Here is a 144,179-nt window from a genome sequence, read left to right on the forward strand (position 1 = left end):
GACTCACGTCTGAGCATGCCCGTCCCACTCGGGGTGACAAATGCAAAAAGAACTGTTGATGGACAGAATGTAGAACAATGTCATACATTCACACCAGTACAGAGATCTGGGCCTAAATCCATCGTTTTTTTGCTCACCAAGCCATTCCAGTTTGGACCCAGCCATATGCAAATCAGTCTTGACCCTGTGCCCTATGGGAACAGTCCAGCCCGAACTGCCAGGCCAGGTACTCCCTGTACTGGAAACAAGCATCCTAGGACCGGTTTCGGGGTTTCACCCCACTTCAGCCAGGATAGCTTGATTCCAGTGGCATGGAGAGCACGGGACTCACGTCTGAGCATACCCGTCCCACTCGGGGTGACAAATGCAAAAAGAACTGTTGATGGACAGAATGCAGAACAATGTCATACATTCACCCCAGTACAGAGATCTGGGCCTAAATCCATTGTTTCTTTGCTCAAAATGCCATTCCAGTTTGGACCCAGCCATATGCAAATCAGTCTTGACCCTGTGCCCTATGGGAACAGTCCAGCCCGAACTGCCAGTCCAGGTACTCCCTGGACTGGAACCGAGCATCCTAGGACCGGTTTCGGGGTTTCAACCCTCTTCAGCCAGGATAGCTTGATTCCAGTGGCATGGAGAGCACGGGACTCATTTCTGAGCATACCCGTCCCACACGGGGTGACAAACGCAAAAAGAACTGTTGATGGACATAATGCAGAACAATGTCATACATTCACCCCAGTACAGAGATCTGGGCCTAAATCCATCGTTTTTTTGCTCACCATGCCATTCCAGTTCGAACCCAGCCATATGCAAATCAGTCTTGACCCTGTGCCCTATGGGAACAGTCCAGCCCGAACTGGCAGGCCAGGTACTCCCTGGACTGGAAACAAGCCTCCAAGGACCGGTTTCGGGGTTTCACCCCCTCTTCAGCCAGGATAGCTTGATTCCAGTGACATGGAGAGTACGGGACTCACGTCTGAGCATACCCGTCCCACTCGGGGTGACAAATGCAAAAAGAACTGTTGATGGACAGAATGCAGAACAATGTCATACATTCACCCCAATATAGAGATCTGGGCCTAAATCCATCGTTTTTTTGCTCACCATGCCATTCCAGTTTGGACCCAGCCATATGCAAATCAGTCTTGATCCTGTGCCCAATGGGAACAGTCCAGCCCGAACTGCCAGGCCAGGTACTCCCTGGACTGGAAACAAGCATCCTAGGACTGGTTTCGGGGTTTCACCCCTCTTCAACCAGGATAGCTTGATTCCAGTGGCATGGAGAGCATGGGACTCACGTCTGAGCATGCCCGTCCCACTCGGGGTGACAAATGCAAAAAGAACTGTTGATGGACAGAATGTAGAACAATGTCATACATTCACACCAGTACAGAGATCTGGGCCTAAATCCATCGTTTTTTTGCTCACCAATCCATTCCAGTTTGGACCCAGCCATATGCAAATCAGTCTTGACCCTGTGCCCTATGGGAACAGTCCAGCCCGAACTGCCAGCCAGGTACTCCCTGTACTGGAAACAAGCATCCTAGGACCGGTTTCGGGGTTTCACCCCACTTCAGCCAGGATAGCTTGATTCCAGTGGCATGGAGAGCACGGGACTCACGTCTGAGCATACCCGTCCCACTCGGGGTGACAAATGCAAAAAGAACTGTTGATGGACAGAATGCAGAACAATGTCATACATTCACCCCAGTACAGAGATCTGGGCCTAAATCCATTGTTTCTTTGCTCAAAATGCCATTCCAGTTTGGACCCAGACATATGCAAATCAGTCTTGACCCTGTGCCCTATGGGAACAGTCCAGCCCGAACTGCCAGTCCAGGTACTCCCTGGACTGGAACCGAGCATCCTAGGACCGGTTTCGGGGTTTCAACCCTCTTCAGCCAGGATAGCTTGATTCCAGTGGCATGGAGAGCACGGGACTCATTTCTGAGCATACCCGTCCCACACGGGGTGACAAACGCAAAAAGAACTGTTGATGGACATAATGCAGAACAATGTCATACATTCACCCCAGTACAGAGATCTGGGCCTAAATCCATCGTTTTTTTGCTCACCATGCCATTCCAGTTTGAACCCAGCCATATGCAAATCAGTCTTGACCCTGTGCTCTATGGGAACAGTCCAGCCCGAACTGGCATGCCAGGTACTCCCTGGACTGGAAACAAGCATCCTAGGACCGGTTTTGGGGTTTCACCCCCTCTTCAGCCAGGATAGCTTGATTCCAGTGGCATGGAGAGCACGGGACTCACGTCTGAGCATACCCGTCCCACTCGGGGTGACAAATGCAAAAAGAACTGTTGATGGACAGAATGCAGAACAATGTCATACATTCACCCCAGTACAGAGATCTGGGCCTAAATCCATCGTTTTTTTGCTCACCATGCCATTCCAGTTTGAACCCAGCCATATGCAAATCAGTCTTGACCCTGTGCCCTATGGGAACAGTCCAGCCCGAACTGGCAGGCCAGGTACTCCCTGGACTGGAAACAAGCCTCCAAGGACCGGTTTCGGGGTTTCACCCCCTCTTCAGCCAGGATAGCTTGATTCCAGTGACATGGAGAGTACGGGACTCACGTCTGAGCATACCCGTCCCACTCGGGGTGACAAATGCAAAAAGAACTGTTGATGGACAGAATGCAGAACAATGTCATACATTCACCCCAATATAGAGATCTGGGCCTAAATCCATCGTTTTTTTGCTCACCATGCCATTCCAGTTTGGACCCAGCCATATGCAAATCAGTCTTGATCCTGTGCCCTATGGGAACAGTCCAGCCCGAACTGCCAGGCCAGGTACTCCCTGGACTGGAAACAAGCATCCTAGGACTGGTTTCGGGGTTTCACACCTCTTCAACCAGGATAGCTTGATTCCAGTGGCATGGAGAGCATGGGACTCACGTCTGAGCATGCCCGTCCCACTCGGGGTGACAAATGCAAAAAGAACTGTTGATGGACAGAATGTAGAACAATGTCATACATTCACACCAGTACAGAGATCTGGGCCTAAATCCATCGTTTTTTTGCTCACCAAGCCATTCCAGTTTGGACCCAGCCATATGCAAATCAGTCTTGACCCTGTGCCCTATGGGAACAGTCCAGCCCGAACTGCCAGGCCAGGTACTCCCTGTACTGGAAACAAGCATCCTAGGACCGGTTTCGGGGTTTCACCCCACTTCAGCCAGGATAGCTTGATTCCAGTGGCATGGAGAGCACGGGACTCACGTCTGAGCATACCCGTCCCACTCGGGGTGACAAATGCAAAAAGAACTGTTGATGGACAGAATGCAGAACAATGTCATACATTCACCCCAGTACAGAGATCTGGGCCTAAATCCATCGTTTTTTTGCTCACCATGCCATTCCAGTTTGAACCCAGCCATATGCAAATCAGTCTTGACCCTGTGCCCTATGGGAACAGTCCAGCCCGAACTGGCAGGCCAGGTACTCCCTGGACTGGAAACAAGCCTCCAAGGACCGGTTTCGGGGTTTCACCCCCTCTTCAGCCAGGATAGCTTGATTCCAGTGACATGGAGAGTACGGGACTCACGTCTGAGCATACCCGTCCCACTCGGGGTGACAAATGCAAAAAGAACTGTTGATGGACAGAATGCAGAACAATGTCATACATTCACCCCAATATAGAGATCTGGGCCTAAATCCATCGTTTTTTTGCTCACCATGCCATTCCAGTTTGGACCCAGCCATATGCAAATCAGTCTTGATCCTGTGCCCTATGGGAACAGTCCAGCCCGAACTGCCAGGCCAGGTACTCCCTGGACTGGAAACAAGCATCCTAGGACTGGTTTCGGGGTTTCACCCCTCTTCAACCAGGATAGCTTGATTCCAGTGGCATGGAGAGCATGGGACTCACGTCTGAGCATGCCCGTCCCACTCGGGGTGACAAATGCAAAAAGAACTGTTGATGGACAGAATGTAGAACAATGTCATACATTCACACCAGTACAGAGATCTGGGCCTAAATCCATCGTTTTTTTGCTCACCAAGCCATTCCAGTTTGGACCCAGCCATATGCAAATCAGTCTTGACCCTGTGCCCTATGGGAACAGTCCAGCCCGAACTGCCAGGCCAGGTACTCCCTGTACTGGAAACAAGCATCCTAGGACCGGTTTCGGGGTTTCACCCCACTTCAGCCAGGATAGCTTGATTCCAGTGGCATGGAGAGCACGGGACTCACGTCTGAGCATACCCGTCCCACTCGGGGTGACAAATGCAAAAAGAACTGTTGATGGACAGAATGCAGAACAATGTCATACATTCACCCCAGTACAGAGATCTGGGCCTAAATCCATTGTTTCTTTGCTCAAAATGCCATTCCAGTTTGGACCCAGCCATATGCAAATCAGTCTTGACCCTGTGCCCTATGGGAACAGTCCAGCCCGAACTGCCAGTCCAGGTACTCCCTGGACTGGAACCGAGCATCCTAGGACCGGTTTCGGGGTTTCAACCCTCTTCAGCCAGGATAGCTTGATTCCAGTGGCATGGAGAGCACGGGACTCATTTCTGAGCATACCCGTCCCACACGGGGTGACAAACGCAAAAAGAACTGTTGATGGACATAATGCAGAACAATGTCATACATTCACCCCAGTACAGAGATCTGGGCCTAAATCCATCGTTTTTTTGCTCACCATGCCATTCCAGTTTGGACCCAGCCATATGCAAATCAGTCTTGATCCTGTGCCCTATGGGAACAGTCCAGCCCGAACTGCCAGGCCAGGTACTCCCTGGACTGGAAACAAGCATCCTAGGACTGGTTTCGGGGTTTCACCCCTCTTCAACCAGGATAGCTTGATTCCAGTGGCATGGAGAGCATGGGACTCACGTCTGAGCATGCCCGTCCCACTCGGGGTGACAAATGCAAAAAGAACTGTTGATGGACAGAATGTAGAACAATGTCATACATTCACACCAGTACAGAGATCTGGGCCTAAATCCATCTTTTTTTTGCTCACCAAGCCATTCCAGTTTGGACCCAGCCATATGCTAATCAGTCTTGACCCTGTGCCCTATGGGAACAGTCCAGCCCGAACTGCCAGGCCAGGTACTCCCTGTACTGGAAACAAGCATCCTAGGACCGGTTTCGGGGTTTCACCCCACTTCAGCCAGGATAGCTTGATTCCAGTGGCATGGAGAGCACGGGACTCACGTCTGAGCATACCCCTCCCACTCGGGGTGACAAATGCAAAAAGAACTGTTGATGGACAGAATGCAGAACAATGTCATACATTCACCCCAGTACAGAGATCTGGGCCTAAATCCATTGTTTCTTTGCTCAAAATGCCATTCCAGTTTGGACCCAGCCATATGCAAATCAGTCTTGACCCTGTGCCCTATGGGAACAGTCCAGCCCGAACTGCCAGTCCAGGTACTCCCTGGACTGGAACCGAGCATCCTAGGACCGGTTTCGGGGTTTCAACCCTCTTCAGCCAGGATAGCTTGATTCCAGTGGCATGGAGAGCACGGGACTCATTTCTGAGCATACCCGTCCCACACGGGGTGACAAACGCAAAAAGAACTGTTGATGGACATAATGCAGAACAATGTCATACATTCACCCCAGTACAGAGATCTGGGCCTAAATCCATCGTTTTTTTGCTCACCATGCCATTCCAGTTTGAACCCAGCCATATGCAAATCAGTCTTGACCCTGTGCTCTATGGGAACAGTCCAGCCCGAACTGGCATGCCAGGTACTCCCTGGACTGGAAACAAGCATCCTAGGACCGGTTTTGGGGTTTCACCCCCTCTTCAGCCAGGATAGCTTGATTCCAGTGGCATGGAGAGCACGGGACTCACGTCTGAGCATACCCGTCCCACTCGGGGTGACAAATGCAAAAAGAACTGTTGATGGACAGAATGCAGAACAATGTCATACATTCACCCCAGTACAGAGATCTGGGCCTAAATCCATCATTTTTTTGCTCACCTTGCTATTCCAGTTTGAACCCAGCCATACGCAAATCAGTCTTGATCCTGGGCCCTATGGGAACAGTCCAGCCCGAACTGCCAGGCCAGGTACTCTCTGGACTGGAAACAAGCATCCTAGGACTGGTTTCAGGGTTTCACCCCTCTTCAACCAGGATAGCTTGATTCCAGTGGCATGGAGAGCACGGGACTCACGTCTGAACATACCCGTCCGACTCGGGGTGACAAATGCAAAAAGAACTGTTGATGGACATAATGCAGAACAATGTCATACATTCACCCCAGTACAAAGATCTGGGTCTAAATCCATCGTTTTTTTTGCTCACCATGCCATTCCAGTTTGAACCCAGCCATATGCAAATCAGTCTTGACCCTGTGCCCTATGGGAACAGTCCAGCCCGAACTGGCAGGCCAGGTACTCCCTGGACTGGAAACAAGCATCCTAGGACCGGTTTCGGGGTTTCACCCCCTCTTCAGCCAGGATAGCTTGATTCCAGTGGCATGGAGAGCACGGGACTCACGTCTGAGCATACCCGTCCCACTCGAGGTGACAAATGCAAAAAGAACTGTTGATGGACAGAATGCAGAAAAATGTCATACATTCACCCCAGTACAGAGATCTGGGCCTAAATCCATCGTTTTTTTGCTCACCATGCCATTCCAGTTTGAACCCAGCCATATGCAAATCAGTCTTGACCCTGTGCCCTATGGGAACAGTCCAGCCTGAACTGGCAGCCCAGGTACTCCCTGGACTGGAAACAAGCATCCTAGGACCGGTTTCGGGGTTTCACCCCCTTTTCAGCCAGGATAGCTTGATTCCAGTGGCATGGAGAGCACGGGACTCACGTCTGAGCATACCCCTCCCACTCGGGGTGACAAATGCAAAAAGAACTGTTGATGGACAGAATGCAGAACAATGTCATACATTCAACCCAGTACAGAGATCTGGGCCTAAATCCATCGTTTTTTTGCTCACCATGCCATTCCAGTTTGGACCCAGCCATATGCAAATCAGTCTTGACCCTGTGCCCTATGGGAACAGTCCAGCCGGAACTGCCAGGCCAGGTACTCCGTGGACTGGAAACAAGCATCCTAGGACCGGTTTCGGGGTTTCACCCCTCTTCAGCCAGGATAGCTTGATTCCAGTGGCATGGAGAGCACGGGACTCACGTCTGAGCATACCCATCCCACTCGGGGTGACAAATGCAAAAAGAACTGTTGATGGACAGAATGCAGAACAATGTCGTACATTCACCCCAGTACAGAGATCTGGGCCTAAATCCATTGTTTTTTTTGCTCACCATGCCATTCCAGTTTGGACCCAGCCACATGCAAATCAGTCTTGACCCTGTGCCCTATGGGAACAGTCCAGCCCGAACTGCCAGGCCAGGTACTCCCTGGACTGGAAACAAGCATCCTAGGACCGGTTTTGGGGTTTCACCCCTCTTCAGCCAGGATAGCTTGATTCCATTGGCATGGAGAGCGCAGGACTTATTTCTGAGCATACCCGTCCCACACGGGGTGACAAATGCAAAAAGAACTGTTGTTGGACATAATGCAGAACAATGTCATACATTCACCCCAGTACAGAGATCTGGGCCTAAATCCATCGTTTTTTTGCTCACCATGCCATTCCAGTTCGAACCCAGCCATATGCAAATCAGTCTTGACCCTGTGCCCTATGGGAACAGTCCAGCCCGAACTGGCATGCCAGGTACTCCCTGGACTGGAAACAAGCATCCTAGGACCGGTTTCGGGGTTTCACCCCCTCTTCAGCCAGGATAGCTTAATTCCAGTGGCATGGAGAGCACGGGACTCACGTCTGAGCATACCCGTCCCACTCGGGGTGACAAATGCAAAAAGAACTGTTGATGGACAGAATGCAGAACAATGTCATACATTCACCCCAGTACAGAGATCTGGGCCTAAATCCATCGTTTTTTTGCTCACCATGCCATTCCAGTTTGAACCCAGCCATATGCAAATCAGTCTTGACCCTGTGCCCTATGGGAACAGTCCAGCCCGAACTGGCAGGCCAGGTACTCCCTGGACTGGAAACAAGCCTCCAAGGACCGGTTTCGGGGTTTCACCCCCTCTTCAGCCAGGATAGCTTGATTCCAGTGACATGGAGAGTACGGGACTCACGTCTGAGCATACCCGTCCCACTCGGGGTGACAAATGCAAAAAGAACTGTTGATGGACAGAATGCAGAACAATGTCATACATTCACCCCAATATAGAGATCTGGGCCTAAATCCATCGTTTTTTTGCTCACCATGCCATTCCAGTTTGGACCCAGCCATATGCAAATCAGTCTTGATCCTGTGCCCTATGGGAACAGTCCAGCCCGAACTGCCAGGCCAGGTACTCCCTGGACTGGAAACAAGCATCCTAGGACTGGTTTCGGGGTTTCACCCCTCTTCAACCAGGATAGCTTGATTCCAGTGGCATGGAGAGCATGGGACTCACGTCTGAGCATGCCCGTCCCACTCGGGGTGACAAATGCAAAAAGAACTGTTGATGGACAGAATGTAGAACAATGTCATACATTCACACCAGTACAGAGATCTGGGCCTAAATCCATCGTTTTTTTGCTCACCAAGCCATTCCAGTTTGGACCCAGCCATATGCAAATCAGTCTTGACCCTGTGCCCTATGGGAACAGTCCAGCCCGAACTGCCAGGCCAGGTACTCCCTGTACTGGAAACAAGCATCCTAGGACCGGTTTCGGGGTTTCACCCCACTTCAGCCAGGATAGCTTGATTCCAGTGGCATGGAGAGCACGGGACTCTCGTCTGAGCATACCCGTCCCACTCGGGGTGACAAATGCAAAAAGAACTGTTGATGGACAGAATGCAGAACAATGTCATACATTCACCCCAGTACAGAGATCTGGGCCTAAATCCATTGTTTCTTTGCTCAAAATGCCATTCCAGTTTGGACCCAGCCATATGCAAATCAGTCTTGACCCTGTGCCCTATGGGAACAGTCCAGCCCGAACTGCCAGTCCAGGTACTCCCTGGACTGGAACCGAGCATCCTAGGACCGGTTTCGGGGTTTCAACCCTCTTCAGCCAGGATAGCTTGATTCCAGTGGCATGGAGAGCACGGGACTCATTTCTGAGCATACCCGTCCCACACGGGGTGACAAACGCAAAAAGAACTGTTGATGGACATAATGCAGAACAATGTCATACATTCACCCCAGTACAGAGATCTGGGCCTAAATCCATCGTTTTTTTGCTCACCATGCCATTCCAGTTTGAACCCAGCCATATGCAAATCAGTCTTGACCCTGTGCTCTATGGGAACAGTCCAGCACGAACTGGCATGCCAGGTACTCCCTGGACTGGAAACAAGCATCCTAGGACCGGTTTTGGGGTTTCACCCCCTCTTCAGCCAGGATAGCTTGATTCCAGTGGCATGGAAAGCACGGGACTCACGTCTGAGCATACCCGTCCCACTCGGGGTGACAAATGCAAAAAGAACTGTTGATGGACAGAATGCAGAACAATGTCATACATTCACCCCAGTACAGAGATCTGGGCCTAAATCCATCGTTTTTTTGCTCACCTTGCCATTCCAGTTTGAACCCAGCCATACGCAAATCAGTCTTGACCCTGTGCCCTATGGGAACAGTCCAGCCCGAACTGGCAGGCCAGGTACTCCCTGGACTGGAAACAAGCATCCTAGGACCGGTTTCGGGGTTTCACCCCCTCTTCAGCCAGGATAGCTTGATTCCAGTGGCATGGAGAGCACGGGACTCACGTCTGAGCATACCCGTCCCACTCGAGGTGACAAATGCAAAAAGAACTGTTGATGGACAGAATGCAGAAAAATGTCATACATTCACCCCAGTACAGAGATCTGGGCCTAAATCCATCGTTTTTTTGCTCACCATGCCATTCCAGTTTGAACCCAGCCATATGCAAATCAGTCTTGACCCTGTGCCCTATGGGAACAGTCCAGCCCGAACTGGCAGCCCAGGTACTCCCTGGACTGGAAACAAGCGTCCTAGGACCGGTTTCGGGGTTTCACCCCCTCTTCAGCCAGGATATCTTGATTCCAGTGGCATGGAGAGCACGGGACTCACGTCTGAGCATACCCCTCCCACTCGGGGTGACAAATGCAAAAAGAACTGTTGATGGACAGAATGCAGAACAATGTCATACATTCACCCCAGTACAGAGATCTGGGCCTAAATCCATTGTTTTTTTTGCTCACCATGCCATTCCAGTTTGGACCCAGCCATATGCAAATCAGTCTTGACCCTGTGCCCTATGGGAACAGTCCAGCCCGAACTGCCAGGCCAGGTACTCCCTGGACTGGAAACAAGCATCCTAGGACCGGTTTCGGGGTTTCACCCCTCTTCAGCCAGGATAGCTTGATTCCATTGGCATGGAGAGCGCAGGACTCATTTCTGAGCATACCCGTCCCACACGGGGTGACAAATGCAAAAAGAACTGTTGTTGGACATAATGCAGAACAATGTCATACATTCACCCCAGTACAGAGATCTGGGCCTAAATCCATCGTTTTTTTGCTCACCATGCCATTCCAGTTCGAACCCAGCCATATGCAAATCAGTCTTGACCCTGTGCCCTATGGGAACAGTCCAGCCCGAACTGGCATGCCAGGTACTCCCTGGACTGAAAACAAGCATCCTAGGACCGGTTTCGGGGTTTCACCCCCTCTTCAGCCAGGATAGCTTAATTCCAGTGGCATGGAGAGCACGGGACTCACGTCTGAGCATACCCGTCCCACTCGGGGTGACAAATGCAAAAAGAACTGTTGATGGACAGAATGCAGAACAATGTCATACATTCACCCCAGTACAGAGATCTGGGCCTAAATCCATCGTTTTTTTGCTCACCATGCCATTCCAGTTTGAACCCAGCCATATGCAAATCAGTCTTGACCCTGTGCCCTATGGGAACAGTCCAGCCCGAACTGGCAGGCCAGGTACTCCCTGGACTGGAAACAAGCCTCCAAGGACCGGTTTCGGGGTTTCACCCCCTCTTCAGCCAGGATAGCTTGATTCCAGTGACATGGAGAGTACGGGACTCACGTCTGAGCATACCCGTCCCACTCGGGGTGACAAATGCAAAAAGAACTGTTGATGGACAGAATGCAGAACAATGTCATACATTCACCCCAATATAGAGATCTGGGCCTAAATCCATCGTTTTTTTGCTCACCATGCCATTCCAGTTTGGACCCAGCCATATGCAAATCAGTCTTGATCCTGTGCCCTATGGGAACAGTCCAGCCCGAACTGCCAGGCCAGGTACTCCCTGGACTGGAAACAAGCATCCTAGGACTGGTTTCGGGGTTTCACCCCTCTTCAACCAGGATAGCTTGATTCCAGTGGCATGGAGAGCATGGGACTCACGTCTGAGCATGCCCGTCCCACTCGGGGTGACAAATGCAAAAAGAACTGTTGATGGACAGAATGTAGAACAATGTCATACATTCACACCAGTACAGAGATCTGGGCCTAAATCCATCGTTTTTTTGCTCACCAAGCCATTCCAGTTTGGACCCAGCCATATGCAAATCAGTCTTGACCCTGTGCCCTATGGGAACAGTCCAGCCCGAACTGCCAGGCCAGGTACTCCCTGTACTGGAAACAAGCATCCTAGGACCGGTTTCGGGGTTTCACCCCACTTCAGCCAGGATAGCTTGATTCCAGTGGCATGGAGAGCACGGGACTCACGTCTGAGCATACCCGTCCCACTCGGGGTGACAAATGCAAAAAGAACTGTTGATGGACAGAATGCAGAACAATGTCATACATTCACCCCAGTACAGAGATCTGGGCCTAAATCCATTCTTTCTTTGCTCAAAATGCCATTCCAGTTTGGACCCAGCCATATGCAAATCAGTCTTGACCCTGTGCCCTATGGGAACAGTCCAGCCCGAACTGCCAGTCCAGGTACTCCCTGGACTGGAACCGAGCATCCTAGGACCGGTTTCGGGGTTTCAACCCTCTTCAGCCAGGATAGCTTGATTCCAGTGGCATGGAGAGCACGGGACTCATTTCTGAGCATACCCGTCCCACACGGGGTGACAAACGCAAAAAGAACTGTTGATGGACATAATGCAGAACAATGTCATACATTCACCCCAGTACAGAGATCTGGGCCTAAATCCATCGTTTTTTTGCTCACCATGCCATTCCAGTTTGAACCCAGCCATATGCAAATCAGTCTTGACCCTGTGCTCTATGGGAACAGTCCAGCCCGAACTGGCATGCCAGGTACTCCCTGGACTGGAAACAAGCATCCTAGGACCGGTTTTGGGGTTTCACCCCCTCTTCAGCCAGGATAGCTTGATTCCAGTGGCATGGAGAGCACGGGACTCACGTCTGAGCATACCCGTCCCACTCGGGGTGACAAATGCAAAAAGAACTGTTGATGGACAGAATGCAGAACAATGTCATACATTCACCCCAGTACAGAGATCTGGGCCTAAATCCATCGTTTTTTTGCTCACCTTGCCATTCCAGTTTGAACCCAGCCATATGCAAATCAGTCTTGACCCTGTGCCCTATGGGAACAGTCCAGCCCGAACTGGCAGGCCAGGTACTCTCTGGACTGGAAACAAGCCTCCTAGTACCGGTTTCGGGGTTTCACCCCCTCTTCAGCCAGGATAGCTTGATTCCAGTGGCATGGAGAGCACGGGACTCACGTCTGAGCATACCCGTCCCACTCAGGGTGACAAATGCAAAAAGATCTGTTGATGGACAGAATGCAGAACAAAGTCATACATTCACCCCAGTGCAGAGATCTGGGCCTAAATCCATCGTTTTTTTGCTCACCATGCCATTCCAGTTTGGACCCACCCATATGCAAATCAGTCTTGACCCTGTGCCCTATGGGAACAGTCCAGCCCGAACTGCCTGGCCAGGTATTCTCTGGACTGGAAACAAGCATCCTAGGACCGGTTTCGGGGTTTCACCCCTCTTCAGCCAGGATAGCTTGATTCCAGTGGCATGGAGAGCATGGGACTCACGTCTGAGCATGCCCGTCCCACTCGAGGTGACAAATGCAAAAAGAACTGTTGATGGACAGAATGTAGAACAATGTCATACATTCACCCCAGTACAGAGATCTGGGCCTAAATCCATCGTTTTTTTGTTCACCATGCCATTCCAGTTTGGACCCAGCCATATGCAAATCAGTCTTGACCCTGTGCCGTATGGGAACAGTTCTGCCCGAACTGCCAGGCCAGGTACTCCGTGGACTAGAAACAAGCATCCTAGGACCGGTTTCGGGGTTTCAACCCTCTTCAGCCAGGATAGCTTGATTCCAGTGGCACGGAGAGCACGGGACTCACGTCTGAGCATACCCGTCCCACTCGGGGTGACAAATGCAAAAAGAACTGTTGATGGACAGAATGCAGAACAATGTCATACATTCACCCCAGTACAGAGATCTGGGCCAAAATCCATCGTTTTTTTTGCTCACCATGCCATTACAGTTTAGACCCAGCCATATGCAAATCGGTCTTGACCCTGTGCACTATGGGAACAGTCCAGCCCGAACTGCCAGGCCAGGTACTCCCTGTACTGGAAACAAGCATCCTAGGACCGGTTTCGGGGTTTCACTCCACTTCAGCCAGGATAGCTTGATTCCAGTGGCATGGAGAGCACGGGACTCACGTCTGAGCATACCCGTCCCACTCGGGGTGACAAATGCAAAAAGAACTGTTGATGGACAGAATGCAGAACAATGTCATACATTCACCCCAGTACAGAGATCTGGGCCTAAATCCATTGTTTTTTTTGCTCACCATGCCATTCCAGTTTGGACCCAGCCATATGCAAATCAGTCTTGACCCTGTGCCCTATGGGAACAGTCCAGCCCGAACTGCCAGGCCAGGTACTCCCTGGACTGGAAACAAGCATCCTAGGACCGGTTTCGGGGTTTCACCCCTCTTCAGCCAGGATAGCTTGATTCCAGTGGCATGGAGAGTACGGGACTCACGTCTGAGCATACCCGTCCCACTCGGGCTGACAAATGCAAAAAGAACTGTTGATGGACAGAATGCAGAACAATGTCATACATTCACCCCAATATAGAGATCTGGGCCTAAATCCATCGTTTTTTTGCTCACCATGCCATTCCAGTTTGGACCCAGCCATACGCAAATCAGTCTTGATCCTGGGCCCTATGGGAACAGTCCAGCCCGAACTGCCAGGCCAGGTACTCCCTGGACTGGAAACAAGCATCCTAGGACTGGTTTCGGGGTTTCACCCCTCTTCAACCAGGATAGCTTGATTCCAGTGGCATGGAGAGCACGGGACTCACGTCTGAGCATACCCGTCCGACTCGGGGTGACAAATGCAAAAAGAACTGTTGATGGACAGAATGCAGAACAATGTCATACATTCAACCCAGTACAGAGATCTGGGCCTAAATCCATCGTTTTTTTGCTCACCATGCCATTCCAGTTTGGACCCAGCCATATGCAAATCAGTCTTGACCCTGTGCCCTATGGGAACAGTCCAGCCGGAACTGCCAGGCCAGGTACTCCGTGGACTGGAAACAAGCATCCTAGGACCGGTTTCGGGGTTTCACCCCTCTTCAGCCAGGATAGCTTGATTCCAGTGGCATGGAGAGCACGGGACTCACGTCTGAGCATACCCATCCCACTCGGGGTGACAAATGCAAAAAGAACTGTTGATGGACAGAATGCAGAACAATGTCATACATTCACCCCAGTACAGAGATCTGGGCCTAAATCCATTGTTTTTTTTGCTCACCATGCCATTCCAGTTTGGACCCAGCCATATGCAAATCAGTCTTGACCCTGTGCCCTATGGGAACAGTCCATCCCGAACTGCCAGGCCAGGTACTCCCTGGACTGGAAACAAGCATCCTAGGACCGGTTTCGGGGTTTCACCCCTCTTCAGCCAGGATAGCTTGATTCCATTGGCATGGAGAGCGCAGGACTCATTTCTGAGCATACCCGTCCCACACGGGGTGACAAATGCAAAAAGAACTGTTGTTGGACATAATGCAGAACAATGTCATACATTCACCCCAGTACAGAGATCTGGGCCTAAATCCATCGTTTTTTTGCTCACCATGCCATTCCAGTTCGAACCCAGCCATATGCAAATCAGTCTTGACCCTGTGCCCTATGGGAACAGTCCAGCCCGAACTGGCATGCCAGGTACTCCCTGGACTGAAAACAAGCATCCTAGGACCGGTTTCGGGGTTTCACCCCCTCTTCAGCCAGGATAGCTTAATTCCAGTGGCATGGAGAGCACGGGACTCACGTCTGAGCATACCGTCCCACTCGGGGTGACAAATGCAAAAAGAACTGTTGATGGACAGAATGCAGAACAATGTCATACATTCACCCCAGTACAGAGATCTGGGCCTAAATCCATCGTTTTTTTGCTCACCATGCCATTCCAGTTTGAACCCAGCCATATGCAAATCAGTCTTGACCCTGTGCCCTATGGGAACAGTCCAGCCCGAACTGGCAGGCCAGGTACTCCCTGGACTGGAAACAAGCCTCCAAGGACCGGTTTCGGGGTTTCACCCCCTCTTCAGCCAGGATAGCTTGATTCCAGTGACATGGAGAGTACGGGACTCACGTCTGAGCATACCCGTCCCACTCGGGGTGACAAATGCAAAAAGAACTGTTGATGGACAGAATGCAGAACAATGTCATACATTCACCCCAATATAGAGATCTGGGCCTAAATCCATCGTTTTTTTGCTCACCATGCCATTCCAGTTTGGACCCAGCCATATGCAAATCAGTCTTGATCCTGTGCCCTATGGGAACAGTCCAGCCCGAACTGCCAGGCCAGGTACTCCCTGGACTGGAAACAAGCATCCTAGGACTGGTTTCGGGGTTTCACCCCTCTTCAACCAGGATAGCTTGATTCCAGTGGCATGGAGAGCATGGGACTCACGTCTGAGCATGCCCGTCCCACTCGGGGTGACAAATGCAAAAAGAACTGTTGATGGACAGAATGTAGAACAATGTCATACATTCACACCAGTACAGAGATCTGGGCCTAAATCCATCGTTTTTTTGCTCACCAAGCCATTCCAGTTTGGACCCAGCCATATGCAAATCAGTCTTGACCCTGTGCCCTATGGGAACAGTCCAGCCCGAACTGCCAGGCCAGGTACTCCCTGTACTGGAAACAAGCATCCTAGGACCGGTTTCGGGGTTTCACCCCACTTCAGCCAGGATAGCTTGATTCCAGTGGCATGGAGAGCACGGGACTCACGTCTGAGCATACCCGTCCCACTCGGGGTGACAAATGCAAAAAGAACTGTTGATGGACAGAATGCAGAACAATGTCATACATTCACCCCAGTACAGAGATCTGGGCCTAAATCCATTCTTTCTTTGCTCAAAATGCCATTCCAGTTTGGACCCAGCCATATGCAAATCAGTCTTGACCCTGTGCCCTATGGGAACAGTCCAGCCCGAACTGCCAGTCCAGGTACTCCCTGGACTGGAACCGAGCATCCTAGGACCGGTTTCGGGGTTTCAACCCTCTTCAGCCAGGATAGCTTGATTCCAGTGGCATGGAGAGCACGGGACTCATTTCTGAGCATACCCGTCCCACACGGGGTGACAAACGCAAAAAGAACTGTTGATGGACATAATGCAGAACAATGTCATACATTCACCCCAGTACAGAGATCTGGGCCTAAATCCATCGTTTTTTTGCTCACCATGCCATTCCAGTTTGAACCCAGCCATATGCAAATCAGTCTTGACCCTGTGCTCTATGGGAACAGTCCAGCCCGAACTGGCATGCCAGGTACTCCCTGGACTGGAAACAAGCATCCTAGGACCGGTTTTGGGGTTTCACCCCCTCTTCAGCCAGGATAGCTTGATTCCAGTGGCATGGAGAGCACGGGACTCACGTCTGAGCATACCCGTCCCACTCGGGGTGACAAATGCAAAAAGAACTGTTGATGGACAGAATGCAGAACAATGTCATACATTCACCCCAGTACAGAGATCTGGGCCTAAATCCATCGTTTTTTTGCTCACCTTGCCATTCCAGTTTGAACCCAGCCATATGCAAATCAGTCTTGACCCTGTGCCCTATGGGAACAGTCCAGCCCGAACTGGCAGGCCAGGTACTCTCTGGACTGGAAACAAGCCTCCTAGTACCGGTTTCGGGGTTTCACCCCCTCTTCAGCCAGGATAGCTTGATTCCAGTGGCATGGAGAGCACGGGACTCACGTCTGAGCATACCCGTCCCACTCAGGGTGACAAATGCAAAAAGATCTGTTGATGGACAGAATGCAGAACAAAGTCATACATTCACCCCAGTGCAGAGATCTGGGCCTAAATCCATCGTTTTTTTGCTCACCATGCCATTCCAGTTTGGACCCACCCATATGCAAATCAGTCTTGACCCTGTGCCCTATGGGAACAGTCCAGCCCGAACTGCCTGGCCAGGTATTCTCTGGACTGGAAACAAGCATCCTAGGACCGGTTTCGGGGTTTCACCCCTCTTCAGCCAGGATAGCTTGATTCCAGTGGCATGGAGAGCATGGGACTCACGTCTGAGCATGCCCGTCCCTCTCGAGGTGACAAATGCAAAAAGAACTGTTGATGGACAGAATGTAGAACAATGTCATACATTCACCCCAGTACAGAGATCTGGGCCTAAATCCATCGTTTTTTTGTTCACCATGCCATTCCAGTTTGGACCCAGCCATATGCAAATCAGTCTTGACCCTGTGCCGTATGGGAACAGTTCTGCCCGAACTGCCAGGCCAGGTACTCCGTGGACTAGAAACAAGCATCCTAGGACCGGTTTCGGGGTTTCAACCCTCTTCAGCCAGGATAGCTTGATTCCAGTGGCACGGAGAGCACGGGACTCACGTCTGAGCATACCCGTCCCACTCGGGGTGACAAATGCAAAAAGAACTGTTGATGGACAGAATGCAGAACAATGTCATACATTCACCCCAGTACAGAGATCTGGGCCAAAATCCATCGTTTTTTTTGCTCACCATGCCATTACAGTTTAGACCCAGCCATATGCAAATCGGTCTTGACCCTGTGCACTATGGGAACAGTCCAGCCCGAACTGCCAGGCCAGGTACTCCCTGTACTGGAAACAAGCATCCTAGGACCGGTTTCGGGGTTTCACTCCACTTCAGCCAGGATAGCTTGATTCCAGTGGCATGGAGAGCACGGGACTCACGTCTGAGCATACCCGTCCCACTCGGGGTGACAAATGCAAAAAGAACTGTTGATGGACAGAATGCAGAACAATGTCATACATTCACCCCAGTACAGAGATCTGGGCCTAAATCCATTGTTTTTTTTGCTCACCATGCCATTCCAGTTTGGACCCAGCCATATGCAAATCAGTCTTGACCCTGTGCCCTATGGGAACAGTCCAGCCCGAACTGCCAGGCCAGGTACTCCCTGGACTGGAAACAAGCATCCTAGGACCGGTTTCGGGGTTTCACCCCTCTTCAGCCAGGATAGCTTGATTCCAGTGGCATGGAGAGTACGGGACTCACGTCTGAGCATACCCGTCCCACTCGGGGTGACAAATGCAAAAAGAACTGTTGATGGACAGAATGCAGAACAATGTCATACATTCACCCCAATATAGAGATCTGGGCCTAAATCCATCGTTTTTTTGCTCACCATGCCATTCCAGTTTGGACCCAGCCATACGCAAATCAGTCTTGATCCTGGGCCCTATGGGAACAGTCCAGCCCGAACTGCCAGGCCAGGTACTCCCTGGACTGGAAACAAGCATCCTAGGACTGGTTTCGGGGTTTCACCCCTCTTCAACCAGGATAGCTTGATTCCAGTGGCATGGAGAGCACGGGACTCACGTCTGAGCATACCCGTCCGACTCGGGGTGACAAATGCAAAAAGAACTGTTGATGGACAGAATGCAGAACAATGTCATACATTCACCCCAGTACAGAGATCTGGGCCTAAATCCATCGTTTTTTTTGCTCACCATGCCATTCCAGTTTGAACCCAGCCATATGCAAATCAGTCTTGACCCTGTGCCCTATGGGAACAGTCCAGCCCGAACTGGCAGGCCAGGTACTCCCTGGACTGGAAACAAGCATCCTAGGACCGGTTTCGGGGTTTCACCCCCTCTTCAGCCAGGATAGCTTGATTCCAGTGGCATGGAGAGCACGGGACTCACGTCTGAGTATACCCGTCCCACTCGGGGTGACAAATGCAAAAAGAACTGTTGATGGACAGAATGCAGAACAATGTCATACATTCACCCCAGTACAGAGATCTGGGCCTAAATCCATCGTTTTTTTGCTCACCATGCCATTCCAGTTTGAACCCAGCCATATGCAAATCAGTCTTGACCCTGTGCCCTATGGGAACAGTCCAGCCCGAACTGGCAGCCCAGGTACTCCCTGGACTGGAAACAAGCCTCCTAGGACCGGTTTTGGGGTTTCACCCCCTCTTCAGCCAGGATAGCTTGATTCCAGTGGCATGGAGAGCACGGGACTCACGTCTGAGCATACCCCTCCCACTCGGGGTGACAAATGCAAAAAGAACTGTTGATGGACAGAATGCAGAACAATGTCATACATTTAACCCAGTACAGAGATCTGGGCCTAAATCCATCGTTTTTTTGCTCACCATGCCATTCCAGTTTGGACCCAGCCATATGCAAATCAGTCTTGACCCTGTGCCCTATGGGAACAGTCCAGCCCGAACTGCCAGGCCAGGTACTCCCTGGACTGGAAACAAGCATCCTAGGACCGGTTTCGGGGTTTCACCCCTCTTCAGCCAGGATAGCTTGATTCCAGTGGCGTGGAGAGCACGGGAGTCACATCTGAGCATACCCGTCCCACTCAGGGTGACAAATGCAAAAAGATCTGTTGATGGACAGAATGCAGAACAATGGCATACATTCACAAAGGTACAGAGATCTGGGCCTAAATCCATCGTTTTTTTGCTCACCATGCCATTCCAGTTTGAACCCAGCCATATGCAAATCAGTCTTGACCCTGTGCCCTATGGGAACAGTCCAGCCCGAACTGGCAGCCCAGGTACTCCCTGGACTGGAAACAAGCATCCTAGGACCGGTTTCGGGGTTTCACCCCTCTTCAGCCAGGATAGCTTGATTCCAGTGGCATGGAGAGCACGGGACTCACGTCTGAGCATACCCATCCCACTCGGGGTGACAAATGCAAAAAGAACTGTTGATGGACAGAATGCAGAACAATGTCATACATTCACCCCAGTACAGAGATCTGGGCCTAAATCCATTGTTTTTTTTGCTCACCATGCCATTCCAGTTTGGACCAAGCCATATGCAAATCAGTCTTGACCCTGTGCCCTATGGGAACAGTCCAGCCCGAACTGCCAGACCAGGTACTCCCTGGACTGGAAACAAGCATCCTAGGACCGGTTTCGGGGTTTCACCCCTCTTCAGCCAGGATAGCTTGATTCCATTGGCATGGAGAGCACAGGACTCATTTCTGAGCATACCCGTCCCACACGGGGTGACAAATGCAAAAAGAACTGTTGATGGACATAATGCAGAACAATGTCATACATTCACCCCAGTACAGAGATCTGGGCCTAAATCCATCGTTTTTTTTGCTCACCATGCCATTCCAGTTTGAACCCAGCCATATGCAAATCAGTCTTGACCCTGTGCCCTATGGGAACAGTCCAGCCCGAACTGGCAGGCCAGGTACTCCCTGGACTGGAAACAAGCATCCTAGGACCGGTTTCGGGGTTTCACCCCCTCTTCAGCCAGGATAGCTTGATTCCAGTGGCATGGAGAGCACGGGACTCACGTCTGAGCATACCCGTCCCACTCGGGGTGACAAATGCAAAAAGAACTGTTGATGGACAGAATGCAGAACAATGTCATACATTCACCCCAGTACAGAGATCTGGGCCTAAATCCATCGTTTTTTTGCTCACCTTGCCATTCCAGTTTGAACCCAGCCATATGCAAATCAGTCTTGACCCTGTGCCCTATGGGAACAGTCCAGCCCGAACTGGCAGGCCAGGTACTCTCTGGACTGGAAACAAGCCTCCTAGTACCGGTTTCGGGGTTTCACCCCCTCTTCAGCCAGGATAGCTTGATTCCAGTGGCATGGAGAGCACGGGACTCACGTCTGAGCATACCCGTCCCACTCAGGGTGACAAATGCAAAAAGATCTGTTGATGGACAGAATGCAGAACAAAGTCATACATTCACCCCAGTGCAGAGATCTGGGCCTAAATCCATCGTTTTTTTGCTCACCATGCCATTCCAGTTTGGACCCACCCATATGCAAATCAGTCTTGACCCTGTGCCCTATGGGAACAGTCCAGCCCGAACTGCCTGGCCAGGTATTCTCTGGACTGGAAACAAGCATCCTAGGACCGGTTTCGGGGTTTCACCCCTCTTCAGCCAGGATAGCTTGATTCCAGTGGCATGGAGAGCATGGGACTCACGTCTGAGCATGCCCGTCCCACTCGAGGTGACAAATGCAAAAAGAACTGTTGATGGACAGAATGTAGAACAATGTCATACATTCACCCCAGTACAGAGATCTGGGCCTAAATCCATCGTTTTTTTGTTCACCATGCCATTCCAGTTTGGACCCAGCCATATGCAAATCAGTCTTGACCCTGTGCCGTATGGGAACAGTTCTGCCCGAACTGCCAGGCCAGGTACTCCGTGGACTAGAAACAAGCATCCTAGGACCGGTTTCGGGGTTTCAACCCTCTTCAGCCAGGATAGCTTGATTCCAGTGGCACGGAGAGCACGGGACTCACGTCTGAGCATACCCGTCCCACTCGGGGTGACAAATGCAAAAAGAACTGTTGATGGACAGAATGCAGAACAATGTCATACATTCACCCCAGTACAGAGATCTGGGCCAAAATCCATCGTTTTTTTTGCTCACCATGCCATTACAGTTTAGACCCAGCCATATGCAAATCGGTCTTGACCCTGTGCACTATGGGAACAGTCCAGCCCGAACTGCCAGGCCAGGTACTCCCTGTACTGGAAACAAGCATCCTAGGACCGGTTTCGGGGTTTCACTCCACTTCAGCCAGGATAGCTTGATTCCAGTGGCATGGAGAGCACGGGACTCACGTCTGAGCATACCCGTCCCACTCGGGGTGACAAATGCAAAAAGAACTGTTGATGGACAGAATGCAGAACAATGTCATACATTCACCCCAGTACAGAGATCTGGGCCTAAATCCATTGTTTTTTTTGCTCACCATGCCATTCCAGTTTGGACCCAGCCATATGCAAATCAGTCTTGACCCTGTGCCCTATGGGAACAGTCCAGCCCGAACTGCCAGGCCAGGTACTCCCTGGACTGGAAACAAGCATCCTAGGACCGGTTTCGGGGTTTCACCCCTCTTCAGCCAGGATAGCTTGATTCCAGTGGCATGGAGAGTACGGGACTCACGTCTGAGCATACCCGTCCCACTCGGGGTGACAAATGCAAAAAGAACTGTTGATGGACAGAATGCAGAACAATGTCATACATTCACCCCAATATAGAGATCTGGGCCTAAATCCATCGTTTTTTTGCTCACCATGCCATTCCAGTTTGGACCCAGCCATACGCAAATCAGTCTTGATCCTGGGCCCTATGGGAACAGTCCAGCCCGAACTGCCAGGCCAGGTACTCCCTGGACTGGAAACAAGCATCCTAGGACTGGTTTCGGGGTTTCACCCCTCTTCAACCAGGATAGCTTGATTCCAGTGGCATGGAGAGCACGGGACTCACGTCTGAGCATACCCGTCCGACTCGGGGTGACAAATGCAAAAAGAACTGTTGATGGACAGAATGCAGAACAATGTCATACATTCACCCCAGTACAGAGATCTGGGCCTAAATCCATCGTTTTTTTTGCTCACCATGCCATTCCAGTTTGAACCCAGCCATATGCAAATCAGTCTTGACCCTGTGCCCTATGGGAACAGTCCAGCCCGAACTGGCAGGCCAGGTACTCCCTGGACTGGAAACAAGCATCCTAGGACCGGTTTCGGGGTTTCACCCCCTCTTCAGCCAGGATAGCTTGATTCCAGTGGCATGGAGAGCACGGGACTCACGTCTGAGTATACCCGTCCCACTCGGGGTGACAAATGCAAAAAGAACTGTTGATGGACAGAATGCAGAACAATGTCATACATTCACCCCAGTACAGAGATCTGGGCCTAAATCCATCGTTTTTTTGCTCACCATGCTATTCCAGTTTGAACCCAGCCATATGCAAATCAGTCTTGACCCTGTGCCCTATGGGAACAGTCCAGCCCGAACTGGCAGCCCAGGTACTCCCTGGACTGGAAACAAGCCTCCTAGGACCGGTTTTGGGGTTTCACCCCCTCTTCAGCCAGGATAGCTTGATTCCAGTGGCATGGAGAGCACGGGACTCACGTCTGAGCATACCCCTCCCACTCGGGGTGACAAATGCAAAAAGAACTGTTGATGGACAGAATGCAGAACAATGTCATACATTTAACCCAGTACAGAGATCTGGGCCTAAATCCATCGTTTTTTTGCTCACCATGCCATTCCAGTTTGGACCCAGCCATATGCAAATCAGTCTTGACCCTGTTCCCTATGGGAACAGTCCAGCCCGAACTGCCAGGCCAGGTACTCCCTGGACTGGAAACAAGCATCCTAGGACCGGTTTCGGGGTTTCACCCCTCTTCAGCCAGGATAGCTTGATTCCAGTGGCGTGGAGAGCACGGGAGTCACATCTGAGCATACCCGTCCCACTCAGGGTGACAAATGCAAAAAGATCTGTTGATGGACAGAATGCAGAACAATGGCATACATTCACAAAGGTACAGAGATCTGGGCCTAAATCCATCGTTTTTTTGCTCACCATGCCATTCCAGTTTGAACCCAGCCATATGCAAATCAGTCTTGACCCTGTGCCCTATGGGAACAGTCCAGCCCGAACTGGCAGCCCAGGTACTCCCTGGACTGGAAACAAGCATCCTAGGACCGGTTTCGGGGTTTCACCCCTCTTCAGCCAGGATAGCTTGATTCCAGTGGCATGGAGAGCACGGGACTCACGTCTGAGCATACCCATCCCACTCGGGGTGACAAATGCAAAAAGAACTGTTGATGGACAGAATGCAGAACAATGTCATACATTCACCCCAGTACAGAGATCTGGGCCTAAATCCATTGTCTTTTTTGCTCACCATGCCATTCCAGTTTGGACCAAGCCATATGCAAATCAGTCTTGACCCTGTGCCCTATGGGAACAGTCCAGCCCGAACTGCCAGACCAGGTACTCCCTGGACTGGAAACAAGCATCCTAGGACCGGTTTCGGGGTTTCACCCCTCTTCAGCCAGGATAGCTTGATTCCATTGGCATGGAGAGCACAGGACTCATTTCTGAGCATACCCGTCCCACACGGGGTGACAAATGCAAAAAGAACTGTTGATGGACATAATGCAGAACAATGTCATACATTCACCCCAGTACAGAGATCTGGGCCTAAATCCATTGTTTGTTTGCTCACCATGCCATTCCAGTTTGGACCCAGCCATATGCAAATCAGTCTTGATCCTGTGCCCTATGGGAACAGTCCAGCCCGAACTGCCAGGCCAGGTACTCCCTGGACTGGAAACAAGCATCCTAGGACTGGTTTCAGGGTTTCACCCCTCTTCAACCAGGATAGCTTGATTCCAGTGGCATGGAGAGCACGGGACTCACGTCTGAGCATACCCGTCCCACTCGGGGTGACAAATGCAAAAAGAACTGTTGATGGACAGAATGCAGAACAATGTCATACATTCACAAAGGTACAGAGATCTGGGCCTAAATCCATCGTTTTTTTGCTCACCATGCCATTCCAGTTTGAACCCAGCCATATGCAAATCAGTCTTGACCCTGTGCCCTATGGGAACAGTCCAGCCCGAACTGGCAGCCCAGGTACTCCCTGGACTGGAAACAAGCATCCTAGGACCGGTTTCGGGGTTTCACCCCTCTTCAGCCAGGATAGCTTGATTCCAGTGGCATGGAGAGCACGGGACTCACGTCTGAGCATACCCATCCCACTCGGGGTGACAAATGCAAAAAGAACTGTTGATGGACAGAATGCAGAACAATGTCATACATTCACCCCAGTACAGAGATCTGGGCCTAAATCCATTGTTTTTTTTGCTCACCATGCCATTCCAGTTTGGACCCAGCCATATGCAAATCAGTCTTGACCCTGTGCCCTATGGGAACAGTCCAGCCCGAACTGCCAGACCAGGTACTCCCTGGACTGGAAACCAGCATCCTAGGACCGGTTTCGGGGTTTCACCCCTCTTCAGCCAGGATAGCTTGATTCCATTGGCATGGAGAGCGCAGGACTCATTTCTGAGCATACCCGTCCCACTCGGGGTGACAAATGCAAAAAGAACTGTTGATGGACAGAATGCAGAACAATGTCATACATTCACCCCAATATAGAGATCTGGGCCTAAATCCATCGTTTTTTTGCTCACCATGCCATTCCAGTTTGGACCCAGCCATATGCAAATCAGTCTTGATCCTGTGCCCTATGGGAACAGTCCAGCCCGAACTGCCAGGCCAGGTACTCCCTGGACTGGAAACAAGCATCCTAGGACTGGTTTCGGGGTTTCACCCCTCTTCAACCAGGATAGCTTGATTCCAGTGGCATGGAGAGCATGGGACTCACGTCTGAGCATGCCCGTCCCACTCGGAGTGACAAATGCAAAAAGAACTGTTTATGGACAGAATGCAGAACAATGTCATACATTCACCCCAGTACAGAGATCTGGGCGTAAATCCATCGTTTTTTTGCTCACCAAGCCATTCCAGTTTGGACCCAGCCATATGCAAATCAGTCTTGACCCTGTGCCCTATGGGAACAGTTCAGCCCGAACAGCCAGGCCAGGTACTCCCTGTACTGGAAACAAGCATCCTAGGACCAGTTTCGGGGTTTCACCCCGCTTCAGCCAGGATAGCTTGATTCCAGTGGCATGGAGAGCACGGGACTCACGTCTGAGCATACCCGTCCCACTCGGGGTGACAAATGCAAAAAGAACTGTTGATGGACAGAATGCAGAACAATGTCATACATTCACCCCAGTACAGAGATCTGGGCCTAAATCCATTGTTTTTTTGCTCAAAATGCCATTCCAGTTTGGACCCAGCCATATGCAAATCAGTCTTGACCCTGTGCCCTATGGGAACAGTCCAGCCAGGAACTGCCAGTCCAGGTACTCCCTGGACTGGAACCGAGCATCCTAGGACCGGTTTCGGGGTTTCAACCCTCTTCAGCCAGGATAGCTTGATTCCAGTGGCATGGAGAGCACGGGACTCATTTCTGAGCATACCCGTCCCACACGGGGTGACAAATGCAAAAAGAACTGTTGATGGACATAATGCAGAACAATGTCATACATTCACCCCAGTACAGAGATCTGGGCGTAAATCCATCGTTTTTTTGCTCACCTTGCCATTCCAGTTTGAACCCAGCCATATGCAAATCAGTCTTGACCCTGTGCCCTATGGGAACAGTCCAGCCCGAACTGGCAGGCCAGGTACTCCCTGGACTGGAAACAAGCCTCCTAGGACCGGTTTTGGGGTTTCACCCCCTCTTCAGCCAGGATAGCTTGATTCCAGTGGCATGGAGAGCACGGGACTCACGTCTGAGCATACCCGTCCCACTCGGGGTGACAAATGCAAAAAGAACTGTTGATGGACAGAATGCAGAACAATGTCATACATTCACCCCAGTACAGAGATCTGGGCCTAAATCCATCGTTTTTTTGCTCACCTTGCCATTCCAGTTTGAACCCAGCCATATGCAAATCAGTCTTGACCCTGTGCCCTATGGGAACAGTCCAGCCCGAACTGGCAGGCCAGGTACTCCCTGGACTGGAAACAAGCCTCCTAGGACCGGTTTGGGGGTTTCACCCCCTCTTCAGCCAGGGTAGCTTGATTCCAGTGGCATGGAGAGCACGGGACTCACGTCTGAGCATACCCGTCCCACTCAGGGTGACAAATGCAAAAAGATCTGTTGATGGACAGAATGCAGAACAAAGTCATACATTCACCCCAGTGCAGAGATCTGGGCCTAAATCCATCGTTTTTTTGTTCACCATGCCATTCCAGTTTGGACCCAGCCATATGCAAATCAGTCTTGACCCTGTGTCCTATGGGAACAGTTCTGCCTGAACTGCCAGGCCAGGTACTCCGTGGACTAGAAACAAGCATCCTAGGACCGGTTTCGGGGTTTCAACCCTCTTCAGCCAGGATAGCTTGATTCCAGTGGCATGGAGAGCACGGGACTCACGTCTGAGCATACCCGTCCCACTCGGGGTGACAAATGCAAAAAGAACTGTTGATGGACAGAATGCAGAACAATGTCATACATTCACCCCAGTACAGAGATCTGGGCCAAAATCCATCGTTTTTTTGCTCACCATGCCATTACAGTTTGGACCCAGCCATATGCAAATCGGTCTTGACCCTGTGCACTATGGGAACAGTCCAGCCCGAACATCCAGGCCAGGTACTCCCTGTACTGGAAACAAGCATCCTGGGACCGGTTTCGGGGTTTCACCCCACTTCAGCCAGGATAGCTTGATTCCAGTGGCATGGAGAGCACGGACTCACGTCTGAGCATACCCGTCCCACTCGGGGTGACAAATGCAAAAAGAACTGTTGATGGACAGAATGCAGAACAATGTCATACATTCACCCCAGTACAGAGATCTGGGCCTAAATCCATCGTTTTTTTGCTCACCATGCCATTCCAGTTTGGACCCAGCCATATGCAAATCAGTCTTGATCCTGTGCCCTATGGGAACAGTCCAGCCCGAACTGCCAGGCCAGGTACTCCCTGGACTGGAAACAAGCATCCTAGGACTGGTTTCGGGGTTTCACCCCTCTTCAACCAGGATAGCTTGATTCCAGTGGCATGGAGAGCATGGGACTCACGTCTGAGCATGCCCGTCCCACTCGGGGTGACAAATGCAAAAAGAACTGTTGATGGACAGAATGTAGAACAATGTCATACATTCACACCAGTACAGAGATCTGGGCCTAAATCCATCGTTTTTTTGCTCACCAAGCCATTCCAGTTTGGACCCTGCCATATGCAAATCAGTCTTGACCCTGTGCCCTATGGGAACAGTCCAGCCCGAACTGCCAGTCCAGGTACTCCCTGGACTGGAACCGAGCATCCTAGGACCGGTTTCGGGGTTTCAACCCTCTTCAGCCAGGATAGCTTGATTCCAGTGGCATGGAGAGCACGGGACTCACGTCTGAGCATACCCGTCCCACTCGGGGTGACAAATGCAAAAAGAACTGTTGATGGACAGAATGCAGAACAATGTCATACATTCACCCCAGTACAGAGATCTGGGCCTAAATCCATTGTTTCTTTGCTCAAAATGCCATTCCAGTTTGGACCCAGCCATATGCAAATCAGTCTTGACCCTGTGCCCTATGGGAACAGTCCAGCCCGAACTGCCAGTCCAGGTACTCCCTGGACTGGAACCGAGCATCCTAGGACCGGTTTCGGGGTTTCAACCCTCTTCAGCCAGGATAGCTTGATTCCAGTGGCATGGAGAGCACGAGACTCATTTCTGAGCATACCCGTCCCACACGGGGTGACAAACGCAAAAAGAACTGTTGATGGACATAATGCAGAACAATGTCATACATTCACCCCAGTACAGAGATCTGGGCCTAAATCCATCGTTTTTTTGCTCACCATGCCATTCCAGCTTGAACCCAGCCATATGCAAATCAGTCTTGACCCTGTGCTCTATGGGAACAGTCCAGCCCGAACTGGCATGCCAGGTACTCCCTGGACTGGAAACAAGCATCCTAGGACCGGTTTTGGGGTTTCACCCCCTCTTCAGCCAGGATAGCTTGATTCCAGTGGCATGGAGAGCACGGGACTCACGTCTGAGCATACCCGTCCCACTCGGGGTGACAAATGCAAAAAGAACTGTTGATGGACAGAATGCAGAACAATGTCATACATTCACCCCAGTACAGAGATCTGGGCCTAAATCCATCGTTTTTTTGCTCACCTTGCCATTCCAGTTTGAACCCAGCCATATGCAAATCAGTCTTGACCCTGTGCCCTATGGGAACAGTCCAGCCCGAACTGGCAGGCCAGGTACTCCCTGGACTGGAAACAAGCCTCCTAGTACCGGTTTCGGGGTTTCACCCCCTCTTCAGCCAGGATAGCTTGTTCCAGTGGCATGGAGAGCACGGGACTCACGTCTGAGCATACCCGTCCCACTCAGGGTGACAAATGCAAAAAGATCTGTTGATGGACAGAATGCAGAACAAAGTCATACATTCACCCCAGTGCAGAGATCTGGGCCTAAATCCATCGTTTTTTTGCTCACCATGCCATTCCAGTTTGGACCCACCCATATGCAAATCAGTCTTGACCCTGTGCCCTATGGGAACAGTCCAGCCCGAACTGCCTGGCCAGGTATTCTCTGGACTGGAAACAAGCATCCTAGGACCGGTTTCGGGGTTTCACCCCTCTTCAGCCAGGATAGCTTGATTCCAGTGGCATGGAGAGCACGGGACTCACGTCTGAGCATACCCGTCCCACTCAGGGTGACAAATGCAAAAAGATCTGTTGATGGACAGAATGCAGAACAAAGTCATACATTCACCCCAGTGCAGAGATCTGGGCCTAAATCCATCGTTTTTTTGCTCACCATGCCATTCCAGTTTGGACCCACCCATATGCAAATCAGTCTTGACCCTGTGCCCTATGGGAACAGTCCAGCCCGAACTGGCAGGCCAGGTACTCCCTGGACTGGAAACAAGCCTCCAAGGACCGGTTTCGGGGTTTCACCCCCTCTTCAGCCAGGATAGCTTGATTCCAGTAGCATGGAGAGTACGGGACTCACGTCTGAGCATACCCGTCCCACTCAGGGTGACAAATGCAAAAAGATCTGTTGATGGACAGAATGCAGAACAAAGTCATACATTCACCCCAGTGCAGAGATCTGGGCCTAAATCCATCGTTTTTTTGTTCACCATGCCATTCCAGTTTGGACCCAGCCATATGCAAATCAGTCTTGACCCTGTGTCCTATGGGAACAGTTCTGCCCGAACTGCCAGGCCAGGTACTCCGTGGACTAGAAACAAGCATCCTAGGACCGGTTTCGGGGTTTCAACCCTCTTCAGCCAGGATAGCTTGATTCCAGTGGCATGGAGAGCACGGGACTCACGTCTGAGCATACCCGTCCCACTCGGGGTGACAAATGCAAAAAGAACTGTTGATGGACAGAATGCAGAACAATGTCATACATTCACCCCAGTACAGAGATCTGGGCCAAAATCCATCGTTTTTTTGCTCACCATGCCATTACAGTTTGGACCCAGCCATATGCAAATCGGTCTTGACCCTGTGCACTATGGGAACAGTCCAGCCCGAACTGCCAGGCCAGGTACTCCCTGTACTGGAAACAAGCATCCTAGGACCGGTTTCGGGGTTTCACCCCACTTCAGCCAGGATAGCTTGATTCCAGTGGCATGGAGAGCACGGACTCACGTCTGAGCATACCCGTCCCACTCGGGGTGACAAATGCAAAAAGAACTGTTGATGGACAGAATGCAGAACAATGTCATACATTCACCCCAGTACAGAGATCTGGGCCTAAATCCATCGTTTTTTTGCTCACCATGCCATTCCAGTTTGGACCCAGCCATATGCAAATCAGTCTTGATCCTGTGCCCTATGGGAACAGTCCAGCCCGAACTGCCAGGCCAGGTACTCCCTGGACTGGAAACAAGCATCCTAGGACTGGTTTCGGGGTTTCACCCCTCTTCAACCAGGATAGCTTGATTCCAGTGGCATGGAGAGCATGGGACTCACGTCTGAGCATGCCCGTCCCACTCGGGGTGACAAATGTAAAAAGAACTGTTGATGGACAGAATGTAGAACAATGTCATACATTCACACCAGTACAGAGATCTGGGCCTAAATCCATCGTTTTTTTGCTCACCAAGCCATTCCAGTTTGGACCCTGCCATATGCAAATCAGTCTTGACCCTGTGCCCTATGAGAACAGTCCAGCCCGAACTGCCAGGCCAGGTACTCCCTGTACTGGAAACAAGCATCCTAGGACCGGTTTCGGGGTTTCACCCCACTTCAGCCAGGATAGCTTGATTCCAGTGGCATGGAGAGCACGGGACTCACGTCTGAGCATACCCGTCCCACTCGGGGTGACAAATGCAAAAAGAACTGTTGATGGACAGAATGCAGAACAATGTCATACATTCACCCCAGTACAGAGATCTGGGCCTAAATCCATTGTTTCTTTGCTCAAAATGCCATTCCAGTTTGGACCCAGCCATATGCAAATCAGTCTTGACCCTGTGCCCTATGGGAACAGTCCAGCCCGAACTGCCAGTCCAGGTACTCCCTGGACTGGAACCGAGCATCCTAGGACCGGTTTCGGGGTTTCAACCCTCTTCAGCCAGGATAGCTTGATTCCAGTGGCATGGAGAGCACGAGACTCATTTCTGAGCATACCCGTCCCACACGGGGTGACAAACGCAAAAAGAACTGTTGATGGACATAATGCAGAACAATGTCATACATTCACCCCAGTACAGAGATCTGGGCCTAAATCCATCATTTTTTTGCTCACCATGCCATTCCAGTTTGAACCCAGCCATATGCAAATCAGTCTTGACCCTGTGCTCTATGGGAACAGTCCAGCCCGAACTGGCATGCCAGGTACTCCCTGGACTGGAAACAAGCATCCTAGGACCGGTTTTGGGGTTTCACCCCCTCTTCAGCCAGGATAGCTTGATTCCAGTGGCATGGAGAGCACGGGACTCACGTCTGAGCATACCCGTCCCACTCGGGGTGACAAATGCAAAAAGAACTGTTGATGGACAGAATGCAGAACAATGTCATACATTCACCCCAGTACAGAGATCTGGGCCTAAATCCATCGTTTTTTTGCTCACCTTGCCATTCCAGTTTGAACCCAGCCATATGCACATCAGTCTTGACCCTGTGCCCTATGGGAACAGTCCAGCCCGAACTGGCAGGCCAGGTACTCCCTGGACTGGAAACAAGCCTCCTAGTACCGGTTTCGGGGTTTCACCCCCTCTTCAGCCAGGATAGCTTGATTCCAGTGGCATGGAGAGCACGGGACTCACGTCTGAGCATACCCGTCCCACTCAGGGTGACAAATGCAAAAAGATCTGTTGATGGACAGAATGCAGAACAAAGTCATACATTCACCCCAGTGCAGAGATCTGGGCCTAAATCCATCGTTTTTTTGCTCACCATGCCATTCCAGTTTGGACCCACCCATATGCAAATCAGTCTTGACCCTGTGCCCTATGGGAACAGTCCAGCCCGAACTGCCTGGCCAGGTATTCTCTGGACTGGAAACAAGCATCCTAGGACCGGTTTCGGGGTTTCACCCCTCTTCAGCCAGGATAGCTTGATTCCAGTGGCATGGAGAGCATGGGACTCACGTCTGAGCATGCCCGTCCCACTCGAGGTGACAAATGCAAAAAGAACTGTTGATGGACAGAATGTAGAACAATGTCATACATTCACCCCAGTACAGAGATCTGGGCCTAAATCCATCGTTTTTTTGTTCACCATGCCATTCCAGTTTGGACCCAGCCATATGCAAATCAGTCTTGACCCTGTGCCCTATGGGAACAGTTCTGCCCGAACTGCCAGGCCAGGTACTCCGTGGACTAGAAACAAGCATCCTAGGACCGGTTTTGGGGTTTAAACCGTCTTCAGCCAGGATAGCTTGATTCCAGTGGCATGGAGAGCACGGGACTCACGTCTGAGCATACCCGTCCCACTCGGGGTGACAAATGCAAAAAGAACTGTTGATGGACAGAATGCAGAACAATGTCATACATTCACCCCAGTACAGAGATCTGGGCCAAAATCCATCGTTTTTTTTGCTCACCATGCCATTACAGTTTGGACCCAGCCATATGCAAATCGGTCTTGACCCTGTGCACTATGGGAACAGTCCAGCCCGAACTGCCAGGCCAGGTACTCCCTGTACTGGAAACAAGCATCCTAGGACCGGTTTAGGGGTTTCACTCCACTTCAGCCAGGATAGCTTGATTCCAGTGGCATGGAGAGCACGGGACTCACGTCTGAGCATACCCGTCCCACTCGGGGTGACAAATGCAAAAAGAACTGTTGATGGACAGAATGCAGAACAATGTCATACATTCACCCCAGTACAGAGATCTGGGCCTAAATCCATTGTTTTTTTTGCTCACCATGCCATTCCAGTTTGGACCCAGCCATATGCAAATCAGTCTTGACCCTGTGCCCTATGGGAACAGTCCAGCCCGAACTGCCAGGCCAGGTACTCCCTGGACTGGAAACAAGCATCCTAGGACCGGTTTTGGGGTTTCACCCCTCTTCAGCCAGGATAGCTTGATTCCAGTGGCATGGAGAGTACAGGACTCACGTCTGAGCATACCCGTCCCACTCGGGGTGACAAATGCAAAAAGAACTGTTGATGGACAGAATGCAGAACAATGTCATACATTCACCCCAATATAGAGATCTGGGCCTAAATCCATCGTTTTTTTGCTCACCATGCCATTCCAGTTTGGACCCAGCCATACGCAAATCAGTCTTGATCCTGGGCCCTATGGGAACAGTCCAGCCCGAACTGCCAGGCCAGGTACTCCCTGGACTGGAAACAAGCATCCTAGGACTGGTTTCGGGGTTTCACCCATCTTCAGCCAGGATAGCTTGATTCCAGTGGCATGGAGAGCACAGGACTCACGTCTGAGCATACCCATCCCACTCGGGGTGACAAATGCAAAAAGAACTGTTGATGGACAGAATGCAGAACAATGTCATACATTCACCCCAGTACAGAGATCTGGGCCTAAATCCATTGTTTTTTTTGCTCACCATGCCATTCCAGTTTGGACCCAGCCATATGCAAATCAGTCTTGACCCTGTGCCCTATGGGAACAGTCCAGCCCGAACTGCCAGAGCAGGTACTCCCTGGACTGGAAACAAGCATCCTAGGACCGGTTTCGGGGTTTCACCCCTCTTCAGCCAGGATAGCTTGATTCCATTGGCATGGAGAGCGCAGGACTCATTTCTGAGCATACCCGTCCCACTCGGGGTGACAAATTCAAAAAGAACTGTTGATGGACAGAATGCAGAACAATGTCATACATTCACCCCAGTACAGAGATCTGGGCCTAAATCCATCGTTTTTTTGCTCACCATGCCATTCCAGTTTGAACCCAGCCATATGCAAATCAGTCTTGACCCTGTGCCCTATGGGAACAGTCCAGCCCGAACTGGCAGGCCAGGTACTCCCTGGACTGGAAACAAGCCTCCAAGGACCGGTTTCGGGGTTTCACCCCCTCTTCAGCCAGGATAGCTTGATTCCAGTAGCATGGAGAGTACGGGACTCACGTCTGAGCATACCCGTCCCACTCGGGGTGACAAATGCAAAAAGAACTGTTGATGGACAGAATGCAGAACAATGTCATACATTCACCCCAATATAGAGATCTGGGCCTAAATCCATCGTTTTTTTGCTCACCATGCCATTCCAGTTTGGACCCAGCCATATGCAAATCAGTCTTGACCCTGTGCCCTATGGGAACAGTCCAGCCCGAACTGCCAGTCCAGGTACTCCCTGGACTGGAACCGAGCATCCTAGGACCGGTTTCGGGGTTTCAACCCTCTTCAGCCAGGATAGCTTGATTCCAGTGGCATGGAGAGCACGGGACTCATTTCTGAGCATACCCGTCCCACACGGGGTGACAAACGCAAAAAGAACTGTTGATGGACATAATGCAGAACAATGTCATACATTCACCCCAGTACAGAGATCTGGGCCTAAATCCATCGTTTTTTTGCTCACCATGCCATTCCAGTTTGAACCCAGCCATATGCAAATCAGTCTTGACCCTGTGCTCTATGGGAACAGTCCAGCCCGAACTGGCATGCCAGGTACTCCCTGGACTGGAAACAAGCATCCTAGGACCGGTTTTGGGGTTTCACCCCCTCTTCAGCCAGGATAGCTTGATTCCAGTGGCATGAAGAGCACGGGACTCACGTCTGAGCATACCCGTCCCACTCGGGGTGACAAATGCAAAAAGAACTGTCGATGGACAGAATGCAGAACAATGTCATACATTCACCCCAGTACAGAGATCTGGCCCTAAATCCATCGTTTTTTTGCTCACCTTGCCATTCCAGTTTGAACCCAGCCATATGCAAATCAGTCTTGACCCTGTGCCCTATGGGAACAGTCCAGCCCGAACTGCCAGTCCAGGTACTCCCTGGACTGGAACCGAGCATCCTAGGACCGGTTTTGGGGTTTCACCCCCTCTTCAGCCAGGATAGCTTGATTCCAGTGGCATGGAGAGCACGGGACTCACGTCTGAGCATACCCGTCCCACTCGGGGTGACAAATGCAAAAAGAACTGTTGATGGACAGAATGCAGAACAATGTCATACATTCACCCCAGTACAGAGATCTGGGCCTAAATCCATCGTTTTTTTGCTCACCTTGCCATTCCAGTTTGAACCCAGCCATATGCAAATCAGTCTTGACCCTGTGCCCTATGGGAACAGTCCAGTCCGAACTGGCAGGCCAGGTACTCCCTGGACTGGAAACAAGCCTCCTAGTACCGGTTTCGGGGTTTCACCCCCTCTTCAGCCAGGATAGCTTGATTCCAGTGGCATGGAGAGCACGGGACTCACGTCTGAGCATACCCGTCCCACTCAGGGTGACAAATGCAAAAAGATCTGTTGATGGACAGAATGCAGAACAAAGTCATACATTCACCCCAGTGCAGAGATCTGGGCCTAAATCCATCGTTTTTTTGCTCACCATGCCATTCCAGTTTGGACCCACCCATATGCAAATCAGTCTTGACCCTGTGCCCTATGGGTACAGTCCAGCCCGAACTGCCTGGCCAGGTATTCTCTGGACTGGAAACAAGCATCCTAGGACCGGTTTCGGGGTTTCACCCCTCTTCAGCCAGGATAGCTTGATTCCAGTGGCATGGAGAGCATGGGACTCACGTCTGAGCATGCCCGTCCCACTCGAGGTGACAAATGCAAAAAGAACTGTTTATGGACAGAATGTAGAACAATGTCATACATTCACCCCAGTACAGAGATCTGGGCCTAAATCCATCGTTTTTTTGTTCACCATGCCATTCCAGTTTGGACCCAGCCATATGCAAATCAGTCTTGACCCTGTGCCCTATGGGAACAGTTCTGCCCGAACTGCCAGGCCAGGTACTCCGTGGACTAGAAACAAGCATCCTAGGACCGGTTTCGGGGTTTCAACCCTCTTCAGCCAGGATAGCTTGATTCCAGTGGCATGGAGAGCACGGGACTCACGTCTGAGCATACCCGTCCCACTCGGGGTGACAAATGCAAAAAGAACTGTTGATGGACAGAATGCAGAACAATGTCATACATTCACCCCAGTAGAGAGATCTGGGCCAAAATCCATCGTTTTTTTTGCTCACCATGCCATTACAGTTTGGACCCAGCCATATGCAAATCGGTCTTGACCCTGTGCACTATGGGAACAGTCCAGCCCGAACTGCCAGGCCAGGTACTCCCTGTACTGGAAACAAGCATCCTAGGACCGGTTTCGGGGTTTCACTCCACTTCAGCCAGGATAGCTTGATTCCAGTGGCATGGAGAGCACGGGACTCACGTCTGAGCATACCCGTCCCACTCGGGGTGACAAATGCAAAAAGAACTGTTGATGGACAGAATGCAGAACAATGTCATACATTCACCCCAGTACAGAGATCTGGGCCTAAATCCATTGTTTTTTTTGCTCACCATGCCATTCCAGTTTGGACCCAGCCATATGCAAATCAGTCTTGACCCTGTGCCCTATGGGAACAGTCCAGCCCGAACTGCCAGGCCAGGTACTCCCTGGACTGGAAACAAGCATCCTAGGACCGGTTTTGGGGTTTCACCCCTCTTCAGCCAGGATAGCTTGATTCCAGTGGCATGGAGAGTACGGGACTCACGTCTGAGCATACCCGTCCCACTCGGGGTGACAAATGCAAAAAGAACTGTTGATGGACAGAATGCAGAACAATGTCATACATTCACCCCAATATAGAGATCTGGGCCTAAATCCATCGTTTTTTTGCTCACCATGCCATTCCAGTTTGGACCCAGCCATAAGCAAATCAGTCTTGATCCTGGGCCCTATGGGAACAGTCCAGCCCGAACTGCCAGGCCAGGTACTCCCTGGACTGGAAACAAGCATCCTAGGACTGGTTTCGGGGTTTCACCCATCTTCAGCCAGGATAGCTTGATTCCAGTGGCATGGAGAGCACGGGACTCACGTCTGAGCATACCCATCCCACTCGGGGTGACAAATGCAAAAAGAACTGTTGATGGACAGAATGCAGAACAATGTCATACATTCACCCCAGTACAGAGTTCTGGGCCTAAATCCATTGTTTTTTTTGCTCACCATGCCATTCCAGTTTGGACCCAGCCATATGCAAATCAGTCTTGACCCTGTGCCCTATGGGAACAGTCCAGCCCGAACTGCCAGACCAGGTACTCCCTGGACTGGAAACAAGCATCCTAGGACCGGTTTCGGGGTTTCACCCCTCTTCAGCCAGGATAGCTTGATTCCATTGGCATGGAGAGCGCAGGACTAATTTCTGAGCATACCCGTCCCACTCGGGGTGACAAATGCAAAAAGAACTGTTGATGGACAGAATGCAGAACAATGTCATACATTCACCCCAGTACAGAGATCTGGGCCTAAATCCATCGTTTTTTTGCTCACCATGCCATTCCAGTTTGAACCCAGCCATATGCAAATCAGTCTTGATCCTGTGCCCTATGGGAACAGTCCAGCCCGAACTGCCAGGCCAGGTACTCCCTGGACTAGAAACAAGCATCCTAGGACTGGTTTCGGGGTTTCACCCCTCTTCAACCAGGATAGCTTGATTCCAGTGGCATGGAGAGCATGGGACTCACGTCTGAGCATGCCCGTCCCACTCGGAGTGACAAATGCAAAAAGAACTGTTTATGGACAGAATGCAGAACAATGTCATACATTCACCCCAGTACAGAGATCTGGGCCTAAATCCATCGTTTTTTTGCTCACCAAGCCATTCCAGTTTGGACCCAGCCATATGCAAATCAGTCTTGACCCTGTGCCCTATGGGAACAGTTCAGCCCGAACTGCCAGGCCAGGTACTCCCTGTACTGGAAACAAGCATCCTAGGACCAGTTTCGGTGTTTCACCCCTCTTCAGCCAGGATAGCTTGATTCCAGTGGCATGGAGAGCACGGGACTCACGTCTGAGCATACCCGTCCCACTCGGGGTGACAAATGCAAAAAGAACTGTTGATGGACAGAATGCAGAACAATGTCATACATTCACCCCAGTACAGAGATCTGGGCCTAAATCCATTGTTTTTTTGCTCAAAATGCCATTCCAGTTTGGACCCAGCCATATGCAAATCAGTCTTGACCCTGTGCCCTATGGGAACAGTCCAGCCCGAACTGCCAGTCCAGGTACTCCCTGGACTGGAACCGAGCATCCTAGGACCGGTTTCGGGGTTTCAACCCTCTTCAGCCAGGATAGCTTGATTCCAGTGGCATGGAGAGCACGGGACTCATTTCTGAGCATACCCGTCCCACACGGGGTGACAAATGCAAAAAGAACTGTTGATGGACATAATGCAGAACAATGTCATACATTCACCCCAGTACAGAGATCTGGGCCTAAATCCATCGTTTTTTTGCTCACCTTGCCATTCCAGTTTGAACCCAGCCATATGCAAATCAGTCGTGACCCTGTGCCCTATGGGAACAGTCCAGCCCGAACTGGCAGGCCAGGTACTCCCTGGACTGGAAACAAGCCTCCTAGGACCGGTTTTGGGGTTTCACCCCCTCTTCAGCCAGGATAGCTTGATTCCAGTGGCATGGAGAGCACGGGACTCACGTCTGAGCATACCCGTCCCACTCGGGGTGACAAATGCAAAAAGAACTGTTGATGGACAGAATGCAGAACAATGTCATACATTCACCCCAGTACAGAGATCTGGGCCTAAATCCATCGTTTTTTTGCTCACCTTGCCATTCCAGTTTGAACCCAGCCATATGCAAATCAGTCTTGACCCTGTGCCCTATGGGAACAGTCCAGCCCGAACTGGCAGGCCAGGTACTCCCTGGACTGGAAACAAGCCTCCTAGGACCGGTTTGGGGGTTTCACCCCCTCTTCAGCCAGGATAGCTTGATTCCAGTGGCATGGAGAGCACGGGACTCACGTCTGAGCATACCCGTCCCACTCGGGGTGACAAATGCAAAAAGAACTGTTGATGGACAGAATGCAGAACAATGTCATACATTCACCCCAGTACAGAGATCTGGGCCTAAATCCATTGTTTTTTTGCTCAAAATGCCATTCCAGTTTGGACCCAGCCATATGCAAATCAGTCTTGACCCTGTGCCCTATGGGAACAGTCCAGCCCGAACTGCCAGTCCAGGTACTCCCTGGACTGGAACCGAGCATCCTAGGACCGGTTTCGGGGTTTCAACCCTCTTCAGCCAGGATAGCTTGATTCCAGTGGCATGGAGAGCACGGGACTCATTTCTGAGCATACCCGTCCCACACGGGGTGACAAATGCAAAAAGAACTGTTGATGGACATAATGCAGAACAATGTCATACATTCACCCCAGTACAGAGATCTGGGCCTAAATCCATCGTTTTTTTGCTCACCTTGCCATTCCAGTTTGAACCCAGCCATATGCAAATCAGTCGTGACCCTGTGCCCTATGGGAACAGTCCAGCCCGAACTGGCAGGCCAGGTACTCCCTGGACTGGAAACAAGCCTCCTAGGACCGGTTTTGGGGTTTCACCCCCTCTTCAGCCAGGATAGCTTGATTCCAGTGGCATGGAGAGCACGGGACTCACGTCTGAGCATACCCGTCCCACTCGGGGTGACAAATGCAAAAAGAACTGTTGATGGACAGAATGCAGAACAATGTCATACATTCACCCCAGTACAGAGATCTGGGCCTAAATCCATCGTTTTTTTGCTCACCTTGCCATTCCAGTTTGAACCCAGCCATATGCAAATCAGTCTTGACCCTGTGCCCTATGGGAACAGTCCAGCCCGAACTGGCAGGCCAGGTACTCCCTGGACTGGAAACAAGCCTCCTAGGACCGGTTTGGGGGTTTCACCCCCTCTTCAGCCAGGATAGCTTGATTCCAGTGGCATGGAGAGCACGGGACTCACGTCTGAGCATACCCGTCCCACTCGGGGTGACAAATGCAAAAAGAACTGTTGATGGACAGAATGCAGAACAATGTCATACATTCCCCCCAGTACAGAGATCTGGGCCTAAATCCATCGTTTTTTTGCTCACCTTGCCATTCCAGTTTGAACCCAGCCATATGCAAATCAGTCTTGACCCTGTGCCCTATGGGAACAGTCCAGCCCGAACTGGCAGGCCAGGTACTCCCTGGACTGGAAACAAGCCTCCTAGTACCGGTTTCGGGGTTTCACCCCCTCTTCAGCCAGGATAGCTTGATTCCAGTGGCATGGAGAGCACGGGACTCACGTCTGAGCATACCCGTCCCACTCAGGGTGACAAATGCAAAAAGATCTGTTGATGGACAGAATGCAGAACAAAGTCATACATTCACCCCAGTGCAGAGATCTGGGCCTAAATCCATCGTTTTTTTGCTCACCATGCCATTCCAGTTTGGACCCACCCATATGCAAATCAGTCTTGACCCTATGCCCTATGGGAACAGTCCAGCCCGAACTGCCTGGCCAGGTATTCTCTGGACTGGAAACAAGCATCCTAGGACCGGTTTCGGGGTTTCACCCCTCTTCAGCCAGGATAGCTTGATTCCAGTGGCATGGAGAGCATGGGACTCACGTCTGAGCATGCCCGTCCCACTCGAGGTGACAAATGCAAAAAGAACTGTTGATGGACAGAATGTAGAACAATGTCATACATTCACCCCAGTACAGAGATCTGGGCCTAAATCCATCGTTTTTTTGTTCACCATGCCATTCCAGTTTGGACCCAGCCATATGCAAATCAGTCTTGACCCTGTGCCCTATGGGAACAGTTCTGCCCGAACTGCCAGGCCAGGTACTCCGTGGACTAGAAACAAGCATCCTAGGACCGGTTTCGGGGTTTCAACCCTCTTCAGCCAGGATAGCTTGATTCCAGTGGCATGGAGAGCACGGGACTCACGTCTGAGCATACCCGTCCCACTCGGGGTGACAAATGCAAAAAGAACTGTTGATGGACAGAATGCAGAACAATGTCATACATTCACCCCAGTACAGAGATCTGGGCCAAAATCCATCGTTTTTTTTGCTCACCATGCCATTACAGTTTGGACCCAGCCATATGCAAATCGGTCTTGACCCTGTGCACTATGGGAACAGTCCAGCCCGAACTGCCAGGCCAGGTACTCCCTGTACTGGAAACAAGCATCCTAGGACCGGTTTCGGGGTTTCACTCCACTTCAGCCAGGATAGCTTGATTCCAGTGGCATGGAGAGCACGGGACTCACGTCTGAGCATACCCGTCCCACTCGGGGTGACAAATGCAAAAAGAACTGTTGATGGACAGAATGCAGAACAATGTCATACATTCACCCCAGTACAGAGATCTGGGCCTAAATCCATTGTTTTTTTTGCTCACCATGCCATTCCAGTTTGGACCCAGCCATATGCAAATCAGTCTTGACCCTGTGCCCTATGGGAACAGTCCAGCCCGAACTGCCAGGCCAGGTACTCCCTGGACTGGAAACAAGCATCCTAGGACCGGTTTTGGGGTTTCACCCCTCTTCAGCCAGGATAGCTTGATTCCAGTGGCATGGAGAGCACGGGACTCACGTCTGAGCATACCCATCCCACTCGGGGTGACAAATGCAAAAAGAACTGTTGATGGACAGAATGCAGAACAATGTCATACATTCACCCCAGTACAGAGATCTGGGCCTAAATCCATTGTTTTTTTTGCTCACCATGCCATTCCAGTTTGGACCCAGCCATATGCAAATCAGTCTTGACCCTGTGCCCTATGGGAACAGTCCAGCCCGAACTGCCAGACCAGGTACTCCCTGGACTGGAAACAAGCATCCTAGGACCGGTTTCGGGGTTTCACCCCTCTTCAGCCAGGATAGCTTGATTCCATTGGCATGGAGAGCGCAGGACTCATTTCTGAGCATACCCGTACCACTCGGGGTGACAAATGCAAAAAGAACTGTTGATGGACAGAATGCAGAACAATGTCATACATTCACCCCAGTACAGAGATCTGGGCCTAAATCCATCGTTTTTTTGCTCACCATGCCATTCCAGTTTGAACCCAGCCATATGCAAATCAGTCTTGACCCTGTGCCCTATGGGAACAGTCCAGCCCGAACTGGCAGGCCAGGTACTCCCTGGACTGGAAACAAGCCTCCAAGGACCGGTTTCGGGGTTTCACCCCCTCTTCAGCCAGGATAGCTTGATTCCAGTAGCATGGAGAGTACGGGACTCACGTCTGAGCATACCCGTCCCACTCGGGGTGACAAATGCAAAAAGAACTGTTGATGGACAGAATGCAGAACAATGTCATACATTCACCCCAATATAGAGATCTGGGCCTAAATCCATCGTTTTTTTGCTCACCATGCCATTCCAGTTTGGACCCAGCCATATGCAAATCAGTCTTGATCCTGTGCCCTATGGGAACAGTCCAGCCCGAACTGCCAGGCCAGGTACTCCCTGGACTGGAAACAAGCATCCTAGGACTGGTTTCGGGGTTTCACCCCTCTTCAACCAGGATAGCTTGATTCCAGTGGCATGGAGAGCATGGGACTCACGTCTGAGCATGCCCGTCCCACTCGGAGTGACAAATGCAAAAAGAACTGTTTATGGACAGAATGCAGAACAATGTCATACATTCACCCCAGTACAGAGATCTGGGCCTAAATCCATCGTTTTTTTGCTCACCAAGCCATTCCAATTTGGACCCAGCCATATGCAAATCAGTCTTGACCCTGTGCCCTATGGGAACAGTTCAGCCCGAACTGCCAGGCCAGGTACTCCCTGTACTGGAAACAAGCATCCTAGGACCAGTTTCGGGGTTTCACCCCTCTTCAGCCAGGATAGCTTGATTCCAGTGGCATGGAGAGCACGGGACTCACGTCTGAGCATACCCGTCCCACTCGGGGTGACAAATGCAAAAAGAACTGTTGATGGACAGAATGCAGAACAATGTCATACATTCACCCCAGTACAGAGATCTGGGCCTAAATCCATTGTTTTTTTGCTCAAAATGCCATTCCAGTTTGGACCCAGCCATATGCAAATCAGTCTTGACCCTGTGCCCTATGGGAACAGTCCAGCCCGAACTGCCAGTCCAGGTACTCCCTGGACTGGAACCGAGCATCCTAGGACCGGTTTCGGGGTTTCAACCCTCTTCAGCCAGGATAGCTTGATTCCAGTGGCATGGAGAGCACGGGACTCATTTCTGAGCATACCCGTCCCACACGGGGTGACAAATGCAAAAAGAACTGTTGATGGACATAATGCAGAACAATGTCATACATTCACCCCAGTACAGAGATCTGGGCCTAAATCCATCGTTTTTTTGCTCACTTTGCCATTCCAGTTTGAACCCCGCCATATGCAAATCAGTCTTGACCCTGTGCCCTATGGGAACAGTCCAGCCCGAACTGGCAGGCCAGGTACTCCCTGGACTGGAAACAATCCTCCTAGGACCGCTTTTGGGGTTTCACCCCCTCTTCAGCCAGGATAGCTTGATTCCAGTGGCATGGAGAGCACGGGACTCACGTCTGAGCATACCCGTCCCACTCGGGGTGACAAATGCAAAAAGAACTGTTGATGGACAGAATGCAGAACAATGTCATACATTCACCCCAGTACAGAGATCTGGGCCTAAATCCATCGTTTTTTTGCTCACCTTGCCATTCCAGTTTGAACCCAGCCATATGCAAATCAGTCTTGACCCTGTGCCCTATGGGAACAGTCCAGCCCGAACTGGCAGGCCAGGTACTCCCTGGACTGGAAACAAGCCTCCTAGGACCGGTTTGGGGGTTTCACCCCCTCTTCAGCCAGGGTAGCTTGATTCCAGTGGCATGGAGAGCACGGGACTCACGTCTGAGCATACCCGTCCCACTCAGGGTGACAAATGCAAAAAGATCTGTTGATGGACAGAATGCAGAACAAAGTCATACATTCACCCCAGTGCAGAGATCTGGGCCTAAATCCATCGTTTTTTTGTTCACCATGCCATTCCAGTTTGGACCCAGCCATATGCAAATCAGTCTTGACCCTGTGTCCTATGGGAACAGTTCTGCCCGAACTGCCAGGCCAGGTACTCCGTGGACTAGAAACAAGCATCCTAGGACCGGTTTCGGGGTTTCAACCCTCTTCAGCCAGGATAGCTTGATTCCAGTGGCATGGAGAGCACGGGACTCACGTCTGAGCATACCCGTCCCACTCGGGGTGACAAATGCAATGATTGATGGACAGAATGCAGAACAATGTCATACATTCACCCCAGTACAGAGATCTGGGCCAACATCCATCGTTTTTTTGCTCACCATGCCATTACAGTTTGGACCCAGCCATATGCAAATCGGTCTTGACCCTGTGCACTATGGGAACAGTCCAGCCCGAACTGCCAGGCCAGGTACTCCCTGTACTGGAAACAAGCATCCTAGGACCGGTTTCGGGGTTTCACCCCACTTCAGCCAGGATAGCTTGATTCCAGTGGCATGGAGAGCACGGGACTCACGTCTGAGCATACCCGTCCGACTCGGGGTGACAAATGCAAAAAGAACTGTTGATGGACAGAATGCAGAACAATGTCATACATTCACCCCAGTACAGAGATCTGGGCCTAAATCCATTATTTTTTTTGCTCACCATGCCATTCCAGTTTGGACCCAGCCATATGCAAATCAGTCTTGACCCTGTGCCCTATGGGAACAGTCCAGCCCGAACTGGCAGGCCAGGTACTCCCTGGACTGGAAACAAGCATCCTAGGACCGGTTTCGGGGTTTCACCCCCTCTTCAGCCAGGATAGCTTGATTCCAGTGGCATGGAGAGCACGGGACTCACGTCTGAGCATACCCGTCCCACTCGGGGTGACAAATGCAAAAAGAACTGTTGATGGACAGAATGCAGAACAATGTCATACATTCACCCCAATATAGAGATCTGGGCCTAAATCCATCGTTTTTTTGCTCACCATGCCATTCCAGTTTGGACCCAGCCATATGAAAATCAGTCTTGATCCTGTGCCCTATGGGAACAGTCCAGCCCGAACTGCCAGGCCAGGTACTCCCTGGACTGGAAACAAGCATCCTAGGACTGGTTTCGGGGTTTCACCCCTCTTCAACCAGGATACCTTGATTCCAGTGGCATGGAGAGCATGGGACTCACGTCTGAGCATGCCCGTCCCACTCGGAGTGACAAATGCAAAAAGAACTGTTTATGGACAGAATGCAGAACAATGTCATACATTCACCCCAGTACAGAGATCTGGGCCTAAATCCATCGTTTTTTTGCTCACCAAGCCATTCCAGTTTGGACCCAGCCATATGCAAATCAGTCTTGACCCTGTGCCCTATGGGAACAGTCCAGCCCGAACTGCCAGGCCAGGTACTCCCTGTACTGTAAACAAGCATCCTAGGACCGGTTTCGGGGTTTCACCCCTCTTCAGCCAGGATAGCTTGATTCCAGTGGCATGGAGAGCACGGGACTCACGTCTGAGCATACCCGTCCCACTCGGGGTGACAAATGCAAAAAGAACTGTTGATGGACAGAATGCAGACCAATGTCATACATTCACCCCAGTACAGAGATCTGGGCCTAAATCCATTGTTTTTTTGCTCAAAATGCCATTCCAGTTTGGACCCAGCCATATGCAAATCAGTCTTGACCCTGTGCCCTATGGGAACAGTCCAGCCCGAACTGCCAGTCCGGGTACTCCCTGGACTGGAACCGAGCATCCTAGGACCGGTTTCGGGGTTTCAACCCTCTTCAGCCAGGATAGCTTGATTCCAGTGGCGTGGAGAGCACGGGACTCACGTCTGAGCATACCCGTCCCACTCAGGGTGACAAATGCAAAAAGATCTGTTGATGGACAGAATGCAGAACAATGGCATACATTCACCCCACTACAGAGATCTGGGCCTAAATCCATTGTTTGTTTGCTCACCATGCCATTCCAGTTTGGACCCAGCCATATGCAAATCAGTCTTGATCCTGTGCCCTATGGGAACAGTCCAGCCCGAACTGCCAGGCCAGGTACTCCCTGGACTGGAAACAAGCATCCTACGACTGGTTTCAGGGTTTCACCCCTCTTCAACCAGGATAGCTTGATTCCAGTGGCATGGAGAGCACGGGACTCACGTCTGAGCATACCCGTCCCACTCGGGGTGACAAATGCAAAAAGAACTGTTGATGGACAGAATGCAGAACAATGTCATACATTCACAAAGGTACAGAGATCTGGGCCTAAATCCATCGTTTTTTTGCTCACCATGCCATTCCAGTTTGAACCCAGCCATGTGCAAATCAGTCTTGGCCCTATGGGAACAGTCCAGCCCGAACTGGCAGCCCAGGTACTCCCTGGACTGGAAACAAGCATCCTAGGACCGGTTTCGGGGTTTTACCCCACTTCAGCCAGGATAGCTTGATTCCAGTGGCATGGAGAGCACGGGACTCACGTCTGAGCATACCCGTCCCACTCGGGGTAACAAATGCAAAAAGAACTGTTGATGGACAGAATGCAGAACAATGTCATACATTCACCCCAGTACAAAGATCTGGGCCTAAATCCATTGTTTTTTTTGCTCACCATGCCATTCCAGTTTGGACCCAGCCATATGCAAATCAGTCTTGACCCTGTGCCCTAGGGGAACAGTCCAGCCCGAACTGCCAGGCCAGGTACTCCCTGGACTGGAAACAAGCATCCTAGGACCGGTTTCGGGGTTTCACCCCTCTTCAGCCAGGATAGCTTGATTCCAGTGGCATGGAGAGCACGGGACTCACGTCTGAGCATACCCGTCCCACTAGGGGTGACAAATACAAAAAGAACTGTTGATGGACAGAATGCAGAACAATGTCATACATTCACCCCAGTACAGAGATCTGGGCCTAAATCCATTGTTTTTTTGCTCAAAATGCCATTCCAGTTTGGACCCAGCCATATGCAAATCAGTCTTGACCCTGTGCCCTATGGGAACAGTCCAGCCCGAACTGCCAGTCCGGGTACTCCCTGGACTGGAACCGAGCATCCTAGGACCGGTTTCGGGGTTTCAACCCTCTTCAGCCAGGATAGCTTGATTCCAGTGGCGTGGAGAGCACGGGACTCACGTCTGAGCATACCCGTCCCACTTAGGGTGACAAATGCAAAAAGATCTGTTGATGGACAGAATGCAGAACAATGGCATACATTCACCCCACTACAGAGATCTGGGCCTAAATCCATTGTTTGTTTGCTCACCATGCCATTCCAGTTTGGACCCAGCCATATGCAAATCAGTCTTGATCCTGTGCCCTATGGGAACAGTCCAGCCCGAACTGCCAGGCCAGGTACTCCCTGGACTGGAAACAAGCATCCTACGACTGGTTTCAGGGTTTCACCCCTCTTCAACCAGGATAGCTTGATTCCAGTGGCATGGAGAGCACGGGACTCACGTCTGAGCATACCCGTCCCACTCGGGGTGACAAATGCAAAAAGAACTGTTGATGGACATAATGCAGAACAATGTCATACATTCACAAAGGTACAGAGATCTGGGCCTAAATCCATCGTTTTTTTGCTCACCATGCCATTCCAGTTTGAACCCAGCCATATGCAAATCAGTCTTGGCCCTATGGGAACAGTCCAGCCCGAACTGGCAGCCCAGGTACTCCCTGGACTGGAAACAAGCATCCTAGGACCGGTTTCGGGGTTTTACCCCACTTCAGCCAGGATAGCTTGATTCCAGTGGCATGGAGAGCACGGGACTCACGTCTGAGCATACCCGTCCCACTCGGGGTAACAAATGCAAAAAGAACTGTTGACTGACATAATGCAGAACAATGTCATACATTCACCCCAGTACAGAGATCTGGGCCTAAATCCATCGTTTTTTTGCTCACCATGCCATTCCAGTTTGAACCCAGCCATATGCAAATCAGTCTTGACCCTGTGCCCTATGGGAACAGTCCAGACTGAACTGGCAGGCCAGGTACTCCCTGGACTGGAAACAAGCCTCCTAGGACCGGTTTCGGGGATTCACCCCCTCTTCAGCCAGGATAGCTTGATTCCAGTGGCATGGAGAGCACGGGACTCTCGTCTGAGCATACCCGTCCCACTCGGGGTGACAAATGCAAAAAGAACTGTTGATGGACAGAATGCAGAACAATGTCATACATTCACCCCAGTACAGAGATCTGGGCCTAAATACATCGTTTTTTTGCTCACCATGCCATTCCAGTTTGAACCTAGCCATATGCAAATCAGTCTTGACCCTGTGCCCTATGGGAACAGTCCAGCCCGAACTGGCAGGCCAGGTACTCCCTGGACTGGAAACAAGCCTCCTAGGACCGGTTTCGGGGTTTCACCCCCTCTTCAGCCAGGATAGCTTGATTCCAGTGGAATGGAGAGCATGGGACTCACGTCTGAGCATGCCCGTCCCACTCGAGGTGACAAATGCAAAAAGAACTGTTGATGGACGGAATGTAGAACAATGCCATACATTCACCCCAGTACAGAGATCTGGGCCTAAATCCATCGTTTTTTGTTCACCATGCCATTCCAGTTTGGACCCAGCCATATGCAAATCAGTCTTGACCCTGTGCCCTATGGGAACAGTTCTGCCCGAACTGCCAGGCCAGGTACTCCGTGGACTGGAAACAAGCATCCTAGGACCGGTTTCGGGGTTTCAACCCTCTTCAGCCAGGATAGCTTGATTCCAGTGGCATGGAGAGCACGGGACTCACGTCTGAGCATACCCGTCCCACTCGGGGTGACAAATGCAAAAAGAACTGTTGATGGACAGAATGCAGAACAATGTCATACATTCACCCCAGTACAGAGATCTGGGCCTAAATCCATTGTTTTTTTTGCTCACCATGCCATTCCAGTTTGGACCCAGCCATATGCAAATCAGTCTTGACCCTGTGCCCTAGGGGAACAGTCTAGCCCGAACTGCCAGGCCAGGCACTCCCTGGACTGGAAACAAGCATCCTAGGACCGGTTTCGGGGTTTCACCCCTCTTCAGCCAGGATAGCTTGATTCCAGTGGCATGGAGAGCACGGGACTCATTTCTGAACATACCCGTCCCACAAGGGGTGACAAATGCAAAAAGAACTGTTGATGGACATAATGCAGAACAATGTCATACATTCACCCCAGTACAGAGATCTGGGCCTAAATCCATTGTTTGTTTGCTCACCATGCCATTCCAGTTTGAACCCAGCCATATGCAAATCAGTCTTGACCCTGTGCCCTATGGGAACAGTCCAGCCCGAACTGGCATGCCAGGTACTCCCTGGACTGGAAACAAGCATCCTAGGACCGGTTTCGGGGTTTCACCCCCTCTTCAGCCAGGATAGCTTGATTCCAGTGGCATAGAGAGCACGGGACTCACATCTGAGCATACCCGTCCCACTCGGGGTGACAAATGCAAAAAGAACTGTTGATAGACAGAATGCAGAACAATGTCATATATTCACCCCAGCACAGAGATCTGGTCCTAAATCCATCGGTTTTTTGCTCACCATGCCATTCCAGTTTGAACCCAGCCATATGCAAATCAGTCTTGACCCTGTGCCCTATGGGAACAGTCCAGCCCGAACTGCCAGGCCAGGTACTCCCTGGACAGGAAACAAGCATCCTAGGACTGGTTTCGGGGTTTCACCCCCTCTTCAGCCAGGATAGCTTGATTCCAGTGGCATGGAGAGCACGGGGACTCACGTCTGAGCATACCCGTCCCACTCGGGGTGACAAATGCAAAAAGAACTGTTGATGGACAGAATGCAGAACACTGTCATCTGGGCCTAAATCCATCGTTTTTTTGCTCACCATGCCATTCCAGTTTGTACCCAGCCATATGCAAATCAGTCTTGATCCTGGGCCCTATGGGCACAGTCCAGCCCGAACTGCCAGGCCAGGTACTCCCTGGACTGGAAACAAGCATCCTAGGACCGGTTTCGGGGTTTCACCCCTCTTCAACCAGGATAGCTTGATTCCAGTGGCATGGAGAGCACGGGACTCACGTGTGAGCATACCCGTCCCACTCGGGGTGACAAATGCAAAAAGTACTGTTGATGGACAGAATGCAGAACAATGCCATACATTCACCCCAGTACAGAGATCTGGGCCTAAATCCATCGTTTTTTTGCTCACCATGCCAATCCAGTTTGAACCCAGCCATATGCAAATCAGTCTTGACCCTGTGCCCTATGGAAACGGTCCAGCCCGAAATGCCAGGCCAGGTACTCCCTGGACTGGAAACAAGCCTCCTAGGACCGGTTTCGGGGTTTCACCACCCTCTTCAGCCAGGATAGCTTGATTCCAGTGGCATGGAGAGCACGGGACTCACGTCTGAGCATACCCATCCCACTCGGGGTGACAAATGCAAAAAGAACTGTTGATGGACATAATGCAGAACAATGTCATACATTCACCCCAGTACAGAGATCTGGGCCTAAATCCATCGTTTTTTTGCTCACCATGCCATTCCAGTTTGGACCCAGCCATATGCAAACCAGTCTTGACCCTGTGCCATATGGGAACAGTCCAGCACGAACTGCCAGGCCAGGTACTCCCTGGACTGGAAACAAGCATCCTAGGACCGGTTTCGGGGTTTCACCCCTCTTCAACCAGGATAGCTTGATTCCAGTGGCATGGAGAGCACGGGACTCACGTCTGAGCATACCCGTCCCACTCGGGGTGACAAATGCAAAAAGAACGGTTGATGGACAGAATGCAGAACAATGTCATACATTCACCCCAGTACAGAGATCTGGGCCTAAATCCATCGTGTTTTTGCTCACCATGGCATTCCAGTTTGGACCCTGCCATATGCAAATCAGTCTTGACCCTGTGCCCTCTGGGAACAGTCCAGCCCGAACTGCCAGTCCAGGTACTCCCTGGACTGGAAACAAGCATCCTAGGACCGGTTTCGGGGTCTCATCCCTCTTCAGCCAGGATAGCTTGATTCCAGTGGCATGGAGAGTACGGGACTCACGTCTGAGCATACCCGTCCCACTCGGGGTGACAAATGCAAAAAGAACTGTTGATGGACAGAATGCAGAACAATGTCATACATTCACCCCAATAAAGAGATCTGGGCCTAAATCCATTGTTTTTTTGCTCACCATGCTATTCCAGTTTGGACCCAGCCATATGCAAATCAGTCTTGATCCTGTGCCCTATGGGAACAGTCCAGCCCGAACTGCCAGGCCAGGTACTCCCTGGACTGGAAACAAGCATCCTAGGACTGGTTTCGGGGTTTCACCCCCTCTTCAGCCAGGATAGCTTGATTCCAGTGGCATGGAGAGCACGGGACTCACGTCTGAGCATACCCGTCCCACTCGGGGTGACAAATGCAAAAAGAACTGTTGATGGACAGAATGCAGAACACTGTCATCTGGGCCTAAATCCATCGTTTTTTTGCTCACAATGCCATTCCAGTTTGTACCCAGCGATATGCAAATCAGTCTTGATCCTGTGCCCTATGGGCACAGTCCAGCCCGAACTGCCAGGCCAGGTACTCCCTGGACTGGAAACAAGCATCCTAGGACCGGTTTCGGGGTTTCACCCCTCTTCAACCAGGATAGCTTGATTCCAGTGGCATGGAGAGCACGGGACTCACGTCTGAGCATACCCGTCCCACTCGGGGTGACAAATGCAAAAAGTACTGTTGATGGACAGAATGCAGAACAATGCCATACATTCACCCCAGTACAGAGATCTGGGCCTAAATCCATCGTTTTTTTGCTCACCATGCCAATCCAGTTTGAACCCAGCCGTATGCAAATCAGTCTTGACCCTGTGCCCTAGGGGAACAGTCCAGCCCGAACTGCCATGCCAGGCACTCCCTGGACTGGAAACAAGCATCCTAGGACCGGTTTTGGGGTTTCACCCCTCTTCAGCCAGGATAGCTTGATTCCAGTGGCATGGAGAGCACGGGACTCATGTCTGAGCATACCCGTCCCACTCGGGGTAACAAATGCAAAAAGAACTGTTGATAGACAGAATGCAGAACAATGTCATACATTCACCCCAGCACAGAGATCTGGGCCTAAATCCATCGGTTTTTTGCTCACCATGCCATTCCAGTTTGAACCCAGCCATATGCAAATCAGTCTTGACCCTGTGCCCTATGGGAACAGTCCAGCCCGAACTGGCAGGCCAGGTACTCCCTGGACTGGAAACAAGCCTCCTAGGACCGGTTTCGGGGTTTCACCCCCTCTTCAGCCAGGATAGCTTGATTCCAGTGGCATGGAGAGCACGGGACTCACGTCTGAGCATACCCGTCCCACTCGGGGTGACAAATGCAAAAAGTACTGTTGATGGACAGAATGCAGAACAATGCCATACATTCACCCCAGTACAGAGATCTGGGCCTAAATCCATCGTTTTTTTGCTCACCATGCCAATCCAGTTTGAACCCAGCCATATGCAAATCAGTCTTGACCCTGTGCCCTATGGAAACGGTCCAGCCCGAAATGCCAGGCCAGGTACTCCCTGGACTGGAAACAAGCCTCCTAGGACCGGTTTCGGGGTTTCACCACCCTCTTCAGCCAGGATAGCTTGATTCCAGTGGCATGGAGAGCACGGGACTCACGTCTGAGCATACCCATCCCACTCGGGGTGACAAATGCAAAAAGAACTGTTGATGGACATAATGCAGAACAATGTCATACATTCACCCCAGTACAGAGATCTGGGCCTAAATCCATCGTTTTTTTGCTCACCATGCCATTCCAGTTTGGACCCAGCCATATGCAAACCAGTCTTGACCCTGTGCCATATGGGAACAGTCCAGCACGAACTGCCAGGCCAGGTACTCCCTGGACTGGAAACAAGCATCCTAGGACTGGTTTTCGGGTTTCATCCCTCTTCAGCCAGGATAGCTTGATTCCAGTGGCATGGAGAGCACGGGACTCACGTCTGAGCATACCCGTCCCACTCGGGGTGACAAATGCAAAAAGAACTGTTAATGGACAGAATGCAGAACAATGTCATACATTCACCCCAGTACAGAGATCTGGGCCTAAATCCATCGTTTTTTTGCTCACCATGCCATTCCAGTTTGAACCCAGCCATATGCAAATCAGTCTTGACCCTGTGCCCATGGGAACAGTCCAGCCCGAACTGCCAGGCCAGGTACTCCCTGGACTGGAAACAAGCATCCTAGGACCGGTTTCGGGGTTTTACCCCACTTCAGCCAGGATAGCTTGATTCCAGTGGCATGGAGAGCACGGGACTCACGTCTGAGCATACCCGTCCCACTCGGGGTAACAAATGCAAAAAGAACTGTTGATGGACAGAATGCAGAACAATGTCATACATTCACCCCAGTACAAAGATCTGGGCCTAAATCCATTGTTTTTTTTGCTCACCATGCCATTCCAGTTTGGACCCAGCCATATGCAAATCAGTCTTGACCCTGTGCCCTAGGGGAACAGTCCAGCCCGAACTGCCAGGCCAGGTACTCCCTGGACTGGAAACAAGCATCCTAGGACCGGTTTCGGGGTTTCACCCCTCTTCAGCCAGGATAGCTTGATTCCAGTGGCATGGAGAGCACGGGACTCATTTCTGAGCATACCCGTCCCACACGGGGTGACAATTGCAAAAAGAACTGTTGACTGACATAATGCAGAACAATGTCATACATTCACCCCAGTACAGAGATCTGGGCCTAAATCCATCGTTTTTTTGCTCACCATGCCATTCCAGTTTGAACCCAGCCATATGCAAATCAGTCTTGACCCTGTGCCCTATGGGAACAGTCCAGACTGAACTGGCAGGCCAGGTACTCCCTGGACTGGAAACAAGCCTCCTAGGACCGGTTTCGGGGATTCACCCCCTCTTCAGCCAGGATAGCTTGATTCCAGTGGCATGGAGAGCACGGGACTCTCGTCTGAGCATACCCGTCCCACTCGGGGTGACAAATGCAAAAAGAACTGTTGATGGACAGAATGCAGAACAATGTCATACATTCACCCCAGTACAGAGATCTGGGCCTAAATACATCGTTTTTTTGCTCACCATGCCATTCCAGTTTGAACCTAGCCATATGCAAATCAGTCTTGACCCTGTGCCCTATGGGAACAGTCCAGCCCGAACTGGCAGGCCAGGTACTCCCTGGACTGGAAACAAGCCTCCTAGGACCGGTTTCGGGGTTTCACCCCCTCTTCAGCCAGGATAGCTTGATTCCAGTGGAATGGAGAGCATGGGACTCACGTCTGAGCATGCCCGTCCCACTCGAGGTGACAAATGCAAAAAGAACTGTTGATGGACGGAATGTAGAACAATGCCATACATTCACCCCAGTACAGAGATCTGGGCCTAAATCCATCGTTTTTTGTTCACCATGCCATTCCAGTTTGGACCCAGCCATATGCAAATCAGTCTTGACCCTGTGCCCTATGGGAACAGTTCTGCCCGAACTGCCAGGCCAGGTACTCCGTGGACTGGAAACAAGCATCCTAGGACCGGTTTCGGGGTTTCAACCCTCTTCAGCCAGGATAGCTTGATTCCAGTGGCATGGAGAGCACGGGACTCACGTCTGAGCATACCCGTCCCACTCGGGGTGACAAATGCAAAAAGAACTGTTGATGGACAGAATGCAGAACAATGTCATACATTCACCCCAGTACAGAGATCTGGGCCTAAATCCATTGTTTTTTTTGCTCACCATGCCATTCCAGTTTGGACCCAGCCATATGCAAATCAGTCTTGACCCTGTGCCCTAGGGGAACAGTCTAGCCCGAACTGCCAGGCCAGGCACTCCCTGGACTGGAAACAAGCATCCTAGGACCGGTTTCGGGGTTTCACCCCTCTTCAGCCAGGATAGCTTGATTCCAGTGGCATGGAGAGCACGGGACTCATTTCTGAACATACCCGTCCCACAAGGGGTGACAAATGCAAAAAGAACTGTTGATGGACATAATGCAGAACAATGTCATACATTCACCCCAGTACAGAGATCTGGGCCTAAATCCATTGTTTGTTTGCTCACCATGCCATTCCAGTTTGAACCCAGCCATATGCAAATCAGTCTTGACCCTGTGCCCTATGGGAACAGTCCAGCCCGAACTGGCATGCCAGGTACTCCCTGGACTGGAAACAAGCATCCTAGGACCGGTTTCGGGGTTTCACCCCCTCTTCAGCCAGGATAGCTTGATTCCAGTGGCATAGAGAGCACGGGACTCACATCTGAGCATACCCGTCCCACTCGGGGTGACAAATGCAAAAAGAACTGTTGATAGACAGAATGCAGAACAATGTCATATATTCACCCCAGCACAGAGATCTGGTCCTAAATCCATCGGTTTTTTGCTCACCATGCCATTCCAGTTTGAACCCAGCCATATGCAAATCAGTCTTGACCCTGTGCCCTATGGGAACAGTCCAGCCCGAACTGCCAGGCCAGGTACTCCCTGGACAGGAAACAAGCATCCTAGGACTGGTTTCGGGGTTTCACCCCCTCTTCAGCCAGGATAGCTTGATTCCAGTGGCATGGAGAGCACGGGGACTCACGTCTGAGCATACCCGTCCCACTCGGGGTGACAAATGCAAAAAGAACTGTTGATGGACAGAATGCAGAACACTGTCATCTGGGCCTAAATCCATCGTTTTTTTGCTCACCATGCCATTCCAGTTTGTACCCAGCCATATGCAAATCAGTCTTGATCCTGGGCCCTATGGGCACAGTCCAGCCCGAACTGCCAGGCCAGGTACTCCCTGGACTGGAAACAAGCATCCTAGGACCGGTTTCGGGGTTTCACCCCTCTTCAACCAGGATAGCTTGATTCCAGTGGCATGGAGAGCACGGGACTCACGTGTGAGCATACCCGTCCCACTCGGGGTGACAAATGCAAAAAGTACTGTTGATGGACAGAATGCAGAACAATGCCATACATTCACCCCAGTACAGAGATCTGGGCCTAAATCCATCGTTTTTTTGCTCACCATGCCAATCCAGTTTGAACCCAGCCATATGCAAATCAGTCTTGACCCTGTGCCCTATGGAAACGGTCCAGCCCGAAATGCCAGGCCAGGTACTCCCTGGACTGGAAACAAGCCTCCTAGGACCGGTTTCGGGGTTTCACCACCCTCTTCAGCCAGGATAGCTTGATTCCAGTGGCATGGAGAGCACGGGACTCACGTCTGAGCATACCCATCCCACTCGGGGTGACAAATGCAAAAAGAACTGTTGATGGACATAATGCAGAACAATGTCATACATTCACCCCAGTACAGAGATCTGGGCCTAAATCCATCGTTTTTTTGCTCACCATGCCATTCCAGTTTGGACCCAGCCATATGCAAACCAGTCTTGACCCTGTGCCATATGGGAACAGTCCAGCACGAACTGCCAGGCCAGGTACTCCCTGGACTGGAAACAAGCATCCTAGGACCGGTTTCGGGGTTTCACCCCTCTTCAACCAGGATAGCTTGATTCCAGTGGCATGGAGAGCACGGGACTCACGTCTGAGCATACCCGTCCCACTCGGGGTGACAAATGCAAAAAGAACGGTTGATGGACAGAATGCAGAACAATGTCATACATTCACCCCAGTACAGAGATCTGGGCCTAAATCCATCGTGTTTTTGCTCACCATGGCATTCCAGTTTGGACCCTGCCATATGCAAATCAGTCTTGACCCTGTGCCCTCTGGGAACAGTCCAGCCCGAACTGCCAGTCCAGGTACTCCCTGGACTGGAAACAAGCATCCTAGGACCGGTTTCGGGGTCTCATCCCTCTTCAGCCAGGATAGCTTGATTCCAGTGGCATGGAGAGTACGGGACTCACGTCTGAGCATACCCGTCCCACTCGGGGTGACAAATGCAAAAAGAACTGTTGATGGACAGAATGCAGAACAATGTCATACATTCACCCCAATAAAGAGATCTGGGCCTAAATCCATTGTTTTTTTGCTCACCATGCTATTCCAGTTTGGACCCAGCCATATGCAAATCAGTCTTGATCCTGTGCCCTATGGGAACAGTCCAGCCCGAACTGCCAGGCCAGGTACTCCCTGGACTGGAAACAAGCATCCTAGGACTGGTTTCGGGGTTTCACCCCCTCTTCAGCCAGGATAGCTTGATTCCAGTGGCATGGAGAGCACGGGACTCACGTCTGAGCATACCCGTCCCACTCGGGGTGACAAATGCAAAAAGTACTGTTGATGGACAGAATGCAGAACAATGCCATACATTCACCCCAGTACAGAGATCTGGGCCTAAATCCATCGTTTTTTTGCTCACCATGCCAATCCAGTTTGAACCCAGCCGTATGCAAATCAGTCTTGACCCTGTGCCCTAGGGGAACAGTCCAGCCCGAACTGCCATGCCAGGCACTCCCTGGACTGGAAACAAGCATCCTAGGACCGGTTTTGGGGTTTCACCCCTCTTCAGCCAGGATAGCTTGATTCCAGTGGCATGGAGAGCACGGGACTCATGTCTGAGCATACCCGTCCCACTCGGGGTAACAAATGCAAAAAGAACTGTTGATAGACAGAATGCAGAACAATGTCATACATTCACCCCAGCACAGAGATCTGGGCCTAAATCCATCGGTTTTTTGCTCACCATGCCATTCCAGTTTGAACCCAGCCATATGCAAATCAGTCTTGACCCTGTGCCCTATGGGAACAGTCCAGCCCGAACTGGCAGGCCAGGTACTCCCTGGACTGGAAACAAGCCTCCTAGGACCGGTTTCGGGGTTTCACCCCCTCTTCAGCCAGGATAGCTTGATTCCAGTGGCATGGAGAGCACGGGACTCACGTCTGAGCATACCCGTCCCACTCGGGGTGACAAATGCAAAAAGTACTGTTGATGGACAGAATGCAGAACAATGCCATACATTCACCCCAGTACAGAGATCTAGGCCTAAATCCATCGTTTTTTTGCTCACCATGCCAATCCAGTTTGAACCCAGCCATATGCAAATCAGTCTTGACCCTGTGCCCTATGGAAATGGTCCAGCCCGAAATGCCAGGCCAGGTACTCCCTGGACTGGAAACAAGCCTCCTAGGACCGGTTTCGGGGTTTCACCACCCTCTTCAGCCAGGATAGCTTAATTCCAGTGGCATGGAGAGCACGGGACTCACGTCTGAGCATACCCATCCCACTCGGGGTGACAAATGCAAAAAGAACTGTTGATGGACATAATGCAGAACAATGTCATACATTCACCCCATTACAGAGATCTGGGCCTAAATCCATCGTTTTTTTGCTCACCATGCCATTCCAGTTTGGACCCAGCCATATGCAAACCAGTCTTGACCCTGTGCCATATGGGAACAGTCCAGCACGAACTGCCAGGCCAGGTACTCCCTGGACTGGAAACAAGCATCCTAGGACCGGTTTCGGGGTTTCACCCCTCTTCAACCAGGATAGCTTGATTCCAGTGGCATGGAGAGCACGGGACTCACGTCTGAGCATACCTGTCCCACTCGGGGTGACAAATGCAAAAAGAACTGTTGATGGACAGAATACAGAACAATGTCATACATTCACCCCAGTACAGAGATCTGGGCCTTAATCCATCGATTTTTTGCTCACCATGCCATTCCAGTTCGGACCCAGCCATATGCAAATCAGTCTTGACCCTGTGCCCTATGGGAACAGTCCAGCCCGAAATGCCAGGCAGGGTACTCCCTGGACTGGAAACAAGCATCCTAGGACTGGTTTTGGGGTTTCATCCCTCTTCAGCCAGGATAGCTTGATTCCAGTGGCATGGAGAGCACGGGACTCACGTCTGAGCATACCCGTCCCACTCGGGGTGACAAATGCAAAAAGAACTGTTAATGGACAGAATGCAGAACAATGTCATACATTCACCCCAGTACAGAGATCTGGGCCTAAATCCATCGTTTTTTTGCTCACCATGCCATTCCAGTTTGAACCCAGCCATATGCAAATCAGTCTTGACCCTGTGCCCATGGGAACAGTCCAGCCCGAACTGCCAGGCCAGGTACTCCCTGGACTGGAAACAAGCATCCTAGGACCGGTTTCGGGGTTTCACCCCTCTTCAGCCAGGATAGCTTGATTCCAGTGGCATGGAGAGCACGGGACTCATTTCTGAGCATACCCGTCCCACACGGGGTGACAAATGCAAAAAGAACTGTTGATGGACATAATGCAGAACAATGTCATACATTCACCCCAGTACAGAGATCTGGGCCTAAATCCATCGTTTTTTTGCTCACCATGCCATTCCAGTTTGAACCCAGCCATATGCAAATCAGTCTTGACCCTGTGCCCTATGGGAACAGTCCAGCCCGAACTGGCAGGCCAGGTACTCCCTGGACTGGAAACAAGCCTCCTAGGACCGGTTTCGGGGATTCATCCCCTCTTCAGCCAGGATAGCTTGATTCCAGTGGCATGGAGAGCACGGGACTCACGTCTGAGCATACCCGTCCCACTCGGGGTGACAAATGCAAAAAGAACTGTTGATGGACAGAATGCAGAACAATGTCATACATTCACCCCAGTACAGAGATCTGGGCCTAAATCCATCGTTTTTTTGCTCACCATGCCATTCCAGTTTGGACCCAGCCAAATGCAAATCAGTCTTGACCCTGTGCCCTATGGGAACAGTCCAGCCCGAACTGCCAGGCCAGGTACTCCCTGTACTGGAAACAAGCAACCTAGGACCGGTTTCGGGGTTTCACCCCACTTCAGCCAGGATAGCTTGATTCCAGTGGCATGGAGAGCATGGGACTCACGTCTGAGCATACCCGTCCCACTCGGGGTGACAAATGCAAAAAGAACTGTTGATGGACAGAATGCAGAACAATGTCATACATTCACCCCAGTACAGAGATCTGGGCCTAAATCCATTGTTTTTTTTGCTCACCATGCCATTCCAGTTTGGACCCAGCCATATGCAAATCAGTCTTGACCCTGTGCCCTAGGGGAACAGTCCAGCCCGAACTGCCAGGCCAGGTACTCCCTGGACTGGAAACAAGCATCCTAGGACCGGTTTCGGGGTTTCACCCCTCTTCAGCCAGGATAGCTTGATTCCAGTGGCATGGAGATCATGGGACTCATTTCTGAACATACCCGTCCCACAAGGGGTGACAAATGCAAAAAGAACTGTTGATGGACATAATGCAGAACAATGTCATACATTCACCCCAGTACAGAGATCTGGGCCTAAATCCATCTTTTTTTTTCTCACCATGCCATTCCAGTTTGAACCCAGCCATATGCAAATCAGTCTTGACCCTGTGCCCTATGGGAACAGTCCAGCCTGAACTGGCATGCCAGGTACTCCCTGGACTGGTAACAAGCATCCTAGGACCGGTTTCAGGGTTTCACCCCCTCTTCAGCCAGGATAGCTTGATTCCAGTGGCATGGAGAGCACGGGACTCACGTCTGAGCATACCCGTCCCACTCGGGGTGACAAATGCAAAAAGAACTGTTGATGGACAGAATGCAGAACAATGTCATACATTCACCCCAGTACAGAGATCTGGGCCTAAATCCATCGTTTTTTTGCTCACCATGCCATTCCAGTTTGAACCCAGCCATATGCAAATCAGTCTTGACCCTGTGCCCTATGGGAACAGTCCAGCCCGAACTGGCAGGCCAGGTACTCCCTGGACTGGAAACAAGCCTCCTAGGACCTGTTTCGGGGTTTCACCCCCTCTTCAGCCAGGATAGCTTGATTCCAGTGGCATGGAGAGCACGGGACTCAGGTCTGAGCATACCCGTCCCACTCGGGGTGACAAATGCAAAAAGAACGGTTGATGGACAGAATGCAGAACAATGTCATACATTCACCCCAGTACAGAGATCTGGGCCTAAATCTATCGTGTTTTTGCTCACCATGCCATTCCAGTTTGGACCCAGCCATATGCAAATCAGTCTTGACCCTGTGCCCTCTGGGAACAGTCCAGCCCGAACTGCCAGTCCAGGTACTCCCTGGACTGGAAACAAGCATCCTAGGACCGGTTTCGGGGTCTCATCCCTCTTCAGCCAGGATAGCTTGATTCCAGTGGCATGGAGAGTACGGGACTCACGTCTGAGCATACCCGTCCCACTCGGGGTGACAAATGCAAAAAGAACTGTTGATGGACAGAATGCAGAACAATGTCATACATTCACCCCAATATAGAGATCTGGGCCTAAATCCATTGTTTTTTTGCTCACCATGCTATTCCAGTTTGGACCCAGCCATATGCAAATCAGTCTTGATCCTGTGCCCTATGGGAACAGTCCAGCCCGAACTGCCAGGCCAGGTACTCCCTGGACTGGAAACAAGCATCCATGTATGGTTTCGGGGTTTCACCCCTCTTCAACCAGGATAGATTGATTCCAGTGGCATGGAGAGCACGGGACTCACGTCTGAGCATACCCGTCCCACTCGGGGTGACAAATGCAAAAAGAACTGTTGATGGACAGAATGCAGAACAATGACATACATTCACCCCATTACAGAGATCTGGGCCTAAATCCATCGTTTTTTTTGCTCACCATGCCATTCCTGTTTGAACCCAGCCATATGCAAATAAGTCTTGACCCTGTGCCCTATGGGAACAGTCCAGCCCGAACTGGCAGGCCAGGTACTCCCTGGACTGGAAACAAGCATCCTAGGACCGGTTTCGGGGTTTCACCCCCTCTTCAGCCAGGATAGCTTGATTCCAGTGGCATGGAGAGCACGGGACTCACGTCTGAGCATACCCGTCCCACTCGGGGTGACAAATGCAAAAAGAACTGTTGATGGACAGAATGCAGAACAATGTTATCTGGGCCTAAATCCATCGTTTTTTTGCTCACCATGCCATTCCAGTTTGAACCCAGCCATATGCAAATCAGTCTTGACCCTGTGCCCTATGGGAACAGTCCAGCCCGAACTGGCAGGCCAGGTACTCCCTGGACTGGAAACAAGAATCCTAGGACCGGTTTCGGGGTTTCACCCCCTCTTCAGCCAGGATAGCTTGATTCCAGTGGCATGGAGAGCACGGGACTCACGTCTGAGCATACCCGTCCCACTCAGGGTGACAAATGCAAAAAGATCTGTTGATGGACAGAATGCAGAACAATGGCATACATTCACCCCAGTACAGAGATCTGGGCCTAAATCCATTGTTTATTTGCTCACCATGCCATTCCAGTTTGGACCCAGCCATTTGCAAATCAGTCTTGATCCTGTGCCCTATGGGAACAGTCCAGCCCGAACTGCCAGGCCAGGTACTCCCTGGACTGGAAACAAGCATCCTAGGACTGGTTTCAGGGTTTCACCCCTCTTCAACCAGGATAGCTTGATTCCAGTGGCATGGCGAGCACGGGAATCACGTCTGAGCATACCCGTCCCACTCGGGGTGACAAATGCAAAAAGAACTGTTGATGGACAGAATGCAGAACAATGTCATACATTCACCCCAGTACAGAGATCTGGGCCTAACTCCATCGTTTTTTTGCTCACCATGCCATTCCAGTTTGAATCCAGCCATATGGAAATCAGTCTTGACCCTGTGCCCTATGGGAACAGTCCAGCCCGAACTGGCAGGCCAGGTACTCCCTGGACTGGAAACAAGCATCCTAGGACCGGTTTCGGGGTTTCACCCCCTCTTCAGCCAGGATAGCTTGATTCCAGTGGCATGGAGAGCACGGGACTCACATCTGAGCATACCCGTCCCACTCGGGGTGAGAAATGCAAAATGAACTGTTGATGGACAGAATGCAGAACAATGTCATACATTCACCCCAAATACAGAGATCTGGGCCTAAATCCATCGTTTTTTTGCTCACCATGCCATTCCAGTTTGAACCCAGCCATATGCAAATCAGTCTTGACCCTGTGCCCTATGGGAACAGTTCTGCCCGAACTGCCAGGCCAGGTACTCCGTGGACTGGAAACAAGCATCCTAGGACCGGTTTCGGGGTTTCAACCCCCTTCAGCTAGGATAGCTTGATTCCAGTGGCATGGAGAGCACGGTACTCACGTCTGAGCATACCCGTCCCACTCGGTTTGACAAATGCAAAAAGAACTGTTGATGGACAGAATGCAGAACAATGTCATACATTCACCCCAGTACAGAGATCTGGGCCTAAATCCATTGTTTTTTTTGCTCACCATGCTATTCCAGTTTGGACCCAGCCATATGCAAATCAGTCTTGACCCTGTGCCCTATGGGAACAGTCCAGCCCGAACTGGCAGGCCAGGTACTCCCTGGACTGGAAACAAGCATCCTAGGACAAGTTTCGGGGTTTCACCCCCTCTTCAGCCAGGATAGCTTGATTCCAGTGGCATGGAGAGCACGGGACTCACGTCTGAGCATACCCGTCCCACTCAGGGTGACAAATGCAAAAAGATCTGTTGATGGACAGAATGCAGAACAATGGCATACATTCACCCCAGTACAGCGATCTGGGCCTAAATCCATTGTTTGTTTGCTCACCATGCCATTCCAGTTTGGACCCAGCCATTTGCAAATCAGTCTTGATCCTGTGCCCTATGGGAACAATCCAGCCCGAACTGCCAGGCCAGGTACTCCCTGGACTGGAAACAAGCATCCTAGGACTGGTTTCAGGGTTTCACCCCTCTTCAACCAGGATAGCTTGATTCCAGTGGCATGGAGAGCACGGGAATCACGTCTGAGCATACCCGTCCCACTCGGGGTGACAAATGCAAAAAGGAACTGTTGATGGACAGAATGCAGAACAATGTCATACATTCACCCCAGTACAGAGATCTGGGCCTAAATCCATCGTTTTTTTGCTCACCATGCCATTCCAGTTTGAATCCAGCCATATGCAAATCAGTCTTGACCCTGTGCCCTATGGGAACAGTCCAGCCCGAACTGGCAGGCCAGGTACTCCCTGGACTGGAAACAAGCATCCTAGGACCGGTTTCGGGGTTTCACCCCCTCTTCAGCCAGGATAGCTTGATTCCAGTGGCATGGAGAGCACGGGACTCACATCTGAGCATACCCGTCCCACTCGGGGTGAGAAATGCAAAAAGAACTGTTGATGGACAGAATGCAGAACAATGTCATACATTCACCCCAAATACAGAGATCTGGGCCTAAACCCATCGTTTTTTTTCTCACCATGCCATTCCAGTTTGAACCCAGCCATATGCAAATCAGTCTTGACCCTGTGCCCTATGGGAACAGTTCTGCCCGAACTGCCAGGCCAGGTACTCCGTGGACTGGAAACAAGCATCCTAGGACCGGTTTCGGGGTTTCAACCCTCTTCAGCCAGGATAGCTTGATTCCAGTGGCATGGAGAGCACGGGACTCACGTCTGAGCATACCCGTCCCACTCGGTTTCACAAATGCAAAAAGAACTGTTGATGGACAGAATGCAGAACAATGTCATACATTCACCCCAGTACAGAGATCTGGGCCTAAATCCATTGTTTTGTTTGCTCACCATGCTATTCCAGTTTGGACCCAGCCATATGCAAATCAGTCTTGACCCTGTGCCCTAGGGGAACAGTCCAGCCCGAACTGCCAGGCCAGGTACTCCCTGGACTGGAAACAAGCATCCTAGGACCGGTTTCGGGGTTTCACCCCTCTTCAGCCAGGATAGCTTGATTCCAGTGGCATGGAGAGCACGGGACTCATTTCTGAGCATACCCGTCCCACACGGGGTGACAAATGCAAAAAGAACTGTTGATGGACATAATGCAGAACAATGTCATACATTCACCCCAGTACAGAGATCTGGGCCTAAATCCATCGTTTTTTTGCTCACCATGCCATTCCAGTTTGAACCCAGCCATATGCAAATCAGTCTTGACCCTGTGCCCTATGGGAACAGTCCAGCCCGAACTGGCATGCCAGGTACTCCCTGGACTGGAAACAAGCATCCTAGGACCGGTTTCGGGGTTTCACCCCCTCTTCAGCCAGGATAGCTTGATTCCAGTGGCATGGAGAGCACGGGACTCACGTCTGAGCATACCCGTCCCACTCGGGGTGACAAATGCAAAAAGAACTGTTGATGGACAGAATGCAGAACAATGTCATACATTCACCCCAGTACAGAGATCTGGGCCTAAATCCATCGTTTTTTTGCTCACCATGCCATTCTAGTTTGAACCCAGCCGTATGCAAATCAGTCTTGACCCTGTGCCCTATGGGAATAGTCCAGCCCGAACTGGCAGGCCAGGTACTCCCTGGACAGGAAACAAGCCTCCTAGGACCGGTTTCGGGGTTTCACCCCCTCTTCAGCCAGGATAGCTTGATTCCAGTGGCATGGAGAGCATGGGACTCACGTCTGAGCATGCCCGTCCCACTCGAGGTGACAAATGCAAAAAGAACTGTTGATGGACAGAATGTAGAACAATGTCATACATTCACCCCAGTACAGAGATCTGGGCCTAAATCCATTGTTTTTTTGTTCACCATGCCATTCCAGTTTGGACCCAGCCATATGCAAATCAGTCTTGACCCTGTGCCCTATGGGAACAGTTCTGCCCGAACTGCCAGGCCAGGTACTCCGTGGACTGGAAACAAGCATCCTAGGACCGGTTTCGGGGTTTCAACCCTCTTCAGCCAGGATAGCTTGATTCCAGTGGCATGGAGAGCACGGGACTCACGTCTGAGCATACCCGTCCCACTCGGGGTGACAAATGCAAAAAGAACTGTTGATGGACAGAATGCAGAACAATGTCATGCATTCACCCCAGTACAGAGATCTGGGCCTAAATCCATCCTTTTTTTGCTCACCATGCCATTCTAGTTTGGACCCAGCCATATGCAAATCAGTCTTGACCCTGTGCCCTATGGGAACAGTCCAGCCCGAACTGCCAGGCCAGGTACTCCCTGTACTGGAAACAAGCATCCTAGGACCGGTTTCAGGGTTTCACCCCACTTCAGCCAGGATAGCTTGATTCCAGTGGCATGGAGAGCACGGGACTCACGTCTGAGCATACCCGTCCCACTCGGGGTGACAAATGCAAAAAGAACTGTTGATGGACAGAATGCAGAACAATGTCATACATTCACCCCAGTACAGAGATCTGGGCCTAAATCCATTGTTTTTTTTGCTCACCATGCCATTCCAGTTTGGACCCAGCCATATGCAAATCAGTCTTGACCCTGTGCCCTATGGGAACAGTTCTGCCCGAACTGCCAGGCCAGGTACTCCGTGGACTGGAAACAAGCATCCTAGGACCGGTTTCGGGGTGTCAACCCTCTTCAGCCAGGATAGCTTGATTCCAGTGGCATGGAGAGCACGGGACTCACGTCTGAGCATACCCGTCCCACTCGGTTTGACAAATGCAAAAAGAACTGTTGATGGACAGAATGCAGAACAATGTCATACATTCACCCCAGTACAGAGATCTGGGCCTAAATCCATTGTTTTGTTTGCTCACCATGCTATTCCAGTTTGGACCCAGCCATATGCAAATCAGTCTTGACCCTGTGCCCTAGGGGAACAGTCCAGCCCGAACTGCCAGGCCAGGTACTCCCTGGACTGGAAACAAGCATCCTAGGACCGGTTTCGGGGTTTCACCCCTCTTCAGCCAGGATAGCTTGATTCCAGTGGCATGGAGAGCACGGGACTCATTTCTGAGCATACCCGTCCCACACGGGGTGACAAATGCAAAAAGAACTGTTGATGGACATAATGCAGAACAATGTCATACATTCACCCCAGTACAGAGATCTGGGCCTAAATCCATCGTTTTTTTGCTCACCATGCCATTCCAGTTTGAACCCAGCCATATGCAAATCAGTCTTGACCCTGTGCCCTATGGGAACAGTCCAGCCCGAACTGGCATGCCAGGTACTCCCTGGACTGGAAACAAGCATCCTAGGACCGGTTTCGGGGTTTCACCCCCTCTTCAGCCAGGATAGCTTGATTCCAGTGGCATGGAGAGCACGGGACTCACGTCTGAGCATACCCGTCCCACTCGGGGTGACAAATGCAAAAAGAACTGTTGATGGACAGAATGCAGAACAATGTCATACATTCACCCCAGTACAGAGATCTGGGCCTAAATCCATCGTTTTTTTGCTCACCATGCCATTCTAGTTTGAACCCAGCCATATGCAAATCAGTCTTGACCCTGTGCCCTATGGGAATAGTCCAGCCCGAACTGGCAGGCCAGGTACTCCCTGGACAGGAAACAAGCCTCCTAGGGCCGGTTTCGGGGTTTCACCCCCTCTTCAGCCAGGATAGCTTGATTCCAGTGGCATGGAGAGCATGGGACTCACGTCTGAGCATGCCCGTCCCACTCGAGGTGACAAATGCAAAAAGAACTGTTGATGGACAGAATGTAGAACAATGTCATACATTCACCCCAGTACAGAGATCTGGGCCTAAATCCATTGTTTTTTTGTTCACCATGCCATTCCAGTTTGGACCCAGCCATATGCAAATCAGTCTTGACCCTGTGCCCTATGGGAACAGTTCTGCCCGAACTGCCAGGCCAGGTACTCCGTGGACTGGAAACAAGCATCCTAGGACCGGTTTCGGGGTTTCAACCCTCTTCAGCCAGGATAGCTTGATTCCAGTGGCATGGAGAGCACCCGTCCCACTCGGGGTGACAAATGCAAAAAGAACTGTTGATGGACAGAATGCAGAACAATGTCATGCATTCACCCCAGTACAGAGATCTGGGCCGAAATCCATCCTTTTTTTGCTCACCATGCCATTCCAGTTTGGACCCAGCCATATGCAAATCAGTCTTGACCCTGTGCCCTATGGGAACAGTCCAGCCCGAACTGCCAGGCCAGGTACTCCCTGTACTGGAAACAAGCATCCTAGGACTGGTTTCGGGGTTTCACCCCACTTCAGCCAGGATAGCTTGATTCCAGTGGCATGGAGAGCACGGGACTCACGTCTGAGCATACCCGTCCCACTCGGGGTGACAAATGCAAAAAGAACTGTTGATGGACAGAATGCAGAACAATGTCATACATTCACCCCAGTACAGAGATCTGGGCCTAAATCCATTGTTTTTTTTGCTCACCATGCCATTCCAGTTTGGACCCAGCCATATGCAAATCAGTCTTGACCCTGTGCCCTAGGGGAACAGTCCAGCCCGAACTGCCAGGCCAGGTACTCCCTGGACTGGAAACAAGCATCCTAGGACCGATTTCGGGGTTTCACCCCTCTTCAGCCAGGATAGCTTGATTCCAGTGGCATGGAGAGCACGGGACTCATTGCTGAGCATACCCGTCCCACACGGGGTGACAAATGCAAAAAGAACTGTTGATGGACATAATGCAGAACAATGTCATACATTCACCCCAGTACAGAGATCTGGGCCTAAATCCATCGTTTTTTTGCTCACCATGCCATTCCAGTTTGAACCCAGCCATATGCAAATCAGTCTTGACCCTGTGCCCTATGGGAACAGTCCAGCCCGAACTGGCATGCCAGGTACTCCCTGGACTGGAAACAAGCATCCTAGGACCGGTTTCGGGGTTTTACCCCCTCTTCAGCCAGGATAGCTTGATTCCAGTGGCATGGAGAGCACGGGACTCACGTCTGAGCATACACGTCCCACTCGGGGTGACAAATGCAAAAAGAAATGTTGATGGACAGAATGCAGAACAATGTCATACATTCACCCCAGTACAGAGATCTGGGCCTAAATCCATCGCTTTTTTGCTCACCATGCCATTCCATTTTGAACCCAACCATATGCAAATCAGTCTTGACCCTGTGCCCTATGGGAACAGTCCAGCCCGAACTGGCAGGCCAGGTACTCCCTGGACTGGAAACAAGCCTCCTAGGACCGGTTTTGGGGTTTCACCCCCTCTTCAGCCAGGATAGCTTGATTCCAGTGGCATGGAGAGCACAGGACTCACGTCTGAGCATACCCGTCCCACTCGGGGTGACAAATGCAAAAAGAACGGTTGATGGACAGAATGCAGAACAATGTCATACATTCACCCCAGTACAGAGATCTGGGCCTAAATCCATCGTGTTTTTGCTCACCATGCCATTCCAAATTGGACCCAGCCATATGCAAATCAGTCTTGACCCTGTGCCCTCTGGGAACAGTCCAGCCCGAACTGCCAGTCCAGGTACTCCCTGGACTGGAAACAAGCATCCTAGGACCGGTTTCGGGGTCTCATCCCTCTTCAGCCAGGATATCTTGATTCCAGTGGCATGGAGAGTACGGGACTCACGTCTGAGCATACCCGTCCCACTCGGGGTGACAAATGCAAAAAGAACTGTTGATGGACAGAATGCAAAACAATGTCATACATTCACCCCAATATAGAGATCTGGGCCTAAATCCATCGGTTTTTTGCTCACCATGCCATTCCAGTTTGGACCCAGCCATATGCAAATCAGTCTTGATCCTGTGCCCTATGGGAACAGTCCAGCCCGAACTGCCAGGCCAGGTACTCCCTGGACTGGAAATAAGCATCCTAGGACTGGTTTCGGGGTTTCACCCTTCTTCAGCCAGGATAGCTTGATTCCAGTGGCATGGAGAGCACGGGACTCATTTCTGAGCATACCCGTCCCACACGGGGTGACAAATGCAAAAATAACTGTTGATGGACATAATGCAGAACAATGTCATACATTCACCCCAGTACAGAGATCTGGGCCTAAATCCATCGTTTTTTTGCTCACCATGCCATTCCAGTTTGAACCCAGCCATATGCAAATCAGTCTTGACCCTGTGCCCTATGGGAACAGTCCAGCCCGAACTGCCAGGCCAGGTACTCCGTGGACTGGAAACAAGCATCCTAGGACCGGTTTCGGGGTTTCAACCCTCTTCAGCCAGGATAGCTTGATTCCAGTGGCATGGAGAGCACGGGACTCACATCTGAGCATACCCGTCCCACTCGGGGTGACAAATGCAAAAAGAACTGTTGATGGACAGAATGCAGAACAAAGTCATACATTCACCCCAGTGCAGAGATCTGGGCCTAAATCCATCGTTTTTTTGCTCACCATGCCATTCCAGTTTGGACCCAGCCATATGCAAATCAGTCTTGACCCTGTGCCATATGGGAACAGTTCTGCCCGAACTGCCAGGCCAGGTACTCCGTGGACTGGAAACAAGCATCCTAGGACCGGTTTCGGGGTTTCAACCCTCTTCAGCCAGGATAGCTTGATTCCAGTGGCATGGAGAGCACGGGACTCACGTCTGAGCATACCCGTCCCACTCGGGGTGACAAATGCAAAAAGAACTGTTGATGGACAGAATGCAGAACAATGTCATACATTCACCCCAGTACAGAGATCTGGGCCTAAATACATCGTTTTTTTGCTCACCATGCCATTCCAGTTTGGACCCAGCCATATGCAAATCAGTCTTGACCCTGTGTCCTATGGGAACAGTCCAGCCCGAACTGGCAGGCCAGGTACTCCCTGGACTGGAAACAAGGCTCCTAGGACCGGTTTCGGGGATTCACCCCCTCTTCAGCCAGGATAGCTTGATTCCAGTGGCATGGAGAGCACGGGACTCACGTCTGAGCATACCCGTCCCACTCGGGGTGACAAATGCAAAAAGAACTGTTGATGGACAGAATGCAGAACAATGTCATACATTCATCCCAGTACAAAGATCTGGGCCTAAATCCATCGTTTTTTTGCTCACCATGCCATTCCAGTTTGAACCCAGCCATATGCAAATCAGTCTTGACCATGTGCCCTATGGGAACAGTCCAGCCCGAACTGGCAGGCCAGGTACTCCCTGGACTGGAAACAAGCCTCCTAAGACCGGTTTCGGGGTTTCACCCCCTCTTCAGCCAGGATAGCTTGATTCCAGTGGCATGGAGAGCATGGGACTCACGTCTGAGCATGCCCGTCCCACTCGAGGTGACAAATGCAAAAAGAACTGTTGATGGACAGAATGTAGAACAATGTCATACATTCACCCCAGTACAGAGATCTGGGCCTAAATCCATCATTTTTTGTTCACCATGCCATTCCAGTTTGGACCCAGCCATATGCAAATCAGTCTTGACCCTGTGCCCTATGGGAACAGTTCTGCCCGAACTGCCAGGCCAGGTACTCCGTGGACTGGAAACAAGCATCCTAGGACCGGTTTCGGGGTTTCAACCCTCTTCAGCCAGGATAGCTTGATTCCAGTGGCATGGAGAGCACGGGACTCACGTCTGAGCATACCCGTCCCACTCGGGGTGACAAATGCAAAAAGAACTGTTGATGGACAGAATGCAGAACAATGTCATACATTCACCCCAGTACAGAGATCTGGGCCTAAATCCATTGTTTTTTTGCTCACCATGCCATTCCAGTTTGGACCCAGCCATATGCAAATCAGTCTTGACCCTGTGCCCTATGGGAACAGTCCAGCCGGAACTGCCAGGCCAGGTACTCCCTGTACTGGAAACAAGCATCCTAGGACCGGTTTCGGGGTTTCACCCCACTTCAGCCAGGATAGCTTGATTCCAGTGGCATGGAGAGCACGGGACTCACGTCTGAGCATACCCGTCCCACTCGGGGTGACAAATGCAAAAAGAACTGTTGATGGACAGAATGCAGAACAATGTCATACATTCACCCCAGTACAGAGATCTGGGCCTAAATCCATTGGTTTTTTTGCTCATCATGCCATTCCAGTTTGGACCCAGCCATATGCAAATCAGTCTTGACCCTGTGCCCTAGGGGAACAGTCCAGCCCGAACTGCCAGGCCAGGTACTCCCTGGACTGGAAACAAGCATCCTAGGACCGGTTTCGGGGTTTCACCCCTCTTCAGCCAGGATAGCTTGATTCCAGTGGCATGGAGAGCACGGGACTCATTTCTGAACATACCCGTCCCACAAGGGGTGACAAATGCAAAAAGAACTGTTGATGGACATAATGCAGAACAATGTCATACATTCACCCCAGTACAGAGATCTGGGCCTAAATCCATCGTTTTTTTGCTCACCATGCCATTCCTGTTTGAACCCAGCCATATGCAAATCAGTCTTGACCCTGTGCCCTATGGGAACAGTCCAGCCTGAACTGGCATGCCAGGAACTCCCTGGACTGGAAACAAGCATCCTAGGACCGGTTTCGGGGTTTCACCCCCCTTTTCAGCCAGGATAGCTTGATTCCAGTGGCATGGAGAGCACGGGACTCACGTCTGAGCATACCCATCCCACTCGGGGTGACAAATGCAAAAAGAACTGTTGATGGACAGAATGCAGAACAATGTCATACATTCACCCCAGTACAGAGATCTGGGCCTAAATCCATCGTTTTTTTGCTCACCATGCCATTCCAGTTTGAACCTAGCCATATGCAAATCAGTCTTGACCCTGTGCCCTATGGGAACAGTCCAGCCCGAACTGGCAGGCCAGGTACTCCCTGGACTGGAAACAAGCCTCCTAGGACCGGTTTCGGGGTTTCACCCCCTCTTCAGCCTGGATAGCTTGATTCCAGTGGCATGTAGAGCAAGGGACTCACGTCTGAGCATACCCGTCCCACTCGGGGTGACAAATGCAAAAAGAACTGTTGATGGACAGAATGCAGAACAATGTCATACATTTACCCCAGTACAGAGATCTGGGCCTAAATCCATCGTATTTTTGCTCACCATGCCATTCCAGTTTGGACCCAGCCATATGCAAATCAGTCTTGACCCTGTGCCCTCTGGGAACAGTCCAGCCCGAACTGCCAGTCCAGGTACTCCCTGGACTGGAAACAAGCATCCTAGGACCGGTTTCGGGGTCTCATCCCTCTTCAGCCAGGATAGCTTGATTCCAGTGGCATGGAGAGTACGGGACTCACGTCTGAGCATACCCGTCCTACTCGGGGTGACAAATGCAAAAAGAACTGTTGATGGACAGAATGCAGAACAATGTCATACATTCACCCCAATATAGAGATCTGGGCTTAAATCCATTGTTTTTTTGCTCACCATGCTATTCCAGTTTGGACCCAGCCATATGCAAATCAGTCTTGATCCTGTGCCCTATGGGAACAGTCCAGCCCGAACTGCCAGGCCAGGTACTCCCTGGACTGGAAACAAGCATCCTAGGACTGGTTTCGGGGTTTCACCCCTCTTCAACCAGGATAGCTTGATTCCAGTGGCATGGAGAGCACGGGACTCACGTCTGAGCATACCCGTCCCACTCGGGGTGACAAATGCAAAAAGAACTGTTGATAGACAGAATGCAGAACAATGACATACATTCACCCTATTACAGAGATCTGGGCCTAAATGCATCGTTTTTTTTGCTCACCATGCCATTCCTGTTTGAACCCAGCCATATGCAAATAAGTCTTGACCCTGCGCCCTATGGGAACAGTCCAGCCCGAACTGGCAGGCCAGGTACTCCCTGGTCTGGAAACAAGCATCCTAGGACCGGTTTTGGGGTTTCACCCCCTCTTCAGCCAGGATAGCTTGATTCCAGTGGCATGGAGAGCACGGGACTCACGTCTGAGCATACCTGTCCCACTCGGGGTGACAAATGCAAAAAGAACTGTTGATGGACAGAATGCAGAACAATGTCATCTGGGCCTAAATCCATCGTTTTTTTGCTCACCATGCCATTCCAGTTTGAACCCAGCCATATGCAAATCAGTCTTGACCCTGTGCCCTATGGGAACAGTACAGCCCGAACTGGCAGGCCAGGTACTCCCTGGACTGGAAACAAGCATCCTAGGACCGGTTTCGGGGTTTCACCCCCTCTTCAGCCAGGATAGCTTGATTCCAGTGGCATGGAGAGCACGGGACTCACGTCTGAGCATACCCGTCCCACTCAGGGTGACAAATGCAAAAAGATCTGTTGATGGACAGAATGCAGAACAATGGCATACATTCACCCCAGTACAGAGATCTGGGCCTAAATCCATTGTTTGTTTGCTCACCATGCCATTCCAGTTTGGACCCAGCCATTTGCAAATCAGTCTTGAACCTGTGCCCTATGGGAACAGTCCAGCCCGAACTGCCAGGCCAGGTACTCCCTGGACTGGAAACAAGCATCCTAGGACTGGTTTCAGGGTTTCACCCCTCTTCAACCAGGATAGCTTGATTCCAGTGGCATGGAGAGCACGGGAATCACGTCTGAGCATACCCGTCCCACTCGGGGTGACAAATGCAAAAAGAACTGTTGATGGACAGAATGCAGAACAATGTCATACATTCACCCCAGTACAGAGATCTGGGCCTAAATCCATCGTTTTTTTGCTCACCATGCCATTCCAGTTTGAATCCAGCCATATGCAAATCAGTCTTGACCCTGTGCCCTATGGGAACAGTCCAGCCCGAACTGGCAGGCCAGGTACTCCCTGGACTGGAAACAAGCATCTTAGGACCGGTTTCGGGGTTTCACCCCCTCTTCAGCCAGGATAGCTTGATTCCAGTGGCATGGAGAGCACGGGACTCACATCTGAGCATACCCGTCCCACTCGGGGTGAGAAATGCAAAAAGAACTGTTGATGGACAGAATGCAGAACAATGTCATACATTCACCCCAGTACAGAGATCTGGGCCTAAATCCATCGTTTTTTTGCTCACCATGCCATTCCAGTTTGGACCCAGCCATATGCAAATCAGTCTTGACCCTGTGCCCTATGGGAACAGTCCAGCCCGAACTGCCAGGCCAGGTACTCCCTGTACTGGAAACAAGCATCCTAGGACCGGTTTCGGGGTTTCACCCCACTTCAGCCAGGATAGCTTGATTCCAGTGGCATGGAGAGCACGGGACTCACGTCTGAGCATACCCGTCCCACTCGGGGTGACAAATGCAAAAAGAACTGTTGATGGACAGAATGCAGAACAATGTCATACATTCACCCCGGTACAGAGATCTGGGCCTAAATCCATCGGTTTTTTGCTCACCATGCCATTCCAGTTTGAACCCAGCCATATGCAAATCAGTCTTGACCCTGTGCCCTATGGGAACAGTCCAGCCCGAACTGCCAGGCCAGGTACTCCGTGGACTGGAAACAAGCATCCTAGGACTGGTTTCGGGGTTTCACCCTTCTTCAGCCAGGATAGCTTGATTCCAGTGGCATGGAGAGCACGGGACTCATTTCTGAGCATACCCGTCCCACACGGGGTGACAAATGCAAAAATAACTGTTGATGGACATAATGCAGAACAATGTCATACATTCACCCCAGTACAGAGATCTGGGCCTAAATCCATCGTTTTTTTGCTCACCATGCCATTCCAGTTTGAACCCAGCCATATGCAAATCAGTCTTGACCCTGTGCCCTATGGGAACAGTCCAGCCCGAACTGCCAGGCCAGGTACTCCGTGGACTGGAAACAAGCATCCTAGGACCGGTTTCGGGGTTTCAACCCTCTTCAGCCAGGATAGCTTGATTCCAGTGGCATGGAGAGCACGGGACTCACATCTGAGCATACCCGTCCCACTCGGGGTGACAAATGCAAAAAGAACTGTTGATGGACAGAATGCAGAACAAAGTCATACATTCACCCCAGTGCAGAGATCTGGGCCTAAATCCATCGTTTTTTTGCTCACCATGCCATTCCAGTTTGGACCCAGCCATATGCAAATCAGTCTTGACCCTGTGCCATATGGGAACAGTTCTGCCCGAACTGCCAGGCCAGGTACTCCGTGGACTGGAAACAAGCATCCTAGGACCGGTTTCGGGGTTTCAACCCTCTTCAGCCAGGATAGCTTGATTCCAGTGGCATGGAGAGCACGGGACTCACGTCTGAGCATACCCGTCCCACTCGGGGTGACAAATGCAAAAAGAACTGTTGATGGACAGAATGCAGAACAATGTCATACATTCACCCCAGTACAGAGATCTGGGCCTAAATACATCGTTTTTTTGCTCACCATGCCATTCCAGTTTGGACCCAGCCATATGCAAATCAGTCTTGACCCTGTGTCCTATGGGAACAGTCCAGCCCGAACTGGCAGGCCAGGTACTCCCTGGACTGGAAACAAGCCTCCTAGGACCGGTTTCGGGGATTCACCCCCTCTTCAGCCAGGATAGCTTGATTCCAGTGGCATGGAGAGCACGGGACTCACGTCTGAGCATACCCGTCCCACTCGGGGTGACAAATGCAAAAAGAACTGTTGATGGACAGAATGCAGAACAATGTCATACATTCATCCCAGTACAGAGATCTGGGCCTAAATCCATCGTTTTTTTGCTCACCATGCCATTCCAGTTTGAACCCAGCCATATGCAAATCAGTCTTGACCATGTGCCCTATGGGAACAGTCCAGCCCGAACTGGCAGGCCAGGTACTCCCTGGACTGGAAACAAGCCTCCTAAGACCGGTTTCGGGGTTTCACCCCCTCTTCAGCCAGGATAGCTTGATTCCAGTGGCATGGAGAGCATGGGACTCACGTCTGAGCATGCCCGTCCCACTCGAGGTGACAAATGCAAAAAGAACTGTTGATGGACAGAATGTAGAACAATGTCATACATTCACCCCAGTACAGAGATCTGGGCCTAAATCCATCGTTTTTTGTTCACCATGCCATTCCAGTTTGGACCCAGCCATATGCAAATCAGTCTTGACCCTGTGCCCTATGGGAACAGTTCTGCCCGAACTGCCAGGCCAGGTACTCCGTGGACTGGAAACAAGCATCCTAGGACCGGTTTCGGGGTTTCAACCCTCTTCAGCCAGGATAGCTTGATTCCAGTGGCATGGAGAGCACGGGACTCACGTCTGAGCATACCCGTCCCACTCGGGGTGACAAATGCAAAAAGAACTGTTGATGGACAGAATGCAGAACAATGTCATACATTCACCCCAGTACAGAGATCTGGGCCTAAATCCATTGTTTTTTTGCTCACCATGCCATTCCAGTTTGGACCCAGCCATATGCAAATCAGTCTTGACCCTGTGCCCTATGGGAACAGTCCAGCCGGAACTGCCAGGCCAGGTACTCCCTGTACTGGAAACAAGCATCCTAGGACCGGTTTCGGGGTTTCACCCCACTTCAGCCAGGATAGCTTGATTCCAGTGGCATGGAGAGCACGGGACTCACGTCTGAGCATACCCGTCCCACTCGGGGTGACAAATGCAAAAAGAACTGTTGATGGACAGAATGCAGAACAATGTCATACATTCACCCCAGTACAGAGATCTGGGCCTAAATCCATTGGTTTTTTTGCTCATCATGCCATTCCAGTTTGGACCCAGCCATATGCAAATCAGTCTTGACCCTGTGCCCTAGGGGAACAGTCCAGCCCGAACTGCCAGGCCAGGTACTCCCTGGACTGGAAACAAGCATCCTAGGACCGGTTTCGGGGTTTCACCCCTCTTCAGCCAGGATAGCTTGATTCCAGTGGCATGGAGAGCACGGGACTCATTTCTGAACATACCCGTCCCACAAGGGGTGACAAATGCAAAAAGAACTGTTGATGGACATAATGCAGAACAATGTCATACATTCACCCCAGTACAGAGATCTGGGCCTAAATCCATCGTTTTTTTGCTCACCATGCCATTCCTGTTTGAACCCAGCCATATGCAAATCAGTCTTGACCCTGTGCCCTATGGGAACAGTCCAGCCTGAACTGGCATGCCAGGAACTCCCTGGACTGGAAACAAGCATCCTAGGACCGGTTTCGGGGTTTCACCCCCCTCTTCAGCCAGGATAGCTTGATTCCAGTGGCATGGAGAGCACGGGACTCACGTCTGAGCATACCCATCCCACTCGGGGTGACAAATGCAAAAAGAACTGTTGATGGACAGAATGCAGAACAATGTCATACATTCACCCCAGTACAGAGATCTGGGCCTAAATCCATCGTTTTTTTGCTCACCATGCCATTCCAGTTTGAACCTAGCCATATGCAAATCAGTCTTGACCCTGTGCCCTATGGGAACAGTCCAGCCCGAACTGGCAGGCCAGGTACTCCCTGGACTGGAAACAAGCCTCCTAGGACCGGTTTCGGGGTTTCACCCCCTCTTCAGCCTGGATAGCTTGATTCCAGTGGCATGTAGAGCACGGGACTCACGTCTGAGCATACCCGTCCCACTCGGGGTGACAAATGCAAAAAGAACTGTTGATGGACAGAATGCAGAACAATGTCATACATTTACCCCAGTACAGAGATCTGGGCCTAAATCCATCGTATTTTTGCTCACCATGCCATTCCAGTTTGGACCCAGCCATATGCAAATCAGTCTTGACCCTGTGCCCTCTGGGAACAGTCCAGCCCGAACTGCCAGTCCAGGTACTCCCTGGACTGGAAACAAGCATCCTAGGACCGGTTTCGGGGTCTCATCCCTCTTCAGCCAGGATAGCTTGATTCCAGTGGCATGGAGAGTACGGGACTCACGTCTGAGCATACCCGTCCTACTCGGGGTGACAAATGCAAAAAGAACTGTTGATGGACAGAATGCAGAACAATGTCATACATTCACCCCAATATAGAGATCTGGGCTTAAATCCATTGTTTTTTTGCTCACCATGCTATTCCAGTTTGGACCCAGCCATATGCAAATCAGTCTTGATCCTGTGCCCTATGGGAACAGTCCAGCCCGAACTGCCAGGCCAGGTACTCCCTGGACTGGAAACAAGCATCCTAGGACTGGTTTCGGGGTTTCACCCCTCTTCAACCAGGATAGCTTGATTCCAGTGGCATGGAGAGCACGGGACTCACGTCTGAGCATACCCGTCCCACTCGGGGTGACAAATGCAAAAAGAACTGTTGATAGACAGAATGCAGAACAATGACATACATTCACCCTATTACAGAGATCTGGGCCTAAATGCATCGTTTTTTTTGCTCACCATGCCATTCCTGTTTGAACCCAGCCATATGCAAATAAGTCTTGACCCTGCGCCCTATGGGAACAGTCCAGCCCGAACTGGCAGGCCAGGTACTCCCTGGTCTGGAAACAAGCATCCTAGGACCGGTTTTGGGGTTTCACCCCCTCTTCAGCCAGGATAGCTTGATTCCAGTGGCATGGAGAGCACGGGACTCACGTCTGAGCATACCCGTCCCACTCGGGGTGACAAATGCAAAAAGAACTGTTGATGGACAGAATGCAGAACAATGTCATCTGGGCCTAAATCCATCGTTTTTTTGCTCACCATGCCATTCCAGTTTGAACCCAGCCATATGCAAATCAGTCTTGACCCTGTGCCCTATGGGAACAGTACAGCCCGAACTGGCAGGCCAGGTACTCCCTGGACTGGAAACAAGCATCCTAGGACCGGTTTCGGGGTTTCACCCCCTCTTCAGCCAGGATAGCTTGATTCCAGTGGCATGGAGAGCACGGGACTCACGTCTGAGCATACCCGTCCCACTCAGGGTGACAAATGCAAAAAGATCTGTTGATGGACAGAATGCAGAACAATGGCATACATTCACCCCAGTACAGAGATCTGGGCCTAAATCCATCGTTTGTTTGCTCACCATGCCATTCCAGTTTGGACCCAGCCATTTGCAAATCAGTCTTGAACCTGTGCCCTATGGGAACAGTCCAGCCCGAACTTCCAGGCCAGGTACTCCCTGGACTGGAAACAAGCATCCTAGGACTGGTTTCAGGGTTTCACCCCTCTTCAACCAGGATAGCTTGATTCCAGTGGCATGGAGAGCACGGGAATCACGTCTGAGCATACCCGTCCCACTCGGGGTGACAAATGCAAAAAGAACTGTTGATGGACAGAATGCAGAACAATGTCATACATTCACCCCAGTACAGAGATCTGGGCCTAAATCCATCGTTTTTTTGCTCACCATGCCATTCCAGTTTGAATCCAGCCATATGCAAATCAGTCTTGACCCTGTGCCCTATGGGAACAGTCCAGCCCGAACTGGCAGGCCAGGTACTCCCTGGACTGGAAACAAGCATCTTAGGACCGGTTTCGGGGTTTCACCCCCTCTTCAGCCAGGATAGCTTGATTCCAGTGGCATGTAGAGCACGGGACTCACATCTGAGCATACCCGTCCCACTCGGGGTGAGAAATGCAAAAAGAACTGTTGATGGACAGAATGCAGAACAATGTCATACATTCACCCCAGTACAGAGATCTGGGCCTAAATCCATCGTTTTTTTGCTCACCATGCCATTCCAGTTTGGACCCAGCCATATGCAAATCAGTCTTGACCCTGTGCCCTATGGGAACAGTCCAGCCCGAACTGCCAGGCCAGGTACTCCCTGTACTGGAAACAAGCATCCTAGGACCGGTTTCGGGGTTTCACCCCACTTCAGCCAGGATAGCTTGATTCCAGTGGCATGGAGAGCACGGGACTCACGTCTGAGCATACCCGTCCCACTCGGGGTGACAAATGCAAAAAGAACTGTTGATGGACAGAATGCAGAACAATGTCATACATTCACCCCGGTACAGAGATCTGGGCCTAAATCCATTGTTTTTTTTGCTCACCATGCCATTCCAGTTTGGACCCAGCTATATGCAAATCAGTCTTGACCCTGTGCCCTAGGGGAACAGTCCAGCCCGAACTGCCAGGCCAGGTACTCCCTGGACTGGAAACAAGCATCCTAGGACCGGTTTCGGGGTTTCACACCTCTTCAGCCAGGATAGCTTGATTCCAGTGGCATGGAGAGCACGGGACTCACGTCTGAGCATACCCGTCCCACTCGGGGTGACAAATGCAAAAAGAACTGTTGATGGACAGAATGCAGAACAATGTCATACATTCACCCCAGTACAGAGATCTGGGCCTAAATCCATCGTTTTTTTGCTCACCATGCCATTCCAGTTTGAACCCAGCCATATGCAAATCAGTCTTGACCCTGTGCCCTATGGGAACAGTCCAGCCCGAACTGGCAGGGTAGGTACTCCCTGGACTGGAAACAAGCCTCCTAGCACCGGTTTCGGGGTTTCACCCCCTCTTCAGCCAGGATAGCTTGATTCCAGTGGCATGGAGAGCATGGGACTCACGTCTGAGCATGCCCGTCCCACTCGAGGTGACAAATGCAAAAAGAACTGTTGATGGACAGAATGTAGAACAATGTCATACATTCACCCCAGTACAGAGATCTGGGCCTAAATCCATTGTTTTTTTGTTCACCATGCCATTCCAGTTTGGACCCAGCCATATGCAAATCAGTCTTGACCCTGTGCCCTATGGGAACAGTTCTGCCCGAACTGCCAGGCCAGGTACTCCGTGGACTGGAAACAAGCATCCTAGGACCGGTTTCGGGGTTTCAACCCTCTTCAGCCAGGATAGCTTGATTCCAGTGGCATGGAGAGCACGGGACTCACGTCTGAGCATACCCGTCCCACTCGGGGTGACAAATGCAAAAAGAACTGTTGATGGACAGAATGCAGAACAATGTCATACATTCACCCCAGTACAGAGATCTGGGCCTAAATCCATTGTTTGTTTGCTCACCATGCCATTCCAGTTTGGACCCAGCCATTTGCAAATCAGTCTTGAACCTGTGCCCTATGGGAACAGTCCAGCCCGAACTGCCAGGCCAGGTACTCCCTGGACTGGAAACAAGCATCCTAGGACTGGTTTCAGGGTTTCACCCCTCTTCAACCAGGATAGCTTGATTCCAGTGGCATGGAGAGCACGGGAATCACGTCTGAGCATACCCGTCCCACTCGGGGTGACAAATGCAAAAAGAACTGTTGATGGACAGAATGCAGAACAATGTCATACATTCACCCCAGTACAGAGATCTGGGCCTAAATCCATCGTTTTTTTGCTCACCATGCCATTCCAGTTTGAATCCAGCCATATGCAAATCAGTCTTGACCCTGTGCCCTATGGGAACAGTCCAGCCCGAACTGGTAGGCCAGGTACTCCCTGGACTGGAAACAAGCATCCTAGGACAGGTTTCGGGGTTTCACCCCCTCTTCAGCCAGGATAGCTTGATTCCAGTGGCATGGAGAGCACGGGACTCACATCTGAGCATACCCGTCCCACTCGGGGTGAGAAATGCAAAAAGAACTGTTGATGGACAGAATGCAGAACAATGTCATACATTCACCCCAGTACAGAGATCTGGGCCTAAATCCATCGTTTTTTTGCTCACCATGCCATTCCAGTTTGGACCCAGCCATATGCAAATCAGTCTTGACCCTGTGCCCTATGGGAACAGTCCAGCCCGAACTGCCAGGCCAGGTACTCCCTGTACTGGAAACAAGCATCCTAGGACCGGTTTCGGGGTTTCACCCCACTTCAGCCAGGATAGCTTGATTCCAGTGGCATGGAGAGCACGGGACTCACGTCTGAGCATACCCGTCCCACTCGGGGTGACAAATGCAAAAAGAACTGTTGATGGACAGAATGCAGAACAATGTCATACATTCACCCCGGTACAGAGATCTGGGCCTAAATCCATTGTTTTTTTTGCTCACCATGCCATTCCAGTTTGGACCCAGCTATATGCAAATCAGTCTTGACCCTGTGCCCTAGGGGAACAGTCCAGCCCGAACTGCCAGGCCAGGTACTCCCTGGACTGGAAACAAGCATCCTAGGACCGGTTTCGGGGTTTCACACCTCTTCAGCCAGGATAGCTTGATTCCAGTGGCATGGAGAGCACGGGACTCACGTCTGAGCATACCCGTCCCACTCGGGGTGACAAATGCAAAAAGAACTGTTGATGGACAGAATGCAGAACAATGTCATACATTCACCCCAGTACAGAGATCTGGGCCTAAATCCATCGTTTTTTTGCTCACCATGCCATTCCAGTTTGAACCCAGCCATATGCAAATCAGTCTTGACCCTGTGCCCTATGGGAACAGTCCAGCCGGAACTGCCAGGCCAGGTACTCCCTGTACTGGAAACAAGCATCCTAGGACCGGTTTCGGGGTTTCACCCCACTTCAGCCAGGATAGCTTGATTCCAGTGGCATGGAGAGCACGGGACTCACGTCTGAGCATACCCGTCCCACTCGGGGTGACAAATGCAAAAAGAACTGTTGATGGACAGAATGCAGAACAATGTCATACATTCACCCCAGTACAGAGATCTGGGCCTAAATCCATTGGTTTTTTTGCTCATCATGCCATTCCAGTTTGGACCCAGCCATATGCAAATCAGTCTTGACCCTGTGCCCTAGGGGAACAGTCCAGCCCGAACTGCCAGGCCAGGTACTCCCTGGACTGGAAACAAGCATCCTAGGACCGGTTTCGGGGTTTCACCCCTCTTCAGCCAGGATAGCTTGATTCCAGTGGCATGGAGAGCACGGGACTCATTTCTGAACATACCCGTCCCACAAGGGGTGACAAATGCAAAAAGAACTGTTGATGGACATAATGCAGAACAATGTCATACATTCACCCCAGTACAGAGATCTGGGCCTAAATCCATCGTTTTTTTGCTCACCATGCCATTCCTGTTTGAACCCAGCCATATGCAAATCAGTCTTGACCCTGTGCCCTCTGGGAACAGTCCAGCCCGAACTGCCAGTCCAGGTACTCCCTGGACTGGAAACAAGCATCCTAGGACCGGTTTCGGGGTCTCATCCCTCTTCAGCCAGGATAGCTTGATTCCAGTGGCATGGAGAGTACGGGACTCACGTCTGAGCATACCCGTCCTACTCGGGGTGACAAATGCAAAAAGAACTGTTGATGGACAGAATGCAGAACAATGTCATACATTCACCCCAATATAGAGATCTGGGCTTAAATCCATTGTTTTTTTGCTCACCATGCTATTCCAGTTTGGACCCAGCCATATGCAAATCAGTCTTGATCCTGTGCCCTATGGGAACAGTCCAGCCCGAACTGCCAGGCCAGGTACTCCCTGGACTGGAAACAAGCATCCTAGGACTGGTTTCGGGGTTTCACCCCTCTTCAACCAGGATAGCTTGATTCCAGTGGCATGGAGAGCACGGGACTCACGTCTGAGCATACCCGTCCCACTCGGGGTGACAAATGCAAAAAGAACTGTTGATAGACAGAATGCAGAACAATGACATACATTCACCCTATTACAGAGATCTGGGCCTAAATGCATCGTTTTTTTTGCTCACCATGCCATTCCTGTTTGAACCCAGCCATATGCAAATAAGTCTTGACCCTGCGCCCTATGGGAACAGTCCAGCCCGAACTGGCAGGCCAGGTACTCCCTGGTCTGGAAACAAGCATCCTAGGACCGGTTTTGGGGTTTCACCCCCTCTTCAGCCAGGATAGCTTGATTCCAGTGGCATGGAGAGCACGGGACTCACGTCTGAGCATACCTGTCCCACTCGGGGTGACAAATGCAAAAAGAACTGTTGATGGACAGAATGCAGAACAATGTCATCTGGGCCTAAATCCATCGTTTTTTTGCTCACCATGCCATTCCAGTTTGAACCCAGCCATATGCAAATCAGTCTTGACCCTGTGCCCTATGGGAACAGTACAGCCCGAACTGGCAGGCCAGGTACTCCCTGGACTGGAAACAAGCATCCTAGGACCGGTTTCGGGGTTTCACCCCCTCTTCAGCCAGGATAGCTTGATTCCAGTGGCATGGAGAGCACGGGACTCACGTCTGAGCATACCCGTCCCACTCAGGGTGACAAATGCAAAAAGATCTGTTGATGGACAGAATGCAGAACAATGGCATACATTCACCCCAGTACAGAGATCTGGGCCTAAATCCATTGTTTGTTTGCTCACCATGCCATTCCAGTTTGGACCCAGCCATTTGCAAATCAGTCTTGAACCTGTGCCCTATGGGAACAGTCCAGCCCGAACTGCCAGGCCAGGTACTCCCTGGACTGGAAACAAGCATCCTAGGACTGGTTTCAGGGTTTCACCCCTCTTCAACCAGGATAGCTTGATTCCAGTGGCATGGAGAGCACGGGAATCACGTCTGAGCATACCCGTCCCACTCGGGGTGACAAATGCAAAAAGAACTGTTGATGGACAGAATGCAGAACAATGTCATACATTCACCCCAGTACAGAGATCTGGGCCTAAATCCATCGTTTTTTTGCTCACCATGCCATTCCAGTTTGAATCCAGCCATATGCAAATCAGTCTTGACCCTGTGCCCTATGGGAACAGTCCAGCCCGAACTGGCAGGCCAGGTACTCCCTGGACTGGAAACAAGCATCTTAGGACCGGTTTCGGGGTTTCACCCCCTCTTCAGCCAGGATAGCTTGATTCCAGTGGCATGGAGAGCACGGGACTCACATCTGAGCATACCCGTCCCACTCGGGGTGAGAAATGCAAAAAGAACTGTTGATGGACAGAATGCAGAACAATGTCATACATTCACCCCAGTACAGAGATCTGGGCCTAAATCCATCGTTTTTTTGCTCACCATGCCATTCCAGTTTGGACCCAGCCATATGCAAATCAGTCTTGACCCTGTGCCCTATGGGAACAGTCCAGCCCGAACTGCCAGGCCAGGTACTCCCTGTACTGGAAACAAGCATCCTAGGACCGGTTTCGGGGTTTCACCCCACTTCAGCCAGGATAGCTTGATTCCAGTGGCATGGAGAGCACGGGACTCACGTCTGAGCATACCCGTCCCACTCGGGGTGACAAATGCAAAAAGAACTGTTGATGGACAGAATGCAGAACAATGTCATACATTCACCCCGGTACAGAGATCTGGGCCTAAATCCATCGTTTTTTTGCTCACCATGCCATTCCAGTTTGAACCCAGCCATATGCAAATCAGTCTTGACCCTGTGCCCTATGGGAACAGTCCAGCCCGAACTGCCAGGCCAGGTACTCCGTGGACTGGAAACAAGCATCCTAGGACTGGTTTCGGGGTTTCACCCTTCTTCAGCCAGGATAGCTTGATTCCAGTGGCATGGAGAGCACGGGACTCATTTCTGAGCATACCCGTCCCACACGGGGTGACAAATGCAAAAATAACTGTTGATGGACATAATGCAGAACAATGTCATACATTCACCCCAGTACAGAGATCTGGGCCTAAATCCATCGTTTTTTTGCTCACCATGCCATTCCAGTTTGAACCCAGCCATATGCAAATCAGTCTTGACCCTGTGCCCTATGGGAACAGTCCAGCCCGAACTGCCAGGCCAGGTACTCCGTGGACTGGAAACAAGCATCCTAGGACCGGTTTCGGGGTTTCAACCCTCTTCAGCCAGGATAGCTTGATTCCAGTGGCATGGAGAGCACGGGACTCACATCTGAGCATACCCGTCCCACTCGGGGTGACAAATGCAAAAAGAACTGTTGATGGACAGAATGCAGAACAAAGTCATACATTCACCCCAGTGCAGAGATCTGGGCCTAAATCCATCGTTTTTTTGCTCACCATGCCATTCCAGTTTGGACCCAGCCATATGCAAATCAGTCTTGACCCTGTGCCATATGGGAACAGTTCTGCCCGAACTGCCAGGCCAGGTACTCCGTGGACTGGAAACAAGCATCCTAGGACCGGTTTCGGGGTTTCAACCCTCTTCAGCCAGGATAGCTTGATTCCAGTGGCATGGAGAGCACGGGACTCACGTCTGAGCATACCCGTCCCACTCGGGGTGACAAATGCAAAAAGAACTGTTGATGGACAGAATGCAGAACAATGTCATACATTCACCCCAGTACAGAGATCTGGGCCTAAATACATCGTTTTTTTGCTCACCATGCCATTCCAGTTTGGACCCAGCCATATGCAAATCAGTCTTGACCCTGTGTCCTATGGGAACAGTCCAGCCCGAACTGGCAGGCCAGGTACTCCCTGGACTGGAAACAAGCCTCCTAGGACCGGTTTCGGGGATTCACCCCCTCTTCAGCCAGGATAGCTTGATTCCAGTGGCATGGAGAGCACGGGACTCACGTCTGAGCATACCCGTCCCACTCGGGGTGACAAATGCAAAAAGAACTGTTGATGGACAGAATGCAGAACAATGTCATACATTCATCCCAGTACAGAGATCTGGGCCTAAATCCATCGTTTTTTTGCTCACCATGCCATTCCAGTTTGAACCCAGCCATATGCAAATCAGTCTTGACCATGTGCCCTATGGGAACAGTCCAGCCCGAACTGGCAGGCCAGGTACTCCCTGGACTGGAAACAAGCCTCCTAAGACCGGTTTCGGGGTTTCACCCCCTCTTCAGCCAGGATAGCTTGATTCCAGTGGCATGGAGAGCATGGGACTCACGTCTGAGCATGCCCGTCCCACTCGAGGTGACAAATGCAAAAAGAACTGTTGATGGACAGAATGTAGAACAATGTCATACATTCACCCCAGTACAGAGATCTGGGCCTAAATCCATCGTTTTTTGTTCACCATGCCATTCCAGTTTGGACCCAGCCATATGCAAATCAGTCTTGACCCTGTGCCCTATGGGAACAGTTCTGCCCGAACTGCCAGGCCAGGTACTCCGTGGACTGGAAACAAGCATCCTAGGACCGGTTTCGGGGTTTCAACCCTCTTCAGCCAGGATAGCTTGATTCCAGTGGCATGGAGAGCACGGGACTCACGTCTGAGCATACCCGTCCCACTCGGGGTGACAAATGCAAAAAGAACTGTTGATGGACAGAATGCAGAACAATGTCATACATTCACCCCAGTACAGAGATCTGGGCCTAAATCCATTGTTTTTTTGCTCACCATGCCATTCCAGTTTGGACCCAGCCATATGCAAATCAGTCTTGACCCTGTGCCCTATGGGAACAGTCCAGCCGGAACTGCCAGGCCAGGTACTCCCTGTACTGGAAACAAGCATCCTAGGACCGGTTTCGGGGTTTCACCCCACTTCAGCCAGGATAGCTTGATTCCAGTGGCATGGAGAGCACGGGACTCACGTCTGAGCATACCCGTCCCACTCGGGGTGACAAATGCAAAAAGAACTGTTGATGGACAGAATGCAGAACAATGTCATACATTCACCCCAGTACAGAGATCTGGGCCTAAATCCATTGTTTTTTTTGCTCATCATGCCATTCCAGTTTGGACCCAGCCATATGCAAATCAGTCTTGACCCTGTGCCCTAGGGGAACAGTCCAGCCCGAACTGCCAGGCCAGGTACTCCCTGGACTGGAAACAAGCATCCTAGGACCGGTTTCGGGGTTTCACCCCTCTTCAGCCAGGATAGCTTGATTCCAGTGGCATGGAGAGCACGGGACTCATTTCTGAACATACCCGTCCCACAAGGGGTGACAAATGCAAAAAGAACTGTTGATGGACATAATGCAGAACAATGTCATACATTCACCCCAGTACAGAGATCTGGGCCTAAATCCATCGTTTTTTTGCTCACCATGCCATTCCTGTTTGAACCCAGCCATATGCAAATCAGTCTTGACCCTGTGCCCTATGGGAACAGTCCAGCCTGAACTGGCATGCCAGGAACTCCCTGGACTGGAAACAAGCATCCTAGGACCGGTTTCGGGGTTTCACCCCCCTCTTCAGCCAGGATAGCTTGATTCCAGTGGCATGGAGAGCACGGGACTCACGTCTGAGCATACCCATCCCACTCGGGGTGACAAATGCAAAAAGAACTGTTGATGGACAGAATGCAGAACAATGTCATACATTCACCCCAGTACAGAGATCTGGGCCTAAATCCATCGTTTTTTTGCTCACCATGCCATTCCAGTTTGAACCTAGCCATATGCAAATCAGTCTTGACCCTGTGCCCTATGGGAACAGTCCAGCCCGAACTGGCAGGCCAGGTACTCCCTGGACTGGAAACAAGCCTCCTAGGACCGGTTTCGGGGTTTCACCCCCTCTTCAGCCTGGATAGCTTGATTCCAGTGGCATGTAGAGCACGGGACTCACGTCTGAGCATACCCGTCCCACTCGGGGTGACAAATGCAAAAAGAACTGTTGATGGACAGAATGCAGAACAATGTCATACATTTACCCCAGTACAGAGATCTGGGCCTAAATCCATCGTATTTTTGCTCACCATGCCATTCCAGTTTGGACCCAGCCATATGCAAATCAGTCTTGACCCTGTGCCCTCTGGGAACAGTCCAGCCCGAACTGCCAGTCCAGGTACTCCCTGGACTGGAAACAAGCATCCTAGGATCGGTTTCGGGGTCTCATCCCTCTTCAGCCAGGATAGCTTGATTCCAGTGGCATGGAGAGTACGGGACTCACGTCTGAGCATACCCGTCCTACTCGGGGTGACAAATGCAAAAAGAACTGTTGATGGACAGAATGCAGAACAATGTCATACATTCACCCCAATATAGAGATCTGGGCTTAAATCCATTGTTTTTTTGCTCACCATGCTATTCCAGTTTGGACCCAGCCATATGCAAATCAGTCTTGATCCTGTGCCCTATGGGAACAGTCCAGCCCGAACTGCCAGGCCAGGTACTCCCTGGACTGGAAACAAGCATCCTAGGACTGGTTTCGGGGTTTCACCCCTCTTCAACCAGGATAGCTTGATTCCAGTGGCATGGAGAGCACGGGACTCACGTCTGAGCATACCCGTCCCACTCGGGGTGACAAATGCAAAAAGAACTGTTGATAGACAGAATGCAGAACAATGACATACATTCACCCTATTACAGAGATCTGGGCCTAAATGCATCGTTTTTTTTGCTCACCATGCCATTCCTGTTTGAACCCAGCCATATGCAAATAAGTCTTGACCCTGCGCCCTATGGGAACAGTCCAGCCCGAACTGGCAGGCCAGGTACTCCCTGGTCTGGAAACAAGCATCCTAGGACCGGTTTTGGGGTTTCACCCCCTCTTCAGCCAGGATAGCTTGATTCCAGTGGCATGGAGAGCACGGGACTCACGTCTGAGCATACCCGTCCCACTCGGGGTGACAAATGCAAAAAGAACTGTTGATGGACAGAATGCAGAACAATGTCATCTGGGCCTAAATCCATCGTTTTTTTGCTCACCATGCCATTCCAGTTTGAACCCAGCCATATGCAAATCAGTCTTGACCCTGTGCCCTATGGGAACAGTACAGCCCGAACTGGCAGGCCAGGTACTCCCTGGACTGGAAACAAGCATCCTAGGACCGGTTTCGGGGTTTCACCCCCTCTTCAGCCAGGATAGCTTGATTCCAGTGGCATGGAGAGCACGGGACTCACGTCTGAGCATACCCGTCCCACTCAGGGTGACAAATGCAAAAAGATCTGTTGATGGACAGAATGCAGAACAATGGCATACATTCACCCCAGTACAGAGATCTGGGCCTAAATCCATTGTTTGTTTGCTCACCATGCCATTCCAGTTTGGACCCAGCCATTTGCAAATCAGTCTTGAACCTGTGCCCTATGGGAACAGTCCAGCCCGAACTGCCAGGCCAGGTACTCCCTGGACTGGAAACAAGCATCCTAGGACTGGTTTCAGGGTTTCACCCCTCTTCAACCAGGATAGCTTGATTCCAGTGGCATGGAGAGCACGGGAATCACGTCTGAGCATACCCGTCCCACTCGGGGTGACAAATGCAAAAAGAACTGTTGATGGACAGAATGCAGAACAATGTCATACATTCACCCCAGTACAGAGATCTGGGCCTAAATCCATCGTTTTTTTGCTCACCATGCCATTCCAGTTTGAATCCAGCCATATGCAAATCAGTCTTGACCCTGTGCCCTATGGGAACAGTCCAGCCCGAACTGGCAGGCCAGGTACTCCCTGGACTGGAAACAAGCATCTTAGGACCGGTTTCGGGGTTTCACCCCCTCTTCAGCCAGGATAGCTTGATTCCAGTGGCATGTAGAGCACGGGACTCACATCTGAGCATACCCGTCCCACTCGGGGTGAGAAATGCAAAAAGAACTGTTGATGGACAGAATGCAGAACAATGTCATACATTCACCCCAGTACAGAGATCTGGGCCTAAATCCATCGTTTTTTTGCTCACCATGCCATTCCAGTTTGGACCCAGCCATATGCAAATCAGTCTTGACCCTGTGCCCTATGGGAACAGTCCAGCCCGAACTGCCAGGCCAGGTACTCCCTGTACTGGAAACAAGCATCCTAGGACCGGTTTCGGGGTTTCACCCCACTTCAGCCAGGATAGCTTGATTCCAGTGGCATGGAGAGCACGGGACTCACGTCTGAGCATACCCGTCCCACTCGGGGTGACAAATGCAAAAAGAACTGTTGATGGACAGAATGCAGAACAATGTCATACATTCACCCCGGTACAGAGATCTGGGCCTAAATCCATTGTTTTTTTTGCTCACCATGCCATTCCAGTTTGGACCCAGCTATATGCAAATCAGTCTTGACCCTGTGCCCTAGGGGAACAGTCCAGCCCGAACTGCCAGGCCAGGTACTCCCTGGACTGGAAACAAGCATCCTAGGACCGGTTTCGGGGTTTCACACCTCTTCAGCCAGGATAGCTTGATTCCAGTGGCATGGAGAGCACGGGACTCACGTCTGAGCATACCCGTCCCACTCGGGGTGACAAATGCAAAAAGAACTGTTGATGGACAGAATGCAGAACAATGTCATACATTCACCCCAGTACAGAGATCTGGGCCTAAATCCATCGTTTTTTTGCTCACCATGCCATTCCAGTTTGAACCCAGCCATATGCAAATCAGTCTTGACCCTGTGCCCTATGGGAACAGTCCAGCCCGAACTGGCAGGCCAGGTACTCCCTGGACTGGAAACAAGCCTCCTAGGACCGGTTTCGGGGTTTCACCCCCTCTTCAGCCAGGATAGCTTGATTCCAGTGGCATGGAGAGCATGGGACTCACGTCTGAGCATGCCCGTCCCACTCGAGGTGACAAATGCAAAAAGAACTGTTGATGGACAGAATGTAGAACAATGTCATACATTCACCCCAGTACAGAGATCTGGGCCTAAATCCATTGTTTTTTTGTTCACCATGCCATTCCAGTTTGGACCCAGCCATATGCAAATCAGTCTTGACCCTGTGCCCTATGGGAACAGTTCTGCCCGAACTGCCAGGCCAGGTACTCCGTGGACTGGAAACAAGCATCCTAGGACCGGTTTCGGGGTTTCAACCCTCTTCAGCCAGGATAGCTTGATTCCAGTGGCATGGAGAGCACGGGACTCACGTCTGAGCATACCCGTCCCACTCGGGGTGACAAATGCAAAAAGAACTGTTGATGGACAGAATGCAGAACAATGTCATACATTCACCCCAGTACAGAGATCTGGGCCTAAATCCATTGTTTGTTTGCTCACCATGCCATTCCAGTTTGGACCCAGCCATTTGCAAATCAGTCTTGAACCTGTGCCCTATGGGAACAGTCCAGCCCGAACTGCCAGGCCAGGTACTCCCTGGACTGGAAACAAGCATCCTAGGACTGGTTTCAGGGTTTCACCCCTCTTCAACCAGGATAGCTTGATTCCAGTGGCATGGAGAGCACGGGAATCACGTCTGAGCATACCCGTCCCACTCGGGGTGACAAATGCAAAAAGAACTGTTGATGGACAGAATGCAGAACAATGTCATACATTCACCCCAGTACAGAGATCTGGGCCTAAATCCATCGTTTTTTTGCTCACCATGCCATTCCAGTTTGAATCCAGCCATATGCAAATCAGTCTTGACCCTGTGCCCTATGGGAACAGTCCAGCCCGAACTGGTAGGCCAGGTACTCCCTGGACTGGAAACAAGCATCCTAGGACAGGTTTCGGGGTTTCACCCCCTCTTCAGCCAGGATAGCTTGATTCCAGTGGCATGGAGAGCACGGGACTCACATCTGAGCATACCCGTCCCACTCGGGGTGAGAAATGCAAAAAGAACTGTTGATGGACAGAATGCAGAACAATGTCATACATTCACCCCAGTACAGAGATCTGGGCCTAAATCCATCGTTTTTTTGCTCACCATGCCATTCCAGTTTGGACCCAGCCATATGCAAATCAGTCTTGACCCTGTGCCCTATGGGAACAGTCCAGCCCGAACTGCCAGGCCAGGTACTCCCTTTACTGGAAACAAGCATCCTAGGACCGGTTTCGGGGTTTCACCCCACTTCAGCCAGGATAGCTTGATTCCAGTGGCATGGAGAGCACGGGACTCACGTCTGAGCATACCCGTCCCACTCGGGGTGACAAATGCAAAAAGAACTGTTGATGGACAGAATGCAGAACAATGTCATACATTCACCCCGGTACAGAGATCTGGGCCTAAATCCATTGTTTTTTTTGCTCACCATGCCATTCCAGTTTGGACCCAGCTATATGCAAATCAGTCTTGACCCTGTGCCCTAGGGGAACAGTCCAGCCCGAACTGCCAGGCCAGGTACTCCCTGGACTGGAAACAAGCATCCTAGGACCGGTTTCGGGGTTTCACACCTCTTCAGCCAGGATAGCTTGATTCCAGTGGCATGGAGAGCACGGGACTCACGTCTGAGCATACCCGTCCCACTCGGGGTGACAAATGCAAAAAGAACTGTTGATGGACAGAATGCAGAACAATGTCATACATTCACCCCAGTACAGAGATCTGGGCCTAAATCCATCGTTTTTTTGCTCACCATGCCATTCCAGTTTGAACCCAGCCATATGCAAATCAGTCTTGACCCTGTGCCCTATGGGAACAGTCCAGCCCGAACTGGCAGGCCAGGTACTCCCTGGACTGGAAACAAGCCTCCTAGGACCGGTTTCGGGGTTTCACCCCCTCTTCAGCCAGGATAGCTTGATTCCAGTGGCATGGAGAGCATGGGACTCACGTCTGAGCATGCCCGTCCCACTCGAGGTGACAAATGCAAAAAGAACTGTTGATGGACAGAATGTAGAACAATGTCATACATTCACCCCAGTACAGAGATCTGGGCCTAAATCCATTGTTTTTTTGTTCACCATGCCATTCCAGTTTGGACCCAGCCATATGCAAATCAGTCTTGACCCTGTGCCCTATGGGAACAGTTCTGCCCGAACTGCCAGGCCAGGTACTCCGTGGACTGGAAACAAGCATCCTAGGACCGGTTTCGGGGTTTCAACCCTCTTCAGCCAGGATAGCTTGATTCCAGTGGCATGGAGAGCACGGGACTCACGTCTGAGCATACCCGTCCCACTCGGGGTGACAAATGCAAAAAGAACTGTTGATGGACAGAATGCAGAACAATGTCATACATTCACCCCAGTACAGAGATCTGGGCCTAAATCCATCGTTTTTTTTCTCACCATGCCATTCCAGTTTGGACCCAGCCATATGCAAATCAGTCTTGACCCTGTGCCCTATGGGAACAGTCCAGCCCGAACTGCCAGGCCAGGTACTTCCTGTACTGGAAACAAGCATCCTAGGACCGGTTTCGGGGTTTCACCCCACTTCAGCCAGGATAGCTTGAATCCAGTGGCATGGAGAGCACGGGACTCACGTCTGAGCATACCCGTCCCACTCGGGGTGACAAATGCAAAAAGAACTGTTGATGGACAGAATGCAGAACAATGTCATACATTCACCCCAGTACAGAGATCTGGGCCTAAATCCATTGTTTTTTTTGCTCACCATGCCATTCCAGTTTGGACCCAGTCATATGCAAATCAGTCTTGACCCTGTGCCCTAGGGGAACAGTCCAGCCTGAACTGCCAGGCCAGGTACTCCCTGGACTGGAAACAAGCATCCTCGGACCGGTTTCGGGGTTTCACCCCTCTTCAGCCAGGATAGCTTGATTCCAGTGGCATGGAGAGCACGGGACTCATTTCTGAGCATACCCGTCCCACATGGGGTGACAAATGCAAAAAGAACTGTTGATGGACATAATGCAGAACAATGTCATACATTCACCCCAGTACAGAGATCTGGGCCTAAATCCATCGTTTTTTTGCTCACCATGCCATTCCAGTTTGAACCCAGCCATATGCAAATCAGTCTTGACCCTGTGCCCTATGGGAACAGTCCAGCCCGAACTGGCATGCCAGGTACTCCCTGGACTGGAAACAAGCATCCTAGCACCGGTTACGGGGTTTCACCCCCTCTTCAGCCAGGATAGCTTGATTCCAGTGGCATGGAGAGCACGGGACTCACGTCTGAGCATACCCGTCCCACTCGGGGTGACAAATGCAAAAAGAACTGTTGATGGACAGAATGCAGAACAATGTCATACATTCACCCCAGTACAGAGATCTGGGCCTAAATCCATCGCTTTTTTGCTCACCATGCCATTCCAGTTTGAACCCAACCATATGCAAATCAGTCTTGACCCTGTGCCCTATGGGAACAGTCCAGCCCGAACTGGCAGGCCAGGTACTCCCTGGACTGGAAACAAGCCTCCTAGGACCGGTTTCGGGGTTTCACCCCCTCTTCAGCCAGGATAGCTTGATTCCAGTGGCATGGAGAGTACGGGACTCACGTCTGAGCATACCCGTCCCACTCGGGGTGACAAATGCAAAAAGAACAGTTGATGGACAGAATGCAGAACAATGTCATACATTCACCCCAGTACAGAGATCTGGGCCTAAATCCATCGTGTTTTTGCTCACCATGCCATTCCAGTTTGGACCCAGCCATATGCAAATCAGTCTTGACCCTGTGCCCTCTGGGAACAGTCCAGCCCGAACTGCCAGTCCAGGTACTCCCTGGACTGGAAACAAGCATCCTAGGACCGGTTTCGGGGTCTCATTCCTCTTCAGCCAGGATATCTTGATTCCAGTGGCATGGAGAGTACGGGACTCACGTCTGAGCATACCCGTCCCACTCGGGGTGACAAATGCAAAAAGAACTGTTGATGGACAGAATGCAGAACAATGTCATACATTCACCCCAATATAGAGATCTGGGCCTAAATCCATCGTTTTTTTGCTCACCATGCCATTCCAGTTTGGACCCAGCCATATGCAAATCAGTCTTGATCCTGTGCCCTATGGGAACAGTCCAGCCCGAACTGGCATGCCAGGTACTCCCTGGATTGGAAACAAGCATCCTAGGACCGGTTTCGGGGTTTCACCCCCTCTTCAGCCAGGATAGCTTGATTCCAGTGGCATGGAGAGCACGGGACTCACGTCTGAGAATACCCGTCCCACTCGGGGTGACAAATGCAAAAAGAATTGTTGATGGACAGAATGCAGAACAATGTCATACATTCACCCCAGTACAGAGATCTGGGCCTAAGTCCATCGTTTTTTTGCTCACCATGCCATTCCAGTTTGAACCCAGCCATATGCAAATCGGTCTTAACCCTGTGCCCTATGGGAACAGTCCAGCCCGAACTGGCAGGCCAGGTACTCCCTGGACTGGAAACAAGCCTCCTAGGACTGGATTCGGGGTTTCACCCCCTCTTCAGCCAGGATAGCTTGATTCCAGTGGCATGGAGAGCATGGGACTCACGTGTGAGCATGCCCGTCCTACTCGAGGTGACAAATGCAAAAAGAACAGTTGATGGACAGAATGCAGAACAATGTCATACATTCACCCCAGTACAGAGATCTGGGCCTAAATCCATCGTGTTTTTGCTCACCATGCCATTCCAGTTTGGACCCAGCCATATGCAAATCAGTCTTGACCCTGTGCCCTCTGGGAACAGTCCAGCCCGAACTGCCAGTCCAGGTACTCCCTGGACTGGAAACAAGCATCCTAGGACCGGTTTCGGGGTCTCATTCCTCTTCAGCCAGGATATCTTGATTCCAGTGGCATGGAGAGTACGGGACTCCCGTCTGAGCATACCCGTCCCACTCGGGGTGACAAATGCAAAAAGAACTGTTGATGGACAGAATGCAGAACAATGTCATACATTCACCCCAATATAGAGATCTGGGCCTAAATCCATCGTTTTTTTGCTCACCATGCCATTCCAGTTTGGACCCAGCCATATGCAAATCAGTCTTGATCCTGTGCCCTATGGGAACAGTCCAGCCCGAACTGGCATGCCAGGTACTCCCTGGATTGGAAACAAGCATCCTAGGACCGGTTTCGGGGTTTCACCCCCTCTTCAGCCAGGATAGCTTGATTCCAGTGGCATGGAGAGCATGGGACTCACGTCTGAGCATGCCCGTCCTACTCGAGGTGACAAATGCAAAAAGAACTGTTGATGGACAGAATGTAGAACAATGTCATACATTCACCCCAGTACAGAGATCTGGGCCTAAATCCATCGTTTTTTTGTTCACCATGCCATTCCAGTTTGGACCCAGCCATATGCAAATCAGTCTTGACCCTGTGCCCTATGGGAACAGTTCTGCCCGAACTGCCAGGCCAGGTACTCCGTGGACTGGAAACAAGCATCCTAGGACCGGTTTCGGGGTTTCAACCCTCTTCAGCCAGGATAGCTTGATTCCAGTGGCATGGAGAGCACGGGACTCACGTCTGAGCATACCCGTCCCACTCGGGGTGACAAATGCAAAAAGAAGTGTTGATGGACAGAATGCAGAACAATGTCATACATTCACCCCAGTACAGAGATCTGGGCCTATATCCATCGTTTTTTTGCTCACCATGCCATTCCAGTTTGGACCCAGCCATATGCAAATCAGTCTTGACCCTGTGCCCTATGGGAACAGTCCAGCCCGAACTGCCAGGCCAGGTACTCCCTGTACTGGAAACAAGCATCCTAGGACCGGTTTCGGGGTTTCACCCCACTTCAGCCAGGATAGCTTGATTCCAGTGGCATGGAGAGCATGGGACTCACGTCTGAGCATACCCGTCCCACTCGGGGTGACAAATGCAAAAAGAACTGTTGATGGACAGAATGCAGAACAATGTCATACATTCACCCCAGTACAGAGATCTGGGCCTAAATCCATTGTTTTTTTTGCTCACCATGCCATTCCAGTTTGGACCCAGCCATATGCAAATCAGTCTTGACCCTGTGCCCTATGGGAACAGTCCAGCCCGAACTGCCAGGCCAGGTACTCCCTGGACTGGAAACAAGCATCCTAGGACCGATTTCGGGGTTTCACCCCTCTTCAGCCAGGATAGCTTGATTCCAGTGGCATGGAGAGCACGGGACTCATTTCTGAGCATACCCGTCCCACACGGGGTGACAAATGCAAAAAGAACTGTTGATGGACATAATGCAGAACAATGTCATACATTCACTCCAGTACAGAGACCTGGGCCTAAATCCATCGTTTTTTTGCTCACCATGCCATTCCAGTTTGGACCCAGCCATATGCAAATCAGTCTTGACCCTGTGCCCTCTGGGAACAGTCCAGCCCGAACTGCCAGGCCAGGTACTCCCTGGACTGGAAACAAGCATCCTAGGACTGGTTTCGGGGTTTCACCCCTCTTCAACCAGGATAGCTTGATTCCAGTGGTATGGAGAGCACGGGACTCACGTCTGAGCATACCCGTCCCACTCGGGGTGACAAATGCAAAAAGAACTGTTGATGGACAGAATGCAGAACAATGACATACATTCACCCCATTACAGATATCTGGGCCTAAGTCCATCGTTTTTTTTGCTCACCATGCCATTCCAATTTGAACCCAGCCATATGCAAATAAGTCTTGACCCTGTGCCCTATGGGAACAGTCCAGCCCGAACTGGCAGGCCAGGTACTCCCTGGACTGGAAACAAGCATCCTAGGACCGGTTTCGGGGTCTCATCCCTCTTCAGCCAGGATAGCTTGATTCCAGTGGCATGGAGAGTACGGGACTCACGTCTGAGCATACCCGTCCCACTCGGGGTGACAAATGCAAAAAGAACTGTTGATGGACAGAATGCAGAACAATGTCATACATTCACCCCAATATAGAGATCTGGGCCTAAATCCATCGTTTTTTTGCTCACCATGCCATTCCAGTTTGGACCCAGCCATATGCAAATCAGTCTTGATCCTGTGCCCTATGGGAACAGTCCAGCCCGAACTGCCATGCCAGGTACTCCCTGGACTGGAAACAAGCATCCTAGGACTGGTTTCGGGGTTTCACCCCTCTTCAACCAGGATAGCTTGATTCCAGTGGTATGGAGAGCACGGGACTCACGTCTGAGCATACCCGTCCCACTCGGGGTGACAAACGCAAAAAGAACTGTTGATGGACAGAATGCAGAACAATGACATACATTCACCCCATTACAGAGATCTGGGCCTAAATCCATCGTTTTTTTTGCTCACCATGCCATTCCAGTTTGAACCCAGCCATATGCAAATAAGTCTTGACCCTGTGCCCTATGGGAACAGTCCAGCCTGAACTGGCAGGCCAGGTACTCCCTGGACTGGAAACAAGCATCCTAGGACCGGTTTCGGGGTTTCACCCCCTCTTCAGCCAGGATAGCTTGATTCCAGTGGCATGGAGAGCACGGGACTCACGTCTGAGCATACCCGTCCCACTCGGGGTGACAAATGCAAAAAGAACTGTTGATGGACAGAATGCAGAACAATGTCATACATTCACCCCAGTACAGAGATCTGGGCCTAAATCCATCGTTTTTTTGCTCACCATGCCATTCCAGTTTGAACCCAGCCATATGCAAATCAGTCTTGACCCTGTGCCCTCTGGGAACAGTCCAGCCCGAACTGGCAGGCCAGGTACTCCCTGGACTGGAAACAAGCATCCTAGGACCGGTTTCGGGGTTTCACCCCCTCTTCAGCCAGGATAGCTTGATTCCAGTGGCATAGAGAGCACGGGACTCACGTCTGAACATACCCGTCCCACTCGGGGTGACTAATGCAAAAAGAACTGTTGATGGACAGAATGCAGAACAATGTCATACATTCACCCCAAATACAGAGATCTGGGCCTAAAACCATCGTTTTTTTGCTCACCATGCCATTCCAGTTTGAACCCAGCCATATGCAAATCAGTCTTGACCCTGTGCCCTGTGGGAACAGTCCAGCCCGAACTGGCAGGCCAGGTACTCCCTGGACTGGAAACAAGCATCCTAGGACCGGTTTCGGGGTTTCACCCCCTCTTCAGCGAGGATAGCTTGATTCCAGTGGCATGGAGAGCACGGGACTCACGTCTGAGCATACTCGTCCCACTCGGGGTGACAAATGCAAAAAGAACTGTTGATGGACAGAATGCAGAAAAATGCCATACATTCACCCCAGTACAGAGATCTGGGCCTAAATCCATCGTTTTTTTGCTCACCATGCCAATCCAGTTTGAACCCAGCCATATGCAAATCAGTCTTGACCCTGTGCCCTATGGGAACGGTCCAGCCCGAACTGGCAGGCCAGGTACTCCCTGGACTGGAAACAAGCATCCTAGGACCGGTTACGGGGTTTCACCCCCTCTTCAGCCAGGATAGCTTGATTCCAGTGGCATGGAGAGCACGGGACTCACGTCTGAGCATACCCGTCCCACTCGGGGTGACAAATGCAAAAAGAACTGTTGATGGACAGAATGCAGAACAATGTCATACATTCACCCCAGTACAGAGATCTGGGCCTAAATCCATCGCTTTTTTGCTCACAATGCCATTCCAGTTTGAACCCAACCATATGCAAATCAGTCTTGACCCTGTGCCCTATGGGAACAGTCCAGCCCGAACTGGCAGGCCAGGTACTCCCTGGACTGGAAACAAGCCTCCTAGGAACGGTTTCGGGGTTTCACCCCCTCTTCAGCCAGGATAGCTTGATTCCAGTGGCATGGAGAGCACAGGACTCACGTCTGAGCATACCCGTCCCACTCGGGGTGACAAATGCAAAAAGAACAGTTGATGGACAGAATGCAGAACAATGTCATACATTCACCCCAGTACAGAGATCTGGGCCTAAATCCATCGTGTTTTTGCTCACCATGCCATTCCAGTTTGGACCCAGCCATATGCAAATCAGTCTTGACCCTGTGCCCTCTGGGAACAGTCCAGCCCGAACTGCCAGTCCAGGTACTCCCTGGACTGGAAACAAGCATCCTAGGACCAGTTTCGGGGTCTCATTCCTCTTCAGCCAGGATATCTTGATTCCAGTGGCATGGAGAGTACGGGGCTCACGTCTGAGCATACCCGTCCCACTCGGGGTGACAAATGCAAAAAGAACTGTTGATGGACAGAATGCAGAACAATGTCATACATTCACCCCAATATAGAGATCTGGGCCTAAATCCATCGTTTTTTTGCTCACCATGCCATTCCAGTTTGGACCCAGCCATATGCAAATCAGTCTTGATCCTGTGCCCTATGGGAACAGTCCAGCCCGAACTGGCATGCCAGGTACTCCCTGGATTGGAAACAAGCATCCTAGGACCGGTTTCGGGGTTTCACCCCCTCTTCAGCCAGGATAGCTTGATTCCAGTGGCATGGAGAGCACGGGACTCACGTCTGAGCATACCCGTCCCACTCGGGGTGACAAATGCAAAAAGAATTGTTGATGGACAGAATGCAGAACAATGTCATACATTCACCCCAGTACAGAGATCTGGGCCTAAGTCCATCGTTTTTTTGCTCACCATGCCATTCCAGTTTGAACCCAGCCATATGCAAATCAGTCTTAACCCTGTGCCCTATGGGAACAGTCCAGCCCGAACTGGCAGGCCAGGTACTCCCTGGACTGGAAACAAGCCTCCTAGGACTGGATTCGGGGTTTCACCCCCTCTTCAGCCAGGATAGCTTGATTCCAGTGGCATGGAGAGCATGGGACTCACGTCTGAGCATGCCCGTCCTACTCGAGGTGACAAATGCAAAAAGAACTGTTGATGGACAGAATGTAGAACAATGTCATACATTCACCCCAGTACAGAGATCTGGGCCTAAATCCATCGTTTTTTTGTTCACCATGCCATTCCAGTTTGGACCCAGCCATATGCAAATCAGTCTTGACCCTGTGCCCTATGGGAACAGTTCTGCCCGAACTGCCAGGCCAGGTACTCCGTGGACTGGAAACAAGCATCCTATGACCGGTTTCGGGGTTTCAACCCTCTTCAGCCAGGATAGCTTGATTCCAGTGGCATGGAGAGCACAGGACTCACGTCTGAGCATACCCGTCCCACTCGGGGTGACAAATGCAAAAAGAACTGTTGATGGACAGAATGCAGAACAATGTCATACATTCACCCCAGTACAGAGATCTGGGCCTATATCCATCGTTTTTTTGCTCACCATGCCATTCCAGTTTGGACACAGCCATATGCAAATCAGTCTTGACCCTGTGCCCTATGGGAACAGTCCAGCCCGAACTGCCAGGCCAGGTACTCCCTGTACTGGAAACAAGCATCCTAGGACCGGTTTCGGGGTTTCACCCCACTTCAGCCAGGATAGCTTGATTCCAGTGGCATGGAGAGCATGGGACTCACGTCTGAGCATACCCGTCCCACTCGGGGTGACAAATGCAAAAAGAACTGTTGATGGACAGAATGCATAACAATGTCATACATTCACCCCAGTACAGAGATCTGGGCCTAAATCCAATGTTTTTTTTGCTCACCATGCCATTCCAGTTTGGACCCAGCCATATGCAAATCAGTCTTGACCCTGTGCCCTATGGGAACAGTCCAGCCCGAACTGCCAGGCCAGGTACTCCCTGGACTGGAAACAAGCATCCTAGGACCGATTTCGGGGTTTCACCCCTCTTCAGCCAGGATAGCTTGATTCCAGTGGCATGGAGAGCACGGGACTCATTTCTGAGCATACCCGTCCCACACGGGGTGACAAATGCAAAAAGAACTGTTGATGGACATAATGCAGAACAATGTCATACATTCACCCCAGTACAGAGATCTGGGCCTAAATCCATCGTTTTTTTGCTCACCATGCCATTCCAGTTTGGACCCAGCCATATGCAAATCAGTCTTGACCCTGTGCCCTCTGGGAACAGTCCAGCCCGAACTGCCAGTCCAGGTACTCCCTGGACTGGAAACAAGCATCCTAGGACCGGTTTCGGGGTCTCATCCCTCTTCAGCCAGGATAGCTTGATTCCAGTGGCATGGAGAGTACGGGACTCACGTCTGAGCATACCCGTGCCACTCGGGGTGACAAATGCAAAAAGAACTGTTGATGGACAGAATGCAGAACAATGTCATACATTCACCCCAATATAGAGATCTGGGCCTAAATCCATCGTTTTTTTGCTCACCATGCCATTCCAGTTTGGACCAAGCCATATGCAAATCAGTCTTGATCCTGTGCCCTATGGGAACAGTCCAGCCCGAACTGCCAGGCCAGGTACTCCCTGGACTGGAAACAAGCATCCTAGGACTGGTTTCGGGGTTTCACCCCTCTTCAACCAGGATAGCTTGATTCCAGTGGTATGGAGAGCATGGGACTCACGTCTGAGCATACCCGTCCCACTCGGGGTGACAAATGCAAAAAGAACTGTTGATGGACAGAATGCAGAACAATGACATACATTCACCCCATTACAGATATCTGGGCCTAAATCCATCGTTTTTTTTGCTCACCATGCCATTCCAATTTGAACCCAGCCATATGCAAATAGGTCTTGACCCTGTGCCCTATGGGAACAGTCCAGCCCGAACTGGCAGGCCAGGTACTCCCTGGACTGGAAACAAGCATCCTAGGACCAGTTTCGGGGTCTCATCCCTCTTCAGCCAGGATAGCTTGATTCCAGTGGCATGGAGAGTACGGGACTCACGTCTGAGCATACCCGTCCCACTCGGGGTGACAAATGCAAAAAGAACTGTTGATGGACAGAATGCAGAACAATGTCATACATTCACCCCAATATAGAGATCTGGGCCTAAATCCATCGTTTTTTTGCTCACCATGCCATTCCAGTTTGGACCCAGCCATATGCAAATCAGTCTTGATCCTGTGCCCTATGGGAACAGTCCAGCCCGAACTGCCATGCCAGGTACTCCCTGGACTGGAAACAAGCATCCTAGGACTGGTTTCGGGGTTTCACCCCTCTTCAACCAGGATAGCTTGATTCCAGTGGTATGGAGAGCACGGGACTCACGTCTGAGCATACCCGTCCCACTCGGGGTGACAAATGCAAAAAGAACTGTTGATGGACAGAATGCAGAACAATGACATACATTCACCCCATTACAGAGATCTGGGCCTAAATCCATCGTTTTTTTTGCTCACCATGCCATTCCAGTTTGAACCCAGCCATATGCAAATAAGTCTTGACCCTGTGCCCTATGGGAACAGTCCAGCCCGAACTGGCAGGCCAGGTACTCCCTGGACTGGAAACAAGCATCCTAGGACCGGTTTCGGGGTCTCATCCCTCTTCAGCCAGGATAGCTTGATTCCAGTGGCATGGAGAGTACGGGACTCACGTCTGAGCATACCCGTCCCACTCGGGGTGACAAATGCAAAAAGAACTGTTGATGGACAGAATGCAGAACAATGTCATACATTCACCCCAATATAGAGATCTGGGCCTAAATCCATCGTTTTTTTGCTCACAATGCCATTCCAGTTTGGACCCAGCCATATGCAAATCAGTCTTGATCCTGTGCCCTATGGGAACAGTCCTGCCCGAACTGCCATGCCAGGTACTCCCTGGACTGGAAACAAGCATCCTAGGACCGGTTTCGGGGTTTCACCCCCTCTTCAGCCAGGATAGCTTGATTCCAGTGGCATGGAGAGCACGGGACTCACGTCTGAGCATACCCGTCCCACTCGGGGTGACAAATGCAAAAAGAACTGTTGATGGACAGAATGCAGAACAATGTCATACATTCACCCCAAATACAGAGATCTGGGCCTAAAACCATCGTTTTTTTGCTCACCATGCCATTCCAGTTTGAACCCAGCCATATGCAAATCAGTCTTGACCCTGTGCCCTGTGGGAACAGTCCAGCCCGAACTGGCAGGCCAGGTACTCCCTGGACTGGAAACAAGCATCCTAGGACCGGTTTCGGGGTTTCACCCCCTCTTCAGCGAGGATAGCTTGATTCCAGTGGCATGGAGAGCACGGGACTCACGTCTGAGCATACTCGTCCCACTCGGGGTGACAAATGCAAAAAGAACTGTTGATGGACAGAATGCAGAAAAATGCCATACATTCACCCCAGTACAGAGATCTGGGCCTAAATCCATCGTTTTTTTGCTCACCATGCCAATCCAGTTTGAACCCAGCCATATGCAAATCAGTCTTGACCCTGTGCCCTATGGGAACGGTCCAGCCCGAACTGGCAGGCCAGGTACTCCCTGGACTGGAAACAAGTCTCCTAGGACCGGTTTGGGGGTTTCACCCCCTCTTCAGCCAGGATAGCTTGATTCCAGTGGCATGGAGAGCACGGGACTCACGTCTGAGCATACCCGTCCCACTCGGGGTGACAAATGCAAAAAGAACTGTTGATGGACAGAATGCAGAACAATGTCATACATTCACCCCAGTACAGAGATCTGGGCCTAAATCCATCGTTTTTTTGCTCACCATGCCATTCCATTTTGGACCCAGCCATCTGCAAATCAGTCTTGACCCTGTGCCCTATGGGAACAGTCCAGCCCGAACTGCCAGGCCAGGTACTCCCTGGACTGGAAACAAGCATCCTAGGACCGGTTTCAGGGTTTCACCCCTCTTCAGCCAGGATAGCTTGATTCCAGTGGCATGGAGAGCACGGGACTCACGTCTGAGCATACCCGTCCCACTCGGGGTGACAAACGCAAAAAGAACTGTTGTTGGACAGAATGCAGAACAATGTCATACATTCACCCCAGTACAGAGATCTGGGCCTAAATCCATTGTTTTCTTGCTCACCATGCCATTCCAGTTTGGACCCAGCCATATGCAAATCAGTCTTGACCCTGTGCCCTATGGGAACAGTCCAGCCCGAACTGCCAGGCCAGGTACTCCCTGGACTGGAAACAAGCATCCTAGGACCGGTTTCGGGGTTTCAACCCTCTTCAGCCAGGATAGCTTGATTCCAGTGGCATGGAGAGCACGGGACTCATTTCTGAGCATACCCGTCCCACACGGGGTGACAAATGCAAAAAGAACTGTTGATGGACAGAATGCAGAACAATGTCATACATTCACCCCAGTACAGAGATCTGGGCCTATATCCATCGTTTTTTTGCTCACCATGCCATTCCAGTTTGGACCCAGCCATATGCAAATCAGTCTTGACCCTGTGCCCTATGGGAACAGTCCAGCCCGAACTGCCAGGCCAGGTACTCCCTGTACTGGAAACAAGCATCCTAGGACCGGTTTCGGGGTTTCACCCCACTTCAGCCAGGATAGCTTGATTCCAGTGGCATGGAGAGCACGGGACTCACGTCTGAGCATACCCGTCCCACTCGGGGTGACAAATGCAAAAAGAACTGTTGATGGACAGAATGCAGAACAATGTCATACATTCACCCCAGTACAGAGATCTGGGCCTAAATCCATTGTTTTTTTTGCTCACCATGCCATTCCAGTTTGGACCCAGCCATATGCAAATCAGTCTTGACCCTGTGCCCTATGGGAACAGTCCAGCCCGAACTGCCAGGCCAGGTACTCCCTGGACTGGAAACAAGCATCCTAGGACCGATTTCGGGGTTTCACCCCTCTTCAGCCAGGATAGCTTGATTCCAGTGGCATGGAGAGCACGGGACTCATTTCTGAGCATACCCGTCCCACACGGGGTGACAAATGCAAAAAGAACTGTTGATGGACATAATGCAGAACAATGTCATACATTCACCCCAGTACAGAGATCTGGGCCTAAATCCATCGTTTTTTTGCTCACCATGCCATTCCAGTTTGGACCCAGCCATATGCAAATCAGTCTTGACCCTGTGCCCTCTGGGAACAGTCCAGCCCGAACTGCCAGTCCAGGTACTCCCTGGACTGGAAACAAGCATCCTAGGACCGGTTTCGGGGTCTCATCCCTCTTCAGCCAGGATAGCTTGATTCCAGTGGCATGGAGAGTACGGGACTCACGTCTGAGCATACCCGTGCCACTCGGGGTGACAAATGCAAAAAGAACTGTTGATGGACAGAATGCAGAACAATGTCATACATTCACCCCAATATAGAGATCTGGGCCTAAATCCATCGTTTTTTTGCTCACCATGCCATTCCAGTTTGGACCCAGCCATATGCAAATCAGTCTTGATCCTGTGCCCTATGGGAACAGTCCAGCCCGAACTGCCAGGCCAGGTACTCCCTGGACTGGAAACAAGCATCCTAGGACTGGTTTCGGGGTTTCACCCCTCTTCAACCAGGATAGCTTGATTCCAGTGGTATGGAGAGCACGGGACTCACGTCTGAGCATACCCGTCCCACTCGGGGTGACAAATGCAAAAAGAACTGTTGATGGACAGAATGCAGAACAATGACATACATTCACCCCATTACAGATATCTGGGCCTAAATCCATCGTTTTTTTTGCTCACCATGCCATTCCAATTTGAACCCAGCCATATGCAAATAAGTCTTGACCCTGTGCCCTATGGGAACAGTCCAGCCCGAACTGGCAGGCCAGGTACTCCCTGGACTGGAAACAAGCATCCTAGGACCGGTTTCGGGGTCTCATCCCTCTTCAGCCAGGATAGCTTGATTCCAGTGGCATGGAGAGTACAGGACTCACGTCTGAGCATACCCGTCCCACTCGGGGTGACAAATGCAAAAAGAACTGTTGATGGACAGAATGCAGAACAATGTCATACATTCACCCCAATATAGAGATCTGGGGCTAAATCCATCGTTTTTTTGCTCACCATGCCATTCCAGTTTGGACCCAGCCATATGCAAATCAGTCTTGATCCTGTGCCCTATGGGAACAGTCCAGCCCGAACTGCCAGGCCAGGTACTCCCTGGACTGGAAACAAGCATCCTAGGACTGGTTTCGGGGTTTCACCCCTCTTCAACCAGGATAGCTTGATTCCAGTGGTATGGAGAGCACGGGACTCACGTCTGAGCATACCCGTCCCACTCGGGGTGACAAATGCAAAAAGAACTGTTGATGGACAGAATGCAGAACAATGACATACATTCACCCCATTACAGAGATCTGGGCCTAAATCCATCGTTTTTTTTGCTCACCATGCCATTCCAGTTTGAACCCAGCCATATGCAAATAAGTCTTGACCCTGTGCCCTATGGGAACAGTCCAGCCCGAACTGGCAGGCCAGGTACTCCCTGGACTGGAAACAAGCATCCTAGGACCGGTTTCGGGGTTTCACCCCCTCTTCAGCCAGGATAGCTTGATTCCAGTGGCATGGAGAGCACGGGACTCACGTCTGAGCATACCCGTCCCACTCGGGGTGACAAATGCAAAAAGAACTGTTGATGGACAGAATGCAGAACAATGTCATACATTCACCCCAGTACAGAGATCTGGGCCTAAATCCATCGTTTTTTTGCTCACCATGCCATTCCAGTTTGAACCCAGCCATATGCAAATCAGTCTTGACCCTGTGCCCTCTGGGAACAGTCCAGCCCGAACTGGCAGGCCAGGTACTCCCTGGACTGGAAACAAGCATCCTAGGACCGGTTTCGGGGTTTCACCCCCTCTTCAGCCAGGATAGCTTGATTCCAGTGGCATGGAGAGCACGGGACTCACGTCTGAGCATACCCGTCCCACTCGGGGTGACAAATGCAAAAAGAACTGTTGATGGACAGAATGCAGAACAATGTCATACATTCACCCCAAATACAGAGATCTGGGCCTAAAACCATCGTTTTTTTGCTCACCATGCCATTCCAGTTTGAACCCAGCCATATGCAAATCAGTCTTGACCCTGTGCCCTGTGGGAACAGTCCAGCCCGAACTGGCAGGCCAGGTACTCCCTGGACTGGAAACAAGCATCCTAGGACCGGTTTCGGGGTTTCACCCCCTCTTCAGCGAGGATAGCTTGATTCCAGTGGCATGGAGAGCACGGGACTCACGTCTGAGCATACTCGTCCCACTCGGGGTGACAAATGCAAAAAGAACTGTTGATGGACAGAATGCAGAAAAATGCCATACATTCACCCCAGTACAGAGATCTGGGCCTAAATCCATCGTTTTTTTGCTCACCATGCCAATCCAGTTTGAACCCAGCCATATGCAAATCAGTCTTGACCCTGTGCCCTATGGGAACGGTCCAGCCCGAACTGGCAGGCCAGGTACTCCCTGGACTGGAAACAAGTCTCCTAGGACCGGTTTGGGGGTTTCACCCCCTCTTCAGCCAGGATAGCTTGATTCCAGTGGCATGGAGAGCACGGGACTCACGTCTGAGCATACCCGTCCCACTCGGGGTGACAAATGCAAAAAGAACTGTTGATTGACAGAATGCAGAACAATGTCATACAATCACCCCAGTACAGAGATCTGGGCCTAAATCCATCGTTTTTTTGCTCACCATGCCATTCCATTTTGGACCCAGCCATCTGCAAATCAGTCTTGACCCTGTGCCCTATGGGAACAGTCCAGCCCGAACTGCCAGGCCAGGTACTCCCTGGACTGGAAACAAGCATCCTAGGACCGGTTTCAGGAATTCACCCCTCTTCAGCCAGGATAGCTTGATTCCAGTGGCATGGAGAGCACGGGACTCACGTCTGAGCATACCCGTCCCACTCGGGGTGACAAATGCAAAAAGAACTGTTGTTGGACAGAATGCAGAACAATGTCATACATTCACCCCAGTACAGAGATCTGGGCCTAAATCCATTGTTTTCTTGCTCACCATGCCATTCCAGTTTGGACCCAGCCATATGCAAATCAGTCTTGACCCTGTGCCCTATGGGAACAGTCCAGCCCGAACTGCCAGGCCAGGTACTCCCTGGACTGGAAACAAGCATCCTAGGACCGGTTTCGGGGTTTCAACCCTCTTCAGCCAGGAGAGCTTGATTCCAGTGGCATGGAGAGCACGGGACTCACGTCTGAGCATACCCGTCCCACTCGGGGTGACAAATGCAAAAAGAACTGTTGATGGACAGAATGCAGAACAATGTCATTTATTCACCCCAGTACAGAGATCTGGGCCTAAATCCATTGTTTTTTTGCTCACCATGCCATTCCAGTTTGGACCCAGCCATATGCAAATCAGTCTTGACCCTGTGCCCTCTGGGAACAGTCCAGCCCGAACTGCCAGTCCAGGTACTCCCTGGACTGGAAACAAGCATCCTAGGACCGGTTTCGGGGTCTCATCCCTCTTCAGCCAGGATAGCTTGATTCCAGTGGCATGGAGAGTACGGGACTCACGTCTGAGCATACCCGTGCCACTCGGGGTGACAAATGCAAAAAGAACTGTTGATGGACAGAATGCAGAACAATGTCATACATTCACCCCAATATAGAGATCTGGGCCTAAATCCATCGTTTTTTTGCTCACCATGCCATTCCAGTTTGGACCCAGCCATATGGAAATCAGTCTTGATCCTGTGCCCTATGGGAACAGTCCAGCCCGAACTGCCAGGCCAGGTACTCCCTGGACTGGAAACAAGCATCCTAGGACTGGTTTCGGGGTTTCACCCCTCTTCAACCAGGATAGCTTGATTCCAGTGGTATGGAGAGCACGGGACTCACGTCTGAGCATACCCGTCCCACTCGGGGTGACAAATGCAAAAAGAACTGTTGATGGACAGAATGCAGAACAATGACATACATTCACCCCATTACAGATATCTGGGCCTAAATCCATCGTTTTTTTTGCTCACCATGCCATTCCAATTTGAACCCAGCCATATGCAAATAAGTCTTGACCCTGTGCCCTATGGGAACAGTCCAGCCCGAACTGGCAGGCCAGGTACTCCCTGGACTGGAAACAAGCATCCTAGGACCGGTTTCGGGGTCTCATCCCTCTTCAGCCAGGATAGCTTGATTCCAGTGGCATGGAGAGTACGGGACTCACGTCTGAGCATACCCGTCCCACTCGGGGTGACAAATGCAAAAAGAACTGTTGATGGACAGAATGCAGAACAATGTCATACATTCACCCCAATATAGAGATCTGGGGCTAAATCCATCGTTTTTTTGCTCACCATGCCATTCCAGTTTGGACCCAGCCATATGCAAATCAGTCTTGATCCTGTGCCCTATGGGAACAGTCCAGCCCTAACTGCCAGGCCAGGTACTCCCTGGACTGGAAACAAGCATCCTAGGACTGGTTTCGGGGTTTCACCCCTCTTCAACCAGGATAGCTTGATTCCAGTGGTATGGAGAGCACGGGACTCACGTCTGAGCATACCCGTCCCACTCGGGGTGACAAATGCAAAAAGAACTGTTGATGGACAGAATGCAGAACAATGACATACATTCACCCCATTACAGAGATCTGGGCCTAAATCCATCGTTTTTTTTGCTCACCATGCCATTCCAGTTTGAACCCAGCCATATGCAAATAAGTCTTGACCCTGTGCCCTAAGGCAACAGTCCAGCCCGAACTGGCAGGCCAGGTACTCCCTGGACTGGAAACAAGCATCCTAGGACCGGTTTCGGGGTTTCACCCCCTCTTCAGCCAGGATAGCTTGATTCCAGTGGCATGGAGAGCACGGGACTCACGTCTGAGCATACCCGTCCCACTCGGGGTGACAAATGCAAAAAGAACTGTTGATGGACAGAATGCAGAACAATGTCATACATTCACCCCAGTACAGAGATCTGGGCAAAAATCCATCGTTTTTTTGCTCACCATGCCATTCCAGTTTGAACCCAGCCATATGCAAATCAGTCTTGACCCTGTGCCCTCTGGGAACAGTCCAGCCCGAACTGGCAGGCCAGGTACTCCCTGGACTGGAAACAAGCATCCTAGGACCGGTTTCGGGGTTTCACCCCCTCTTCAGCCAGGATAGCTTGATTCCAGTGGCATGGAGAGCACGGGACTCACGTCTGAGCATACCCGTCCCACTCGGGGTGACAAATGCAAAAAGAACTGTTGATGGACAGAATGCAGAACAATGTCATACATTCACCCCAAATACAGAGATCTGGGCCTAAAACCATCGTTTTTTTGCTCACCATGCCATTCCAGTTTGAACCCAGCCTTATGCAAATCAGTCTTGACCCTGTGCCCTGTGGGAACAGTCCAGCCCGAACTGGCAGGCCAGGTACTCCCTGGACTGGAAACAAGCATCCTAGGACCGGTTTCGGGGTTTCACCCCCTCTTCAGCGAGGATAGCTTGATTCCAGTGGCATGGAGAGCACGGGACTCACGTCTGAGCATACTCGTCCCACTCGGGGTGACAAATGCAAAAAGAACTGTTGATGGACAGAATGCAGAAAAATGCCATACATTCACCCCAGTACAGAGATCTGGGCCTAAATCCATCGTTTTTTTGCTCACCATGCCAATCCAGTTTGAACCCAGCCATATGCAAATCAGTCTTGACCCTGTGCCCTATGGGAACGGTCCAGCCCGAACTGGCAGGCCAGGTACTCCCTGGACTGGAAACAAGTCTCCTAGGACCGGTTTGGGGGTTTCACCCCCTCTTCAGCCAGGATAGCTTGATTCCAGTGGCATGGAGAGCACGGGACTCACGTCTGAGCATACCCGTCCCACTCGGGGTGACAAATGCAAAAAGAACTGTTGATTGACAGAATGCAGAACAATGTCATACAATCACCCCAGTACAGAGATCTGGGCCTAAATCCATCGTTTTTTTGCTCACCATGCCATTCCATTTTGGACCCAGCCATCTGCAAATCAGTCTTGACCCTGTGCCCTATGGGAACAGTCCAGCCCGAACTGCCAGGCCAGGTACTCCCTGGACTGGAAACAAGCATCCTAGGACCGGTTTCAGGAATTCACCCCTCTTCAGCCAGGATAGCTTGATTCCAGTGGCATGGAGAGCACGGGACTCACGTCTGAGCATACCCGTCCCACTCGGGGTGACAAACGCAAAAAGAACTGTTGTTGGACAGAATGCAGAACAATGTCATACATTCACCCCAGTACAGAGATCTGGGCCTAAATCCATTGTTTTCTTGCTCACCATGCCATTCCAGTTTGGACCCAGCCATATGCAAATCAGTCTTGACCCTGTGCCCTATGGGAACAGTCCAGCCCGAACTGCCAGGCCAGGTACTCCCTGGACTGGAAACAAGCATCCTAGGACCGGTTTCGGGGTTTCAACCCTCTTCAGCCAGGATAGCTTGATTCCAGTGGCATGGAGAGCACGGGACTCATTTCTGAGCATACCTGTCCCACACGGGGTGACAAATGCAAAAATAACTGTTGATGGACATAATGCAGAACAATGTCATACATTCACCCCAGTACAGAGATCTGGGCCTAAATCCATCGTTTTTTTGCTCACCATGCCATACCAGTTTGAACCCAGCCATATGCAAATCAGTCTTGACCCTGTGCTCTATGGGAACAGTCCAGCCCGAACTGGCAGGCCAGGTACTCCCTGGACTGGAAACAAGCCTCATAGGACCGGTTTCGGGGTTTCAACCCCTCTTCAGCCAGGATAGCTTGATTCCAGTGGCATGGAGAGCACGGGACTCACGTCTGAGCATACCCGTCCCACACGGGGTGACAAATGCAAAAAGAACTGTTGATTGACAGAATGCAGAACAATGTCATACATTAACCCCAGTACAGAGATCTGGGCCTAAATCCATCGTGTTTTTGCTCACCATGCCATTCCAGTTTGGACCCAGCCATATGCAAATCAGTCTTGACCCTGTGCCCTCTGGGAACAGTCCAGCCCGAACTGCCAGTCCAGGTACTCCCTGGACTGGAAACAAGCATCCTAGGACCGGTTTCGGGGTCTCATCCCTCTTCAGCCAGGATAGCTTGATTCCAGTGGCATGGAGAGTACGGGACTCACGTCTGAGCATACCCGTCCCACTCGGGGTGACAAATGCAAAAAGAACTGTTGATGGACAGAATGCAGAACAATGTCATACATTCACCCCAATATAGAGATCTGGGCCTAAATCTATCGTTTTTTGCTCACCATGCCATTCCAGTTTGGACCCAGCCATATGCAAATCAGTCTTGATCCTGTGCCCTTTGGGAACAGTCCAGCCCGAACTGCCAGGCCAGGTACTCCCTGGACTGGAAACAAGCATCCTAGGACTGGTTTCGGGGTTTCACCCCTCTTCAACCAGGATAGCTTTATTCCAGTGGTATGGAGAGCACGGGACTCACGTCTGAGCATACCCGTTCCACTCGGGGTGACAAATGCAAAAAGAACTGTTGATGGACAGAATGCAGAACAATGACATACATTCACCCCATTACAGAGATCTGGGCCTAAATCCATCGGTTTTTTTGCTCACCATGCCATTCCAGTTTGAACCTAGCCATATGCAAATAAGTCTTGACCCTGTGCCCTATGGGAACAGTCCAGCCCGAACTGGCAGGCCAGGTACTCCCTGGACTCGAAACAAGCATCCTAGGACCTGTTTCGGGGTTTCACCCCCTCTTCAGCCAGGATAGCTTGATTCCAGTGGCATGGAGAGCACGGGACTCACGTCTGAGCATACCCGTCCCACTCGGGGTGACAAATGCAAAAAGAACTGTTGATGGACAGAATGCAGAACAATGTCATACATTCACCCCAGTACAGGGATCTGGGCCTAAATCCATCGTTTTTTTGCTCACCATGCCATTCCATTTTGGACCCAGCCATCTGCAAATCAGTCTTGACCCTGTGCCCTATGGGAACAGTCCAGCCCGAACTGCCAGGCCAGGTACTCCCTGGACTGGAAACAAGCATCCTAGGACCGGTTTCAGGGTTTCACCCCTCTTCAGCCAGGATAGCTTGATTCCAGTGGCATGGAGAGCACGGGACTCACGTCTGAGCATACCCGTCCCACTCGGGGTGACAAACGCAAAAAGAACTGTTGTTGGACAGAATGCAGAACAATGTCATACATTCACCCCAGTACAGAGATCTGGGCCTAAATCCATTGTTTTCTTGCTCACCATGCCATTCCAGTTTGGACCCAGCCATATGCAAATCAGTCTTGACCCTGTGCCCTATGGGAACAGTCCAGCCCGAACTGCCAGGCCAGGTACTCCTTGGACTGGAAACAAGCATCCTAGGACCGGTTTCGGGGTTTCAACCCTCTTCAGCCAGGATAGCTTGATTCCAGTGGCATGGAGAGCACGGGACTCATTTCTGAGCATACCCGTCCCACACGGGGTGACAAATGCAAAAAGAACTGTTGATGGACAGAATGCAGAACAATGTCATACATTCACCCCAGTACAGAGATCTGGGCCTATATCCATCGTTTTTTTGCTCACCATGCCATTCCAGTTTGGACCCAGCCATATGCAAATCAGTCTTGACCCTGTGCCCTATGGGAACAGTCCAGCCCGAACTGCCAGGCCAGGTACTCCCTGTACTGGAAACAAGCATCCTAGGACCGGTTTCGGGGTTTCACCCCACTTCAGCCAGGATAGCTTGATTCCAGTGGCATGGAGAGCACGGGACTCACGTCTGAGCATACCCGTCCCACTCGGGGTGACAAATGCAAAAAGAACTGTTGATGGACAGAATGCAGAACAATGTCATACATTCACCCCAGTACAGAGATCTGGGCCTAAATCCATTGTTTTTTTTGCTCACCATGCCATTCCAGTTTGGACCCAGCCATATGCAAATCAGTCTTGACCCTGTGCCCTATGGGAACAGTCCAGCCCGAACTGCCAGGCCAGGTACTCCCTGGACTGGAAACAAGCATCCAAGGACCGATTTCGGGGTTTCACCCCTCTTCAGCCAGGATAGCTTGATTCCAGTGGCATGGAGAGCACGGGACTCATTTCTGAGCATACCCGTCCCACACGGGGTGACAAATGCAAAAAGAACTGTTGATGGACATAATGCAGAACAATGTCATACATTCACCCCAGTACAGAGATCTGGGCCTAAATCCATCGTTTTTTTGCTCACCATGCCATTCCAGTTTGGACCCAGCCATATGCAAATCAGTCTTGACCCTGTGCCCTCTGGGAACAGTCCAGCCCGAACTGCCAGTCCAGGTACTCCCTGGACTGGAAACAAGCATCCTAGGACCGGTTTCGGGGTCTCATCCCTCTTCAGCCAGGATAGCTTGATTCCAGTGGCATGGAGAGTACGGGACTCACGTCTGAGCATACCCGTGCCACTCGGGGTGACAAATGCAAAAAGAACTGTTGATGGACAGAATGCAGAACAATGTCATACATTCACCCCAATATAGAGATCTGGGCCTAAATCCATCGTTTTTTTGCTCACCATGCCATTCCAGTTTGGACCCAGCCATATGCAAATCAGTCTTGATCCTGTGCCCTATGGGAACAGTCCAGCCCGAACTGCCAGGCCAGGTACTCCCTGGACTGGAAACAAGCATCCTAGGACTGGTTTCGGGGTTTCACCCCTCTTCAACCAGGATAGCTTGATTCCAGTGGTATGGAGAGCACGGGACTCACGTCTGAGCATACCCGTCCCACTCGGGGTGACAAATGCAAAAAGAACTGTTGATGGACAGAATGCAGAACAATGACATACATTCACCCCATTACAGATATCTGGGCCTAAATCCATCGTTTTTTTTGCTCACCATGCCATTCCAATTTGAACCCAGCCATATGCAAATAAGTCTTGACCCTGTGCCCTATGGGAACAGTCCAGCCCGAACTGGCAGGCCAGGTACTCCCTGGACTGGAAACAAGCATCCTAGGACCGGTTTCGGGGTCTCATCCCTCTTCAGCCAGGATAGCTTGATTCCAGTGGCATGGAGAGTACGGGACTCACGTCTGAGCATACCCGTCCCACTCGGGGTGACAAATGCAAAAAGAACTGTTGATGGACAGAATGCAGAACAATGTCATACATTCACCCCAATATAGAGATCTGGGCCTAAATCCATCGTTTTTTTGCTCACCATGCCATTCCAGTTTGGACCCAGCCATATGCAAATCAGTCTTGATCCTGTGCCCTATGGGAACAGTCCAGCCCGAACTGCCAGGCCAGGTACTCCCTGGACTGGAAACAAGCATCCTAGGACTGGTTTCGGGGTTTCACCCCTCTTCAACCAGGATAGCTTGATTCCAGTGGTATGGAGAGCACGGGACTCACGTCTGAGCATACCCGTCCCACTCGGGGTGACAAATGCAAAAAGAACTGTTGATGGACAGAATGCAGAACAATGACATACATTCACCCCATTACAGAGATCTGGGTCTAAATCCATCGTTTTTTTTGCTCACCATGCCATTCCAGTTTGAACCCAGCCATATGCAAATAAGTCTTGACCCTGTGCCCTATGGGAACAGTCCAGCCCGAACTGGCAGGCCAGGTACTCCCTGGACTGGAAACAAGCATCCTAGGACCGGTTTCGGGGTTTCACCCCCTCTTCAGCCAGGATAGCTTGATTCCAGTGGCATGGAGAGCACGGGACTCACGTCTGAGCATACCCGTCCCACTCGGGGTGACAAATGCAAAAAGAACTGTTGATGGACAGAATGCAGAACAATGTCATACATTCACCCCAGTACAGAGATCTGGGCCTAAATCCATCGTTTTTTTGCTCACCATGCCATTCCAGTTTGAACCCAGCCATATGCAAATCAGTCTTGACCCTGCGCCCTCTGGGAACAGTCCAGCCCGAACTGGCAGGCCAGGTACTCCCTGGACTGGAAACAAGCATCCTAGGACCGGTTTCGGGGTTTCACCCCCTCTTCAGCCAGGATAGCTTGATTCCAGTGGCATGGAGAGCACGGGACTCACGTCTGAGCATACCCGTCCCACTCGGGGTGACAAATGCAAAAAGAACTGTTGATGGACAGAATGCAGAACAATGTCATACATTCACCCCAAATACAGAGATCTGGGCCTAAAACCATCGTTTTTTTGCTCACCATGCCATTCCAGTTTGGACCCAGCCATATGCAAATCAGTCTTGACCCTGTGCCCTATGGGAACAGTCCAGCCCGAACTGCCAGGCCAGGTACTCCCTGGACTGGAAACTAGCATCCTAGGACCGGTTTCGGGGTTTCAACCCTCTTCAGCCAGGATAGCTTGATTCCAGTGGCATGGAGAGCACGGGACTCATTTCTGAGCATACCTGTCCCACACGGGGTGACAAATGCAAAAATAACTGTTGATGGACATAATGCAGAACAATGTCATACATTCACCCCAGTACAGAGATCTGGGCCTAAATCCATCGTTTTTTTGCTCACCATGCCATACCAGTTTGAACCCAGCCATATGCAAATCAGTCTTGACCCTGTGCTCTATGGGAACAGTCCAGCCCGAACTGGCAGGCCAGGTACTCCCTGGACTGGAAACAAGCCTCATAGGACCGGTTTCGGGGTTTCAACCCCTCTTCAGCCAGGATAGCTTGATTCCAGTGGCATGGAGAGCACGGGACTCACGTCTGAGCATACCCGTCCCACACGGGGTGACAAATGCAAAAAGAACTGTTGATTGACAGAATGCAGAACAATGTCATACATTAACCCCAGTACAGAGATCTGGGCCTAAATCCATCGTGTTTTTGCTCACCATGCCATTCCAGTTTGGACCCAGCCATATGCAAATCAGTCTTGACCCTGTGCCCTCTGGGAACAGTCCAGCCCGAACTGCCAGTCCAGGTACTCCCTGGACTGGAAACAAGCATCCTAGGACCGGTTTCGGGGTCTCATCCCTCTTCAGCCAGGATAGCTTGATTCCAGTGGCATGGAGAGTACGGGACTCACGTCTGAGCATACCCGTCCCACTCGGGGTGACAAATGCAAAAAGAACTGTTGATGGACAGAATGCAGAACAATGTCATACATTCACCCCAATATAGAGATCTGGCCTAAATCCATCGTTTTTTGCTCACCATGCCATTCCAGTTTGGACCCAGCCATATGCAAATCAGTCTTGATCCTGTGCCCTTTGGGAACAGTCCAGCCCGAACTGCCAGGCCAGGTACTCCCTGGACTGGAAACAAGCATCCTAGGACTGGTTTCGGGGTTTCACCCCTCTTCAACCAGGATAGCTTTATTCCAGTGGTATGGAGAGCACGGGACTCACGTCTGAGCATACCCGTTCCACTCGGGGTGACAAATGCAAAAAGAACTGTTGATGGACAGAATGCAGAACAATGACATACATTCACCCCATTACAGAGATCTGGGCCTAAATCCATCGGTTTTTTTGCTCACCATGCCATTCCAGTTTGAACCTAGCCATATGCAAATAAGTCTTGACCCTGTGCCCTATGGGAACAGTCCAGCCCGAACTGGCAGGCCAGGTACTCCCTGGACTGGAAACAAGCATCCTAGGACCTGTTTCGGGGTTTCACCCCCTCTTCAGCCAGGATAGCTTGATTCCAGTGGCATGGAGAGCACGGGACTCACGTCTGAGCATACCCGTCCCACTCGGGGTGACAAATGCAAAAAGAACTGTTGATGGACAGAATGCAGAACAATGTCATACATTCACCCCAGTACAGGGATCTGGGCCTAAATCAATCGTTTTTTTGCTCACCATGCCATTCCAGTTTGGACCCAGCCATATGCAAATCAGTCTTGACCCTGTGCCCTATGGGAACAGTCCAGTCCGAACTGCCAGGCCAGGTACTCCCTGTACTGGAAACAAGCATCCTAGGACCGGTTTCGGGGTTTCACCCCACTTCAGCCAGGATAGCTTGATTCCAGTGGCATGGAGAGCACGGGACTCACGTCTGAGCATACCCGTCCCACTCGGGGTGACAAACGCAAAAAGAACTGTTGTTGGACAGAATGCAGAACAATGTCATACATTCACCCCAGTACAGAGATCTGGGCCTAAATCTATTGTTTTCTTGCTCACCATGCCATTCCAGTTTGGACCCAGCCATATGCAAATCAGTCTTGACCCTGTGCCCTATGGGAACAGTCCAGCCCGAACTGCCAGGCCAGGTACTCCCTGGACTGGAAACAAGCATCCTAGGACCGGTTTCGGGGTTTCAACCCTCTTCAGCCAGGATGGCTTGATTCCAGTGGCATGGAGAGCACGGGACGCATTTCTGAGCATACCCGTCCCACACGGGGTGACAAATGCAAAAATAACTGTTGATGGACATAATGCAGAACAATGTCATACATTCACCCCAGTACGGAGATCTGGGCCTAAATCCATCGTTTTTTTGCTCACCATGCCATACCAGTTTGAACCCAGCCATATGCAAATCAGTCTTGACCCTGTGCTCCATGGGAACAGTCCAGCCCGAACTGGCAGGCCAGGTACTCCCCAGACTGGAAACAAGCCTCCTAGGACCGGTTTCGGGGTTTCACCCCCTCTTCAGCCAGGATAGCTTGATTCCAGTGGCATGGAGAGCACGGGACTCACGTCTGAGCATACCCGTCCCACACGGGGTGACAAATGCAAAAAGAACTGTTGATGGACAGAATGCAGAACAATGTCATACATTAACCCCAGTACAGAGATCTGGGCCTAAATCCATCGTGTTTTTGCTCACCATGCCATTCCAGTTTGGACCCAGCCATATGCAAATCAGTCTTGACCCTGTGCCCTCTGGGAACAGTCCAGCCCGAACTGCCAGTCCAGGTACTCCCTGGACTGGAAACAAGCATCCTAGGACCGGTTTCGGGGTCTCATCCCTCTTCAGCCAGGATAGCTTGATTCCAGTGGCATGGAGAGTACGGGACTCACGTCTGAGCATACCCGTCCCACTCGGGGTGACAAATGCAAAAAGAACTGTTGATGGACAGAATGCAGAACAATGTCATACATTCACCCCAATATAGAGATCTGGGCCTAAATCCATCGTTTTTTTGCTCACCATGCCATTCCAGTTTGGACCCAGCCATATGCAAATCAGTCTTGATCCTGTGCCCTTTGGGAACAGTCCAGCCCGAACTGCCAGGCCAGGTACTCCCTGGACTGGAAACAAGCATCCTAGGACTGGTTTCGGGGCTTCACCCCTCTTCAACCAGGATAGCTTGATTCCAGTGGTATGGAGAGCACGGGACTCACGTCTGAGCATACCCGTTCCACTCGGGGTGACAAATGCAAAAAGAACTGTTGATGGACAGAATGCAGAACAATGACATACATTCACCCCATTACAGAGATCTGGGCCTAAATCCATCGTTTTTTTTGCTCACCATGCCATTCCAGTTTGGACCCACCCATATGCAAATCAGTCTTGACCCTGTGCCCTATGGGAACAGTCCAGCCTGAACTGCCTGGCCAGGTACTCCCTGGACTGGAAACAAGCATCCTAGGACCTGTTTCGGGGTTTCACCCCCTCTTCAGCCAGGATTGCTTGATTCCAGTGGCATGGAGAGCACGGGACTCACGTCTGAGCATACCCGTCCCACTCGGGGTGACAAATGCAAAAAGAACTGTTGATGGACAGAATGCAGAACAATGTCATACATTCACCCCAAATACAGAGATCTGGGCCTAAATCCATCGTTTTTTGCTCACCATGCCATTCCAGTTTGAACCCAGCCATATGCAAATCAGTCTTGACCATGTGCCCTATGGGAACAGTCCAGCCCGAAATGGCAGGCCAGGTACTCCCTGGACTGGAAACAAGCATCCTAGGACTGGTTTCGGGGTTTCACCCCCTCTTCAGCCAGGATAGCTTGATTCCAGTGGCATGGACAGCACGGGACTCACGTCTGAGCATACCCGTCCCACTCGGGGTGACAAATGCAAAAAGAACTGTTGATGGACAGAATGCAGAACAATGCCATACATTCACCCCAGTACAGAGATCTGGGCCTAAATCCATCGTTTTTTTGCTCACCATGCCAATCCAGTTTGAACCCAGCCATATGCAAATCAGTCTTGACCCTGTGCCCTATGGGAACGGTCCAGCCCGAACTGGCAGGCCAGGTACTCCCTGGACTGGAAACAAGTCTCCTAGGACCGGTTTGGGGGTTTCACCCCCTCTTCAGCCAGGATAGCTTGATTCCAGTGGCATGGAGAGCACGGGACTCACGTCTGAGCATACCCGTCCCACTCGGGGTGACAAATGCAAAAAGAACTGTTGATGGACAGAATGCAGAACAATGTCATACATTCACCCCAGTACAGAGATCTGGGCCTAAATCCATCGTTTTTTTGCTCACCATGCCATTCCATTTTGGACCCAGCCATCTGCAAATCAGTCTTGACCCTGTGCCCTATGGGAACAGTCCAGCCCGAACTGCCAGGCCAGGTACTCCCTGGACTGGAAACAAGCATCCTAGGACCGGTTTCAGGGTTTCACCCCTCTTCAGCCAGGATAGCTTGATTCCAGTGGCATGGAGAGCACGGGACTCACGTCTGAGCATACCCGTCCCACTCGGGTGACAAATGCAAAAAGAACTGTTGATGGACAGAATGCAGAACAATGTCATACATTCACCCCAGTACAGAGATCTGGGCCTAAATCAATCGTTTTTTTGCTCACCATGCCATTTCAGTTTGGACCCAGCCATATGCAAATCAGTCTTGACCCTGTGCCCTATGGGAACAGTCCAGCCCGAACTGCCAGGCCAGGTACTCCCTGTACTGGAAACAAGCATCCTAGGACCGGTTCGGGGTTTCACCCCACTTCAGCCAGGATAGCTTGATTCCAGTGGCATGGAGAGCACGGGACCCACGTCTGAGCATACCCGTCCCACTCGGGGTGACAAATGCAAAAAGATCTGTTGATGGACAGAATGCAGAACAATGACATACATTCACCCCAGTACAGAGATCTGGGCCTAAATCCATCGTTTTTTTGCTCACCATGCCATTCCAGTTTGAACCCAGCCATATGCAAATCAGTCTTGACCCTGTGCCCTATGGGAACAGTCCAGCCCGAACTGGCAGGCCAGGTACTCCCTGGACTGGAAACAAGCCTCCTAGGACCGGTTTCGGGGTTTCACCCCCTCTTCAGCCAGGATAGCTTTATTCCAGTGGCATGGAGAGCACGGGACTCACGTCTGAGCATACCCGTCCCACACGGGGTTACAAATGCAAAAAGAACTGTTGATGAACAGAATGCAGAACAATGTCATACATTCACCCCAGTATAGAGATCTGGGCCTAAATCCATCGTTTTTTTGCTCACCATGCCATCCCAGTTTGGACCCAGCCATATGCAAATCAGTCTTGACCCTGTGCCCTCTGGGAACAGTCCAGCCCGAACTGCCAGGCCAGGTACTCCCTGGACTGGAAACAAGCATCCTAGGACCGGTTTCGGGGTCTCACCCCTCTTCAGCCAGGATAGATTGATTCCAGTGGCATGGAGAGTACGGGACTCACGTCTGAGCATACCCGTCCCACACGGGGTGACAAATGCAAAAAGAACTGTTGATGGACAGAATGCAGAACAATGTCATGCATTCACCCCAGTATAGAGATCTGGGCCTAAATCCATTGTTTTTTTGCTCACCATGCCATTCCAGTTTGGACCCAGCCATATGCAAATCAGTCTTGACCCTGTGCCCTATGGGAACAGTCTAGCCCGATCTGCCAGGCCAGGTACTCCCTGGACTGGAAACAAGCATCCTAGGACCGGTTTCGGGGTTTCACCTCTCTTCAGTCAGGATAGCTTGATTCCAGTGGCATGGAGAACACGGGACTCACGTCTGAGCATACCCGTCCCACTCGGGGTGACAAATGCAAAAAGAACTGTTGATGGACAGAATGCAGAACAATGTCATACATTCACCCCAGTACAGAGATCTGGGCCTAAATCCATCCTTTTTTGCTCACCATGCCATTCCAGTTTGAACCCAGCCATATGCAAATCAGTCTTGACCCTGTGCCCTCTGGGAACAGTCCAGCCCGAACTGGCAGGCCAGGTACTCCCTGGACTGGAAACAAGCATCCTAGGACCGGTTTCGGGGTTTCACCCCCTCTTCAGCCAGGATAGCTTGATTCCAGTGGCATGGAGAGCACGGGACTCACGTCTGAGCATACCCGTCCCACTCGGGGTGACAAATGCAAAAAGAACTGTTGATGGACAGAATGCAGAACAATGTCATACATTTACCCCAAATACAGAGATCTGGGCCTAAATCCATCGTTTTTTTGCTCACCATGCCATTCCAGTTTGAACCCAGCCATATGCAAATCAGTCTTGACCCTGTGCCCTATGGGAACAGTCCAGCCCGAACTGGCAGGCCAGGTACTCCCTGGACTGGAAACAAGCATCCTAGGACCGGTTTTGGTGTTTCACCCCCTTTTCAGCCAGGATAGCTTGATTCCAGTGGCATGGAGAGCACGGGACTCACGTCTGAGCATACCCGTCCCACTCGGGGTGACAAATGCAAAAAGAACTGTTGATGGACAGAATGCAGAACAATGCCATACATTCACCCCAGTACAGAGATCTGGGCCTAAATCCATCGTTTTTTTGCTCACCATGCCAATCCAGTTTGAACCCAGCCATATGCAAATCAGTCTTGACCTTGTGCCCTATGGGAACGGTCCAGCCCGAACTGGCAGGCCAGGTACTCCCTGGACTGGAAACAAGTCTCCTAGGACCGGTTTGGGGGTTTCACCCCCTCTTCAGCCAGGATAGCTTGATTCCAGTGGCATGGAGAGCACAGGACTCACGTCTGAGCATACCCGTCCCACTCGGGGTGACAAATGCAAAAAGAACTGTTGATGGACAGAATGCAGAACAATGTCATACATTCACCCCAGTACAGAGATCTGGGCCTAAATCCATCGTTTTTTTGCTCACCATGCCATTCCATTTTGGACCCAGCCATCTGCAAATCAGTCTTGACCCTGTGCCCTATGGGAACAGTCCAGCCCGAACTGCCAGGCCAGGTACTCCCTGGACTGGAAACAAGCATCCTAGGACCGGTTTCAGCGTTTCACCCCTCTTCAGCCAGGATAGCTTGATTCCAGTGGCATGGAGAGCACGGGACTCACGTCTGAGCATACCCGTCCCACTCGGGTGACAAATGCAAAAAGAACTGTTGATGGACAGAATGCAGAACAATGTCATACATTCACCCCAGTACAGAGATCTGGGCCTAAATCAATCGTTTTTTTGCTCACCATGCCATTTCAGTTTGGACCCAGCCATATGCAAATCAGTCTTGACCCTGTGCCTTATGGGAACAGTCCAGCCCGAACTGCCAGGCCAGGTACTCCCTGTACTGGAAACAAGCATCCTAGGACCGGTTCGGGGTTTCACCCCACTTCAGCCAGGATAGCTTGATTCCAGTGGCATGGAGAGCACGGGACCCACGTCTGAGCATACCCGTCCCACTCGGGGTGACAAATGCAAAAAGATCTGTTGATGGACAGAATGCAGAACAATGACATACATTCACCCCAGTACAGAGATCTGGGCCTAAATCCATCGTTTTTTTGCTCACCATGCCATTCCAGTTTGAACCCAGCCATATGCAAATCAGTCTTGACCCTGTGCCATATGGGAACAGTCCAGCCCGAACTGGCAGGCCAGGTACTCCCTGGACTGGAAACAAGCCTCCTAGGACCGGTTTCGGGGTTTCACCCCCTCTTCAGCCAGGATAGCTTTATTCCAGTGGCATGGAGAGCACGGGACTCACGTCTGAGCATACCCGTCCCACACGGGGTTACAAATGCAAAAAGAACTGTTGATGAACAGAATGCAGAACAATGTCATACATTCACCCCAGTATAGAGATCTGGGCCTAAATCCATCGTTTTTTTGCTCACCATGCCATCCCAGTTTGGACCCAGCCATATGCAAATCAGTCTTGACCCTGTGCCCTCTGGGAACAGTCCAGCCCGAACTGCCAGGCCAGGTACTCCCTGGACTGGAAACAAGCATCCTAGGACCGGTTTCGGGGTCTCACCCCTCTTCATCCAGGATAGATTGATTCCAGTGGCATGGAGAGTACGGGACTCACGTCTGAGCATACCCGTCCCACACGGGGTGACAAATGCAAAAAGAACTGTTGATGGACAGAATGCAGAACAATGTCATGCATTCACCCCAGTATAGAGATCTGGGCCTAAATCCATTGTTTTTTTGCTCACCATGCCATTCCAGTTTGGACCCAGCCATATGCAAATCAGTCTTGACCCTGTGCCCTATGGGAACAGTCTAGCCCGATCTGCCAGGCCAGGTACTCCCTGGACTGGAAACAAGCATCCTAGGACCGGTTTCGGGGTTTCACCTCTCTTCAGTCAGGATAGCTTGATTCCAGTGGCATGGAGAACACGGGACTCACGTCTGAGCATACCCGTCCCACTCGGGGTGACAAATGCAAAAAGAACTGTTGATGGACAGAATGCAGAACAATGTCATACATTCACCCCAGTACAGAGATCTGGGCCTAAATCCATCCTTTTTTGCTCACCATGCCATTCCAGTTTGAACCCAGCCATATGCAAATCAGTCTTGACCCTGTGCCCTCTGGGAACAGTCCAGCCCGAACTGCCAGGCCAGGTACTCCCTGGACTGGAAACAAGCATCCTAGGACCGGTTTCGGGGTCTCACCCCTCTTCATCCAGGATAGATTGATTCCAGTGGCATGGAGAGTACGGGACTCACGTCTGAGCATACCCGTCCCACACGGGGTGACAAATGCAAAAAGAACTGTTGATGGACAGAATGCAGAACAATGTCATGCATTCACCCCAGTATAGAGATCTGGGCCTAAATCCATTGTTTTTTTGCTCACCATGCCATTCCAGTTTGGACCCAGCCATATGCAAATCAGTCTTGACCCTGTGCCCTATGGGAACAGTCTAGCCCGATCTGCCAGGCCAGGTACTCCCTGGACTGGAAACAAGCATCCTAGGACCGGTTTCGGGGTTTCACCTCTCTTCAGTCAGGATAGCTTGATTCCAGTGGCATGGAGAACACGGGACTCACGTCTGAGCATACCCGTCCCACACGGGGTGACAAATGCAAAAAGAACTGTTGATGGACAGAATGCAGAACAATGTCATGCATTCACCCCAGTATAGAGATCTGGGCCTAAATCCATTGTTTTTTTGCTCACCATGCCATTCCAGTTTGGACCCAGCCATATGCAAATCAGTCTTGACCCTGTGCCCTATGGGAACAGTCTAGCCCGATCTGCCAGGCCAGGTACTCCCTGGACTGGAAACAAGCATCCTAGGACCGGTTTCGGGGTTTCACCTCTCTTCAGTCAGCATAGCTTGATTCCAGTGGCATGGAGAACACGGGACTCACGTCTGAGCATACCCGTCCCACTCGGGGTGACAAATGCAAAAAGAACTGTTGATGGACAGAATGCAGAACAATGTCATACATTCACCCCAGTACAGAGATCTGGGCCTAAATCCATCCTTTTTTGCTCACCATGCCATTCCAGTTTGAACCCAGCCATATGCAAATCAGTCTTGACCCTGTGCCCTCTGGGAACAGTCCAGCCCGAACTGGCAGGCCAGGTACTCCCTGGACTGGAAACAAGCATCCTAGGACCGGTTTCGGGGTTTCACCCCCTCTTCAGTCAGGATAGCTTGATTCCAGTGGCATGGAGAGCACGGGACTCACGTCTGAGCATACCCGTCCCACTCGGGGTGACAAATGCAAAAAGAACTGTTGATGGACAGAATGCAGAACAATGTCATACATTTACCCCAAATACAGAGATCTGGGCCTAAATCCATCGTTTTTTTGCTCACCATGCCATTCCAGTTTGAACCCAGCCATATGCAAATCAGTCTTGACCCTGTGCCCTATGGGAACAGTCCAGCCCGAACTGGCAGGCCAGGTACTCCCTGGACTGGAAACAAGCATCCTAGGACCGGTTTCGGTGTTTCACCCCCTTTTCAGCCAGGATAGCTTGATTCCAGTGGCATGGAGAGCACGGGACTCACGTCTGAGCATACCCGTCCCACTCGGGGTGACAAATGCAAAAAGAACTGTTGATGGACAGAATGCAGAACAATGCCATACATTCACCCCAGTACAGAGATCTGGGCCTAAATCCATCGTTTTTTTGCTCACCATGCCAATCCAGTTTGAACCCAGCCATATGCAAATCAGTCTTGACCTTGTGCCCTATGGGAACGGTCCAGCCCGAACTGGCAGGCCAGGTACTCCCTGGACTGGAAACAAGTCTCCTAGGACCGGTTTGGGGGTTTCACCCCCTCTTCAGCCAGGATAGCTTGATTCCAGTGGCATGGAGAGCACGGGACTCACGTCTGAGCATACCCGTCCCACTCGGGGTGACAAATGCAAAAAGAACTGTTGATGGACAGAATGCAGAACAATGTCATACATTCACCCCAGTACAGAGATCTGGGCCTAAATCCATCGTTTTTTTGCTCACCATGCCATTCCATTTTGGACCCAGCCATCTGCAAATCAGTCTTGACCCTGTGCCCTATGGGAACAGTCCAGCCCGAACTGCCAGGCCAGGTACTCCCTGGACTGGAAACAAGCATCCTAGGACCGGTTTCAGGGTTTCACCCCTCTTCAGCCAGGATAGCTTGATTCCAGTGGCATGGAGAGCACGGGACTCACGTCTGAGCATACCCGTCCCACTCGGGGTGACAAATGCAAAAAGAACTGTTGATGGACAGAATGCAGAACAATGTCATACAATCACCCCAGTACAGAGATCTGGGCCTAAATCAATCGTTTTTTTGCTCACCATGCCATTCCAGTTTGGACCCAGCCATATGCAAATCAGTCTTGACCCTGTGCCCTATGGGAACAGTCCAGCCCGAACTGCCAGGCCAGGTACTCCCTGTACTGGAAACAAGCATCCTAGGACCGGTTTCGGGGTTTCACCCCACTTCAGCCAGGATAGCTTGATTCCAGTGGCATGGAGAGCACGGGACCCACGTCTGAGCATACCCGTCCCACTCGGGGTGACAAATGCAAAAAGATCTGTTGATGGACAGAATGCAGAACAATGTCATATATTCACCCCAGTACAGAGATCTGGCCCTAAATCCATCGTTTTTTTGCTCACCATGCCATTCCAGTTTGAACCCAGCCATATGCAAATCAGTCTTGACCCTGTGCCCTATGGGAACAGTCCAGCCCGAACTGGCAGGCCAGGTACTCCCTGGACTGGAAACAAGCCTCCTAGGACCGGTTTCGGGGTTTCACCCCCTCTTCAGCCAGGATAGCTTGATTCCAGTGGCATGGAGAGCACGGGACTCACGTCTGAGCATACCCGTCCCACACGGGGTGACAAATGCAAAAAGAACTGTTGATGGACAGAATGCAGAACAATGTCATACATTCACCCCAGTATAGAGATCTGGGCCTAAATCCATCGTTTTTTTGCTCACCATGCCATCCCAGTTTGGACCCAGCCATATGCAAATCAGTCTTGACCCTGTGCCCTCTGGGAACAGTCCAGCCCGAACTGGCAGGCCAGGTACTCCCTGGACTGGAAACAAGCCTCCTAGGACCGGTTTCGGGGTTTCACCCCCTCTTCAGCCAGGATAGCTTGATTCCAGTGGCATGGAGAGCACGGGACTCACGTCTGAGCATACCCGTCCCACACGGGGTGACAAATGCAAAAAGAACTGTTGATGGACAGAATGCAGAACAATGTCATACATTCACACCAGTATAGAGATCTGGGCCTAAATCCATCGTTTTTTTGCTCACCATGCCATTCCAGTTTGAACCCAGCCATATGCAAATCAGTCTTGACCCTGTGCCCTATGGGAACAGTCCAGCCCGAACTGCCAGGCCAGGTACTCCCTGGACTGGAAACAAGCATCCTAGGACCGGTTTCGGGGTCTCACCCCTCTTCAGCCAGGATAGATTGATTCCAGTGGCATGGAGAGCACGGGACTCACGTCTGAGCATACACGTCCCACTCGGGGTGCCAACTGCAAAAAGAACTGTTGATGGACAGAATGCAGAACAATGTTATACATTCACCCCAGTACAGAGATCTGGGCCTAAATCCATCGTTTTTTTGCTCACCATGCCATTCCAGTTTGAACCCAGCCATATGCAAATCAGTCTTGACCCTGTGCCCTATGGGAACAGTCCAGCCCGAACTGGCAGGCCAGGTACTCCCTGGACTGGACACAAGCATCCTAGGACCGGTTTCGGGGTTTCAACCCCTCTTCAGCCAGGATAGCTTGATTCCAGTGACATGGAGAGCACGGGACTCACGTCTGAGCATACCTGTCCCACTCGGGGTGACAAATGCAAAAAGAACTGGTGATGGACAGAATGCAGAACAATGTCATACATTCACCCTAGTATAGAGATCTGGGCCTAAATCCATCGTTTTTTTGCTCACCATGCCATTCCAGTTTGGACCCAGCCATATGCAAATCAGTCTTGACCCTGTGCCCTATGGGAACAGTCCAGCCCGAACTGCCAGGCCAGGTACTCCCTGGACTGGAAATAAGCATCCTAGGACTGGTTTCGGGGTTTCACCCCTCTTCAGCCAGGATAGCTTGATTCCAGTGGCATGGAGAGTACGGGACTCACGTCTGAGCATACCCGTCCCACTCGGGGTGACAAATGCAAAAAGAACTGGTGATGGACAGAATGCAGAACAATGTCATACATTCACCCCAGTATAGAGATCTGGGCCTAAATCCATCGTTTTTTTGCTCACCATGCCATTCCAGTTTGGACCCAGCCATATGCAAATCAGTCTTGACCCTGTGCCCTATGGGAACAGTCCAGCCGGAACTGCCAGGCCAGGTACTCCCTGGACTGGAAACAAGCATCCTAGGACCGGTTTTGGGGTTTCACCCCTCGTCAGCCAGGATAGCTTGATTCCAGTGGCATGGAGAGCACGGGACTCACGTCTGAGCATACCCGTCCCACTCAGGGTGACAAATGCAAAAAGATCTGTTGATGGACAGAATGCAGAACAATGGCATACATTCACCCCAGTACAGAGATCTGGGCCTAAATCCATCGTTTGTTTGCTCACCATGCCATTCCAGTTTGGACCCAGCCATATGCAAATCAGTCTTGATCCTGTGCCCAATGGGAACAGTCCAGCCCGAACTGCCAGGCCAGGTACTCCCTGGACTGGAAACAAGCATCCTAGGACTGGTTTCGGGGTTTCACCCCTCTTCAACCAGGATAGCTTGATTCCAGTGGTATGGAGAGCACGGGACTCACGTCTGAGCATACCCGTCCCACTCGGGGTGACAAATGCAAAAAGAACTGTTGATGGACAGAATGCAGAACAATGACATACATTCACCCCATTACAGAGATCTGGGCCTAAATCCATCGTTTTTTTTGCTCACCATGCCATTCCAGTTTGAACCCAGCCATATGCAAATAAGTCTTGACCCTGTGCCCCATGGGAACAGTCCAGCCCGAACTGGCAGGCCAGGTACTTCCTGGACTGGAAACAAGCATCCTAGGACCGGTTTCGGGGTTTCACCCCCTCTTCAGCCAGGATAGCTTGATTCCAGTGGCATGGAGAGCACGGGACTCACGTCTGAGCATACCCTTCCCACTTGGGGTGACAAATGCAAAAAGAACTGTTGATGGACAGAATGCAGAACAATGTCATACATTCACCCCAGTACAGAGATCTGGGCCTAAATCCATCGTTTTTTTGCTCACCATGCCATTCCAGTTTGAACCCAGCCATATGCAAATCAGTCTTGACCCTGTGCCCTCTGGGAACAGTCCAGCCCGAACTGGCAGGCCAGGTACTCCCTGGACTGGAAAAAAGCATCCTAGGACCGGTTTTGGGGTTTCACCCCCTCTTCAGCCAGGATAGCTTGATTCCAGTGGCATGGAGAGCACGGGACTCACGTCTGAGCATACCCGTCCCACTCGGGGTGACAAATGCAAAAAGAACTGTTGATGGACAGAATGCAGAACAATGTCATACATTCACTCCAAATACAGAGATCTGGGCCTAAATCCATCGTTTTTTCGCTCACCATGCCATTCCAGTTTGAACCGAGCCATATGCAAATCAGTCTTGACCCTGTGCCCTGTGGGAACAGTCCAGCCCGAACTGGCAGGCCAGGTACTCCCTGGACTGGAAACAAGCATCCTAGGACCAGTTTCGGGGTTTCACCCCCTCTTCAGCGAGGATAGCTTGATTCCAGTGGCATGGAGAGCACGGGACTCACGTCTGAGCATACTCGTCCCACTCGGGGTGACAAATGCAAAAAGAACTGTTGATGGACAGAATGCAGAATAATGCCATACATTCACCCCAGTACAGAGATCTGGGCCTAAATCCATCGTTTTTTTGCTCACCATGCCAATCCAGTTTGAACCCAGCCATATGCAAATCAGTCTTGACCCTGTGCCCTATGGGAACGGTCCAGCCCGAACTGGCAGGCCAGGTACTCCCTGGACTGGAAACAAGTCTCCTAGGACCGGTTTGGGGGTTTCACCCCTCTTCAGCCAGGATAGCTTGATTCCAGTGACATGGAGAGCACGGGACTCACGTCTGAGCATACCCGTCCCACTCGGGGTGACAAATGCAAAAAGAACTGTTGATGGACAGAATGCAGAACAATGTCATACATTCACCCCAGTACAGAGATCTGGGCCTAAATCCATAGTTTTTTTGCTCACCATGCCATTCCATTTTGGACCCAGCCATCTGCAAATCAGTCTTGAACCTGTGCCCTATGGGAACAGTCCAGCCCGAACTGCCAGGCCAGGTACTCCCTGGACTGGAAACAAGCATCCTAGGACCGGTTTCAGGGATTCACCCCTCTTCAGCCAGGATAGCTTGATTCCAGTGGCATGGAGAGCACGGGACTCACGTCTGAGCATACCCGTCCCACTCGGGGTGACAAATGCAAAAAGAACTGTTGATGGACAGAATGCAGAACAATGTCATACATTCACCCCAGTACAGAGATCTGGGCCTAAATCAATCGTTTTTTTGCTCACCATGCCATTCCAGTTTGGACCCAGCCATATGCAAATCAGTCTTGACCCTGTGCCCTATGGGAACAGTCCAGTCGAACTGCCAGGCCAGGTACTCCCTGTACTGGAAACAAGCATCCTAGGACCGGTTTCGGGGTTTCACCCCACTTCAGCCAGGATAGCTTGATTCCAGTGGCATGGAGAGCACGGGACTCATTTCTGAGCATACCCGTCCCACACGGGGTGACAAATGCAAAAATAACTGTTGATGGACATAATGCAGAACAATGTCATACATTCACTCCAAATACAGAGATCTGGGCCTAAATCCATCGTTTTTTCGCTCACCATGCCATTCCAGTTTGAACCGAGCCATATGCAAATCAGTCTTGACCCTGTGCCCTGTGGGAACAGTCCAGCCCGACCTGGCAGGCCAGGTACTCCCTGGACTGGAAACAAGCATCCTAGGACCGGTTGCGGGGTTTCACCCCCTCTTCAGCGTGGATAGCTTGATTCCAGTGGCATGGAGAGCACGGGACTCACGTCTGAGCATACTCGTCCCACTCGGGGTGACAAATGCAAAAAGAACTGGTGATGGACAGAATGCAGAACAATGTCATACATTCACCCTAGTATAGAGATCTGGGCCTAAATCCATCGTTTTTTTGCTCACCATGCCATTCCAGTTTGGACCCAGCCATATGCAAATCAGTCTTGACCCTGTGCCCTATGGGAACAGTCCAGCCCGAACTGCCAGGCCAGGTACTCCCTGGACTGGAAATAAGCATCCTAGGACTGGTTTCGGGGTTTCACCCCCTCTTCAGCCAGGATAGCTTGATTCCAGTGGCATGGAGAGTACGGGACTCACGTCTGAGCATACCCGTCCCACTCGGGGTGACAAATGCAAAAAGAACTGGTGATGGACAGAATGCAGAACAATGTCATACATTCACCCCAGTATAGAGATCTGGGCCTAAATCCATCGTTTTTTTGCTCACCATGCCATTCCAGTTTGGACCCAGCCATATGCAAATCAGTCTTGACCCTGTGCCCTATGGGAACAGTCCAGCCGGAACTGCCAGGCCAGGTACTCCCTGGACTGGAAACAAGCATCCTAGGACCGGTTTTGGGGTTTCACCCCTCGTCAGCCAAGATAGCTTGATTCCAGTGGCATGGAGAGCACGGGACTCACGTCTGAGCATACCCGTCCCACTCAGGGTGACAAATGCAAAAAGATCTGTTGATGGACAGAATGCAGAACAATGGCATACATTCACCCCAGTACAGACATCTGGGCCTAAATCCATCGTTTGTTTGCTCACCATGCCATTCCAGTTTGGACCCAGCCATATGCAAATCAGTCTTGATCCTGTGCCCTATGGGAACAGTCCAGCCCGAACTGCCAGGCCAGGTACTCCCTGGACTGGAAACAAGAATCCTAGGACTGCTTTCGGGGTTTCACCCCTCTTCAACCAGGATAGCTTGATTCCAGTGGTATGGAGAGCACGGGACTCACGCCTGAGCATACCCGTCCCACTCGGGGTGACAAATGCAAAAAGAACTGTTGATGGACAGAATGCAGAACAATGACATACATTCACCCCATTACAGAGATCTGGGCCTAAATCCATCGTTTTTTTTGCTCACCATGCCATTCCAGTTTGAACCCAGCCATATGCAAATAAGTCTTGACCCTGTGCCCTATGGGAACAGTCCAGCCCGAACTGGCAGGCCAGGTACTCCCTGGACTGGAAACAAGCATCCTAGGACCGGTTTCGGGGTTTCACCCCCTCTTCAGCCAGGATAGCTTGATTCCAGTGGCATGGAGAGCACGGGACTCACGTCTGAGCATACCCTTCCCACTCGGGGTGACAAATGCAAAAAGAACTGTTGATGGACAGAATGCAGAACAATGTCATACATTCACCCCAGTACAGAGATCTGGGCCTAAATCCATCGTTTTTTTGCTCACCATGCCATTCCAGTTTGAACCCAGCCATATGCAAATCAGTCTTGACCCTGTGCCCTCTGGGAACAGTCCAGCCCGAACTGGCAGGCCAGGTACTCCCTGGACTGGAAAAAAGCATCCTAGGACCGGTTTTGGGGTTTCACCCCCTCTTCAGCCAGGATAGCTTGATTCCAGTGGCATGGAGAGCACGGGACTTACGTCTGAGCATACCCGTCCCACTCGGGGTGACAAATGCAAAAAGAACTGTTGATGGACAGAATGCAGAACAATGTCATACATTCACTCCAAATACAGAGATCTGGGCCTAAATCCATCGTTTTTTCGCTCACCATGCCATTCCAGTTTGAACCGAGCCATATGCAAATCAGTCTTAACCCTGTGCCCTGTGGGAACAGTCCAGCCCGAACTGGCAGGCCAGGTACTCCCTGGACTGGAAACAAGCATCCTAGGACCAGTTTCGGGGTTTCACCCCCTCTTCAGCGAGGATAGCTTGATTCCAGTGGCATGGAGAGCACGGGACTCACGTCTGAGCATACTCGTCCCACTCGGGGTGACAAATGCAAAAAGAACTGTTGATGGACAGAATGCAGAATAATGCCATACATTCACCCCAGTACAGAGATCTGGGCCTAAATCCATCGTTTTTTTGCTCACCATGCCAATCTAGTTTGAACTCAGCCATATGCAAATCAGTCTTGACCCTGTGCTCTATGGGCACGGTCCAGCCCGAACTGGCAGGCCAGGTACTCCCTGAATTGGAAACAAGTCTCCTAGGACCGGTTTGGGGGTTTCACCCCCTCTTCAGCCAGGATAGCTTGATTCCAGTGACATGGAGAGCACGGGACTCACGTCTGAGCATACCCGTCCCACTCGGGGTGACAAATGCAAAAAGAACTGTTGATGGACAGAATGCAGAACAATGTCATACATTCACCCCAGTACAGAGATCTGGGCCTAAATCCATCGTTTTTTTGCTCACCATGCCATTCCATTTTGGACCCAGCCATCTGCAAATCAGTCTTGACCCTGTGCCCTATGGGAACAGTCCAGCCCGAACTGCCAGGCCAGGTACTCCCTGGACTGGAAACAAGCATCCTAGGACCGGTTTCAGGGATTCACCCCTCTTCAGCCAGGATAGCTTGATTCCAGTGGCATGGAGAGCACGGGATTCATGTCTGAGCATACCCGTCCCACTCGGGGTGACAAATGCAAAAAGAACTGTTGATGGACAGAATGCAGAACAATGTCATACATTCACCCCAGTACAGAGATCTGGGCCTAAATCAATCGTTTTTTTGCTCACCATGCCATTCCAGTTTGGACCCAGCCATATGCAAATCAGTCTTGACCCTGTGCCCTATGGGAACAGTCCAGTCGAACTGCCAGGCCAGGTACTCCATGTACTGGAAACAAGCATCCTAGGACCGGTTTCGGGGTTTCACCCCACTTCAGCCAGGATAGCTTGATTCCAGTGGCATGGAGAGCACGGGACTCACGTCTGAGCATACCCGTCCCACTCGGGGTGACAAACGCAAAAAGAACTGTTGTTGGACAGAATGCAGAACAATGTCATACATTCACCCCAGTACAGAGATCTGGGCCTAAATCCATTGTTTTCTTGCTCACCATGCCATTCCAGTTTGGACCCAGCCATATGCAAATCAGTCTTGACCCTGTGCCCTATGGGAACAGTCCAGCCCGAACTGCCAGGCCAGGTACTCCCTGGACTGGAAACAAGCATCCTAGGACCGGTTTCGGGGTTTCAACCCTCTTCAGCCAGGATAGCTTGATTCCAGTGGCATGGAGAGCACGGGACTCATTTCTGAGCATACCCGTCCCACACGGGGTGACAAATGCAAAAATAACTGTTGATGGACATAATGCAGAACAATGTCATACATTCACCCCAGTACAGAGATCTGGGCCTAAATCCATCGTTTTTTTGCTCACCATGCCATTCCAGTTTGAACCCAGCCATATGCAAATCAGTCTTGACCCTGTGCTCTATGGGAACAGTCCAGCCCGAACTGGCAGGCCAGGTACTCCCTGGACTGGAAACAAGCCTCCTAGGACCGGTTTCGGGGTTTCACCCCCTCTTCAGCCAGGATAGCTTGATTCCAGTGGCATGGAGAGCACGGGACTCACGTCTGAGCATACCCGTCCCACTCGGGGTGACAAATGCAAAAAGAACTGTTGATGGACAGAATGCAGAACAATGTCATACATTCACTCCAAATACAGAGATCTGGGCCTAAATCCATCGTTTTTTCGCTCACCATGCCATTCCAGTTTGAACCGAGCCATATGCAAATCAGTCTTGACCCTGTGCCCTGTGGGAACAGTCCAGCCCGACCTGGCAGGCCAGGTACTCCCTGGACTGGAAACAAGCATCCTAGGACCGGTTTCGGGGTTTCACCCCCTCTTCAGCGAGGATAGCTTGATTCCAGTGGCATGGAGAGCACGGGACTCACGTCTGAGCATACTCGTCCCACTCGGGGTGACAAATGCAAAAAGAACTGTTGATGGACAGAATGCAGAATAATGCCATACATTCACCCCAGTACAGAGATCTGGGCCTAAATCCATCGTTTTTTTGCTCACCCTGCCAATCCAGTTTGAACCCAGCCATATGCAAATCAGTCTTGACCCTGTGCCCTATGGGAACGGTCCAACCCGAACTGGCAGGCCAGGTACTCCCTGGACTGGAAACAAGTCTCCTAGGACCGGTTTGGGGGTTTCACCCCCTCTTCAGCCAGGATAGCTTGATTCCAGTGGCATGGAGAGCACGGGACTCACGTCTGAGCATACCCGTCCCACTCGGGGTGACAAATGCAAAAAGAACTGTTGATTGACAGAATGCAGAACAATGTCATACATTCACCCCAGTACAGAGATCTGGGCCTTAATCCATCGTTTTTTTGCTCACCATGCCATTCCATTTTGGACCCAGCCATCTGCAAATCAGTCTTGACCCTGTGCCCTATGGGAACAGTCCAGCCCGAACTGCCAGTCCAGGTACTCCCTGGACTGGAAACAAGCATCCTAGGACCGGTTTCAGGGTTTCACCCCTCTTCAGCCAGGATAGCTTGATTCCAGTGGCATGGAGAGCACGGGACTCACGTCTGAGCATACCCGTCCCACTCGGGGTGACAAATGCAAAAAGAACTGTTGATGGACAGAATGCAGAACAATGTCATACATTCACCCCAGTACAGAGATCTGGGCCTAAATCAATCGTTTTTTTGCTCACCATGCCATTTCAGTTTGGACCCAGCCATATGCAAATCAGTCTTGACCCTGTGCCCTATGGGAACAGTCCAGCCCGAACTGCCAGGCCAGGTACTCCCTGGACTGGAAACAAGCATCCTAGGACCGGTTTCGGGGTTTCACCCCACTTCAGCCAGGATAGCTTGATTCCAGTGGCATGGAGAGCACGGGACTCACGTCTGAGCATACCCGTCCCACTCGGGGTGACAAACGCAAAAAGAACTGTTGTTGGACAGAATGCAGAACAATGTCATACATTCACTCCAGTACAGAGATCTGGGCCTAAATCCATTGTTTTCTTGCTCACCATGCCATTCCAGTTTGGACCCAGCCATATGCAAATCAGTCTTGACCCTGTGCCCTATGGGAACAGTCCAGCCCGAACTGCCAGGCCAGGTACTCCCTGGACTGGAAACAAGCATCCTAGGACCGGTTTTGGGGTTTCAACCCTCTTCAGCCAGGATAGCTTGATTCCAGTGGCATGGAGAGCATGGGACTCATTTCTGAGCATACCCGTCCCACACGGGGTGACAAATGCAAAAATAACTGTTGATGGACATAATGCAGAACAATGTCATACATTCACCCCAGTACAGAGATCTGGGCCTAAATCCATCGTTTTTTTGCTCACCATGCCATTCCAGTTTGAACCCAGCCATATGCAAATCAGTCTTGACCCTGTGCTCTATGGGAACAGTCCAGCCCGAACTGGCAGGCCAGGTACTCCCTGGACTGGAAACAAGCCTCCTAGGACCGGTTTCGGGGTTTCACCCCCTCTTCAGCCAGGATAGCTTGATTCCAGTGGCATGGAGAGCACGGGACTCACGTCTGAGCATACCCGTCCCACACGGGGTGACAAATGCAAAAAGAACTGTTGATGGACAGAATGCAGAACAATGTCATACATTAACCCCAGTACAGAGATCTGGGCCTAAATCCATCGTGTTTTTGCTCACCATGCCATTCCAGTTTGGACCCAGCCATATGCAAATCAGTCTTGACCCTGTGCCCTCTGGGAACAGTCCAGCCCGAACTGCCAGTCCAGGTACTCCCTGGACTGGAAACAAGCATCCTAGGACCGGTTTCGGGGTCTCATCCCTCTTCAGCCAGGATAGCTTGATTCCAGTGGCATGGAGAGTACTGGACTCACGTCTGAGCATACCCGTCCCACTTGGGGTGACAAATGCAAAAAGAACTGTTGATGGACAGAATGCAGAACAATGTCATACATTCACCCCAATATAGAGATCTGGGCCTAAATCCATCGTTTTTTTGCTCACCATGCCATTCCAGTTTGGACCCAGCCATATGCAAATCAGTCTTGATCCTGTGCCCTTTGGGAACAGTCCAGCCCGAACTGCCAGGCCAGGTACTCCCTGGACTGGAAACAAGCATCTTAGGACTGGTTTCGGGGTTTCACCCCTCTTCAGCCAGGATAGCTTGATTCCAGTGGCATAGAGAGCACGGGACTCACGTCTGAGTATACCCGTCCCACTCGGGGTGACAAATGCAAAAAGAACTGTTGATGGACAGAATGCAGAACAATGTCATACATTCACCCCAAATACAGAGATCTGGGCCTAAATCCATCGTTTTTTTGCTCACCATGCCATTCCAGTTTGAACCCAGCCATATGCAAATCAGTCTTGACCCTGTGCCCTCTGGGAACAGTCCAGCCCGAACTGGCAGGCCAGGTACTCCCTGGACTGGAAACAAGCATCCTAGGACCGGTTTCGGGGTTTCACCCCCTCTTCAGTCAGGATAGCTTGATTCCAGTGGCATGGAGAGCACGGGACTCACGTCTGAGCATACCCGTCCCACTCGGGGTGACAAATGCAAAAAGAACTGTTGATGGACAGAATGCAGAACAATGTCATACATTTACCCCAAATACAGAGATCTGGGCCTAAATCCATCGTTTTTTTGCTCACCATGCCATTCCAGTTTGAACCCAGCCATATGCAAATCAGTCTTGACCCTGTGCCCTATGGGAACAGTCCAGCCCGAACTGGCAGGCCAGGTACTCCCTGGACTGGAAACAAGCATCCTAGGACCGGTTTCGGTGTTTCACCCCCTTTTCAGCCAGGATAGCTTGATTCCAGTGGCATGGAGAGCACGGGACTCACGTCTGAGCATACCCGTCCCACTCGGGGTGACAAATGCAAAAAGAACTGTTGATGGACAGAATGCAGAACAATGCCATACATTCACCCCAGTACAGAGATCTGGGCCTAAATCCATCGTTTTTTTGCTCACCATGCCAATCCAGTTTGAACCCAGCCATATGCAAATCAGTCTTGACCTTGTGCCCTATGGGAACGGTCCAGCCCGAACTGGCAGGCCAGGTACTCCCTGGACTGGAAACAAGTCTCCTAGGACCGGTTTGGGGGTTTCACCCCCTCTTCAGCCAGGATAGCTTGATTCCAGTGGCATGGAGAGCACGGGACTCACGTCTGAGCATACCCGTCCCACTCGGGGTGACAAATGCAAAAAGAACTGTTGATGGACAGAATGCAGAACAATGTCATACATTCACCCCAGTACAGAGATCTGGGCCTAAATCCATCGTTTTTTTGCTCACCATGCCATTCCATTTTGGACCCAGCCATCTGCAAATCAGTCTTGACCCTGTGCCCTATGGGAACAGTCCAGCCCGAACTGCCAGGCCAGGTACTCCCTGGACTGGAAACAAGCATCCTAGGACCGGTTTCAGGGTTTCACCCCTCTTCAGCCAGGATAGCTTGATTCCAGTGGCATGGAGAGCACGGGACTCACGTCTGAGCATACCCGTCCCACTCGGGGTGACAAATGCAAAAAGAACTGTTGATGGACAGAATGCAGAACAATGTCATACATTCACCCCAGTACAGAGATCTGGGCCTAAATCAATCGTTTTTTTGCTCACCATGCCATTCCAGTTTGGACCCAGCCATATGCAAATCAGTCTTGACCCTGTGCCCTATGGGAACAGTCCAGCCCGAACTGCCAGGCCAGGTACTCCCTGTACTGGAAACAAGCATCCTAGGACCGGTTTCGGGGTTTCACCCCACTTCAGCCAGGATAGCTTGATTCCAGTGGCATGGAGAGCACGGGACCCACGTCTGAGCATACCCGTCCCACTCGGGGTGACAAATGCAAAAAGATCTGTTGATGGACAGAATGCAGAACAATGTCATATATTCACCCCAGTACAGAGATCTGGCCCTAAATCCATCGTTTTTTTGCTCACCATGCCATTCCAGTTTGAACCCAGCCATATGCAAATCAGTCTTGACCCTGTGCCCTATGGGAACAGTCCAGCCCGAACTGGCAGGCCAGGTACTCCCTGGACTGGAAACAAGCCTCCTAGGACCGGTTTCGGGGTTTCACCCCCTCTTCAGCCAGGATAGCTTGATTCCAGTGGCATGGAGAGCACGGGACTCACGTCTGAGCATACCCGTCCCACACGGGGTGACAAATGCAAAAAGAACTGTTGATGGACAGAATGCAGAACAATGTCATACATTCACCCCAGTATAGAGATCTGGGCCTAAATCCATCGTTTTTTTGCTCACCATGCCATCCCAGTTTGGACCCAGCCATATGCAAATCAGTCTTGACCCTGTGCCCTCTGGGAACAGTCCAGCCCGAACTGGCAGGCCAGGTACTCCCTGGACTGGAAACAAGCCTCCTAGGACCGGTTTCGGGGTTTCACCCCCTCTTCAGCCAGGATAGCTTGATTCCAGTGGCATGGAGAGCACGGGACTCACGTCTGAGCATACCCGTCCCACACGGGGTGACAAATGCAAAAAGAACTGTTGATGGACAGAATGCAGAACAATGTCATACATTCACACCAGTATAGAGATCTGGGCCTAAATCCATCGTTTTTTTGCTCACCATGCCATTCCAGTTTGAACCCAGCCATATGCAAATCAGTCTTGACCCTGTGCCCTATGGGAACAGTCCAGCCCGAACTGCCAGGCCAGGTACTCCCTGGACTGGAAACAAGCATCCTAGGACCGGTTTCGGGGTCTCACCCCTCTTCAGCCAGGATAGATTGATTCCAGTGGCATGGAGAGTACGGGACTCACGTCTGAGCATACCCGTCTCACACGGGGTGACAGATGCAAAAAGAACTGTTGATGGACAGAATGCAGAACAATGTCATGCATTCACCCCAGTATAGAGATCTGGGCCTAAATCCATTTTTTTTTGCTCACCATGCCATTCCAGTATGGACCCAGCCATATGCAAATCAGTCTTGACCCTGTGCCCTATGGGAACAGTCCAGCCCGATCTGCCAGGCCAGGTACTCCCTGGACTGGAAACAACCATCCTAGGACCGGTTTCGGGGTTTCAGCTCTCTTCAGTCAGGATAGCTTGATTCCAGTGGCATGGAGAGCACGGGACTCACGTCTGAGCATACACGTCCCACTCGGGGTGCCAACTGCAAAAAGAACTGTTGATGGACAGAATGCAGAACAATGTTATACATTCACCCCAGTACAGAGATCTGGGCCTAAATCCATCGTTTTTTTGCTCACCATGCCATTCCAGTTTGAACCCAGCCATATGCAAATCAGTCTTGACCCTGTGCCCTATGGGAACAGTCCAGCCCGAACTGGCAGGCCAGGTACTCCCTGGACTGGACACAAGCATCCTAGGACCGGTTTCGGGGTTTCAACCCCTCTTCAGCCAGGATAGCTTGATTCCAGTGACATGGAGAGCACGGGACTCACGTCTGAGCATACCTGTCCCACTCGGGGTGACAAATGCAAAAAGAACTGGTGATGGACAGAATGCAGAACAATGTCATACATTCACCCTAGTATAGAGATCTGGGCCTAAATCCATCGTTTTTTTGCTCACCATGCCATTCCAGTTTGGACCCAGCCATATGCAAATCAGTCTTGACCCTGTGCCCTATGGGAACAGTCCAGCCCGAACTGCCAGGCCAGGTACTCCCTGGACTGGAAATAAGCATCCTAGGACTGGTTTCGGGGTTTCACCCCTCTTCAGCCAGGATAGCTTGATTCCAGTGGCATGGAGAGTACGGGACTCACGTCTGAGCATACCCGTCCCACTCGGGGTGACAAATGCAAAAAGAACTGGTGATGGACAGAATGCAGAACAATGTCATACATTCACCCCAGTATAGAGATCTGGGCCTAAATCCATCGTTTTTTTGCTCACCATGCCATTCCAGTTTGGACCCAGCCATATGCAAATCAGTCTTGACCCTGTGCCCTATGGGAACAGTCCAGCCGGAACTGCCAGGCCAGGTACTCCCTGGACTGGAAACAAGCATCCTAGGACCGGTTTTGGGGTTTCACCCCTCGTCAGCCAGGATAGCTTGATTCCAGTGGCATGGAGAGCACGGGACTCACGTCTGAGCATACCCGTCCCACTCAGGGTGACAAATGCAAAAAGATCTGTTGATGGACAGAATGCAGAACAATGGCATACATTCACCCCAGTACAGAGATCTGGGCCTAAATCCATCGTTTGTTTGCTCACCATGCCATTCCAGTTTGGACCCAGCCATATGCAAATCAGTCTTGATCCTGTGCCCAATGGGAACAGTCCAGCCCGAACTGCCAGGCCAGGTACTCCCTGGACTGGAAACAAGCATCCTAGGACTGGTTTCGGGGTTTCACCCCTCTTCAACCAGGATAGCTTGATTCCAGTGGTATGGAGAGCACGGGACTCACGTCTGAGCATACCCGTCCCACTCGGGGTGACAAATGCAAAAAGAACTGTTGATGGACAGAATGCAGAACAATGACATACATTCACCCCATTACAGAGATCTGGGCCTAAATCCATCGTTTTTTTTGCTCACCATGCCATTCCAGTTTGAACCCAGCCATATGCAAATAAGTCTTGACCCTGTGCCCCATGGGAACAGTCCAGCCCGAACTGGCAGGCCAGGTACTTCCTTGACTGGAAACAAGCATCCTAGGACCGGTTTCGGGGTTTCACCCCCTCTTCAGCCAGGATAGCTTGATTCCAGTGGCATGGAGAGCACGGGACTCACGTCTGAGCATACCCTTCCCACTTGGGGTGACAAATGCAAAAAGAACTGTTGATGGACAGAATGCAGAACAATGTCATACATTCACCCCAGTACAGAGATCTGGGCCTAAATCCATCGTTTTTTTGCTCACCATGCCATTCCAGTTTGAACCCAGCCATATGCAAATCAGTCTTGACCCTGTGCCCTCTGGGAACAGTCCAGCCCGAACTGGCAGGCCAGGTACTCCCTGGACTGGAAAAAAGCATCCTAGGACCGGTTTTGGGGTTTCACCCCCTCTTCAGCCAGGATAGCTTGATTCCAGTGGCATGGAGAGCACGGGACTCACGTCTGAGCATACCCGTCCCACTCGGGGTGACAAATGCAAAAAGAACTGTTGATGGACAGAATGCAGAACAATGTCATACATTCACTCCAAATACAGAGATCTGGGCCTAAATCCATCGTTTTTTCGCTCACCATGCCATTCCAGTTTGAACCGAGCCATATGCAAATCAGTCTTGACCCTGTGCCCTGTGGGAACAGTCCAGCCCGAACTGGCAGGCCAGGTACTCCCTGGACTGGAAACAAGCATCCTAGGACCAGTTTCGGGGTTTCACCCCCTCTTCAGCGAGGATAGCT

This window comes from Triturus cristatus, chromosome 1_1 (assembly GCF_964204655.1).
Source record: "Triturus cristatus chromosome 1_1, aTriCri1.1, whole genome shotgun sequence".
NCBI classification, from domain to species: domain Eukaryota; kingdom Metazoa; phylum Chordata; class Amphibia; order Caudata; family Salamandridae; genus Triturus; species Triturus cristatus.